Genomic DNA, 104,282 nt, shown 5'->3' on the forward strand with positions numbered 1-104,282 from the left:
CCTTAGTGTTTACTTTTTCAGTTAGTTGTCAATTCAGACAAACTCAGAATTGTTGAAGTTCATTGATCATACATAAAATTCAATGAAGGTTGAACTACAGTATGTAGTTATCTGCATGTCTCATCCATGGAGATGCAACAATGGAGAACAAGCTATTGGAGGTTTTGAGAACCAGAACAAGCTGACTGAGCAAGTTGAAATTTAGCTATAGTGTGGCTCACACTATAGCTAAATTTCAATTTGCTCAATCATTAATATGCCTGGAGGTGAGGACTGATTTTTTTTTTTTTTTAATGGTCCAATTCACTCGGCATTCCATGATCTAATTCACTATCTCAATTACAATTAAGTACAAATTAACTGTATTCAGTTGTGTTGTAGGCACAGTCCAGTACATTATAGTCAGACTCATTTTTATGTTGAAATAATTAAGTTTTCTGTCCCACCCCAGACTGGTTGCTGGCCCCTGCCTGGCCACCCCTATGAAAAAATCCTAGGTAGGTCCACCTTTTGTAGGTGAACACCATCTAGTGTTAAACAATGTGGAAATACTATGCATGATTAGGTTCTATCATTTTTGGACATGTAATGTATGTAACAATATGCCTGAACAAACCACTATAGTTGACATTTGACATGTTCATTCACATCTTTATTATAACATCAAGATTTTAGGTCAAAATGTATACATTTTTTGATAGAAAAGTGTATATTTATGTCAAGTTTTTCATGTTAATCACCTTTTCACTTTACAATAAGGTTCCATTAGATAAAGTTTGTTAATACTTAAAAAAATCAATGGATTTATTACAGTATTTACTAATCTTTGTTAGTGTTAGTTAATAAAAATGCAACTGTTCATTAGCTCAAGTCCATTAAATAATATTAACAGATATAACTTTTGATTGATTTTAATAATGTATTAGTAAATGTTGAAATGGAGATTTAACTAAGATTAATAAATGTATAAATTTTTTTTGTAAAAAATGTAAGTATATTTGATTGTTACTTCATTTCAACTAATGTAGTTAACTAATGTCAACAAATAGAACCTTATTATAAAGTGTTACCACATTTTTAAAAGCCCAAATCGTCCATGTATAATAATAATAATAATAAGAAAAGAACTGAAAAATGTAGTTTAAAAGAGTTTTAGATGAAATATGGCATGTCACACCACACCACACCGGAATTCTTTCAATTGTCATGTCAACTACCTAAACAAGACAATACACAATAATTGCTACACAAATGAACTTTTTTGGAAAGTATGCATTTTGTGTGTCATGAAACTGGATAAAAATTAGTTTGAAAAATAATTACTGCAAAGCATTTCATGCTGCATCTGTGGTACACAGCTTTTGCTGAATCCATTTAGCTGCACATAATTATTAACATTTAGACTTATAATATCTAACATGTGTCTATATGTATGTAAGAATCTTAAATATGTGGGAAAAAATACAAACTGAACTTTGCACTCATTTGTTTAGTATCAAATATTTAATTGCAAGGACATTTGGCCCTCTAGTACCAAAAACAACTGTACAAACACATGTAAATACAATACAATTGTCAGACAGAGCAGGGCTTCTTTAAATGTACCACATTGGTAGAACATTTACATTGCAATTGCAGAATTCTTTCTGTACCAATTTTCCCCTTGTATATTATATACAGTGCATAGTTTGCCTGGAGAGGGAGTGAAATAGCATTCTAAAAAAATAAATAGAGATAAAATTATGTTCAAATATCTAATCTTACACTAAGAATTTGCAGTCTGTATTGACAAGAACTTAAGTAACAATGCTTGAAAGTCTTTGTTTATATTATTATTAAAATCTTAAGCCACCACGATACCCAGCTGAAATCATGAAGGGTGAACCAGAATGTGCTGGTGCACTAGTCCTTCACACAGCAAAATCCCCAGAGTTAAATCAACTCTGCTCAGATTGCATATGGTCCCTCTCTATATAGTGCTAAAGTAACACTGAAGCAGAGTTAAAGTTAATGAGATTAATTAAGTTATGATTGAGCATTAGTGATGAACACCTGCTGTTAACAAGCAGAATCACTGAAGAGAAACACAATAACTACAAATGACTTCCAGCCACAGCCTTAGATGAAATCAACTGAAGATAGAAGACATTAAATCCCTCAAGATCTGATTAAACAACTCCACAAACAGCACATTTTCTCATTAACTTTAACTCTGCTTCAGTGTTATTTTAACTCTATGTAGGGAGGAACCATATGTTCTCTGAGCAAAGTTGATTTAACTCTGGGGATTTTGCTGTGCATATTTCAGAAATAATATGTAACTTCACCATATGAGTAAACACGGACAATGGCGACACAAAGATCCATGCGGGCATCTGTATTTCCTGATGGCTTTTCTTGTGGCAGTACCAGTAAATGATCATGTCTCCTTCACCATATCTTTACTTGAAAAGGTTTTTGTTGAGTCTCTGAACAGCTTCAGGTTTTTCAAGAGGTCACGAGGGAGCTGACAGGCAGGTCTGCTCTGCTTCTGCGGTACTGGACCTTGGTGTTTGTGATGGCACCATGCTTCTGTCGCAGATGCAGACGCAGCTGACTCTTGTGACGGAAGTGCAGGTCACAATTCTCACACTGAAATCAGAAACCCAGGACGATTTCACATGAAATGCTTCTTCGGTTTAAACATTCAGTACTGACATGTTGAAGAAATTAGTGGTTGACCGATATATCGCCTCGGCATATTTTAATTATCGGCATCGTCCATTAAGTACGGAAGCCAATTTCCACCACATAAGAAAAAAAAAATGCTTTGGGAAATCATAATTATGACATACTGTTATAATTATGAGATAAAAAGTCAAAATTTTGAAATACTCATGAGATGAAAAATCAAAATTCTGACTCATAATTACATAAAAATTTAAAATTATGACATACTACATCAAAATTATGACTTAAAAAGTCATAATTATGAGTCATAATTATGACAAAAAGTGAAAATTGACATGCAAGTCATTTATGAGATGAAAAGTGGAAATTCTCATAACTGACAAAAAAGTTGAAATCATGAGATTAAGTCGAAAATGATTACATACTAAGACACAAGACAAAATTATGAGATGAAAAGTAATTGTGACTATTTCATAATTTCTTAATAACTTTTTAAGTCAGATTTTCCACTTTTCATTCACTTTTCATTACTTAGTGTGTCATAATTTCTTTTTATTTCGTAATTATGACTTGGTATGTCATAACGAGAATACTTTTTTTGTGTGCCAAAAAAAATTCAAAACACTGCTTCATAAAGCTTCTGAGCTTTTCGAATCTTTTGTTTCGAATCAGTGGTTTGGAGTGTATATCAAAGTATGACACCCCCCAGTGGTGAACCATTGAAATTTTGAAACACTTATGACGTAACGAAGCCTCGTTTACTGAAATCACGTGACTTTGGCAGTTTGATACATGCGCCGAACAACTGATTCGAAACAAAAGATTCGTAAAAATCTTCGAAGCTTCATGAAGCAGTGTAGAAGCAGTACAAATCGCCCATCACTAGATGTTGTTGAATAAAGTCATTATTTTGTTTTTTTGGCACACAAAAAGTGTTCTCGTCGCTTCATAACATTAAGGTTGAACCACTGTAGTCACATGAACTGTTTTAAATATGTTTTTAGTAGCTTTCTGGGCCTTGAAAGTGTTAATTGTCTTGCTGGCAATGCAGGCCTCACTGAGCCATCGGATTTTATCAAAAATATCTTGTGTTCCGAAGATAAACAAAGGTCTTACGGGTGTGGAACGACATGTAATTAATGACAGAATTTTCATTTTTGGGTGAACTAACCCTTAAAGTGTTTTTTGGCAGTTAAGTGTCAGAATTATTTTGAAAGCATTGAGTATGCAACACCTGAGCTTAGATGCACTTTACTGTCATTTCTTAAAAGTTAGGTCTAAAATATTAGACATTGTGACATCTATGAACTGTTTCAAACTATACTATAAAATACAACATTTCAAACTGCACTGCTATGTCACACTGTGTACTGTTTATCAAATTTGAAATGTGAAGTTGATGATGAGAAAGTGCTCACATGATAAGGCTTCTCGCCTGTGTGTATTCGTAAGTGACTCTTCAGCGTCTGGAGGTGGCGGAAGCGTGTGCCGCAGATGTCACACGGGTATGGTTTCTCTCCAGTGTGGATCAGTACGTGCGCCCTCAGATGAGCCACCTGGGAAACCAGAAAGTAGAAGATAAAGCACCTCAGATTTACACGGTCACTGTGAAGAAACATGGTCTGGGCGTTTGTTTTTACCTGGACAAAGCGAGAGCCGCAGGTTTCACATTTGTATGGTTTTTCTCCTGAGTGGATCCGTGAGTGTGTCTTCAGATTGGCAGGCCTGTTGAACTGAGCTCCACATACGTTGCAACGGTACGGTTTCTCTCCTGTAATTATAAACCATTTAGAACATGAAAAACTGCAACACACAAGTTTGAGAGAGCATCACTGAAGAATATATTTTTGTTTGTTTACCTGTGTGGACGGACTTGTGGCTAGCTAGGTTTCCTTTATAGCGGAACATGGCTTGGCAACGGTCACATTTGTATGGTTTTCCATCCTGCAGCCACTGAGGCTTTTCTGCATCAGATTCACTCTTGGACTCGCACTCGTTACAGTAGAGTCTGTCCCTCTCTGCCAAGACAATCAAAACAGTTATTAGGCTTTGTTCACACCGCACACATTTCAGATCTTTAGGACTGAGTGTCCATACTGTAAGTGATGAAATCAGTTTGTTCAGACTGTGTCTTCAGTATCCAATATATATGATAGTAATGATATAGGCGTCAATAAGATGCCAAAAAATATTTATCCACAACCATTAAAGAGATAGTTCACCCAAAAATGAAAATTCTGTCATCATTTACTCCCTCTCAAGTTGTTCCAAACCTGTATAAATTTCTTTGTTCTGCTGTACACAAAGGAAGATATTTGGAAGAATGTTTGTAACCTAGCAGATCTCGCCCCCCACTGACTACCATAGTATTTTTTTCTCTACTATTGTAGTCAATGGGGGGTGAGAAAAAAGAAGTTGGCTATAGTAATGACAGTACTGCTGTATTTTTTTTACATTAATGCATATGCTGCTAAATATTATTAACTATTAAAACATTTAAATATTTTAATATTGAAATAGGTATTAAAATACATATAGATCACTAATATATTTATAACACACATATATAAAATGTAATACATAAATATATTATATTTTATATAATACATATTTAAAATATTAATGCATATTATTAACTATTGTAATATTAAATAGGTATAACATATACATTACTTATATATATATATATATATGTAAAATTTGTAAATATAACATTTTATCATTAACTACTAAAATATTTAAATATTTCAATGAACATCACACAAAAAAAACAACAGAAACAGATTAGGGCCTAGAGTTTTATAAAGAGTTAATAATAACCACAAAAAAAATAATAATAATTAGGTAACATATTACATTATATATACAATGTACTACCTATTTCTAAATATTAATAAATATGTTAGTTATTATTATTATAGTTATTATCTTCCCCCAAAAAATGGGCCACAGAAGAAGCTTAAAATCTGACATGCCGACCTAAAAAAAAAAAAAAAAATCTTATTCCACCCTAGATGATGAAAAAAAAAGTTAATCTGACCATTCTGCTCCCAAAATATGACTGACACATGCTCCCAAAATATTAATCTCTTTTGACCAGATTTCAACCCATGTATTTCAAGACTTGAAAAAAGTGTATTCACCTGATCTTGTGGGTCCCATACTGCTCTCCTCTGTCAAAGAGTTAGGAAGTGAAGAGCCACGCGCCTCTTTTTTGATGCAATCATCTGCAGATCTAAAAACACATGACCATGGTTACAAATACTGCGTCAGATGCTAATGCTTACATTGTCATCAAAGAGTTTCACTGCACTGACCTGCTATCCATAATGAGCTGCCCTCTGCCTTCATTGCTCTTGTTGGTGGATTCTGTAACTATGTGGGATGGAGTTAGTGAGCTATTGTCAGTCGCTCCATCTGTGGAGTTCAGCACAATGAACTTGTACTTCTTCCAGTTGTGGACCTTTGGGTGACTGATGAAGCTGGGAGGAGACGCCGCCCCTCGACTGCAGCTGCTGGACTCTGCGGGTGAGTTGGGTTGGCAGTCTGATCTAAGAGGGCTCTCGGGACCACTGGTGTGACACGGTTCAGTGTTCTCCACCTCTGAATGCACATTCGCAGCCTTCCGGTCTCCCTCAGCTCGAGCTGAACGAAAGAGCACAGATGGACGTTTCCTCTCTTCTTTGGATTCCGTGGCTCCTGCGTTAGTCATCGTCCTAGCCGAGCCTCCGCTGTCTGGCAGGGAGTGCTGTTGACGGGCTATTACGCCGGTCTTAGGGATCTGCCAGATTGGGTTTGTGGTGTTGGAGGTCTCCAGCGGGAGTGGCAGATGTCTGTAGAAGCGAGTCGGGCTTTCGGTGGAAGTGCTGACTGCATAGTGCAGGTTGGGAGGACCGTAAGTGCTAAAGTTAACACTGGATTGGCTGTTCAGGGCATCTCTAAGGATGAAGGGAGCATCTGAAGATAAACAGCCGTGATTAACCAGCATCTCTGCTCTGGTCTGCTTCACGCACAAGCCCCTTTGAGAAAACCAATAGATTTGAGTCAGTGATAAAAAAGTGAGTCCAAGATAAAGAATCTTGTTTAAAACATGCGTGTCACATTCTGTAATATTTGTATTTGTGTTGGTTTCATTTAATTTTGCAAAACTTTTATACCATTTTCAACAAAAGTTCAATTTGTACAAATCTTAAAATGGTAAAAATCTATCAATCAATCAATCAATCAATCAATCTATCTATCTATCTATCTATCGTAAAGTATTTAACTATTATTTAAGTATTTAAATACATATATGGTAAAGTATATATATACAAGTATTGAGTAAGTATTAATAATATTATTTATGTTTTGCCATGCAAAAAGTCATATTATCTGATATTTTAAGAGTCTGCAAGGGTCTTCTCTATGATATTATTGTCATATTTTATGTTTTATTTCTGCACTTTTTGCAAACATAATTTTGTCAGACAAAGGTTTTTCATATATTAATAAACAGTAAAGCAGATTTGTTTGTTTTTTTCTAAGAAATAATAAATGATAAGGCCAATCTACCTAATGAATTTTCTCATTCTTTATAATGAGGCTTATTAATTAGTTTTTTTTTTTCATTCTTTTTAATAGGGCCTTTACTTGATTCATTTTATTTTTCTATTTTATTATCTTATTTCTATTATGTGATTTTATCTTTTGGTCCGAATTTAATTTTATCATCTTATTTCTATATTCGTATGTATGTTTTTTTTGTATGTTGTATTTCTATTCTGTAAAGCACTTTGTAAACACTGCTATATAAATAAAGCTTTACTTTAATTACTTCTCTTTATTATGATATCTGGATAACTGTATTACATTTTTTTTGTATCACTTTTTTTTCTTTATGCCCCCCCCTAAAATATCAAAATGAATTTTATTTTAGAAATTAAAAACATGTTCATAATACATGAAGTGAATTGCTTCTTTAATTTAAATGAGCGTTATACCATTGGTCCAGTTACAAATCACATGCCTTTGAACAGACTGTCTTCTCTAGTCTGTGCTTGAATGTTTTTGTGCTGTTCTAAGCACTCACCTGGAGTCTATGAACCTCTGGCATGTGTCCATCACATGGTCCATCTGTAAGTATGTGGCTGTGTTGAGGGTGGCTATAATGAAGTTATCTTTAAGTGTGAGGCAAGACGTATACATGAACTCCAGCAGTATGGCGAAGCCATCGGGGTCCACCTTTGGATCTAAACTTATGAAGCTCAAGTTGCTCTTATGAGTGTCAGCAAACATGGAGTAGAAGAGGCCGCTGGGAAAAGACAAGATGGAATACAGATGTCACTTACTGTGCATGTCATATATTTGCGATTTAAAATCTTGCAAAACGCAAAAATCATTGCACTTACCTGCATGCCATCAGAACTGTCTTGTGGGCTTGAAATTGCTGCCCACCGACCATAATGGTGACATCAGTCAGGATGTTTCTGCTGCGTAGGCGGTTGAAGTTGAACAGCACATCACCGGCATGGCGAGTGAATTTAACGCAGCCGTCTGCTGCACTTGACATATTGTTCACCTGCACGGAAATAGTTAAAAATATAGTAAAACATTTGCGAAAAAACAAACAACTAAATCACACCATAAAATTTTAAAATTTGAATGTAATAATGTTATATCTAATTTTATGCAATAGGATCTTCATGTCAAAAATGAAGACATGCAAGTTTAGTGAGATGAACACTAGATGTCCACAAAGATACAGTGTTGCAAACTGTAGATATGACCAACTGTTACATTAGGCCTAAATATTTTGTATTAAATATACTTTGTGAAATATATAATATTTCGTGATTGTGTCACTGTAGTTATCATTTTCTTTGAGTTTGTTTATTTTCTTTGATTTGATTTTGGTTAGTTCTTTAGTGAAAAATAGGACACACTGTACAATTTATAAATTCTTTCAAATATTTAAACTCTCCCGAATCTACAATATTCATATTTTCATATTTACTAAACACACTTGACTGGAGAGACCAATGGCAAAGTGTGCAGACAAAACCTAGTGAGCTGCCTACCTAGACAGCATGTTTGGGCATCACAGGGGCGAACAATTTTAAACAGCATTATTTATCTCCATAACTGCGTCTTTAAGCATTTTATATAATTTTCTGAAATTTTGCATCATCTAAAAAACTAGCATTACCTTACACAAGGACAAACATCACTTTATAGTGGAGCAGTATGCTACATGATTTAAGACACCAGCGTGATGCAAGCATGAAGTTGTTGCCCTCAGTGACACTTGTTGAACAGCGAAGGTGCATGCTGGTATAGCAAACCTCGTGGTATATTGACGTATTAAGTATTATGACGGTTTACAAATAAATGTCACATGAGTCGACTATACTGTTACAGGTGTTTGGTGTAAAAACGAGCGTTTCGATTTGACACTTATGTTGCAGTAAAATGACTACAGTACGCATAAGTAATCTAATTATTAATGTGCTTGAATCCTGACGCAATCGTAACACAACATAAAATATGTTCGCATGCTGGACATTACATTAAATTTACATTACATTTTCCATTAAATGCATCATTTTGAGAGTTCACCAGCAAAATCACATGCGCATGGGCGAATGACAAATTCAGAGAAAACCTATAAAACTGAATTTAAAAATACAGTGATATTTGACATAATTTATCATGTATATGATCTATACGCGTCTACTGTTTTTTTGACCACCCAGGCTGTCTATTCTAGGTAATAAACTTAGTTTCCCACCCATATAAAGTTGCGTAAACCTGTCTTTTTTATACAATTCTGAGTGAGCTTCCTAAATCTAACGTTAGTTAACATCACTGAATCTAATGCAACTCTATACAACAGAGTGAAACTGACATATGAGACGAATAAGATTAGTTATTCACGCAATTAGGCCAACAAAAGTCGAGTTGCGTAATTAACACGACACATCTAAATACAAGAAAGTAGTCTGGTTTAAAACAAAATAAAAATTAACTATAGAAACAACTCGTTTCTCTAGAATGTCTCATGTTTAGTCTAGACTTATTACTAGATAGAAGAAAATCACCTGGTGTATTTTTCTTGGAAGTGTCCACCGAAGACAGTTCTTGGAAGAACTCTTCTGAGAAGACGCAGTTCTCAATTCTCGGAATTTTACCAGTGGACTCAACTACTGACACACAAGAGGGGGGATCAAGACCTTTCGGTCTTCACGCTTCTGTAGGGCTAAATAATTGCTCATCAGAAATATCATATAAGTCATTTTAAATGCTTTAAATTTATCTAAGTACTTTGTTTTATTGCTTTTAGCAACTTTAGTTAGTAACGTTGTTGAAGTAATTACAATCCTCTTCTTTGTATGTAGTGGATTGCTCCGGAGACGCGGTCATCATCTACGTCACTCTCCCCACCCTTTCACTGCTGTACAGATTCCGCAGAAATGATTCCTCGTGATATGACCCCTCCATTAATGTGTATATTATGTCATTGATTCAGCGTAGCCTATAGTCATCATAGGCTACATTTTAGCCTCAAGTTAAATCACTTAGTATATCACAAAGATGAACAACAAGCAATCTATTTTTGTCTGTCCGAGAATAAGCTGACAAGTTCATCATGATGTCAAATATGTAAAAAGGCAATAATGTTGACATTAGCTAGGCCTATCTGTTTTTCTCAAATTTAAGGCTATTACCTATTCCAATACCACAATATTATTATTATTATTTTAAATTTTTTATGTTTATAGCCTATATATTAGGCTATGTTTATATATTTATATTTTTAATAAACATTATAATTTAATAAAACATAATAAATAAAACAATAATATTTCATAGGCCTACATATTATCCCATAAAAATGAATGTATTTAATCTTGGAATTATATTTCATAAAGAGTTTAAATATTTTTTCCAAATCAGTGAGTTTGTTTTAAATTGTAGTTTTGCTCAATTTATAACAGATAGAAAAGCTGAAACTTTTCTTTGACCCTTGTATTATTTAAACATCTGTTAGCTAGATAAATTAATCAAAATGAAAGATGAACCTGTCGAATAAATACTTCTCACAAATGTTCTCTGTATCACAATTATTTTCATGGAATAATAAAATTTACTACAATTTACAGATAAAACATTCTGTAATATTATGGCAAATAATGTTTTTTGATACTTTAAGCAAGTGTTATTTCTAAATTTCTGAATTTTAATTTTTGAGTAAACTTTCCCTTTAACATTACCCTTTTCTAACTGCTCTCTAAAGTAACATCACAAGATCTGGGAGGTCACAGATTGATTACAGCATAGAATTAAGATGGCAACAATCTCCCTCTCTCTCTCTCTCTCTCTCTCTCTCACACACACACACACACACACACACACACACACACACACACACACACACACACACACACACACACACACACACACTTAAGCTCATGACTGCAACTTAACACTCAACAAAGCAGCTATTCAGGACCATAACGCAGAGCACAGCTCTCAACACTATTTATACATCAGTCCCAAAGAGGTACTGGAAACATGCACATAGGTTGTACAGAGCAAACTCTCTCCTAACACATTCAGGTACACTAAGAGCAAAGCATAAAATAATACAGAACTAATAGTCAGTTGTAAATTCCCTTATGAGATACGAGGTCCAGAGGTCAAAATACAAAAACATTTGTAATAAAAGTGTCGAGTACTGAAGTCACAACAGGTCTGATGAATGTGAATATATATATATATATATATATATATACACCCCTCACATTTTTGTAAATATTTTATTAATGAAGTTTTATTTAACAAAATTCGGGAGGCGCACGTTCAGGTAATCAACCAATCAGTGCAAGAGGAAGCTGGTATATAAAGCCGTCTCTCACCTCTATCCCGTGACAAGTTTCACAGCATCCCTCCACCACCCCATCACCTCACTCTTGGCTGGTTTCTATCCCAGTTAAGGAGGGGGAGTACTCTGGGTTGGGGTCCAAATTCCGAGCTCGGAGCCCTCCCCCGGACAGCACGCCAAATACGCATAAATTACTATACGAATTACTTTATTTTGATTTCATGTACGTGTAAACTCATGAATATCTTTTCATGTGACAACACTGAAGAAATGACACTTTGTTACAATGTAAAGTACTGAGTGTACAGCTTGTATAACAGTGTAAATTTGCTGTCCCCTCAAAATAACTCAACACACAGCAATTAATGTCTAAACCGCTGGCCACAAAAGTGAGTACACCCCTGTTTGGAAAATGTCCAAATTGGGCCCAATTAGCCATTTTCTCTCCCCGGTGTCATGTGACTCGTTGGTATTACAAGGTCTCAGGTGTGAATGGGGAGCAGGTGTGTTAAATTTGGTGTTATCGCTCTCACTCTCTCATACTGGTCACTGGAAGTTCAACATGGCACCTCATGGCAAAGAACTCTCTGAGGATCTGAAAAAAAGAATTGTTGCTCTACATAAAGATGGCGTAGGCTATAAGAAGATTGCCAAGACCCTGAAACTGAGCTGCAGCACGGTGGCCAAGACCATACAGCAGTTTAACAGGACAGGTTCCACTCAGAACAGGCCTCGCCATGATCGACCAAAGTGCACATGCTCAGCGTCATATCCAGAGGTTGTGTTTGGGGAAATAGACGATTGAGTGCTGCCAGCATTGCTGCAGAGGTTGAAGGGGTGGGGGGGTCAGCCTGTCAGTGCTCAGACCATACGCCGCACACTGCATCAAATTGGTCTGCATGGCTGTCGTCCCAGAAGGAAGCCTCTTCTAAAGATGATGCACAAGAAAGCCCGCAAACAGTTTGCTGAAGACAAGCAGACTAAGGAACCATGGTCTGATGAGACCAAGATAAACTTATTTGGTTCAGATGGTGTCAAGCATGTGTGGCGGCAACCAGGTGAGGAGTACAAAGACAAGTGTGTCTTGCCTACAGTCAAGCATGGTGGTGGGAATGTCATGGTCTGGGGCTGCATGAGTGCTGTCGGCACTGGGGGGCACATGCCCAAGAGGGTTAAGGCAGTGCTGGAAAATAATGGCCACACAAAATATTGACACTTTGGGCCCAATTTGGACATTTTCACTAGGGGTGTACTCACTTTTGTGGCCAGCGGGTTAGACATGATTGGCTGTGTGTTGAGTTATTTTGAGGGGACAGCAAATTTACACTGTTATACAAGCTGTACACTCACTACTTTACATTGTAGCAAAGTGTCATTTATTCAGTGTTGTCACATGAAAAGATATAATAAAATATTAACAAAAATGTGAGGGGTGTACTCACTTCTGTGATATACTGTATATATATAATGAACACAAAAACAATTTCCAAAATGTTGACAAGACTAAGTTTAATATAACATCTGTTTAACTTATAACATGAAAGTAAGGTTAATAATATAACTTAGATTACACATTTTTCAGTTTTACTCAAATTAGGGTGATGCAAAAATGAGTACACCCCACAACAAAATCTACTACATCTAGTACTTTGTATGGCCTCCATGATTTTTAATGACAGCACCAAGTCTTCTAGGCATGGAATGAACAAGTTGGTGACATTTTGCAACATCTATCTTTTTCCATTCTTCAAGAATGACCTCTTTTAGAGACTGAATGCTGGATGGAGAGTGATGCTCAACTTGTCTCTTCAGAATTTCCCATAGGTGTTCGATTGGGCTCAGATCAGGAGCCAATGAATCACTTTCACCCTGTTCTTCTTCAGAAATCCAACAGTGGCCTTAGATGTGTGTTTAGGATCATTGTCATGTTGGAAAAGTGCACGACGACCAAGGGCACGGAGTGATGGTAGCATCTTCTCTTTCAGTATAGAGCAGAACATCTGTGAATTCATGATGCCATCAATGAAATGCAGCTCCCCGACACCAGCAGCACTCATGCAGCCCCACATAAGGACACTGCCACAACCATGTTTCACTGTAGGCACCATGCAGTTTTCTTTGTATTCCTCACCTTTGCGACGCCATACAGTTTTGAAGCCATCAGTTCCAAAAACATTTATCTTGGTCTCATCACTCCAGAGTATAGAGTCCCAGTAGTCTTCATCTTTGTCAGCATGGGCTCTGGCAAACTCTAGGCGGACTTTTTTGTGCCTGGGCTTTAGGAGAGGCTTCTTTCGTGGACGGCACCCATGCATGCCATTCCTCTGCAGTGTACGCTGTATTGTGTCACGGGAAACAGTCACCCCAGTTTGTCTTTCTACTTGTTTAGATAACTGCAGTGAACTTGCATGCCGATTTTCTTCAACCCTTCTCATCAGAAGACGCTCCTGTCGAGGTGTTAACTTCTGTCGACGACCTGAACGTCTCTGTGAGATGGTTGCAGTTCCATCTTTTTTAAGTTTTTGTACCACTTTTGCTACAGTATTCTGACTGATAAGTAAAGCTTTGCTGATCTTCTTGTAGCCTTCACCTTTCTGGTGTAAAGAAATTATTTTCTTTCTCAGGTCTTGTGACATTTCTCTTCCATGTGGTGCCATTGCTGACAGCATGAAATGCGAAGGTGTTTTAACACCCTTTTATAGTCAACTGTCTGCTGGACACCTGTGTAATGAATAATTAGACTCACCTGTGCTTGAATTCTTGTTAAATTAGACATTTGTAGTCTAAAATTTAGCTTTGCTCCAGAGACTTTCAATGAGGTGTACTCATTTTTGCATCACCCTAATTTGAGTAAAACTGAAAATTTTGTTCTCTAAGTTATATTATTAACCTTAATTTCATGTTATAAGTTAAACAGATGTTATATAAAACTTAGTCTTGTCAACATTTTGGAAATTGTTTTTGTGTTCATTGAGATATTGTTTAAAATGTTACTTTTCAAAGGGGGTGTACTCATTTACGCTGAGCACTGTATATATATATATATATATATATATATATATGAATTACTTTTGTTGTTTCATGCATGACTTGACATATATTTAGCCTACTCGATATTTTATAACTTTTTATTATTTTAATAATAGCTTAAAAATAATTGCCTTATTATTCAATATTCTGATCTACTGGGATTTTCACACACAACCAACTCTAGAGTTTACAGAGAATGGTCTGAAAAAGTGAAAATATCCAGCGAGCGGCAGTTCTTTGGGTGAAAATGCCTTGTTGATCAGAGGAGAATAGCCAGACTGGTTCAAGCTGATAGAAAGGCAACATTCAGATCATAGAGTCAGAATTTGGTGAAAACAACATAAAAGCATGAATCCATCCTGCTTTGTATCAATGGTTCAGGCTGGTGTTGGTGGTGTAATGGTGTGGGCGATATTTTATTGGGACAATTTGGTCCCCCTAGTAATTAAGGATTGCTTAAACACCACAGCCTACCTGAGTATTGTTGCTGACCATCTCCATCCCTTTATCCAGCAGGATAACGCACCATGTCACAAAGCTCAAATCATCTCAAACATGACAGTGAGTTCACTATACTCAAATGGCCTCCACAGTCACCAGATATTATTCCAGTAGAGCATCTTTGGGATGTGGATGAACGGAAGATTCACATCATGGATGTGCAGCCGACAAATCTGCAGCAATCATGTCAATATGGACCGAAATGGTCCAGCACCTTGTTGAATCTATGGCATGAAAAATTAAGGCAGTTCTGGAGGCAAAAAGTGTCCAACATACTAGCAAGATGTACCTATGAGGAGAAATCACAACATTTGGATAGTAAAAAAGTAGCATGCTAGAAATGAAGACCATAACTTCTAATCAAACAAAGCGCAGAAAGACTGGCCTTGAAATGTCTGCCAAGCATGAGACAGTCATTACAATGTAGAGCTTTTATGTTGCACATCTTGTTCTGTATTGCTTCTGTATGGGAAATTGTTTTTGAAGTTCTTTCATTGTGAAAGGCTGGCAACATGTCATATCTCTTAAAGCTCATTGTGAAACTGCCCCCACCTCTCACACATCCAAATACACGCTTCCTCTTTCTTTAGAAGAGGAAAGTGGCCTATCGGAAATGAATGCTGTCACAGATCTATTATTCTCAGTTTGGATGGACACTGACTTTTTCTAAAGAAATTTGGCTCAACTTACATTAATAAAATTTTTTTGTGTTGTTGGTCATGTTGAGGGTGAAGGTCATCCTTTTCATCAGAAACATACACACATAATATATTTATTATAGATTTATTGACCAATCATACCACACCCAGGGTAATTTATTTTTTGTTAGTGCCAATTTTTTACAACCCACTCTGAACAATCTTTGGCCCACCTTAGAGCAGGAGTCAAGTCTGTTTATCAGATATTTCTACTTTAATTAGACTATACTGCTTTGTAACGCTAGTTTGAATGGTAAATCAAGGTACTTTTTTATCAGCATATTTTGGATACATATCACTTACACATATATCTGTCACACATATCAATATACCTGCCAAGGCAAAAATGCCGTATCCTTTTTGCTCATCACTGTCACACATCAAAGACACGGTTCAGAAAGTTTAGAGGCTGTTCCAAGAAAAGTATTCATTTACAGGTCATAGATGACTCAGTGATTGTTTGGTGAGTATGGTTATGAGTTCACTCTGTGCTTTGGTTTTTTAGGTTTCGTTGTCATCGTCAAGGTTGTATCTACAGAGGTGTAAAAAGTTCCTCATTTACAAGTTAAAGTGTTTCTTTACATTACAGTGGTTTATTTGTCTGTGTTGTACATATCAGAATTGTTGGTTATGTCATAGTATCATTCAAAATTGGAGCTGTGTGGCTTTTAGTTGATGTTTATTAGCTTTAGCAGCCATTTATATGCTAGTGTAGGCCTACTCTTTCAGAAAAAAGTACAAAAGCTGTGACTGGGGCAGTACTCTTTCAAATGGTACTAATATGTACCTTTGAAGTATAATATGCACCTTTTAGTGGTTAATAAGGTATAAACAACTGAGGTATGCAAAGGAGCATCTCTGAATGCACGACACTTTGAACCTTGAAGCAAATGGGCTACGGCAGCAGAAGACCACAACGGTGCCAAGAACAGGAAACGAAGGCTACAATTCACATGGGCTCACCAAAATTGGACAAATAGAAGATTGGAAAAATGTTGCCTGGTCTGATGAGTCTCCATTTCTGTTGCAACATTTAGATGGTAGGGTCAGAATTTGGTGAAAACAACATAAAAGCATGGATCCATCCTGCCTATCAATGGTTCAGGCTGGTGTTGGTGGTGTAATGGTGTGGGGAATATTTTCTTGGCACACTTTGGTCCCCTTAGTAATTGAGCATCGTTTAAATGCCACAGTCTACCTGAGTATTGTTGCTGACATCTCCATCCCTTTATGACCAAAGTGTTTCCATCTTCAGATGGCTACTTCCAGCAGGATAATGTGCCATGTCACAAAGCTCATGACAATGAGTTTTGACAATGAGATCACTATACTCAAATGGCCTCAACAGTTACCAGATCTCAATTCAATAGAGCACCTTTGGGATGTGGTGGAATGGGAGATTTGCATCATGGATGTGCAGCTGACAAATCTGCAGAAACTGTGATGCTATCATGTCAATATGGACCAAAATCTCTGAGGAATGTTTCCAGCATTTTGTTGAATCTATGCCATGAAAAATTAAGGCAAAAGAGTCCAACCTACTAGCAATGTGTAGCTTTGAGGATAAATTACAACTTTTAGTGGTTAATAAGGTATAAATGTGCACCTGTGCACACCAGTGACAGCTTTTGTACCCTTTTTTTCTGAGGGTGTGGACATTAGTGAAAATATTATCTTTCAGCAGAAAAAATTTACAGTATTTCTCTTCCGGGAAAACAGACCAAAAATACTGATGACTCATCTTGCATGGATGAGCGTGTCTAAATGTTTGTCCAATTAAATGTCCCTCCTACTAAATGCATTTGCCTTTAATGAGCAACAGCAAAGCAACATATCATGGTTTGTGACTGTAAACCATAGTGCTGCTTATCGAATCCCCGTCCTATCCTGCCTTCAGTAAAAATAGATCAACACAGGAAAGAAAATAATGATAATTTTAGAACTAATAATTTTAAGGCAATAAATGGCTTGTTACAACAAGCCATTTAAAACTAATCTGTCATTGTGTCTTAAGGTGCAGTCACATTACCAACATTTCGGCAAAATTTTGCATGCAAAACATGTCCATTGTCTATCATCAATAATGTAGCAATGTATGATCAGAGGTGTAAAGTATTTGAGTAAATGTAATTAGTTACTGTACTTAAGTATCTTTTTGGCTACTTTGTAGTTGTACTGAGTATCAAAGATATTAGCAACTTTTACTCTTTACTTGACTACATTTTTGAACAAGTAAATGTACTTTTTACTGCACTACATTTGTGATGATAATGCAATTACAAATTACATTTTGCATGGCACCTAACTTTTTCTGCAACAGTTTTTTTCTGATATAAAGAAGCGATATCGCCATCTAAGGGCATTGCAGGTACTAAATCTTGTGCGTTTTGCCTTTACTCACCCAATCTTTATGTGAATTTGAGTGCATTAGCAGGTAGTTGCTGATCGCAGGTGTTTGATTTTTGAGATGAGGAAATGACTGCAGCTGGTGATGAGGCTCAAACCAGCACATACAGTAGACTTTGACTATTTCATTTAACTTAACATTGTACAATTTATCCACTATATTGACAAGACCTTTTTGAAGGATATTGATTTACTTATGACCTTTTTGTGCACTTGAGCTTAACTGAGACTTGAGAGTTTGTCAATGTTTAAGAGGCTGTTGTGTCGACCTTGATTTATTGCAATATTGAGGTGTTCAGTTTTATTTTGATTTTAGAAAATAAACTTGATTTCTCATCCTACAAATCGTTTCTTATTTTCACTGGCAGTCTCTCAGGTGTTGAGGACTAGTGCATCTCTGAACCTACATTCAGTAAGAGTAAAATACTCAAGTACTGTTAAAATCAGATGCTTTAAGACTTTTACTCAAGTCGTATAGGAATTGGTTACTTGTAACTTGTAGTGGAGTCATTTTCGATGTAAGGTATCTGTACTTTTACTCAAGTATGATTTTCAGGTACTCTTTACACCTCTGTGTATGATGCACAGTTCACACTTTCAAGTCACTTTCAAACCAAGCAGCCTTTAGGCAGCATAATGTAAATAATGTTATATCTTAGTGCAGTTTGATACACAGAAAATGTCATTAAATTTACTTCCTTCTATTGCAGAAAATGAGAAGATATAATTAATAATCTTAAATCATATTAAAGTCGGCAAGAAATATAATTTGATAGTCTTTTCTTCCCTATTGTGACGTACATATCCGAGTAAAACGGCTTCTCGAACAAGAAAACATGTAGGGCGGAACTTGATTTTGTCCATGGAGAACTGATTGGATGGATGTGGTTAGCTATTGCTGTGATGTCATGTGATTGACAGATTGTCCCGCCCTTGCGCCAGTAAACGCATCATCAGAGAAGAGAAGAGATGTCACTGCAAGTGGGAGGGGAAGTTACTTTGAATAAAGATTACAAGAGAACATGAATTCAAAAAATATAATTATGTGCACGGATGAAACATTTATAAACACAGAAATATTCTATTAACAAAAATAAAAATAGTCAATTTTTATTTCATGCTCACTTTAACTAAACATTATATTGTGTTAACAAATTATTTTAAATGGTTACAAAAGTCTATTTTAATCTATTGAATATTAAGGTAACTCTATTTTTTTAAGAACCAGCAAATAATTTAAAAAAAAGGCCCAGTCCAATTATACATTTTGTAGCACAAGTAGTCTAAATGTCAAATAATGTAACAACAAAAATCATTCAAATAATTCACATTTTCGACTGGAGATATTAATGAGTCTTAACAGACAACTTTTATCTAATTGTAAAACTGGCACTTCCAAACACATCTCTAACTCTTTAAGTGTTACTGTACTATGTTAAAAGCATTTCCTATATAACAATAATTAACCTTATTTTGTGCTCTGGTGGCCGGTTGCCACATTTTCAACAGTTATCTTTACATATAAGTAACAGTATATTGGTCTCACTTGAACTTTTCTCTGTCCTGTAAAATAGCACATGTCATTTACTTTAGCATTGGATCAGTCCTGCACATAAACTATTCCTTAAAGACCCCATGAAATCAAAGTTATAACAGTTACAAAATGTATGTCATGTATGCTTGCTTTGTGGCCATGTATATGCTAAACATTGACAGGTACATACATTTTAAATGCTCTTTCTCTTCTGGGAAAATGGACCAAAAACAAAGATAGCAATAGCAACCAATAAACAAGTAGCAATTCATACCTAAACAATGAGCTTTTCAATATGTTCCTGTTCCAATAGGAATAGGTTTCAACATATCAACACATGAGAGAAAACTTTGCTCATCACATGATTTCGCTGGGTCTTTAAGGTGTAAGTCCCCAGTGCTGGATCAGTGTTATGCACACACCTGCTATGCACTGCACTTTGCACCTGCATGTACTTTCAAAATATGTGTGTCAGTTTTTTCAGGTCAGAATCGATTCAGCACACATGACCTCATACTGGAAACATAACTCTCGCTTTGCTGTGGCAACCTACATGACCAAACAGATCCAGAAGTCCATTGATCTTCCACTAAGTATGTGACCTTAGCCTCAAGGCAACAGTACAGAATCTATGCATGAGAGGTCAAGTACTGCACCAAACTAGGCTTGTAGGCTTGACTTTTTTAATGAATCTGTAGTCAGTTGAAATGCTACTGCTTTAATAACTGAAGAGCACTGATCGATGACGTAACAGAGGTCATAATGCTGACTTTACATACAGGGAAATGAAAATTCTGTCATCATTTACTCACCCTCATCATGTCGTTCCAAACCCTTACAACTTTTGTTCATCTTTAAAACACAAATGAAGATATTTTTAATGAAATCTGAGAGATTTCTGTCCCTCCACTGAAAGTCCATTCCACCAAAACTTACAATATTTTATTGCTGGCGACGCAGGCCTCACTGAGCCATCGGATTTGATCAAAAATATCTTAATTTGTGTTCCGAAGATGAATGAAGATCTTACGGGTGTGGAACGACACGAGGGTGAGAAATTAATGACATAATTTTCATTTTTGGGTGACTTAACCCTTTAAATCAACTCTCCTCAGAGTACATATGGTCCCGCTCTATATAGTGTTAAAGTAACACTAAAGCAGTTAAAGTTAATGAGATAATTAAGTGATTAAGTGATGATTAAGCATTAGTGATGAACACCTGCTGTTAACAAGCAGAATCACTGAAGAGAAACTACAAATGACTTCCAGCCACAGCCTAAGATTAACTCAACTGAAGATAAAAGACATTAAGGCCCGGTTTCACAGACAGGGCTTAGCCTAAGCCAGGATTAGGCCTTAGTTCAATTAGGATATTTAAGTAGCTTTTATAAACGTTCACTAGAAAAAAACATTACTGGTCTGGATCTTGAGACAAAACAATGGTACTGACATATTTTAAGATAAGCTCAAACATGCATTTTAGTCTAGGACTAGCTTAAGCCTTATCTGTGAAACCGGGGGTATGTCTCTCAAGATCTGATTAAACAACTCCACAAACAGCATATTATCTCATTAACTTTAACTCTGCTTCAGTGTTATTTTACTCTGGGGATTTTGCTGTGTAAATGTAATCCATATAAACCGAGCAGTAAAGTCTTCACAATCGCTTTATATGATGAACAGATTTAATTTAGGCTTTTATTCCAACATTAATTAATGCACATACATACTTAGGTGAGGACCTGAACCAGTGAGGTTTGTTCTTACGTGATCGTGTCTTTTCTGAAGACTTGGAATAAAATGCTTGATTCATATGGGTTACCTTTACGATATCTTTATAAACATTTTTGAAGCATCAGAGTTTTATTGGAATTTCAATGAAGGGACAGAAATCACTCAGGTTTGACTAAAAAAATATCTTCATTTTTGTTTCGAAGATGATCCAAGTCATTCAGGTTTGGAATGACAATGGTGAGTAATTGATGACAGAATTGTCATTTTTGGGTGGACTAACCCTTTAATAATTTTCCAAAAAAGCATCATATTTTTGACAGGAAGGTGATTGTTTCCTCATTATTATTAATAGTGTTTTCTAAAGCACCACTATGGCTATTGCTCATTCTTATAGGGATTTTCCAAAAATCCCTATTAAACTTTGGCATTTAAATATCATCCTGCACTGTTTTTGCTACAGGCATGAATTATACGTCAAATCATGTGGCTTATTGAGGAGAAGTGCGAGATTTAGAGATTTATGATGCAGCTTTGTAAAATCAGTGCAAAAAAAAAAAAAAAAAAAGGATTAAACTGAATTCTACCTTCTACACTTTTCTATGATTCTCTTGTTTCAACACCAGATCTGATTACTTAACTTTTCTCCTAATGTTGGCCTATTACCTCACCTGACCTTACACTGGTGTGCCTAAGCCTAAGCATTTTAATGATGCTGAACCAATGCAGCTTAGCAAAGATTTACAATCTTACAATCTGTTTTCCTAATAAAAATGAAACATGTTCTCTGAATCATTTCACTTTTTTAAAAAATAGTAAAATAGCTACAATACCGATTTTTTAAATGTTTTTGAAAGATGTCTCTTATGCTTACCAAGGCAGCATTTATTTGACAAAAATAAAACAGAAACAGTAATATTATGAACTTTTATACAAATTAAAATAACTGTTTTAATGGGATAGGTCAGCCAAAAATGAAAATTCTGTCATCGTTTACTCACCCTCAAGTTGTTCCAAACCTGTATGAATTTCTTTCTTCTGCTGTACACAAAAAGATATTTTGAAGAATGTTGGTAACCAGACAGTTGATGGTAGCCATTGACTTCCACAGTATTTTTTTTTCTACTATGGATGTCAGTGGCTACCGTCAACTGTTTGTTTACCAACATTCTTCAAAATATCTTGTGTACAGCAGAAAAATGAAATTCATACAGGTTTGGAACAACTTGAGGGTGAGTAAATGATGACAGAATTTTTTTTTTTTTTTTTTTTTGAGTGGACTATACCTTTAATCTATTTAAAAAACAAAAAACAAAACAAAACTAAAAAACAAGGAATCAGGCTGATATTCAAGTCAGTCAAGTCAAGTCACCTTTATTTACAGTATATAGTGCACAATTATGTTGTTATGATGAATTCATTATGTTCACAAAACAAGATATGACAATTCGGCTAATTTCACTTGAGGCCCAACAGGTTGAAATTGTGGATAATTTTAAATATCTTGGAACAATTCAGGACTCCCAGGTGAGCTTCACTGAGAATTCAGAGTACATCTTCAAAAGATGCTTTCAGCAACTCTTTCTTCTTAGACAACTCAGTGGCCTTGGTGTCAGTCAACATATTTTAGAACTTGTGTACAAATCCATTATTGAGAGTGTATTAACTTTTCACCTTCTTGCCTGGTATGATCACCTAAATTGCAGATCCAAGAACAAACTTGCCTAAAATTGTGTCAATGGCAAGTAAAATAGTTGGCAGAACGCAGAAGCCCTTAATACAAGTCTTTGCTGAAAGGCAAAGAAGAATGCAAGGAGTATTCTTTCAGATAGTTCACATCCTCTCTTTAGTCAATTTGAGCCTTTGAAGTCACGTAGACAATACAGAATCCCTCTAGGTCTTTTATTCCTAATGCCATTAAAATCCTTAATTCTGTCGGTGAATGATAGTAGCATGAACTGTATTTTTTATTTTTATGTAATGTGATTCTGTCTGTGTATTGTTTTTTAATATCGTCTGTTTACCTATTTTATGTGTTGGTGAGCCAAAGAAAAATTTCCACCTTGGTGGACAATAAAGATATATACTTATACTCATAGCACTTTATACAATACAGATTGTTTCAAAGCAGCTTTACAGTGATCAACAGGAAAATAACGATTCAGTTCAATTCTGCTGTAAAGCAGCTCTAAAAAGACAATGATAAACGTCTCGGTTACGTATGTAACCCTCGTTCCCTGAAGGAGGGAACGGAGACATACGTCAGTAGTGACCGACGAACTGGGATATCGCTAGAGAGCCCTATCTGCTTCGAGTGTATGAAAACAAGCCAATGGAATTGGCGTGCGATATTTGCATAATGCGCACCGCCCCCGTGAGGAGGGTATAAATACCCTCAAAAAGACAATCTTGAGTCTGCACTACAGCGAGGGCACAGGAACTGTGGCGACGGGATGTACGTCTCTGTTCCCTCCTTCAGGGAACGAGGGTTACAGTGACCGACGATTCGGGATCCCAAATAAAGCGCCACAGTTACTGACCCCTTCCAGTGCCCAGTGCAAGCTCTAGCCACCCGGCGCACCAGTGGGGTGGAGAAAGGGGCGAGCTTACACTGAGAAAGTCTACCGCAACCCGAGCGGGCAAGGCACGCCTTGGGACTGATAAGCCAAGGTGATGGCATCCACTATCCAGTGGGCCATCCTCTGCTTGGAGACAGCCTTTCCCTTCTGCTGGCCTCCATAAGAGACAAAGAGCTGATCTGAGGTTCTAAAGCTTCGCGTTCTGTCCACGTACAGGCGCAGAGCGCGGACGGGACAGAGCAAAGCTAGGGCTGGGTCTGCCTCCTCCGAAGGCAGCACTTGCAGGTTCACTACCTGATCTCTGAAGGGAGTGGTAGGAACCTTGGGCACATATCCAGGCCCGAATTCCACGCACGATTCATCGACCGAAAATGCGTGCAGGTCCCCTACCCTCTTCACCGAGGCCAATGCAACCAGGAGGACGGTCTTGAGGGACAGTGCTTTTAACTCGACTGATTGCAAAGGCTTGAAGGGATGACCCCGGAGAGATGTAAGTACCAGGGTGAGATCCCAAGAGGGTACAGAGGAAGGGCGAGGCGGATTCAGTCTCCTCGCCCCCCTCAGGAACCTGAAGATCAGGTCGTGCTTCCCCAACGACTTACCTTCAACTGCATCGTGATGTGCGGCAATAGCGGCAACATACACCTTGAGGGTGGAGGGAGACAGCCTTCGCTCCAAGCCCTCTTACAGGAAGGAAAGCACAGACCTGACCGAACATGATCGGGGGTCCTCTTGGTGAGAGGAACACCATTCGACGAACAGGTTCCACTTCAACGCATAGAGGTTCCTCGTAGAAGGAGCTCTAGTGGAAGTGATAGTGTCTACGACCGCTTGCGGGAGATCACTCAGAACCGCCGCGTCCCGTCCAGGGACCACACATGGAGTTTCCACAGGTCGGGACGCGGGTGCCAGAGGGTGCCCCTCTCTGAGTCAGGAGGTCCTTCCTCAGAGGAATGGACCAGGGAGGTGCTGTCGCGAGGAGCGTGAGGTCCGAAAACCAGGTCCGAGTGGGCCAATATGGAGCCACTAGCAAGACCTGCTCCTCGTCCTCCCTGACTTTGCACAGGAGTTGTGCGAGAAGGCTCACTGGGGGAAAAGCATATTTGCGTAGGCCCCGGGGCCAGCTGTGTGCCAGGGCATCCGTGCCGAGCGTGCCGCCAGTCAGGGAAAAGAACCACTGGCAGTGGGCAGTCTCTGGGGAGGCGAACAGCTGGACCACCTGGGGATGGAGTCTCCATTCGCCCGGAAGTGGAGGCTGCCGTGAGAGCTCGTCAGCTGCACGGTTGAGCACGCCTGGGACATGAATGGCACGAAGCGACCTCAGATGCTTCTGACTCCATAACAAGAGATGGCAGGCGAGTTACGACATGCGGCGGGAGCGTAGACCACCCTGATGGTTGATGTACGCAACGGCCGCAGTGCTGTCCGAGCGGACCAGTACGTGCTTGTCTGTCAACAGCTCCTTGAAGCGGCTCAGTGCAAGACGTACTGCTAGCAACTCGAGGCAATTGATATGCCACTGCAGTTGAGGCCCCATCCACAGACCTGACACTGCATGCCCGTTGTACGTGGCTCCCCACCCCGTGGCAGAAGCATCTGTGTAGACCACAGCATGCCTGGACACTTGTTCGAGGGGAACTCCAGCCTGCAGGAATGAAGGGTCCGACCACTGGGTGAGGGTGCGGCGGCAGTTCGGTGTCACAGGAACACGGAACGTACCGTGCTACCACGCCCATCTCGGGACCCGGCCGTGGAGCCAGTGCTGAAGCGGTCTCATATGAAGCAATCCGAGCGGCGTGACTGTGGCTGCGGATGCCATATGCCCCAGGAGCCTCTGAAAAAGTTCCAGTGGGGCCGCTGTCCTGCGCTTAAGCGTACTCAGGCAGTTCAACACTGACTGGACGCGCTCCTTGCTGAGTCCAGTTCCATACCGAGATAAGAGATCCTCTGCCCGGGGGCGAGTTTGCTCTTGTCCCAGTTGACCCGAAGACCCAACCAGCTAACACCATGTCTCTGTGTTCACACAACTGCTCTCGCGAGCTGGCCAGGATGAGCCAGTCGTCGAGGCAGTTAAAAATGCGAACGCCCTGTTCCTTGAGTGGATCAATGGCCGCCTCCGCAACCTTCGTGAAAACGCGGGGCGACAGGGCCAGCCCGAAGGGTAGGACTTTGTACTGATATGCCCGACCCACGAACGCAAACCGTAGAAAAGGTCTGTGTCGAGGCAGAATCGAGATATGAAAGTACGCGTCCTTCAGGTCGATCGCTGCAAACCAATCCTGGGGACGGATGCATTCGAAAATGCGCTTCTGCGTAAGCATCTTGAACGGCAGCCTGTGAAGGGACCGATTCAGGACACGCAGATCCAGGATTGGCCATAACCCACCGCCTTTCTTGGGTACAATGAAGTAGGAACTGTAGAACACTGACTTCATATCGGCTGGAGGGACCGGCTCGATTGCATCCTTCACCAGGAGGACAGCAATCTCCGTGCGGAGAACAGGTGCATTGTCCAGGGACACGCGAGTGTAATGGACACCCCTGAACACCGGGGGACGCCGGGCGAACTGAATCGCATAGCCGAGTCTGATGGTACGCATGAGCCAGCGGGACAGGCTGGGAAGCGCAAGCCACGCTCCCAGACTCCGAGCCAGCGGAGGCACCACAGACGTACCCGACGTGGGGCAGCGAGGCAGAGCACTGAGACACGACTCGGACGGCATAGCGGCCCGAAGTGGGGTCGGACTCTGCGAGGTGACAGTGTGTATGGGAGACGGCTGGGAAGCGGCCTTGACCATCACACTGGGACCTGCTGGCAAAGTGAGAGGGGGCTGAGAGCGGCGAGGCGGGGCCTCGCACACTGCCAACCGCGCCCTCTTGGGACCTGGAGGTTTGGGAAACAGCTCTTTTTGTGACAAAGTGGGTACCGCTGGACTCCGGAGAGCCAGCGGCAGGACAAGACACGACGCAAATTCCCCCCGGCCCTCCTCCAGGGGAGGGAGAGGCGCTGGTATCCTCTCCCGAAGAGCTGAATTCCTCCCCTCCAGGTCGCCCGTCTCAGGACCGCTTTCTGGTTCTCTTGCCACCTGGCTTGGCTGGGGTCTGAGCGGGCTGGGCGCCGCGTCTGTGACTGGCTCCCTGCTGTCTGGCGGGTGGAGGCTGCTGCTTAGCCGACTTTGCAGGGGCAGAGGACGACGCAGGCGGGTGCCCTCGGCGACGAGCGGGCTGAGGCTGTGCAGCCAGCGGTGGGGTGGAGGCAGCAGCAGACCGCCGGGGCAGCACATGCTTGATGGCCTCAACCTGCTTCTGTGCGGCCGAGAACTGCTGGGCGAAGCTCTCGACCGCGTCGCCGAATAGGCCGACCTGAGATATGGGGGAGTCCAGGAACCGATACTTATCGGTCTCCCGCATATCAGCCAAGGTCAGCCACAGGTGATGTTGCTGGACCACTAAGGTGGCCATCGCCTGACCAACGGAACGCGCCGTCACCTTAGTCGCCTAGAGGGTGAGGTCAGTGGCGGCGCGCAGCTCCCCCAGAAGCTGTTGGTCAAGACCTCCCTGGGGCATGTCCATCAGCGCTTTTGCTTGGTAGACCTGCAAAAGGACCATGGCATGCAGGGTGGAGGTGGCCTGTCCACAGGCTCTGTAAGCTTTCTCGTTCAGGTTGAAGCCCTTACCGTAATCCTCAGGTCACCCTGCCTACATGCCGCCGTGCCGCCTCCCTGGCCGGAGTTAGAGAAAACGGCCGTACAAGGCATAGGGGAGGGGACCCCCGCCCCCTGAGAACCAAGGAACGAGAGTCTAGACCTCAACACTGAGATAGTCATGTTCCCACAATGAGAACATCAGCTATCCACAAACGCTGCCAATTCCATTGGCTTGTTTTCATACATTTGAAGCAGATAGGGCTCTCTAGTGATATCCCAATTCGTCGGTCACTACTGACATACGTCGAACGTGACCGACTGAAAGGGAACAGTCATTATTCAGTTGAAATCAGTTCAGTGTTGATTCAGTTTGGTTCAATAACTGCGTAAGTTTAATCAATTATAGAATAAGTTCAATTCAGCTATAAATCAGCTCTGGAGAAAACAATGTCATCGTCCAGCTCAGTTTAGTTCTCATCCGATAGTGTCAGTGCAATAAAATCAGTAATATTGCTGAATATTAAGTGTCCCCAACTAAGGAAGCCAGAGGCGACAGTGGCAAGGAGGAACCTAAACTCCAGATGACAGAAATTGAGAAAAAACCTTTGGGAGAAACCAGGCTCAGTTGGGGGGCCAGTTCTCCTTTGGCCAGATGAATGAACATGATGGTTTAATTCCAGGTTGCATCACAAGTCCGATTGATATCATTCAGAATATTATTCAGATTATTATCAAGCTTCCAGGCACTTCTAAAGAAATAAAGCAGTTATTTATTTTTAAATAAATGTTGAAGAACTGCAGCAGTGACGGAGGGTCAGGGTAAATATTACAGCTGCCACCTGAGAGGTTTGGGATTTGATTCCAAGACTGATGACAGACAAGAATAAGCCAATGACCAAAGGACCACTGAGATCCCATTCACAGTTCACTGATGGTTGTATATGCAACTGTGCCTTAAGAGTTTCTCTGTTTCTGCTGTTTGATTTTTAAAGGACTCTTGACTTGCTGATAGCCAAGTCATTTCACAACAAATAACTAAAACTGACAACAACAAAATCAAATAATCTTATAACGGCATAATTGATTTATGTTGCAATGAATGCTGGGAGCTTGTAAACATATCGGCAACATTGTTCAATATGAAACTGTTTGTTCAGACAACTCTTTTGGAACAACGAAACTGTTTGTTCAGAAAACTCTTTTGGAACAACAATTGGGGTGATTATTTTGTGTGTTTTTATGTATAGGCTATCTGTGATGCTGCAATTACATTTTTTTCCCACTGTTTATACAATACAATATCAATGTTTATACAATATCACAATAACAATATGTTTGTTTGCGCTTGAACCATCTCATAGACCCCGAGACCTCTGCATGGCTCATACAAAGATATGAACTCTTAAGCCTTGTTTATACTTTCACCTGGCTCCACACCGCGAGCCTCTGCTGACTATGTGCGCACTTCTCCAAATGGATGATGCATTTATACTTGGCGCGCTCACCATTGTACTAGCCTATTCTTTGAAACGACAGGGGGCGACTCAGAGTAATTGTCTTCTAAACCATCAGGAAGCAGAAGTGAGAAGAAGTAAAGTACACACGTGATGATGTTTGTTTTTATTACACTTCACCAAACCCACAATACAATGAATTGTGTAAAATCCTGTAAACCTTGAGATTATTACTTGTGACATTAGAACAAAATATATGGATATTAGAACATATGTATAAAGCTAAATTAAACAATCTCTTAAACATTTTCTGATTTAATTAAACATTTTTATTAAACATATACCCTTTATTTTCATTAAAGGGGACCTATAATGCCTCTTTTACAAGATGTAATATAAGTCTCTGGTGTCCCCAGAATGTGTATGTGAAGTTTCTGCTCAAAATACTCCACAGATCATTTATTATAGCTTGTCAAATTTGCCCCTATTTGTGTGTGAGCAAAAACACGTTTTTGTGTGTGTCCCTTTAAATGCAAATGAGCTGCTGCTCCTGGCCCCCCTTTCCAGAAGAGGATTGCACTTTGGTTGCTCAACAACAACAAAGCTGGAGAATCTCACACAGCCAAAATGACGATTGTCAGTCATGGTTTCAGCCTAATTGTTCAAAGTGGAGTTGGACACTAATGGAGAGACTCAGGAAGAAGTTACAACTTTTAGAATGCAACTGGACATTTCTGAACGGTTAGTGGATAAATTTATGTAGTTGCTGTGGAGTTGATTCAACTCATCGACTAGCACGTGTCGTCATGTTAATCTTTTGTGCAAATCCAGCGTTGAATTGATCCTCGTTTGTGAAGCAGTCCAGCATAAAACGACAGCATGGTAACAACACTCTAGTACAACAACTCTTCCTCTTCTCTAAAGCAGCCCAACATGGCCTCACCCCCTGTGTTGTGTGTTCTCTGGGGCAGGGTTTATGTAAATTTTAGGGTTAGTGATGTCAAAAGATGTAAAAGAAAATATCTCCCTTTGCATTGAACTTTGAGTGTTGTAACTTTGCAGATGTTAATTATGCTCTAACAGCAACATTACACCCTACCTAAAGTTAAAAAAGTGAAATCATAATTAACCACCCCTTTAAAATGCCTGTTAGTGTAGGCTTTTTTTGTAGCGTAAATGTAAGCAATTAATTTAGACCGCCCACACTACGATGACATCATTTTTGCCACGTGCACCTTCACGCTCGTGCGGACGCGACAATAGCCCGCTGTCTTCCAATGCCACTTTGACTGTCGGGAAGAAGTCTGCTGCGGAGCTCGCTTCAGTGTGGGCTTGGCAAAAGTGCGCATTGAGGGCGCATATCGACCGCTAAGGGGGCGCTTGTGAGCACCCTTCTGAAACCTAAAATGACAAATGAGACACCCTACGGTCTCATGGACTTAACTGACATGTGCACGCGGCAGCCATTTTAAGTTCACAAGGCCGTAAGTGCATATGAAGTGTACCATTTGGGATAGGGCCAATAAACCAAGCCTTACACCATGTCTACACCGGATGTGAGCAGCGCGACTCGACTCGACAAAAGACAATAGAACCCATTATAATAAGTGATGTTGTCTACACTGGATGTGGCGCAGTGCGATGCAACACGACAAATCCCAGACAATAAACTAATGCATTGTTCTATTTATTACGTACTCGAAAACAATGAACTTATACCTCAAGCACCTCATCTTAAGGTATCTGAGAAACGCTGTTGAAAGTGGATCGGACCGAGCACCAAAACACACTTGTAGCCAATCAGCAGTAAGGGGCGTATACACTCATGAGGGGGGAGGTGCTTGTGTTGCATAGCGTGTTTGTGAATTTGGGGGCGGAGCTATCAAGATAGGGGTGTGATCATTTTGGGTAGGGGTATGTTTGTTTTGGTGATTTCAAATATCAACAATGTTTCTCAAAAATCCTTACTGCACCTTTAAGTGTATGATCCTATTATGTGATAATGTTGGTTGGTATCATTCATGAAATTTTTATAAAGCAATATCAATGTAAGGCATCTACAGCCCTTCAGCAATGAACATAAGTCTCAGAAGTAGTAGCTACTCTCAGCACTTCTTGTTTCTGCATGTGCACACTTCAGCTATCTTTAGCTCTGACACTTCCATACTTAGAGTAAACAGCTTATCATTGGTGGGCGTTTGGTCATAGACCTGTTACACCATATATCACTACTTTCCCTTCCAGAAAGACACCAGTAGGCCTATAAGCTCATACAGATCATCTTCTTGAAGTTATTCAAAGTTCACATTGTACTTAACATTTTATTTAAAAAGTGATATGAAGTAAATGTCCAATACTGACTTAAAAGGATTTATTACAAAGCAGTAAAACTGACAAGAAAGGTTATTTGGTGATAAATAGCCAATCAATGCTCAATTTTGTTGTTTTGTGTATGTTTTGTACAGAGCAATTAAGATCACATAGTTACAGGAAAACATGTTAAGAACATGCAAAACTGGATTCCTCACCTCAGGCATTACAATCCTGTATGTTCGAATGGGTGAGGCAAGACACAGCAGGTTGAATACAGGGTATTTTCAGAGGTTGGACGTTACAGTAAACCCCACCTTATGTGCAAAGGTGTCTGTCAAGACTGTCAGCTAAGTGAGGAGTGTGGCTTTCTAGGAATGCAGTGACAGTGCTGTTCAAAAACAAGAGCTTGGCCTACAGCGAGAACCTGTTTTCAATGCGCCCCCTGATGGACAAGAAAAATCTTAAATAAATAAATAGTCTTGATCAGTTAAACCTCTGATATTGCTAATCTCCAGTATGTTTAAAAGAACAACATGCTTATTTTTTATTTTTTTTAATTTAAGTAGGTTACACAATGCCCTCCTATGAACATGTTGAGATGGAATTTCAACTATTGGATCGCGTGAGATTCTTAATGTTGCCACCCTCATTCCTCCATTCTCATTTAAATGACAGATCTGTTCAGTTTGTCTTCTGTTTGAAGTGTCACTACAGTGCAAAGATCGAAAGGCATATGAATTAAGGGTTCAAGAAAGGAAATTATTTAGTTTGGGCATCTACATAAAAAAAATAATTCAATTTAATTTGATTGAATTTAAAGTCACAACAAAATCAAAATTGACAATTCTTGTTTTGTATGTAATATTTCAGCATTTATTATAAATGTTTTATCCGTGTACATAATTTTTTTAATTCATGTGCCCTCATAATATTTAATCAAAATATCTTCCCCTCCCTCTTGCAGCGACTTACTAACTTACAAATTTCACTTTTTCACCTTTTTTTGCCTTTCTGTTAGTTTATGTGCTTCTGTTTTTCTTTTTTCCTACTATGCTGATTTTAGAACTTAAATAAGAACAAACAAACATAACAAATGAATGATCTTTAGGCCTTCATAAGAAGTTAGTTATGAGAAATTCAGACTTAATTTAGCTATGTCAGTATTGTTGTTTATCAATCCTTTTTCCTAGTTAGAAAACGAATTTTCTCAAATGGGCAAACATAATATAAATGTTCTCAACCAGGTTAAACTACCCTGCAGAAAAATCCAGCATTGCTGGTCACCAGCATAAGGTATGATTTGCACTCCTGAATAGGATGCTGGTTTTTGGTTTACTGGTCCCCAGCATGAGAAGCGAGTGTGCTGGTGGACCAGCATAAGGTATGTTTTGCAGGCTGGGAGCAGCTTGGAATGCTGGTGGACCAGCATATGTTGTCTTTTGGGTGCTGGTATGATCCCAGCAAGGAAACCTGCGTATGTGTTAACGTTTCTTAGTGTGTGTTCATAGATAAAGACTAAGACAATTTCACAAATAATTTTAATAAATTATTTAATTAAGAAAAATGCACATTTCAGGTACTTGTTTATTAGTACACAGTAAAATCCTCAGTGTTAAACGAACACTACTCAGTTTTCATATGATCCCAATCTATAGAGAGTAAAAGTAACACTGAAGCAGTGTTGCAGTTAGTGAAATAAAGTAGATTCACTCTACAAGTGACGATTGACCATTAGCAATGCCACCTGCAGTTAACAAGCAGAATCACTGAAGAAAAGAGGAACAACAATAGAAAAAAAGAGAGCAGACAGCACAACAACTACAACTGACTCACAGCCACACAGCCTTTGATGAAATCAGTCATATATCACCAGAGGATGCTTAAACAACTCCAAAAATAGCATCACCATGTTCACATTATTTCTTTCATATGGTACTTGTACAAAAGTTGTTAACATCACCATTATGGTGATCAGTGTTCCCCTTAGTTGGGCACTTGCCCATTTACTTTCAGCAATTGTTGAAAGTGCATGCTATCACTATTGTCTACAATATTTCATGCTCCTGACTGCAATGACACCTTTTACTATATACACTTTTTTTGAATCAGTGACTAACAGCTGGATTTTGACTTGCGAGTTCCCAAATAAACACGAAAGTCTTTAAAAACAGCAACGTTTAATTTTGAACTTTCATGATCAAGTTGTTATTAACTGTACCATCGAGAGAGCTCTTCTCATAACCCCTGTTAAACAAACTCCTTATGATTATGCTTTTGGCTTTTTTTATACAAATCTCTAAATGTTTTTGTTTTGCAATACAAGCTCCTTTTAACTGATTTTAACTGATTTGTGTACAGGTCCTTTGAAACAGGACACAAATCCTTTTATCTTTTGAAATGTTTTACCAGTTTAAATTTTTCTTTGTTGTTCACAACTTCAGATGACAGTGATTAATAATAATTAATAATAATATAATCATAACTAAAACAATTAAAATTTTCAGTTACTTTCAACAGATGGAGCAAAAGAAATTACAAAGTTATAATCATTACAATAAATCATATGTTTTAATCTTATATTGTTTTCCCTTTACATCATTAATGTGTTAAATATTGAAATATACAAGCACAAACAATGCTTGTCCTCCTAAAACACTGCTTGCATACAGACAACTGGCCTATTCACACTCAACCCCGCAAAACCAAGCTGGTGATCCTGCTAGACCAGCACTATACTAGCACTGACCAACACTATATCAGCACTAACCAGCACTATACAAGCATAAACCAGCTTTGAATTCATACTGGTTTATGCTGGATTTTTCAGCAGGGTCCATTTGAAGATGTGAACTGGTAAGCAAAGTGCTGGTGTTCAATACCTGGATGACTAGGGGTGATAGTGGTAGAGATTTTACAACTTCATATGATATGTCTGTTAACATCATAGATAAGATTTTATAGTTCCTTTATAGTTCCTGCCTAGGTCAACAAAAACAACAAATACAAGCTTTTAAAAACATCATAAAGAGAAAACATTACAGAGGCATGTTCACAAACATTGCATCTGTTTGTCTAAAATAGCTTTACAAAGTTCCAAAACTACTTTAATTTCTGTGACAGACAAAAAATGAATTGGCAGTTACAAAACAAATGACGCAAAATAAAAGAATTAGGTGTATCGTATGATGACTCATAGAAGTTTCCTTAGGAATGACTGCAATTAAATCTAAATGTGAAAGCCTGTGCCAAATACTACAGAATGGTATTTTATCCCGTAAACAGTGATGTTTATGTGGAAGCACTTAGCAACAAAGTGTTTGCTAGCCAGAAATAAATCTGCTCATTATAGTGCTCAGCCTTTTAGGTCAAATTAACAAGGTTTGGGAGGAAGTAAGTGCTGTCATTATCCTGGTGTCACACCATAATGCTGGTGTGACACATGCTCGAATATGCGATATTCAGTTTTATGTGCGTGGATCTCTAAAACATCATTAAAGAGCACTTTGCTGTAACAAATAAAACAGAGACCTCACGCCACTTTGTTAAATTAGCTGTATTTTGATACACCATTTGTACACCATCTATTTATTTAAAACCAACAAACCCATTCTGCAAATGGAAGTCTCTGCTTTGTGGGTCATTTTGCCTCATTTAAAAGGTCACGGAACAGAAGTGCGTCAATAAGACATAAATCATGGTTTGCGTAGTATATAAATGAAGAAGTCAGAAAACACGAGCTAACAAAAGACATCCATAACTTCAGCGGAAGACACAGCTTTCACATATATTTCCAGCTATGAAGGTCGTGCTACTGGCAGTGCTGTTGGTGTTTTCTGTGTGGGCAGATTCGGCCCAGGCCCAGAAAGCTCTGAGACTCTGTGGCCGTGAGTTTTTTCGGGCTGTCGTCTATACGTGTGGGGGTTCCAGATGGAGGCGGGTCCAATCTGAAGACCCAGTAAATGGTCAGTATATATTTTGTGTTTGCTTAGCAGTCATCCTCACAGTGTACGTGAGGTCAGAACACAACTTCTATTGAACTTCTACTGTTACATATTCGGTAGTTGTTGATTATTACTGTAACAACAACTACTGAAATTTTAGTTACTGTATAAAATGTATTATATGTTATATGAAAAGTAGCCTGGCTTTTTACAGACAGAATAGAATAGAGTAGAATAGAATAGAATAGAATAGAATAGAATAGAATGAACTGCAATAATGAAGAACTGGATATTTGATAAAGATTATGATTTTTATATATATATAATATATATATATATATATATATATAAATAAATATAAATTATAAAATGTATTTTATGTTAAAACTTGTTTGTAAATTTGTTAAATTAGTATTACTTTTTATAGATAATATAATATAACATAATAAACAATATAATGTAATGAGCTGCAAAAATGAAGAACATTTTATTTGATAATTTTTTTTATATATGATATAATCAAAATATATATAAAAATAAAAATATAATTTATTTTAATTATTATTTCTTATTTTATAAAAAATATTTGTATGAATGAATTTATTAAAATTTATTCAGTTGATAAAATTATAAATCATCTGGAATTGAATTTACATTGAATTTACTTAAAATTGCTATGGATTACAGTTACTTTGCATCCTCATGTAAATTTAGATTTCACCTTTAGGAACTCACTCATTATGCCATGTCAAATTAAAGCATAAATATAAATCTTGGCTGAATTTGTGAACAGCATACTGGCATACTCTTGTCATGTAAAGACATTGCAGATATTAGGGCTGGAGGAATCATATGCTTTTCCAAATTCAGCTCTTGTGTGCCACCTGCTGTATATATGAATTTTGCATTCTGAAGTAACTTTCTGACAACTCATTAACTCATACAGCAACTGTGGAAGTAACCAACATCATTTACATTACATGACTATGATTTTACACAGGTTATGATATCGAGACTGATGTGGAGACCTCTGCAGAAATGGATCGAGTAAGAAGAGACGCACACGAAACGCTGCCCTCCACGTGCTGTAAAGTGGGCTGTAGAAAAAGTGATCTTGTCCGCATGTGCTGAGAAACACTCTAAACTTCATCATCCTCTCTGTGCAAAATGCCTTTAAACTATTATTTTTCTGAGGACTTGAATTACATAAAAAAAACCTCTCAAACTCTCAACATTTCAGAAACAGTTCAGATGTTTTTTTCAAGAAACTCTTCAAATGCAAAAAAGGATTTTGAAGTATTAGTATGATATTAGATTGCACTGAAAATAGGCCTACATTTGGTATTGTGCGAGTACATTCATATAGCTAGTACATGCCCAAAAACGTTAATATGATGTTTTTGTAGGTGTTTTCAATGGTTATGACACTGTTTTTAAAAATGTTGTTAAAAAAGTTTAAAATCTAGAAACAAGGACAAATTCTAGATTTGAATTTTTTTTTTTTTTTATTAATGTATACCCAATATTGTATTTTATGCAATATAGGCCAATTCAAGGAAAAACCAACTGTAAAATTAAGAATAAAAGCATTTTGAACAAAAAAAACAAAAAAAAAAAGTTGATTTGAGTCCTAATTTGCTGGCAAATAGCAATAGGCATTTTCAGAGAATTTTTTTTTTATAGGCTATTCCTACCACTCAAACCTGAGGTTGACAATAAACTCGCCCTACAGTCTATGAACTCGCCTATATATTCGCAGCCCTTAAAGAAACAACAAGGTTTAACATTTTGTATTAATGTGAAGTCGTTTTAGTTCAAGCGTTGAGTTTAAGCAGTTGTTCCGCTTATCGAACACGGACAGGAACGTCGAAAACTGGCATAAATTTGGGGCACGTTCAAGCTCAAACCGGTGCGCAACGTTTTCTGCGGTTTCCAGGTTGAACGACATGTTTCCTGGAAACGGTGTGTAATGGGGTTTGAGATACGTTTTCTCTTGTTTGGTGGGTGTGTCAAAAATGTCAGCCCAATCAGCAGCAACATGTATAAACCACGCGGTATTAAAGAGACAGCTCGCACAATGGGTCCAAGTAAAGTCGTTTTCAAATGTGTCCACTGCAGCTCGGTATACGCAGCAATTGAAGATATTAGAAGACATTTTTTATAAAAAATGTTTTATAAAAAATATAGCATATCAACATGATGATGTAGTTGTTTATATTTTTAGCTTTATTTCAAGGCAAGTTTTTTTTATATACCAGATTTCATACACAATGGTAATTAAGTGCTTTCTTAATTGATGTTCTCTTTTATTCTGGAAGGCAAGGGCAGAGACTGTAACATCGAGCGTATTTTGCAGTATTAAACATGCTCTGAAAATTCTTCAAAGAACACAAAGAATGGCCTTCTCAGCTGCCATAGTTGCAACTCTTGCTTCATCAGAACAGGGTGTTCAACGCACCACCGTTTCCGTTTGAAAAACTTTTTGCAACGATTTGTCGAGGCTAAACGTTGCCCAGGCTTGACTTTTGACGTTCGACATTCGCAAAATTAGGGACCGTCTCTAAAGTTACAAAGACATTGGTACACACGTTTCTAACTTTAATAGCGTTTGAAGAAAATTACTTACATAAAACCAACTGTAATGTGTTCGTGTAGGTGTCAGGTATGATGTACACCTTTTAGATTTTTGATATTTAATAAATTAAACTGTCAAATCATATTCAAAAATCGCTATTTATTTCACTACTGTATTGGCTCATACACAAAATATACCATAATTTAAAGCTCAATAGCATTTGAAGATTTTTTTTGATATTTAAACCTTGAATACATGAACCAAAAAACCTACACGATTGCATATAGAAGGTCAAAATGACCCATACTGGAATTAATGGTTTTCTTAAAAAAATAGATGTCCTATTAATGAAATAATTAAAAGAAGTGATGATTCAGATGTGTTTTAATATATCAAACATGTTTATTTGTTTTCTGCATTTTATTTCTGTCAGTTTGCCAGTGGCTACCCGATAACTGCTTTGTTGACTCAATTGACATTTTTGGTAATTGAGTGCAAATTTTTCTTTTCCTGTTGTTGTCAATGTTTATATATGATTTATTTTAATAAATATAAAAAATCTAAAAGGTGTGCATCATATCTGACACCTACATGAACACTTCACGGTTGGTTTTGTGACTCTAAGTCATTCTCTTCAAATGCTATTGAGCTTTAAATTATGGTATAATTTGTGTACGAGCCCATTCGGTAGTGAAATACATGGCAATTTTTACATATGATTTGACAGTTTACTTTAATAAATATCAAAAATCAAAAAGGTGTGCATCATACCTGACACCTACATGAACACTTTACATTTGGTTTTGTGACTGCAAGTCATTCTCTTCAAAAAATGCTATTGAGTTAGAAAAGTGTCGTATGTAACTTTAGAGACGGTCCCTAAATTTGCAACGATCGAACGTCCAATGTCAAGCCAACTTTACGCAAGTAAACCGAAATTAGAAAACATGGCAGCTTGAAAGAGGGTGGTAAAGCAAAACCAATGAGTGCGAATTCATCTCAGTAAGTTCTTCAGAATGTAATAGCCTACAGCATGTTTTGTCAGTTGATATTATGAAACAAAAGTGTCTTTTATATTTGTATGGCGTCAAAAGCAGTCTAACATAGGGGTGATCTAGCAGAGATAAATATCAGCGGATTCAGGAAATTGTGTAGGTTTAAAAAGTTTTACATTTACACAATGCATGGCGGCTACTTTAAATAATGTAAATACAACTCGGTTTTGTGTAACATCTTTTGGTCACTAGCTTCTAATAGACCTATTTTGTGTTTGCAAACAGCGATGACAGTTTTTGTGGGCGGCGCCTACCTGGTGGCAGAAAATGACAGTTCTGCAGTAACAAGTCACGGAATAAAAGAATAAAAAAGTTAATTTCGAGTTTATATCTTACGATTCTGACTTTTTTCTTCTTGCAAATCCGAGTTTATATCTCACAATTCTTAGAAGGAAAAACAGAATTGTGAGATATACTCGTTATTCTGTCTTTCCTCCTAAGAATTGTGATATAAACTCACTAAAGTCCGAACTGGGGGATATAAACACCCAAATGCAAGAAAAAATTCAGAATTTTGAGATAAATATGTTATAGCCTATGTTTAAAAGTTATCTATGTGAAATGTTATAGGTTTAAATATTATTTCATGCTGTAACTGCTATGTATGTATGACCCCTATGAACTGCATAATTTGAATATTATGTAGACGACTGTTTTCATGTTTTAATAGTAGAATAATCATTGCAGGTTTCATAAGCCCAGTCTGTGACTTGCAACTTAAAGTCTGCGTTTAGCTTCAAAGGGCGCCGGTAAAATGAATATTTTTTTGCATTCCGCTTCTGACATCCAAAGGTACAACAAAAGATTTTTCTCTTATTCTGTGGATTTTGCCCATTTTCCTCCACTTGTTACTGCTGTTTTTCTGCCACCACTATGCTGCAAGTGACGTACCTGTGACATCTGCTTCAAATTGGTTTATACAGCTGTCGCACTACTGAAGTTACAATCCAATTCACTTTCTCCATAGAGAAATTGATTTTGAAATTGAACAGTAGCATTTTTCAAGACAGACCAACCATTATCTCCGAGGTTAAAGGGTTAGTTCACCCAAAAATGAAAATTCTGTTATTAATTACTCACCCTCATGTCGTTCCACACCCGTAAGACATTTGTTCATCTTCGGAACACAAATTAAGATATTTTTGATAAAATCCGATGGCTTAGTGAGGCCTGCATTGCCAGCAAGATAATTAACACTTTCAGATGCCCGGAAAGGTACTAAAGACATATTTAAAACAGTTCATGTGACTACAGTGATTCAACCTTAATGTTATGAAGCGACGAGGATACTTTTTGTGCGCCAAAACCCCCCAAAATAACGACTTTATTTAATAATATCTAGTGATGGGTGATTTCAAAACACTGCTTCATGAAGCTTCGAAGCTTTACAAATCTTTTGTTTCAAATCAGTGGTTCGGAGTGCCCCACAGTGGTAAACTGAAATTTGAAATTTCGAAACACTTGTGACATAACGAAACTTCATTTCCTGAAATCACGTGACTTTGGCAGTTTGATACACGCTCCGAACCACTGATTCGAAACAAAAGATTAGTAAAGCTTCGAAGCTTCATGAAGCAGTGTTTTGAAATCGCCCATCACTAGATATTGTTGAATAAAGTCGTTATTTTGTTTTTTTGGCGCACAAAAAGTATTCTCGTCACTTCATAACATTAAGGTTGAACCACTGTAGTCACATGAACTGTTCAAAATATGTCTTTATACGTACCTTTCTGGGCATCTGAAAGTGTTAATCTTGCTGGCAATGGAGGCCTCACTGAGTCATCGGATATTATCAAAAATATCTTAATTTGTGGTTCCGAAGACAAACGAAGGTCTTACGGGTGTGGAACGACATGAGGGTGAGTAATTAATGACAGAATTTTCATTTTTTGGGTGAACTAACCCTTTAAGTTATGATATATTTTTCTGTATAACTCACAATTCACTTATATTTCAACTTAATTAGAAAAAATGGTTTATAATATCAAATTCACATGTGAAGAACTACAATCCTCAAACGAGCAGGTCCGCCCATCCACAATATAGGTTGTTGTTCCCATAAAAACAAGAACTGCGCCTAATGAGCTGAGCAGCGAACTCATATTCCCATTGAAACATGTATAAATGTAACCATTCCTTGCTTACACTTTTGTTGTAAGTGCTTTACATTTTGATTTAGTCTTTTTTTCCACTGTTACCCTACTATAATATTGCATGAACCTTTTTTTTTCCCCAGAACAGAATCAATATTATAAAAAGGATAGTTACATCTACTAAATTATCATTGTGCAGCACACATCAATTTTTGTTGCATATCAAGAATTTGTTATGTCAAGTCTAGTACAGCCAGAGTATTTCCTAATGCATTCATATACTCATGTGGCACATCTAAAAATGTAACTGATTGACCAGGTAATACAACTTAGCAAGAGTTCTCACTCAATGCAGTGTTTTGGTCTATGTAGTTTAGCAATGGTTTGCAAATGTTTTGCAATAACTTTCTGAAAATACAAACCTGATTCCAAAAAAGTTGGGACGCTATACAAATTGTGAATAAAAAAGGAATGCAATAATTTACAAATCTCATAAACTTATATTTTGTTCACAATAGAATATAGATAACATATCAAATGTTGTGAGACATTTTGAAATGTCATGCCAAATATTGGCTCATTTTGGATTTCATGAGAGCTACATATTCCAAAAAAGTTGGGACAGGTAGCAATAAGAGGCCGGAAAAGTTAAATGTACATATAAGGAACAGCTGGAGGACCAATTTGCAACTTATTAGGTCAATTGGCAACATGATTGGGTATAAAAAGAGCCTCTCAGAGTGGCAGTGTCTCTCAGAAGTCAAGATGGGCAGAGGATCACCAATTCCCCCAATGCTGCGGCGAAAAATAGTGGAGCAATATCAGAAAGGAGTTTCTCAGAGAAAAATTGCAAAGAGTTTGAAGTTATCATCATCTACAGTGCATAATATCATCCAAAGATTCAGAGAATCTGGAACAATCTCTGTGCGTAAGGGTCAAGGCTGGAAAACCATACTGGATGCCTGTGATCTTCGGGCCCTTAGACGGCACTGCATCACATACAGGAATGCTACTGTAATGGAAATCACAACATGGGCTCAGGAATCTTTCCAGAAAACATTGTCAGTGAACACAATCCTCCGTGCCATTCGCCGTTGCCGGCTAAAACTCTATAGGTCAAAAAAGAAGCCATATCTAAACATGATCCAGAAGCGCAGGCGTTTTCTCTGGGCCAAGGCTCATTTAAAATGGACTGTGGCAAAGTGGAAAACTGTTCTGTGGTCAGACGAATCAAAATTTGAAGTTCTTTTTGGAAAACTGGGACGCCATGTCATCTGGACTAAAGAGGACAAGGACAACCCAAGTTGTTATCAGCGCTCAGTTCAAAAGCCTGCATCTCTGATGGTATGGGGTTGCATGAGTGCGTGTGGCATGGGCAGCTTACACATCTGGAAAGGCACCATCAATGCTGAAAGGTATATCCAAGTTCTAGAACAACATATGCTCCCATCCAGACGTCGTCTCTTTCAGGGAAGACCTTGCATTTTCCAACATGACAATGCCAGACCACATACTGCATCAGTTACAACATCATGGCTGCGTAGAAGAAGGATCCGGGTACTGAAATGGCCAGCCTGCAGTCCAGATCTTTCACCCATAGAAAACATTTGGCGCATCATGAAGAGGAAGATGCGACAAAGAAGACCTAAGACAGTTGAGCAACTAGAAGCCTGTATTAGACAAGAATGGGACAACATTCCTATTCCTAAACTTGAGCAACTTGTCTCCTCAGTCCCCAGACGTTTGCAGACTGTTATAAAAAGAAGAGGGGATGCCACACATCTCTTTTTTGAGATGTGTTGATGCCATGAAATTTAAAATCAACTTATTTTTCCCTTAAAATGATACATTTTCTCAGTTTAAACATTTGATATGTTATCTATGTTGTATTCTGAATAAAATATTGAAATTTGAAACTTCCACATCATTGCGTTCCTTTTTTATTCACAATTTGTACAGTGTCCCAACTTTTTTGGAATCGGGTTTGTACATTTTGTTTAGGAAATTGACAAAAGTTGTTTCTACGCAATGAAAGCACTTTTTTTTTTTTACTGTAGCTGTCTAAAACCAGCTTATTTGAACGGAGAAGTGATACATAGTCTCAAAAATGAGTGTGTATGAGGAGAGAGAGGAGGAAGATGCTATTCATCACCGGAGTCAGAAATCATCTCCAAACTCTATTGTGTCTTTGAAGAGTAATAAATCCATGAATTTCCCCCCTGACATGACCCTTGACCCCAGGTAAGAAAAAACTAAAATGACCCTAACTGAATAATTCACCTTGAAACTGAATAATTTTGTTAAGAAATACTTTATCCAAAAGGAAAATTTCATCATCATTTACTTATCTTTTACATTTTTTTTTAAATAATTTTAATCAGATGTGAGGTACACAAAACTGCATCTCCAGAGCCCAGCTGTGTGTCCATGAAGAGTAACAGGTTCACGGTTACCTCTGAAATCAGGTGAATGAAAATACTGAATCAGAATTAAGTTATACAAAACGATGTATAATATGATGAGTAATTTAAGAGCGGTTCACCAAAAAATAAAATTCTGTCATCATTTACTCACTCTGTTGTCAAACCAGAAGGACTCTTTTCCATGTAACTCAAAATTAATTTTTGAGCGGAATGCTTATACTCCTCTTTTCCATAAAAAAGTGAAACGGGTAGGTTCTTTTGAGCATAAAAATACCATAAAAGTAGTCTATATGACTATATGATATACAATGTTGTATTGCAAGTCTTTCAAGATTGCCGTTTGATGGCTTATTGTGACAAAGAGACTGGAAATCTTGTCTTCTGCTGCAGCTTTTGTTTGTGCATACCACTGATCTGTATAAATGACTGGATTGCTCATGACTCAAGCCCCCGCACCACCATATAGGCCTTTATCACACTTCCGCGTTCGAAAAGCGGAAGCTTTAAGTATTAGCGTAAAATAACTTCCGCTGCAGCCTTTAACATTGGTCGTGCCCATAGCACGGGAATGTTGTGATTTATTTTTGTAAAATTTAGCACAGATACTTATTCTAAAGACACCAACCTCTGTTTACAATCATTAACTGAGTATTGTGAAACATTGAAAAAAGGCGTCATAATATTCTGATGCATATTTCGTTATTTAAACGGGAGCGCACAAGCCATTCTGTATGTGTATGCACAATACTTCAGAGTCTTATCACGTTATTTTATCACAGAACTGCAAAAATAGAATACAAACAACATATCACTTTAAAGAGCTTTAATTAGACAAATCTTAAACGATTAACTACAACTAAAGTCTATTTTGGGTGGATTAAATTAAAGGTTTGGGGGAAATTTATTGTATTAAAACTGTTCACATTTTTTTTCATGGACTTACTTTACGATGCTGGCATCAAATTGAAGTTGTTTAAATAAAGGAATATGTCCAGCCCATAAACGATTATTCAAAAATATCTGGTTTGATTATCGTAAACAAATCATATCCTCCGTGTTTAAGTGCAATATTGGACAGCATTATGCTGTAGACAATAATGGGTTATATATTACAATAATAAATAAAATTAAAGCTGCAAGCAGCATTTACCGGGGTTCAAGCATTTAAGGCCTTTAAGCACATGTGCGTAAAAAGGAATTGTTTTATTTAGCAACCATGTAACCACTTAAATAATAGAGGAACAGCTATGATATGTGCTAAAACAAACACAGAGAAAGAAAAGGCTTATACTTGATACATACTAAGCATGCTTACACACACACACACACACACACACACACACACACACACACACACACACACACACACATAAACATAGACAAACACATCTTTTCTTGTAGATTCAGTATTTGAAATAAATGATGGGTAAAGATGTTTTCTGCAAATCTCAGTAAAACATTTTCAGACTTCATTTTACTTAATATTGCACAACTGTTAAAACTAATACTCAAAAGGAACGAAAGTGATGAATTTTGGCAAAAAATTGATAGTAAATGTTAAAATAATGATTTTATTAAGTCTAAATATGAATTATAGAACAATATTAGTGAGTAGTATGACAAAATTACTATTTTAGACAGCAGGTGGCAGCAGAGGACCTCTTATTGGCTCACTTTCATTTTAAAAGTGTCTGTTTTGTTTTAAGTTTATTTTCCATGTTTACTCCATTAATTAAACGTGCCTACACACACATTTTGTTGCAGAAATGGATATTTGAAATCAAAATTGAGGTAAGAAAATGCAGATTCCAGGTTTCCCCTTTAAAAACCATCATTTTCAGGTCTCAATGTAATTGTAATGTTATATTATTGCAAAAACATACAACAAATGAAGTGGTAAACCTTGGCAAAATGTGATTTGTAATGTTATTATAAGGATTTATATAGTTTAAAAGGGATTTTAAATGACAAAACCTTGAAACCTTGAACTATATTAGTGGCCTTCTGCTGCCATCTGGTGGCACAAAATGACATTTTCAGGCAATTTACTAAGGAAAAATATGGTTTTTAAAGGTTTTTTGACAGTTATAGCGCCACCTATTGCCCAGTCTGCACCACTTTTTTAGGGTGTCCTCAGAGTGTGCCCATACATATGTGTGTTAATTTTGGTGAAAATATCTCATTTTGTTTTAAAGTTATAGATAGTTATATATATATATATATATGAGAGCATAAAAAATGACCCAAAAACATCTTTGATTGGATTTTTTTGCCACTTCCTATCAGAATTTTGACATTTGGGCTGTCTTGTTTAGTTAATCAACTTAGGTTCCATGTTTCCTATGCTGGTTTCGAAGATATTCACAAAAATTTAAGCGCTAAATCACAACGTTGCACAAACCATAAGCCGAAACCTGGCAAGTCTGGTATCGTTGGACTTGGCAAGGTTTCAGGAGTCTAAGCATATGACTCCTGTGAAAATAAGTCGACCACACCCAAAGTTATACACATTTTCATCCAAAACCATTAAAAACATATGTTTTTTAAAGGTTTTTAACAGTTATAGCGCCACCTATGGTCCGATCTCCATAAAAATTGGCATGCTTCTTTAGAGTCATATGCTACATGTACTCACCTATTTTTGTGATGTTCTGAGTTTTCGTTTAGGCTTTATAGGATTTTGGGTATATTTAGCCACGCCCACTTTCTAAATGACCCTAAATGAAGTTCAACTTTTTTTTTTGATAATTATTGATCTAGAGAGTCCAGAGAATTGTCCTGTACTGGTTTCGTTCAGATCGGGCCAAAAACCTAGGACTAGTTTGCAAAAGTAGGTTTTTCACATATTCGCGAATAATTAATGAACAATTTGATTGACAACATTGGTTCTTGAGGCAAAGTTGTTCAGAATGTGGAAATCTATCCAATAATATGCATATTATGTGGATCTGTTAAACACCACGTGATTACTGAGGCGTAAAAACTCGTTAGCGCCAACTAGTGGCCGATTTCTTTCAAAATTCTTACAGACCTCTAGGCCCATGAATCGAACATGCACACCGAGTTTCGGTCCAATCGGCCTCCATTAACCTTGTCTAATAGGTGCTCAAACTTCATTCGCCAATGGCGGCCATGTTTTTTGAGATATGCCAATGTCCTCATAGACTATCATGCCCCCTTGGACCAAGACACTGCATGCTAAATTTCAAGTCGATCGGACTAACGGTTGCATAGTTACAGCTGTTTTCAAGTTTATTTCAAGTCATAGCGCCACCTAGTGTCCAATCGACCCAATTTTTTTTTATCATGACCAAAGATTAAGCCCCTACATAAGTGTGCCAAGTTTGGTGCAAATATCTCATTTCGTTCTTGAGTTATAACCATTTTAGTAAAAGTAGCTCCGCCCATTTCGAACGTTTTGGCGCCCCTTAGCGACCGTGAATCTAAATTTAAATTTTTTTTGATAACTTTTGATATTCAGACTCCAGAGAACATTTCTGCACTGGTTTGGTTCTGATCGGGCGAAAAACCTAGGACTAGTTCACAAAAGTAGGTTTTGGACAAAATTCAAAATGGCGGAATTTTTTTTCTGGCGGAAATGAAACCGGAGATATTTGTTTTGTCCGTCTTGAGCCAAGGATTCCAATTTCTAGGACAAACGGTCTAGGAGTTATTAGCGATTTTGCATTTTTGATCGCTGTAGCGCCACCTATTGGCCGATTTGGACGAGTCTGGGTATCTGAGTAGCGAGCAAGACTACTACCATCTGACAAAGATTCAAGTCTCTCGGCCTTATGGTTTGGGCTGCCCGATCAGTTATAAAGCATAAGAAAAATAATAAAAATCCTTACAATTACAATAGGGTTTCAGCACTTCGTGCTTGAACGCCTAATAACATTACAAATAAAATGAAACCAGTCCGATGATTCCTCTGGCAGTAACTTGAGCTGCGCGCTGCTCGTTAATCTACACCTGCAGCGCTGCTGATCGCCTCGCTCAGATAATGTTACATTTTTGAGTAAGTTCTGAAAGATTCAGTCTCTATGAGCTATGAATACAGTTGCTGCATCAGAATCTACTGCGATCGGACTGGTCAAATCAGACACTTTGATTTCCCCCAGTGCAGAAATCGATGTAAACTCTGTGTTCTACACCCACACAGAGTCGAGGAGACTGGAGAGCTGCAACAGGATTCTCACCAACCAGTGGATGACATTCTGCAAAGAGTCAAAATGAGTCACAAAACCGCCATGAGGAAGAAGTATGAGAGCTTTTTTGAGGGAATCAAAACACAGGGTAATCGAACCCTCCTTAACATGATTTATACACAACTTTACATCATAGACGGACAGCGTGAAGGTGTGAATGAAGAACATGAGGTTTTACACATGGAGAAAACACCCAGAACACAACACTCACAAGACACTCCAATCTACTGCAATGACATCTTTGACCCTTTACCTAAACAAACAAAAATAAAGACTGTTCTCACTACAGGTATCGCTGGAATTGGAAAAACAGTCTCTGTGCAGAAGTTCATTCTGGACTGGGCTGAGGGAAAAGCCAACCAGGATGTAGATTTCATGTTTGTGCTTCCATTTCGAGAGATTAACTTGCTTAAACAGAAGAGATATAATCTTCACAAATTTCTTCTGAACTTTTACCCTGAACTTCAACATCTGGACTCAAAGCTTTTTGGTGAGAGTAAAGTGGTGTTCATCTTTGATGGTTTAGATGAAAGTAGAATTTCTCTGTTTGTAGACACTGAGATAGTTTCGGATGTGACAGAGACTTCAACAGTTGGTGAATTGATGTCAAACCTCATAAAAGGAGAGCTGTTTCCTTCTGCTCTCATCTGGATCACCTCAAGACCAGCAGCAGCTAGTCAGATTCCCCCTACATACATAGACCGTGTGACTGAAATTCATGGATTCAGTGACCCTCAGAAGGAAGAATATTTCAGGAAGAGAATCAGTGATGAGCATCAATCCAGCAGAATCATCTCACACATTAAAAGATCAAGAAGCCTCCATATCATGTGTCACATACCAGTCTTCTGCTGGATCTCAGCCTCTGTGCTTGAGAACATCCTAAAACAAGATGATAGTGCCGAAATTCCTCAGACTCTGACGGAAATGTACATACAATTCCTGATCATTCAGACAAGTGTGAAGAACCAAAAGTATGATGGGCTAGATCCAAAGGAAGTCCTGCAGTCCAATAGAGAAGTCATCTTGAAACTTGCAGAACTGGCTTACAAGCAGTTGATGAAGCGCAATATCATGTTCTACGAGGAGGACCTGAGAGAGTGCGGCATAAACGTCACTGATGCTTTAGTGAATTCAGGTGTTTTCACTGAGATCTTTAAGGAGGAAACTGTGATTAATGCGAGAAAAGTCTACTGCTTCATACATCTGAGTTTTCAAGAGTTTCTTGCTGCATTTTATGTTTTTCACTACTATGTGACTACTACTATGGAGGTGCTGAAGTGTTTTACTGCACTGCATCATTTGTTTAAAGGGGCAGTAGACAAAGCTTTAGAGAGTCAGAATGGACAGTTTGATCTTTTCCTTCGATTTCTTTTGGGCATTTCATTGGAGTCAAATCAAAGATTTTTATATGGTCTATTGGCTCACACTGAGAGCAGCTCAGAGAGCATGAAGGAAATCACAAGGTACATTAAGGAGAAAATAAAAAATGACCCCCATCTATCAGCTGATAGATCCATCTGCCTATTCCTCTGTCTGCTGGAAGTCAAAGATCAGACGTTTTATAGAGAGATTCAGGAGTTTCTGACCTCAGAGAAACACTTAGAGAAGAAACTCTCTCCTGGACACTGCTCAGCAATAGCCTACATGCTGCAGATGTCAGAAGATGTGATGGATGAGCTGGACCTTAGGAAATACAACACATCAGAGGAGGGTAGAAGGAGATTGATACCTGCTGTGAGGAACTGCAGAAAAGCTCTGTAAGTGTTAAAATGTTGTATTACACAATTAAAGTGCCATGATTTCTTCAAATGAAATGAATTAATTTTCAGTTCATTATTAAAAAAGAAAAAAAAGTAAATAGATCAGTTTTCAAATGGACAAATACATTTAAAATTGACATTTAATTTGAGCTGGCTGGTCAACCCTGTAGATGCTTCTATTTCTGTAGGTCCCCTAGCACCTTCCTCGCATGCTCAAGCTGTTCCTCCTCTGGCCACAAGTAAATGTTATCAGTGTAAACAATGATGTAGGGATAAATGTGTTTGAGCTCTGAAATGAAAAACCCAGTAAGGGTGAGGTGAGGGTACCCTCTGGTGATGTGCAAGTACTGCTGCCAACAAATACATTCTGCCCAATATTCTACTTCAGGGATGGGTCACTTCAGTCACCTACCTGCATTTTTTTAGTAACAGATGTCTTTGATTAGGGATCGAGCTAAACTCTGCAGGACAGTTGCCTTTCAGGGCTGGTTTTGAGGAACCCTGGTTCATCTCTAATCAAACACACCTGCCTGTAATTTTCAAGAAAACCTCAAGAGTTTTTTTTTTTTTTTTTTTTTTTTTCCCCAAGTGTGTTTGATTAGGGATGGAGCTTTACTCTGCAGGACAGTGGCTCTCCAGGACTGAAGTTGTCCATCCCTGTTCTACTTTGAACTTCCTCTTTTGTATTTGGTTATTTAAATAAAGAGGTGTAGATTGTGTTTACAAGTTGTTCAGTAATAATGTAATGTCAAAGATGTTAATAATTCTAGACAGTAAAAATATGTAACTTTAACATAATATTGACATATGATATTAAACATTAATTTGTTTAAATAAACAAATTTGTTAAAATTAATTTGTTTAAAAAAGATCACATAAGACTATGATCAGCCTTGTCTATGAAAACTGTGTTTGTATGACTATTATAAATGCAAATTAATGGATTGCAGATTTCCTTCACTTTTAGGTTTTCCAGCTGTAATCTCATTGATCAGTGCTGTGAAAGTGTGGCTTCAGCTCTACAATCAGCTGACTGCCCCCTGAGAGAGCTAGACCTGAGTAACAATGACTTGCAGGATTCAGGTGTAAAGCTACTCTGTGATGGACTGAAGAATCCTCACTGTCAACTAGAGATACTCAGGTATGTAGTTAAAGGGATAGTTCATCCAGAAATGAAAATTCTGAGACATTTATATATATTTTTTTGTGTTTCACATCAATCTGATTTGATATGATTTCTTCCTTTAGATTGTCTGGCTGTATGGTGACAAAGAAAGGCTGCTCTTACCTGACTTCAGCTCTGAGTTCAAACCCCTCACACCTGAGAGAGCTGGATCTGAGCTACAATCACCCAGGAGATTTAGGAGTGAAGCTGCTTTCTGATCTACTGCAGAATCCAAACTTCAAGTTGGAGAAACTCAAGTATCTGTTATTGTTATAAAATTAAACAGCATACAGTTTTGTTCCACTTTTAGGACTTAAAGCATTGTGGCTCTCTTTGAGAAGGCTGTATGTATGCCACTCTTGCTACGGTAACCTTTGGATCTGAAGATTCATGGTACTGCAGCACTACTCTAACACACAACACCTTGACCTCAGCTTTAATAGATTTCAAGGGGGAGTCTCAGTTTGCAGGACCTTTCATACAGAGCAATGCTGCTGATGTTTCTAGGTAAATCCAGCCATTGTCGCAAGAACTGATTGACCCTCTTAAGTTTGACAAAACTGGAAATTGGGAACTCATTGCAGCAGTGGCCATAGGATTCTTGGTAGTATGCCATGTTTATGAATCCAAACCTGAACTGTCTTAGGAGGCCACTCCTGTCGACTTCTTGCAACCATTTCTCACACTCCCCACAAGTATCACTTATTACTGTCTTGTCCTTGAGTGTGGCATCAAATGTCTTCCAAAGGCTTTTAACATGATTCTCTGTGATGATTGGGATTTGGATGTTCTCTATTGAGAATCTGAATTTCTCTGAGGCTCTCCCCTTTCTTCAGCACAACAGATCTTGATCTCAGCCTTTCCAGCCCCTTCAGAATCCACCTAGCACCTGGCACTGATTCTGTTGTAATTGACAGGTTGTCCATAAAGGCTAGTATAGGTGGTTGGTGGATCCCAGATCTTGATTTTGGGCCTCGACACTCTGGTCCGCAGATTTGACCAACATGTTCATTGCCTGGCTAAACAGGGTGACTGAAATAGTGCAGCCTGTGATGATGCCAACCTCCAGCCTGCATCAGTCCGATGTTATTGGTCCTGATGTGACTCTCAGTTGGAACTTGTTGTAATAAACCATGGCCATGTACATACTGCAGCTAAATTCACGAGTTCACACTAACAAATAAGTCAGATAGAAAAAATGTATTTGGCATGCTGTCTGAAGAGAGGGTTCTGAGCTGGGTATTTGGCCCAAACATAGAGTTATCCCCCCATATTCCTGGCTGTGGAAGGATCAATCTAAGAGTGAGGAGTCGGGGTGGTGGAATGAAAATGTAGGTGAGTCGACTGGATAGACATGGTTGCTGATGACGAGTTGATTTGATAGATCATTTGAACATGCTCCTCCTGAAGGTTGTTAATGAAACATCATTTTGGTTGTCTATGCATCTTGTAGTGCTTAATCCTGTTCTGTACACACAAAGTTCAGTAATTTACTGGAGTGACAACTACATTCTACAACCAAATTAACTCCCGAAAAATGCAGGTAGTGACAACCGCATTTACAAAAATTCTATGTGGTTTGTACGGAACTGAACCGATCAACTAGTTGTGAATGACATACGACTAGAGATATGAGAGATGACAGACAAGAGATACATCTCTGATGCATATTAAAATACATATTTTATTGTGCATCAGAGATGTATCTTACAACTGTATGTGTGTTTCAAGAAATCACAGGGAAAATGGTACGAGCTGGACTTGTGTTGCTAGATCTTGCAAGCAAATCAGCGAACAAGAACAAGCCCATAAAAAACAAAATAAATGGAAATGCTTTATGCTGAAAATAATATCAAAATATCATGACTTGCACATGCTCACTTTAATAACTTTATAAACTTGATTGCTGTATGAGCCAAGCTTAAACAACAACCCCAAAAATGCTTATAATAAGTGGACATGGCAACACTGCAAGAATACGCTCTGTGAAGCAGCCTTTAAACAAAACACAGTGCCTCTTTTGACTGTGCTTTAGTTAAAATTGCTGAATAGAGATGAGTCTTTTGTCACTGTAATATTACTTTGGTTGGAATTGTGGATACCAAACACGCGAGATGCCAGAAAGTTTCTATGGTTACCACTGTGTCATCACAGTTTCGGTAGTGAGTCGTGTTCCCCACACACATGGAATGATAATTTAGGGGACACTCCTGCATTTAAATGCATTTGTCACTCCTGAAACTTTACAGTGTGTACATGGCCCATTAGTCTTCTGATGCCTTCAGGAACATGGTGCCTCTGCAAAGTCTCAATGACTTTGTGGGGAATTGAGCTATAGGCATTTGCCAAGTCTAACACAGCACCACTAGGTTGCCCTCAGTTTCTCTGGCCTCCCTCAGAAGCTGTGTGATGACTCCTGTATGCTCCAAGCAGCCTGGTACCTTTGGGATGCCTCCCTTCTGGACAGAGGTGTCGATGTAATTGTTCCTCAGGAAGTACTCAGTTAGGCACTCTGCCAACATGCTGAAGGTTTTTCCTTCAACACCAAGCAAAGATATTATCCTAAACGAGTTGATAATAAAATAATAATAAAAATATTAATTCTGGTTGATAATTAAAAATAATTATAATAATTAAATTAAATTTATTTTATTTTAACTGAGTTTAATTTAGTTTAAATTTAAATTGTTTATCTTTATAGTTTGGAACATGGAGAACAGAAGAGAATCACACAAGGGCTACGGAAATGTAAGTAAACATTTTGTCACAGTTGCTTTAAATATTTGTAATTTATTAAATTGTTCATGACGGCCTTCTTGTATGCAGATACATGTGATCTTACACTGGATCCAAACACAGCACACACTCATCTCATTCTGTCTGAGGGCAACACAAAGGTGACATATGTGAAAGAGAAGCAATTGTATCCTGATCATCCAGAGAGATTTGAGAACTTTGAGCAGGTTCTGAGTAGAGAGAGTCTGTCTGGACGCTGTTACTGGGAGGCTGAATGGAGTGGACAGGCTGTTATATCAGTGTCATATAAAGGAATCAGCAGGAAAGGAGGAAGAGAATGTCGGTTTGGACTCAATGAAAAGTCATGGATTCTGTTCAGCGCGGATAACAGATTCACTGCCTGTCATAATAATAAGAGAACAGATGTACCTGCCCCTTCACCTCCTTCTACTAGAATCGGCATGTTTGTGGACTGGCTGGGCGGCAGTCTGTCCTTCTACAGCGTCTCCGGCACCCTCACACACTTGCACACATTTCACTGCACGTTCAAAGAGCACCTCCATGCAGGATTTTTGCTTGACTTGGGTTCATCAGCATCTTTGTCCTCTTTTAGGACATTATACACCCAACTGGGTAAAAAAGAAAATTAAAAATATTTTGTTTCATATAAATTCAACTTAAACTACCTCAGAAACTTGAAAATGCAAATGCTGTCTTTATTTATGCACACTCATGTTATTCCAAACCTCTATGATTTTATTAAGATTAATGTTATGTTAATTCAAAGTTAAATAGCATACAGTTGAGGCTATAGCTAGAAGATGTAGCTAATGTTATTCTGTTGTATAGCAATGTTTTTCTATTTATAACTGTTGTAATTTATAATAAAGTTTTTTTTAACATCGTAAATAACGTATACATTGTTTTAATTGTTGTTTAAATTAATTCTGATATTTGCATACCTGTAAAACTTATTAATAACTGCCTGCGTTGTTTCTCATCTCAACAACCTGATGACTGTGTGCAAATGTAGTGTAAAAATGTTTTTTGTTTGTTTGTTGTTGTTTTTTTCCAGCAAAATATTTTTTAAATTTTTTTTTATGTTTTTTTTTTTTAGCAATATTATGATTTTGCTGAAATGTTCAGTTTATCTTCATTTCAAATATTTAAAACCATATTTTCAAATGCTTCTTTTTCTGTAAAGGAAACCTACAGCATAGTTGTAGTAGTTCTGTGTTACACAATATTATATTCAGTCCTAATAAGTGTTAAATTACGGACCAACTGTATAGCTCAACTGGGATTTGAAACATTAGGACAATAAATCATTTTATTTTTTTTTGTCAATAAAATTGTCCAATAAATACTTGCCAAACAATAACAGTTGAAACAGTTAATAACTGAAAATACTTATATATATATATATATATATATATGTTCTCAAAACAAATCAATAATAGTAAACAAATGATATGATAGATGAAGACAGATTTATTGACTGAGGTATAAAATACAATGAGGTATTAACTGATGACATTTCAACTCAATGCATGGAAAGAGATTTATATTTTCAATTGTTTATATGAGGTAAAACGTTCTCTTGTTAAGACAACAGGCATTAAGTTATGTCCAACATGTGCTTCTATAATATAAAAATAAGAATTAAATAGCATCACAGGCAATAACTTCAGAATGATCGGAGAGCGTACACAGTAGTGGCCAAAAGTTATGTCCGGAGGGGATATTTGTTTTTAAAGTCTTTTCAAGTTTGATTAAGCCATCAAAATATGAGGAGAATATATTTTATATATCTTTAACAATTTTTTTATAATATTTGAATAAAGGGTAAAGATGTCAATTTTCCTAGTCCGGACAGCATTTTTGGCCACTACTGCATGTGGTGCTCACAGGCTCGCTAAATTCACTAGTCACTAACATCGAGCTGACATAGACTTTAGTCAGGACGCTATATTGAATTTAACAAAGACGCATTATAAAGGTCCTAGATCACATCATTTTCACAACTCACAACTTTCAAAACTATTTAATGGAGTTTTTGTCTACTGAAACTTTTTTGGAAAGACGTATCGTCAGCTGAACAAGCGGCGTGTTGTTAAACAGTACAATCCATTGAATGCACTCTATTCTTTCCCTCACAGCCTTGGTTTAAATCTTGTTAAAAATGAAATATGGCAATGCCCTGACTAAGGACTATTCTTGCAGACTCATTCAAAATATACACCATAGACAGTAGCGGCAGCAAAGAGTGAGCTGTTTTTGAAAGTATGCGAGGAGAAATTGTCGTGTGTCTCGTCCCACAGGCATCTACTCCCCATGCGTATGTTCTGGTCTCTGATCTGACCAATGCTGATGATGACTATGAACTTATAGCGAGGAATCATCAAATCTTTAACTCTGGCCTTGACAACCTGAAATTACAATAACAACAAAGATTTCAGCAGCCCAAACATTATATATTAATTCAATACGTATGCATGTTTATATATTTATAATATATTTATAACTTGCATATACTAAATAAAATGTGAGCACAATGTTAAATTTATTGATTTGTCACGCAATTAATTCAAAGCGAGAGATTTAAAAAAAAATAAACCAACCTCAGAGATTGTTTTGGTCATCTGCCTGCACAACTCGGGTTCATATTTCTCCTCCTGCAGATAGCTGGTCAACACATCCTTCAGAATGTCTTTCACTGTTATCACTGGGAAACGTCGCGTGGGGGCTGCTTGAACATTTACTATGCATTACTGATATAGAACTGGTAAAATGCACATGGCAGTAAATGTTTTATTAAATTTTAATTCAAGTCATGAAAACAGTTTTTAATTTTTTAGATTTGGTTAACAATAATGACCCTGCACCATAGTGTGTTTATTTACACACAGGAAGGAAATTAACAGCATACCTCACAGAATTAAAACAAAAGCTAAAATTAGCTAAAGTCAGCCATTGCTCAGAGAGAGATTCACAGTGAGCTTATGGGGGTGTCAGCATGATTCATTTTGATATTTTTACCATCTTTTGAAATGTTGACATTATTAAAATGATTATGTTTAGCAGACAATTCCTTAAAAAAATTCCCAAAATCCTTTGCTAATATTGATGTTTGAGCTGTTGTTTTACCACCAAACATGATCAATAACTACTTGGAAGATTAGTTAGATTAATTTAGGAATTGGCTTTTGTTAAAGGGAATTATCAAAGACTAACAATGGAAAGTGAAACTGAAGACAGAGAGGAAAACCCTATAAATAAATAATCAATTAAAACAATATTTCCAAGAAAAATGAAAATTCTGTTATTAATTACTCACCCACATGTCGTTCCACACCCGTAAGACTTTTGTTCATCTTCGGAAAACAAATGAAGATATTTTTTATGAAATCTGAGAGCTTTCTGTCCCTCCATTAACAGCCTACGCAACTACCACTTTCAAGCCCTAGAAAGGTAGTAAAGGCATCATTAAAGTAATCCATGTGACTCCAGTGGTTTAACCTCAATTTTATGAAACGATGTGAGTGCTTTTCATTTGTGCCAAAAAACAAACAAACATAATTTACCACTTTATTTACAAATTATTGATCTCCAACACATTCACGCAACAAAGTCTGCTCTCAAGTCAACACAACACGCATGCGTCATGGTGCTTTGGTGAAAGCGTGTTGCAAATTAATATTTTGTAAATAAAGAGGTAAATTATTATTATTTGCACAAACAAAGTACTTGTGTCACTTCATAAAACTGAGGTTAAACCACTGGAGTCACAAGGATTACTTTTATGATGTTTTTAGACTCTTTACTACCTTTCTGGGGCTTGAAAGTGGTACACCAGACGCGACCGTTGTCGTGACCATTGCAGCTAAAAGCTGTCTACACTGAACGCGACAAACCGACCATTGCAAAGCACTTGGACTATGTCAGAAATAGAACTGGGAATCCGTTTACTGTCGGGAATTTGTTGTGTAGCATCGTGCCGTGCCGCATCCAGCGCAGACAATATCACTGATTATAATGGGTTCTATCGTCATTTGACGCATCGTGTCACGCCGCTCGCATCCGGTGAGATACAGTGGTAGTTGTATAGGCTGTCAATGGAGGGGACAATTCTCTCAGGCCCTGTTTACACCTGGTATTAAGATGTGGAGAAGAGAAGAGAAATGGACAACGCTAAATACATGTGTAAATGGGGTCTAAATCATTTTGAGCTTGTCCACTTTCGATCATCGAAAACGCATTTGACCGGATTGCTTTCGTAGTGTAGATACTCATGTGGTCGAATGTGTTCAAACAGCCACTAAAGACTGCCTACTCTCCGCCAACTCACCTAATGCATTAACATCATGGGAAGTGCGCTAGCCAGATGAGATTTAAACTTTGTTGACTGAAGACCCAAGTTTGCTTTGAAGACAAATACGTACCAAGCACAATGTTCTCTCACCATTCCTGATTTCTAACATGCACTCAAAGTGTTCAGCATGGTCTATCAGAGCAGAAACAAAAGCTGCTGCTCTCCGTGTGTTTTTCAGTCATCTCCGGGCACGTGTATGTGTCTGCCCTGACTACTTGATCTTACAGTTTTTCACAATTGCTAAGACACTAAACTCCATTCTCTGAACCAAATTCTCAAAGGCCTAAACCCATTTGTCGAATAAATCACTCTCTCTTCTGCAAAGCCTTAAACAAGTTCAGGCAGTTAGACACCATTTGCAAATCTCATGGACTCTTTTTCAAAACTCTAAATACATTCTCACTCACTAAAACACATTTTGCACAGTGATGCACTGGTGTTGCAAAACAGTAAACACAAGCGGCAAAAGTTAAACACAACAACAACACAGTTGTCATTGTTTAAACATAACGGCTCAGAATTGTTCACACTTCACAATTGTTTACAATTGTTCACACAATTGTTTCTAATGATGTGATCAAACCAACTGTACAAAATATAAGCCAGCTCAGAGTACACAGGTGCACTGATTGTTGATATCAACAATGGATGGAAACTGAGAGGGAGAGGAGGAAGTTTATGTGTAAGAGGTGGTGGACAAGGAGGAAGAGCAAGGTGTGGAGAGTGTGGTTAAGGCAGGATCTGGCACACCAGAGGGTTTTTCCCTTTGCCTGGCAAGAGACAACATTGCTTGTGATGTGGACAAAGTCTCAGGCTGGACCCAACATGAAGACATGATACTGAGGCAGAATGAATCTCTCATTGTCCTTGATTTTGCAGTTGCACAACTCTATTGAGTGCACTGTAACATGCTTTTCATTTAGAGTTTTCTTTGACCTTTTGCATTTGGGCTACTGTATTTTTACAGTATGCAAGTTCTGAATAGACATTCAATACTATACAATATTCAATATACTTGCAGTACACACAGTATACAATATATTCACATTATATTCACCTTAGTTGCAATTACTATACTTTTTTACGTAATTGCAAATTTTACTGTTTACTGTTTACAATATACTTTTTTTTTTTTTTTGCCATGTTCTCCATTGTTCTATGTAGTGTCTAATGAATGATCGGTAGTGTTTATATTGACTGGCTGTGTTTATGATCTGAAAGTACAGGTGAAATGGTTTTGAGCTGATTGTTTGATTTTGCCAGAAGAGTCAGGGGTTTTGTGTTTAATGTTTTGAGTAAACAGAAATGTGTCTTAGCAATTGTGAAAAACTGTAATACCAGGTGTAAACAAGACCTCAGATATAATTAAAAAGATTTCCATTCGTGTTCCGAAGATGAACGGGTTTGGAACAACATGAGGGTGAATAATTAATGACAGAATTTTCATTTTCATTTCACCCTTTAAAACATTTTGATTAAAGAAATGGGAAAAATAAGTAAAAAACATATTTCTTAATAAATACAAGTATACCGAAACTATGAATTGTGATAAATTCATATTCCATCCAATATATTACGACAATACAACAAAGACATGAAAATATACTGCATAACAGGAATTACCCTCTCGTGTGAAATAATTTTGGTGGATTTAATAGTGACTATCATTTGTTTGCTGAGATTAGTATCTCCATAACAGTCATTACATTTATATTTAACCATTTAGCAGACATTTTTATCCAAAGCGACTCACAAATGAAAAGAGACTCAAGGAAAAGATACTCACTGAGCCGATAGGTGTTTTCCATTTGCACTGTAGGTCGTGGAATATCATCATGATGTCCAGGCTCTTCCATGTAGGACACAGTGCTGATAGAGCTACAGAGGAAAACATGATCCATACTGTTATACTTACACTTTTTCTTTATTAATATTATTTTGTTATGTGAGTTGATAGGTGTTAAGGAGTAACATAACTCACTCCTTAGTTTTGCCAAAAGTGTCTTTAGCTCTGACTTCATGACTGCTCAGAGAAGACACACTTCCACGTTTCTTCAGCAAACGTGCTGCTTTCTCTTTCGCTAAATCAGACATTTTGCGGAAAATCGACTGAATTGTATCAATTCTACGGAAGACACAAAAAAGACATTTACATTTACATTGGTAAAGCACTAAAAATGTATTCGTTTATTAAACTCTTGTTTCTCTTGATAGAATATATATGGTAATATAAGCTAAAACACTTATAGGCTACATAACTTTAATGGCAGCAAAATGCACTTACCACTTAGATGCGTCTGTTCCACAAACCGGAAATGCTCAGGACCGTCACAGGCTTGTTGACAAACGTTGCCTTGACAACAGTGGATTTCATTTTCACTTTGGGTGGTATCAGTACATATCTATGGCCATCAGGCTCTGGGTAGCATATCCTGCCAGCGATATTACTAATTCTATGGCGAACATATGTTTAAATTATTGTAATGCTGACTTTGCTTGGTCACGTACGTGACCTAATTAGTGTGCATAAGCAAAAAAATATTTATAGTGCGATTTCGTGTGAATTCGGATTAATCAAATAGTTGAACAACGCTGCCTTCCTGTGGTCAAATTTCTAAAAGCTTTTATGTTGAACAGTTCAGATTATACACTATTTGATAAAAATGTGGATTTTGTTAATTAATTCAGAGGAAACAAAACTAAACAATAGTTTATGTATTTCTATTAAACTCATGGTGTTGACTATAGTTTGCTATACTTCTAAAATTTAAGAATATATACTGGTATTTTTTTTTTATCCCTGCAACAAGAAATACAAAGTTCTTATTTGCAAGAGGTTTAGTTTAAAGGGTTACATCACCCAGAAATGAAAATAATGTCATTTATTACTCACCCTCATGTCGTTCCACACCCGTAAGACCTTCATTCATCTTCGGAACACAAATTAAGATATTTTGGATTAAATCCGATGGCTCAGTGAGGCCTGCATTCACAGCAATGACATTTCCTCTCTCAAGATCCATAAAGGTACTAAAAACATATTTAAAACAGTTCATGCGAGTACAGTAGTTAATATTATAAAGCGACGAGAATATTTTTGTGCGCCAAAAAAACAAACAAAAACAAAATAACGACTTTTCAACAATATAGTGATGGGCCAATTTCAAAACACTGCTTCGGAGCTTTCCGAATCGAATCAGTGACTCGGAGCGCCAAAGTCACGTGATTTCAGCAGTTTAGCAGTTTGATAGGAGATCCGAGTCACTGATTCGATTCGTTAAGCTCCAAATCAGTGTTTTGAAATCGGCCCATCACTATACAGGTGCTGGTCATATAATTAGAATATCATCAAAAAGTTCATTTTTTTATTATAAATTATTTTTAAAAATGAAACTTTCATATATTCTAGATTCCCTACATGTAAAGTAAAACATTTCAAAAGTTTTTTTTTTTTAATTTTGATGATTAGAGCGTACAGCTCATGAAAGTCCAAAATCCAGTATTTCAAAATATTAGAATATTTCCTAAGACCAATCAAAAAATGGATTTGCAAAACAGAAAAGTTCAAGTTCTTTAAAGTATGTTCTTTTGTGCACTCAATACTTGATCGGCAGGACATATTACAGCAAATGATTTGCTCCTAGCACAAATTACTGCATCAGTGAAGTGTGGCATGGAAGTGATCAGCCTGTGGCACTGCTGAGGCACTATTGAGCCTTCAGATCATCTGTATATTGTTGGATCGACTGTTTCTCATCTTTCTCTTGAAAATATCCCATAGATTCAGGTCAGGCATATTGGCTGGCCAATAAAGCACAGTAATATCATGGTCAGCAAACCACTTGGAAGTGGTTTTTGCACTGTGGGCAGATGCTAAAGTCCTGCTGGAAAAGGAAATCAGCATCTCCATAAAGCTTGTCAGCAGATGGAAGCATAAAGTGCTCCAAAATCTCCTGGAAGATGGCTGCATTGACTTTGCACTTGATAAAACACAATGGACCAACACCAGCAGATGTCACAGCCCCCCCAAATCATTATTGACTTCAGAAACTTCACACTAGACTTCAAGCAGCTTGGATTCTGTGCCTCTCCAGTCTTCCTTCAGACTCTGGGACCATGATTTCAACATGAAATGCAAAATTTACTTTTATCTGAAAAGAGGACTTTCGACCACTGTTCACTGTCCAGTTCTTTTTCTCCTTAGCCCAGGTAAGATGCTTCTGTCGTTGTCTCTGGTTCAGAAGTGGCTTGGTAGTCCTTTTCCTGAAGATGTCTGAGTGTGGTGACTCTTGATGCGCTGACTCCGGCTTCATTCTACTCATTGTGAAGCTCTCCCAAGTGTTTGAATCGGCTTTACTTGACAGTATTCTCAAGCTTGCGGTCATCCCTGTTGCTTGTGCACCTTTGCCTACCCAATGTCTTCCTTCCAGTCAACTTTGCATTTAATATGCTTTGATACATCACTCTGTAAACAGCCACCCCATTCAGTAATGACCTTCTGTGACTTACTCTCTTTGTGGAGGGTGTCAATGATTGTCTCCTGGACCATTGCCAAGTCAGCAGTCTTCCCCATTAGTGTGGTTTCAAAGAACAAGAGATACCCGGAATTTATACTGTAGGGATGGTCATTTAATGAAACTCAAATGTAAATATTCTAATATTTTGAGATACTGAATTTTGGACTTTCATTAGCTGTACGCTCTAATCAACAAATTAAAAAAAAAAAACTTTTGAAATGTTTTACTTTACATGTAGGGAATCTAGAATATATGAAAGTTTCATTTTTTAAAATAATTTACAATAAAAAAATGAACTTTTTCACGATATTCTAATTATATGACCAGCACCTGTATTGTTGAAAATCTTGAGAGAGGAAATGTCAGTGCTTTGAATGCAGGCATCACTGAGCCATCAGATTTAATAAAAAAATATCTTAATTTGTGTTCCGAAGATGAATGAAGGCCTTACGGGTGTAGAACGACATGAGGGTGAGTAATAAATGACATTATTTTCATTTTTGGGTGAACTAACCCTTTAAGTGCATGTGCATATATTGTGTTAGTGACAATGACTAACAAGAAGCCAAGAATGTTAAACATGAATTTCTTGATTTTATTTCCAAGACATTACATTATTTTCACTTTTGATATATTTAGCATTTTCAGTCTCTATATTCTCTTAAAATCTGGGGAGAGTTTATTCTATGCATGAAATGTTTGCATATTCCATTTTCTGAACAATGAATGAACAAGATGCAAGTTAGCTGACAAACACAATACCACAACATCAGTGGGATAAAAAGTAATAAATACATATTTTATAAAATGAGAGATGGATCATGTTTTAACTAGAATGAACCATCCGCAAGCAGCAGTTGTCTATCCATCCCTCCACTTTTAAGGTCAGGTAAGGCCTCCAAACCACTGAAATAAAGTAAACTTAATTAATGGCAGAAATAATGTGTCACTTAACTAAAACCAGATTAGCCAAAGCACATAACTGAAGGTTATCCAGGAACATTGTGTATATTCCCAAACTATATCTCTATGACTAGAGATATTTGAGGCTTTTCTAGTGAAAGTTTCTACACACTTGAATGGATAATCTCACAGTTTTAAAGGCAATGATCCACATTGTATGAGTCTTGTGACAAAGTCTCAGCAAACAAAAAACATGTAGAAAAAAGATGAGCATTTCCTTACTTACCAAAATATGTGAGTTGACAACACAATACAGTAAAGGAAGTGATAAATGAAAGAATGTGATAAATGTTCTTCTGTACTAGTCCAATAAAATGCTGTTTCTTTCCCTTTTTTGAACAATAAAACAGTCTAGTGATTGTTCGGAATCCATTACAAACCACAGAACTAGGCATAAAATAAATTAAATGAATTTTAAACATTAATAAATAAAAATAAAGTGCCACCATGAACTTTAAATACTAACAATAAACTGACATGAAATCTGTTCTATGACAAGACATAGAAATCATATCCATTTGGATACATGTTTAACAATTTCTATCTTACATTTTTACACATTATCTTTAAATATTGCTACAGTACAATGTTTTGGGAAAATAAAATCCACATTGTGGAAAACCAAAAGGAAAATAGGTTATATTTGACCAATTCCTTAAATTTATTTCACCATAAGGAATTCTGCATCCCTGACACAAATGGAGTTTCATTTTCCTAAAATGTCTAAATAAATAAATGTTTTAAAGAAACTGAGAAAAAAAAAATTAAGTAGGCATCACTTTTTGCATTAATTATGAATGTCATAGTCAAATCCATGTTTAAGCACTTAATTTAACAAAAGGGCTACAGGCCAACTAGACAGTGATGCATCCTAACATGCCTTCACCAATAACATCAAATCAACATTAACACTGACGCAAGATGATACGGAACAGATTATTCTGTGTGGAAGCATGTCTCTGTATTTCACATCATTTTACAATAAGGGTTAATTCACTAACGTCAGTTGATGGTTTAGGCATCATAAACTAATAATGAACAACATTATTAACACCATTATTAATCTAGGCATGATTAATATGTTAATTCATAAATTTACTATTATAGTTAATTCATATTTGTTCATAATACATTAGTTATTTTTTCTGCTCACAATGTGTGGGGTCAGTATGATTTTTTAAAAATGATTTTGAAAGAAGTCTCTTATGCTCACTAAGGGTACATTTATTTTATCAAAAATACAGTAAAAACTGTAATATTGTGAAATATTATTACAATTTAAAAGAACTCTTTTCTATTTGAATATATTTTAAAATGTAATTTATTCCTGTGATGTCAAAGCTGAATTTTCAGCATCATTACTCCAGTCTTCAGTGTCACATGATCCTTCAGAAATCATTCCAATATGCTGATTTGCTGCTCAAGAAACATTTATTATTTATATTATTATTATTATCAATTGAAAACAGTTGTGTTGCTTAATATTTTTGTGGAAACCATGATCATTTTTTAGGATTCTTTGATGAATAGAGAGTTCAAAAGAACAGCATTTATTTGAAATAGAAATCACAACATAAATGTCTTTACTGTCACTTTTGGTCAATTTAATGCATCCTTGCTGAATTAAAGTATTAATTCCTTTAAAAAAATAAATTTTGAACTTTTGAATGGTAGTGTATATGCAGAAATTACCATTAACCTAGATTAAAAAAGGCTGTAACAATATTGTTGTTAGTTCATGATATACCTAAAGCCCGGGACACACCAAGCCGATGTCAAAGAAATAGTGGCAACGAAAGCTAAAAGCTGTGTTGTCGCCTCACGTCGGCTGCGTATCGGCCAAACAGCTGCGCTTGAACACACCAAAAGGACTACTAGTGACTGTTAACTAGCACATGCATTCTGCGCCTGTATGTAAGGAAATAACTCTACATCAGCAGGCATCAATAGTCTATTTTCATCATTCAAAAAGGGAAACCGAAAACAGGACTGCAGATATAACGTACAAACTGTAAACAAAGCAGCGCTTGCTTACCATTTTAAAGATCAATCACGCTGATCCTCTTCTTCATTCAAGTCGGCTCATGTTATTATGAACATTTTCACGCATTGGAATGCTCGGGTAAGATGATCTAACAGCCTTCTGTCCTTACCGTCTCGACTTCTTTGCTCACGTTCATCACTTTTGCTTTTATTCTCGTGCACTGATTCTCGTTCACTAAGCTGAACAGGCAATCAGAGTTCTCTCTCACATCGACGGTGCTGACGCCGATTCAACATGCTGAATTGCCCTCGCTCCTCACCCCGCCCTCCCTCCTCAAAAAAAAACAAAAAAACAAACCCTGATGGCATCCGACTAGATCCAACAAAAAACTAAGCCGACCGACAATCAAAAACGACCCAACATTGCTCGACAGCCGATTATTGGCTAGGTGTGTCTCGGGCTTAACATATCAACTAATGTTAACAAACTGAATCTCATTGTAAAGTGTTATCTGTAGCATTGTTTGGGAATTGAGACTTTATGTTAGTTAAATCAAATTGTTTAGAATCTGTCAAAATAACTAAAAGAAAACCAAACACTGCTGACATGTGTGTTCCTATATGTGAACCCTGGTATCATTACATTGTAATGTCACTAGGAGTGTTTGGTTTGGGTCAAAGAGAGAATGTGCAACAAGTGAAAAAGGAAACTGCCTTCTGCAAGAACCCAGCGGAAAAAGTCCACGTATTGCATTTGTCCTGAAGTTTTATCATATACACACAAAATATTTGCTAATATTCACATACACACACACCCACAGAACGCACTGATGATATTCTACACCAGACATTATAAGTGAGATTTTGAGTGCTGTACTTCTGGAATTTCGATAAAAACAATTTTTGAAAGTCTTTGTAGTGCCAAAAGAGCATCCTAACGTCCCACTCACAGCCCATCCAGTAGGTCGTCACTGCGGCCAGGTCAGTTGTCTGCCAGATATTTACCTGTGGAATACAAAACTACTGTATAAAAATAAACTCACGCTTTAACTAGTTAACCCTGGGTCATTCTAAACCCAGGGCAAACGGAATCCTGGGTTACCTTGCTTCACGTTTCACACTGCTCATAATTTACCAAGGGTTAACAATTAGTCCTTGGGATTTATAAACTGCCATTTCAAACTACATTCCTAAATCCTGTGTTAATGGCCTTAATTGAATAATTGTTGTGTCAGTGTCATTGATTAAACAAGCGCAGCATGCGACTTGTTTATATAAAATCTCTATATTATACTTTGCCAATTGTACTATCAAGTTTTTATTCCACACACTTGGCTGTCTGTCACCGCAAAAACTATGCTAACCCTGCTCCCGAGCAGGGTTTCATAACCCGTGTAAAAGCGGTGCTAACCCCGCATCTAAATACCCCTAATTATCCCTTTACCTGGGGTTAAAAGCGGGGTTTAGAACAACGATAACCCAAGGTTACGCACAGTGTGAAAAGCCCTTTTTGCTTCTTTGCAAGTGAACAAGCATATTTCTTAAAAGACGTACCTGCAGAAAACCTTTTTTTAACCAAGGATAGTCTGTAGCCTGAACCTACAAGTTGAAAATCACAGCCAGACAGAGTGCTGCCCTCACTGGTGAACTGCACTGCCAGCTGCGATGGTCTACTGGGACCCTCGGCTAACTGGAAGCGAGCCAGGAGAGCGCCAACCCCTGGCACACGGACACACAATGACAGGACAACATTACAGATATATATCCTATCAGAATATTTATTCACACTGTACATTTGTTAAAACTCATATTTACAACTGTATGAGGTTGATAACGTCTCGGTTACGTATGTAACCCTCGTTCCCTGAAGGAGGGAACGGAGACGTACGTCAGTAGTGACCGACGAATTGGGATATCGCTAGAGAGCCCTATCAGCTTCGAGTGAACTACAACAGGCCAATGAAGTTGGCGTGCGATATTTGCATAATGCGCACCGCCCCCACCAGGTGGTATAAATAGGGGAGCAGATGCAATCGCACTCTGTTTTTCGCTGAGGAGACAACCTAGTCTGCACTACAGCGAGGGTACAGCAACTGTGGCGACGGGACGTACGTCTCCGTTCCCTCCTTCAGGGAACGAGGGTTACATACGTAACCGAGACGTTCCCTTTCAGTCGGTCACGTTCGACGTACGTCAGTAGTGACCGACGAATTGGGATCCCAAATAAAGCGCCACAGTATGAACCCCTTCCATTGCCCAGCGCAAGCTCTAGCCACCCGGCGCACCAGTGGGACGGGGAAGGGGGCGAGCTTACGCCGAGAGAGTCTACTGCTGTTCCGATATACCCACTAAGTAAACTAGACTACACTGGGGAAGCGAACCCGTAGGGGACGCTGCGGAGACCACTACCCACCCGTAGGGGAGGAATTTACATGGAGAGTACACATATGGACTGGCCGTGGGCAGTACGCATATGGAGTCCCTGGGATGGCTCCACCTGGGTAGGGGGAGACTCATCTGACAGGTGACAGCAGAGCTGGCTCTGCTAGGGAAAGACACGGGCTCGCCGTAGGGAGTTGACCGTGGACAAATACACACATGGGACCGCTCACGTGGAGGGGTCACGACATGTGGAACCCAGCCAAACGTCAACGTCGGTGACGGAGGTTTGGCCTGGCATCAGACACTCCGCAATGTCCGAGCCGAAGGGGGAGGCGGAGGAACTCGACAGGGTTCGCCAAGCGGGGAACTCGACTGGAGTGAAAAGGATGCACGTATCCGGCCCAGGGGGCGGGAGTGGCATTGCAAGCCGACACTAGAACGGGCTCTTCGCGTCTACCGGCTGGTGGAAGCGAGTACACGGGAAGATACCGGTTCTACACGAAGGCTATAGAATCTAGCGAACGTGTTAGGTGTCGCCCAGCCCGCAGCTCTACAGATCTTTCAGCGAGGCGCCGTGCGCCAGCGCCCAGGAAGAGGCTACTCCTCTGGTGTAGTGGGCTCTCAACCTGAGCGGGCAAGGCACGCCCTGGGACTCATACGCCAGGGCGATGGCGTCCACTATCCAGTGGGCCATCCTCTGCTTGGAGACAGCCTTTCCCTTCTGCTGGCCTCCGTAACAGACAAAGAGCTGATCTGAGGTCCTAAGCTTCGCGTTCTGTCCACGTACAGGCGCAGAGCGTGGACGGGACAGAGCAAAGCTAGGGCTGGGTCTGCCTCCTCCGAAGGCAGCGCTTGCAGGTTCACTACCTGATCTCGAAAGGGAGTGGTAGGAACCTTGGGCACAATCCAGGCCGGGGTCTCAGGATAACGTGAGAGTCACCGGGCCCGAATTCCAGGCACGATTCGTCAACCGAAAATGCGTGCAGGTCCCCTACCCTCTTGAGCGAGGCCAAATGCAACCAGGAGGACGGTCTCTAGGGACAGTACTTTTAACTCAGCTGATTGCAAAGGCTCGAAGGGACGACCCCGGAGAGATGTAAGAACCAGGGTCAGATCCCAAGAGGGTACAGAGGGGGGCTGGGGAGGATTCAGTCTCCTCGCCCCCCTCAAGAACCTGACGATCAGATCGTGCTTCCCTAGCGATTTACCATCAACTGCATAGTGATGTGCGGCGATAGCGGCAACATACACCTTGAGGGTGGAGGGAGACAGCCTTCGCTCCAGGCCCTCTTGCAGAAAGGAAAGCACGGTTCTGACCGAACATGATCGGGGGTCCTCTTGGTGAGAGGAGCACCATTCGACGAACAGGTTCCACTTCAGCGCATAGAGGTTCCTCGTAGAAGGAGCTCCAGCGGAAGTGATAGTGTTTGCGACCGCTTGCGGGAGATCACTCAGAACCTCCGCGTCCCGTCCAGGGACCACACATGGAGTTTCCACAGGTCGGGACGCGGGTGCCAGAGAGTGCCCCGTCTCTGAGTCAGGAGGTCCTTCCTCAGAGGAATGGGCCAGGGAGGTGCTGTCGCGAGGAGCGTGAGGTCCGAGAACCAGGTCCGAGTGGGCCAGTATGGAGCCACTAACAAGACCTGCTCCTCGTCCTCCCTGACTTTGCACAGGAGCTGTGCGAGAAGGCTCACTGGGGGAAACGCATATTTGTGTAGGCCCCGGGGCCAGCTGATTGCCAGGGCATCCATGCCGAGCGTGCCGCCGGTCAGGGAATAGAACTGGCAGTGGGCAGTCTCCGGGGAGGCGAACAGATCTATCTGTGCCTCGCCGAAGCACTGCCAGATCAGCTGGACCACCTGGGGATGGAGTCGCCATTCGCCCGGAAGCGGAGGCTGCCGTGAGAGCTCGTCGGCTGCACGGTTGAGCACGCCTGGGACGTGAATGGCACGAAGCGACCTCAGATGCTTCTGACTCCATAGCAAGAGATGGCGGGCGAGTTGCGACATACGGCGGGAGCGTAGACCACCCTGATGGTTGATGTACGCAACGGCCGCAGTGCTGTCTGTACGTGCTTGTCTGTCAACAGCTCCTGGAAGCGGCCCAGTGCAAGACGTACTGCTAGCAACTCGAGGCAATTGATATGCCAATGCAGTTGGGGCCCCGTCCACAGACCCGATGCTGCATGCCCGTTGTACGTGGCCCCCCACCCCGTGGCAGAGGCATCTGTGTGGACCACAGCATGCCTGGACACTTGTTCGAGGGGAACTCCAGCCCGCAGGAACGAAGGGTCCGACCACTTGGTGAGGGTGCGACAGCAGTTCGGTGTCACGGGGACACGGAACGTACCGCGCTGCCACGCCCATCTCGGGACCTGGCCGCGGAGCCAGTGTTGAAGCGGCCTCATATGAAGCAATCCGAGCGGCATGACTGCGGCTGCGGATGCCATATGCCCCAGGAGCCTCTGAAACAGTTTCAGTGGGGCCGCCGTCCTGCGCTTGAGCGTACTCAGGCAGGTCAACACTGACTGGACGCGCTCCTCGGAGAGGCGCGCGGTCCAGGCGACCGAATCCAGTTCCCTACTGAGATAAGAGATCCTCTGCCCGGGGGAGAGTTTGCTCTTGTCCCAGTTGACCCGAAGACCCAACCGACTGAGGTGAGCTAACACCATGTCCCTGTGTTCGCACAACTGCTCCCGCGAGCTGGCCAGGATGAGCCAGTCGTCGAGGTAGTTGAGATGCGAACGCCCTGTTCCTTGAGCGGAACAATGGCCGCCTCCGCAACCTTCGTAAAGACGCGGGGCGACAGGGCCAGCCCGAAGGGTAGGACTTTGTACTGATATGCCCGACCCTCGAACGCAAACCGTAGAAGGAGTCTGTGACGAGGCAGAATCGAGACATGAAAGTACGCGTCCTACAGGTCGATCGCTGCAAACCAATCCTGGGGACGGATGCATTTGAAAATGCACTTCTGCGTAAGCATCTTGAACGGCAGCCTGAGAAGGGACCGATTCAGGACACGCAGATCCAGGACTGGCCGTAGCCCACCACCCTTCTTGGGTACAATGAAGTAGGGGCTGGAGAACCCTGACTCCAAATCGGCTGGAGGGACCGGCTCGACTGCATCCTTCGCCAGGAGGACAGCAATCTCCGCCCAGAGAACAGGTGCATTGTCCAGGGACACACGAGTGTAATGGACACCCCTGAACACCGGGGGACGCCGGGCGAACTGAATCGCATAGCCGAGTCTGATGGTACAAATGAGCCAGCGGGACGGGCTGGAAAACGCTAGCCAGGCTTCCAGACACCGAACCAGCAGGACCAAATGCACCACAGACATACCGGGCGTGGGGCAGCGAGGTAGAGTGCTGGGACCCGACTCGGACGGCATAGCGGCCCGTAGTGTGGTCAGACTCTGCAAGGTGGCAGTGTGAATGGGAGACGGCACGTGGGAGGCGGCCTCGACCAACACACTGGGACCTGCTGGCGAAGTGAGAGGGGGCTGAGAGTGGCGAGGTGGGGCCTCGCGCACTGCCAGCCACGCCCTCTTGGGACCTGGAGGGTTAGAAAACAGTTCTACTCCGTGGGCACCGCTGGTCTCCGGAGAGCCAGCGGCGGAACAAACCAAAATTCTCCACCCGGCCCTCCTCCGGGGAGGGAGCGATGCGGGCATCGTCTCCCGAAGAACTGTTTACCTCAGCTCCAGGTCACCCGTTTCTCCAGGACCGCTTCTCGCTAGCCAAGTGGCTTGGCTGCGGGTTGAGCGGGCTGGATTTTAGGCCAGCTTGTGAGATGAGAGCATCGAGAAAGCGTACTTAGACGATGACACACCTCTGCAAGGCTAGCCAGGGGTGTTTCCGGACCACCATGGTAGACATTGTCTGGCCAGGGGCCTGCGCTATGACTTGCATCATGCGTAGCTCAACCCCGACTCAGAACTACCCATATGCAATGAGTGCTTTGGCCTTCCACAGACTTGCCGGGGGCCAAGACCCATGCAGGGCAGAGGTGGTGTGCCCGTAGCACTGCCACCCCTCCACAGAGGGTAGTGAGAGAGAAAAAACTTTTAATGCAGATTATGACCCTTTTGGCGTTCCAACCAAAAAAGGCTTCCAAACTGCCAAGTTTTTCATGCACGTCCGGGCTAAGACAGGGGGCGGGGCAAGGCGAGTACGTGTCACACCACGCCCCCAGGGGCCCGGGAAAGCATGGTCGTTAACTCTGAATCTGATTCAGCATGAGCACATCACAACCGTGGGACGCTCAGCCTCATCTTCATGTCCAGAGCCCAACAACCCTCTCTCCAATGTAGCAGTCGACATCTGATCCCCTGCTGGAGCCCTGACTAAGATGCTAGGTCCCCCATGAGAAGGACTAGCAATCCACCCAGAAGCTACCAGCCATGTGAGAGAGTGAACGTGGTCGTCTAACTGAACGACACACGGCGCTGAGCGCCGACGTGGCCATGTTTTTACCAAACATAAACCACCCACGAACACAGTCATAACATGTTTGCGATGCATTAGAGGAGTGGGGGGCCCACGGAGATTGGCTCGGCAGGTAATGCCCCACTGTGATCCTCTGGTCACCCTGGCTTATTCACCAAAAGTAGTACTTTTCTGATTCAGAAAGAGAAACTAGATCGGGGAATAGGTAAGGGGACTCCACCTCATTTGAGGCACTCGAGTCTCGACCACGCATCTAGAGCGCCGAACAACGCGCTGGGTTGCCATGGCAACGCGCGCTGTCAGCCGGCAGCTCGACGGCACACGGCGCGCTGAGCGCTCAAGCCCTTACGAGAAAGGCAAGACGAACAACGCGCCGACGTGGGCATGCTCTCTTTTTTTTTTACAAGAGAATATGAACCACCCACAAACACAGTCTCAGCACGCTAAGCAGACATGAGAGAAAGTGATTGTGGCCGTCAGTGAGGATAGGAAACGACCGCCTCCAGAAACGCACAGACAGAATGACGTCTTGAAAAAGACGCAGTGTCTGTCTGTGAAGCTCTTTTAGAAGCTCTTGTTCTTTGTGCCGAAGCACACAGGGAACAGCCGCGATGTGACTGCAGGTACACTTTTCACTCCCTGAGTCACACATACAGAGGAACCGGCCCAAATCGCAAACCAACGGGGCAAATAATGCTGTGAAAACAGCAGTTGAGAGCTGTATAACAGCTCGAGAAGCTCACTCTGGGAAAGCTCGCGGCCTCGCTGTAAGGTGCCATAAAGCCAGCACTGTAGAACAAAAGCTCTTCAAAGGCTTGCGAAGTCACTCTCAGACTAACAGCAGGAACACACAGGTTGGCTCCGAAGCGAAAGACAGAGTGCGATTGCATCTGCTCCCCTATTTATACCACCTGGCGGGGGCGGTGCGCATTATGCAAATATCGCACGCCAACTTCATTGGCCTGTTGTAGTTCACTCGAAGCTGATAGGGCTCTCTAGCGATATCCCAATTCGTCGGTCACTACTGACGTACGTCGAACGTGACCGACTGAAAGGGAACAATGACTACAGCACACTACCTGTTTTATTAACTGGATCTGTGGAAATGATGCAGCATACGTGTGCTCTGGTCTTTTTTAAAAAACAAATATCATCTCTTCAACATTCCATTTAACTTGTTTGTCAACATTTAACCGTTTCCCTCAGACGGTGCAATGAAGTTTCTATAACTGTAAAAAGTGCCTAAATATTTAACTAGGCAAGCACTGAGTATATGATTTGTTGTTTGTTGCTAAACAACTAATTTCACTAGATTATATTTCTTAATCCATTTGAACATTATAGCACACCATATAGAGTGCTGCAGGGATGGCGTACTGGATTACTGTAGACCAACCCGGAAGTCAGCATCACCCTGGAACCATCGACAAATGGCAATGGGTTTTCAGGTGAATAAAAGCCTAAATTCAATCTGTTCATCATTTAAAGTGATTGTGTTTTTTCAGAAAATTTGGACTAAACCGCTCAATTCACATGGATTAGTTTCCAGGTTTTAGGATTCATTCCTGTAGCACTCTATACCTTTGTCACTGCAATTCATGAGCCATGAAACTTCCTGTCCCCTCACAGAATTCCTTCGTCATCAATGCCTGATCAAAAAAGTAGTGTGTTACCTAGTTAAAGCTTTTCTTGACCTGTTAATGCTATGCTAAGCTAGTTGGCTAAGAAACAAAATATGATGTGCAATTCGAAAGACATTAATTAACAGGTTCATGATTATAAATAAATACACAAAACAATATTTTCACCTTACAAATTTCAGATTTTCACCTTTTGCAGAACACAGAAGAAGATTGGACTCCATGACATTTTTAAAAAATATCTTATTCTGTCCCACAGAAGAAACAAAGTCATACGGTTTAGAACAACATAAGGGTGAGTAAATGATGACAGAATTCTTTTTTTTTTTTTATCCTATAAGCATTATGCAAGAAGCCCTTTTGGAATTTGGTTTCAAATATCATAAGGGTTTGTCAAGAAATACACGAAAAGATCATTTCCATTTTCAGTTTAGCTTTAGCTTTCACTCATCAGCATTTGAGTCTCTGCAGTGAACGGAGACTTTCATCTGCTCAGTTTGAAGAAAGAAAAGCAACTTGGACAGCCTTTCATCAATGATCTGAGCATCATGTAGCTGCTGTTTTTATTCTGCATTTTTGTTTTTTATTTTCGATTTAGAGCTGCCATAAAATCATGTATCTTGAATGGCATTTTATGTGCATTGAAATAGTATTAATTTACTGCTGTTTATACAATAGTGTTACTATATTTTAGTATTATTAAGCATTATTATTATTTTTTTGTTTTTTTTGTTTACTATTTATTGATATTTTTAGCTTTAAGTTTTCTATTTTCAGCCATTTAGTGCTTTTTATCCTTTTGTCATTTTTATTCAATTTTTAAATATTTAAAAAATTTCAAAATTTTTAAATATTTTTTATATAACTTTAATTGATTTTTAAGTCATTTTAGTACTTCAACTTCAACTTATTTATTTTAATTAATTGCCCAGGCAACATTTCTAGTTTTCCTTTAAGCTTTTTAAGTTTAAGTTTTAATATTCATTTTAATATTTACATTTTATTTTAATTCAGCTTTATTTCCATTAGCAAAAACAATTTTTAATAGTTTTAGTTAAGAATAACAACAGTACTTGTTATACAGTAGCCATTCTTTTGAATACATTATATAGATTGTGTCAAATGTTGCATTGTTTACGATATATATCAGCTGCTATTGGATATTTAATTGTACAAGCTCATTTTCCCTATTCTTCATAGTTTTTTTGTTGTTGTTGTTGTTTTTTAAAGCTGCTATAGAATCATATATGATCACTAGCGTAATCAGGGGCCGTATTCACGAAACATCTTAGGGCTAAAAGTAGCTCCTAAATTGCCGATTTAGGAGAAACTCTTAAAAATAATGGGCGTGTCAGTCCTAATTTTAGGAGTCCTAAATTTTTGCTCTAAGAGTATTTCACAAAGCATTTTAGCGCTAAAACTAGCTCCTAAATCTGTGAAACGCTAGGAGTAGTCAAGAGGACTCCTAAATCACTAAGACCAAATCACAAACAATCCTAATCCACCTAAAGACACTGTACACCATGAGGCAATAGCGATAGAGCCCTAGGTGCTGAACTTTTTTTTCATAAATGCAATACATTTTGATTTATAAATTTGAATCTACGATGAGACGCCAAAAATAAATCTTTAACAAATAAATAAATATTGTTCGATTACCTGTGGCAGTGGTTTTCATGAGTTCACATTTACAAATAATTGAATAGAGTAAAAAAATATATAATAAGCGTATTTGGGGTACTGTCCAAGGGGATTGAGGGCTCCGAGCTTGGAATTTAGCCCAAACCCAAAGTTCTCCCCATATCCCCAGCTGAGAGTGAGGGACGGGGTGGCGGAGGGATGCAGAAAACTGTCAAAGTAACTATAGGCGAGTCGGCTCTCGTCTGTGTATATATTCCTCCTCTCGAGCTGATTATATAGACCGTTTGAATGTGTTCCTCCCAAACTTTGTTTATAAAACATAATTTGTTGCTTGAATTCTGCAGTCTCTTGAGATGCAGACATCCAAGAGGCGGTCCACAATTAACTGTATATACTAGTTTAATTATTGACACTTAGCCTAAATTTTAAAACCTTTATTTGAATATGGCAACATGACACCTCATTCTACAATATTTCTATGATTAAATTGCTGACTCCTCCCCCATCAGCCAATCACTGTGTGTATACTCCATGGCAACGAGGTCAACCCCGCCCTTACTCTTAGCTTAAAGGGTTAGTTCACCCAAAAATGAAAATTCTGTCATTTACTCATGCTCATGCCGTTCCAGACCCGTAAGGCCTTCGTTAATCTTCGGAACGCAAATTGAGATATTTTTGTTTAAATCCGATGGCTCCGTGAGGCCTACATAGGGAGCAATGACATTTCCTCTCTCAAGATCCATAAAGGTATTAAAACATATTTAAATCAGCTCATGTGAGTACAGTGGTTCAATATTAATATTATAAAGTGACGAGAATATTTTTAGTGCGCCAAAAAAAACAAAATAACGAATTATTTAGTGACGGTTGATTTCAAAACACTGCTTTAGGAAGCTTCGGAGCGTAATGAATCAGCGTTGTTTTTAGTACCTTTATGGATCTTGAGAGAGGAAATGTCATTGCTCCCTATGTAGGCCTCACGGAGCCATCGGATTTAAACAAAAATATCTTAATTTGTGTTCCGAAGATCAACGAAGGTCTTACAGGTGTAAAACGGCACGAGGGTGAATAATTAATGACAGAATTTTTATTTTTGGGTGAACTAACCCTTTAAGACTTCAGTCTATTCCTTAGTAAAAGTTGGTCTCAGCAGCTTTGTGAATAGGTTTTAAGAGAAAACTCTTAGCTAAGAACTTTTACTGCTATTTAGGAGAACTCTTAGTGGTAAGATAAAATGTTTTGTGAACACAGCCCCAGAAGCTTTGTAAATCCTTTCCTTGAGTAATTCAGTTTACTACTATTAGGACATTCTGCACATAGTACAGCTGCCAACATGAGCTAAACATTCTTGCAAATCTGTTAGAGGGCTTCCCTTCCAATCAGTTAATATCTAAAGGGCATTTACCTCCATTTTCAGACCTCTGTGAGAGCTCTGGGATCTTCCACGCAATTTTCTGCGTCTCTGGGTTCCTTAAAAAGCAAGGAATGAGCAAACATTACTATAAATTACCACACTGCTGTTAATTTGCAATGTGATTTTCTTGATAGATCCTTACCAGGTGGCAGGTGGGAGCATGGCCTGCAGTTTGGTCACGCCGCCATCCACAGCTGCCATGAAGTGGATGTTGGTGAGTGGTGTGGGTGTGGGCATGGCCTCTGTGTTGTATTTATAGTCTATCCTGAGGTCTGTGCTGCTGGCATCACCACGCCAGCTCACCGCAAGATTCAGCGGCGTGGACTGGATCCCTTGAGTGGACACCTGTAAGGACAAATCTCAAATATCACACACTACTACAGAAACATCAGAGAGGATGATCAGATTCATTTAAAGGGGTCATGGCATGAGAAATCAAATTTGCCTTGATCCTTTGACATATGAAAGGTCTTTTTACCATTTTTTTTAAAACATCCTGTAAGTTTCATAGCTTGAAACATCCTCCTCATTATAAACAAAGCATTTATTTAATCAAGCTCCAAAAACGGCTTGTTTGGATATTGTGGGATTTGTAACACCACACGAACAAATACATTTGTATATGACTGTTTAAACAGCTCATTTGCTCATTCCTGTAGAGACTTCAGAAGGATCCCAGAGTCAGGGACAAGTGGATGGATTATATGTTTGTTCAGAAAATTTGACTGCAGACAGTTTTGTAAACGAGGCACAGTGTAATGGAGAGTTTGCAAAGAAAGTTTTGTTGACAGATGAAGCAGCCAACTGTATTGGATCTAACAGCAGCTACATCGCAAACTGCCAATCATAACAGTGACCGTTAACTAACAAGCCTTAAAGGAACCGCCCCTTAAAACGGATCATTTCAGACAGAGGGTCAGAATGAGGGTTGAAAATAATAATTTTTCCACATTTATATTTATTTATTTATTTTTTTGTGCAAAAAAACTTTATTAACATTATAGGTAAACCTCAAGAAATATGTTAAAATAATAAAAAAATCCATGTCTTGACACCTTTAAATGATGTAGATACTAACAGATCATGTTTATATACAAAATCCCACCTGGTACTTCAGCATGTCCACGTTGTAATATGTGGCCTGTGGCCTCTGCTCAGCCACTTTCTTCAGGTGACTCAACAAGTTTGGCATATTTACCCAGAACTCCTTCAATTCACCTGTAGGTGGTGTGGTGTCGCTGAAGGATAAAAATAATTATAAAATAAATTATCCTATGATTTACTCAACCTCAAGCCATCCTAGGTGTACAGTATATGACTATCTTCTTTCAGACGAACACAATCTGAGATATATTTAAAAGTATCCTTAGTCCTCTGAGGTTTATAATGGTTACGAATGGGGGGCCGCATTTTGAAGTCAATAATAATGCATCCATCCATAAAAAAGTAATCCATACGGCTCCAGGGGGTTAATAAAGGTCTTCTGAATTGATGCAATGCGTTTTTGTAAGAAAAAAATCCATATTTAAAATTTTATAAATTCAAATAACTAGCTTTCGGTGGACAACCGTACACAGAATGCGCAAGTCGATTTGTGGCGGAAGAGTAATCTTTGACCTGACACGCAACGTAATGACGCACGTGGAGGCACAGAGGATAGAGCAGAACAAATCACCGGTCCTGGATTATATGTCTAAAACGACATGTGTTGGAGGATTTCGATATAAGAGAAGAGGAGCTTGAGTTTGTTGCACAGCCCTATTTGTTTGAACTGCGAGAGGCGTCTAAGCTTACGATACTCCCACATCCTGTGTCATACATTGCTTCAGAGGATTACTCATTTGCCGCAAGTCGACTTGCGCATTCTGTGTATGGTCGTCCGCTGGAAGCTAGTTATTTGACTTTATAAGTTGTAAATATGGTTATTTTTCTTACAAAAACGCATTGCTTCGCTTCAGAAGGCCTTTATTAACCCCCTGGATTTGTATGGATTACTTTTTTTTATGGAAGGATGCATTATTTTTGGCTTCAAAACGCAGCCCCCCCATTCACAACCACTATAAACCTTGGAGGACTAAGGATATTTTTAAATATATCTCTGATTGTGTTCGTCTGAAAAAAGATAGTCATACACACCTAGGATTGCTTGAGGGTGAGTAAATCATGGGATAATTTTCATTTTTGGGTGAACTATACCTTTAATGATAGCAAATAAAATGTACTGAAATGTGCTGAATTTAAATTAATTCAATTTCACACAATATTTACACTTACTGCACACAATATTACATTCACTAAAAATTCACAAAAAATATTTAAAAACATTAAAAACATCCTCAACCCAATGTCTGTAAGTCTGTAAAATGACCAATTTTGTTGATAGGTTAGTTAACTGGGTATAGGCTGATGCAGATAATCTCAAAATTATCATTATAGGGCCAATATATATTGAACTGGACAATATATATTACTTTGTCAATAAACAAGAAACCTTTGATTCATCTGACTCATTCAAATGTGCAGGGAAAAAGTATTAAAGATAGGGAAGACAATTTCAGAGAGGCTAGCAATAGTGAGCTAGCTCTAAAAGCATAAGACCCTACCCTCCCTTCAGAGCATCTCCAAAGCCACGCTTCCTCCAAAACACATGAACGTGTACAGCAGGGAGCAAACAAAAGCGTCACGAGAGACGGCGTTAAACTACCTTATTTCTCAAAGCACATAACATTACAAAAATAATGAATGTAAACAACTTAAAGAGCTTCTACTTGACTGCTGCAGATTAATTTCAGCGTTGACAGTATTGCCATTGAAACGCATGAATTCGAGTCATGAACCGCTCTGAGTATAACGTCACGGGTTTCCATCTCTTCCAAATCACGGTAGCAATGGCATGAACGCAACATAAGCTCGTTGTTTTGGTTCAGGAGGAACTGTAAAAGGTGGTTGCTGTTTTGGTTGCGTTGCACGTGACTGGTGTCTGTCTTAACTCTGCATAGCATGAAACGCTCTGATGACGTATGATGTCTGTGTGAACAGGGTGCACGAGGCTATGTAAAAACATACGTTGGCAGGCAAGTAGGACATCCTATCGTATCCCTCCGACCAATGAATATGATTGGACGAACATTTTATGGTCCTATGCCTTCCACAGATGATATAAATACATATAAATACATTTAGACCACTTAACTTAGTTATAGCTCTAAGGATGTGAAGAGACTTTCAATCAGCATAGCAAAAAATGTTTTTGAAGCAAATCACCTACCCTGCCTTTAAGTAACTGTTGATTATATAGTATTATGATTATTTTAGTATTATTTAGATACTACTAATGTACTTTTTAATATTTTCAATTAGCTTTTATTTTTATATTTTCAGTTTCCATTTTAATTTAATTTAATTTAAAGACCCCCTGTGGAGAAAATTAAGTTTTTAATGTTTTTAATGTCTATGTGGTGTTTTTAATATGCTTTAAGACAAACCATGTGCAGACTCATCAGCCAACACCATTGCTGAGTATTTTCTCCTTAAAACTGCAGTGTACCAAAGACAGTCTACAAAACGCATTTTAAAACCGCCACTGTTCTCTAAGTCACAAACATGTTGTAACCAATCCCATTAACATGCAGGGTGGGCTTTAGCATTTTTTTTTTTTTTTTTACCTTTATTTTCGCTTTTTACGATGCAGATTGTGTCAAAGAATCTTTACAGTGATAACTGGTATATAATTTTTGGCTGCACAGCAGCTCTTAAAGAAAATGGTGTCATTGTCCAGCTTAAGTAAATTCAGTATTGATTCATTCTGTTGTAAGAATCAATAGTTATTCATTTAGTTAATTTATCTATATCAGCACTGGAGTAAACAGTGATGTCATCATCCAGCTCAGTTCAGTTTGCATACAATGGTGTCGATGCAGGCAGATCAAAACATTGTCGAATATCAAATGTCAAGTGTCCCCAACTAAGCAAGCCAAAGGCTATCATTAACTATGCTGCTAAGCAGGTGGGTCTCAAGAGAAGCCAGGTTATTCCAGTATATTTTTCTGTTGATATGAAAAACCTGGTAAATTTAGCAATATAGCGGGTGAATTATGTATATGATGTATATTACGATGTTATGATGAACTATATGCCTTTCTCCACTGACATTCTAAGTTGTTCAAAGAGTTTCTAAGGATGCTGATTTTTAGAAGGCAGCTGTCTGACTCTGAGATGGTAAATGGGAAAATGGTTTGTGTAACATTAGCAACACATTATTAGCTGTTTGATAATGTAATCAAGACAATGGCTAATCATATCAGTTACTGTTATGTGTCCAACGTAGAGAGCAATACATAAAATGCATTACCATTCTGATACATCGACTTGTAGACGAGCCTGTATAATTCGCTCTTCCATTTCTTCTTCTAAATCAGTTTCTGGTTCAAACATATATGGCTGAATTAAACCAGTATTTCCACTTGCCATTGTGCAGTGTTTACTGCAGTAAAAGTTGACAGAGTGAGCTGGTGTGACTGGAAGTTTTTCCATCTAATATTTATGTTTTAGTTAGCAATAATAACACTTTTATACTGTAACTATTTATTCAAAAGCTATATTGCATTGTTTACGGTTCCAACTAGGGGTGAACATTACACCATATCAGTTATTAGCCGATATTACAATTATTAAATGTATCTGTACTGTTTATTGTTTGATCCACTATCAGCTGATATTGGATTTTTAACTGTTCAAACTCATTTTCCCTGTTTTTACATTTAGTTTACCTTTGCTGTCATCTAACACTAACTTACAGTTAATCAGTTAATTTACACTAATAATTTAATAACATTTTTAGCAGATTTAATGAATATATATTTTTCATACTGTACATTATCGTGATGCCTAAATTTGGCTGTAGCATTTAGTTTTTAGTGTTTTATTTTTAATACATTTAGAGAAAATAATATAGAATTTGTAATACTGACCATAACATGAAAATAAATATTGGTTTATTGGTTTATTATTATTACAGCCATAATTTTAATATTGAGACAACCCTAATTCCACCTCAGTTTTTCTCTCAAACAAAGTTCTCCTTTACAGTGGGATTATAAACTATTTCTAAAACGGGTTGACTGAATCATTACAAAGCCCAGTCCAAATGAACAATTAATTTACTAGTGGGGCATCCCTACTGCAGATGTTGTATTACCAGCACAGAAGCTGTGGGTTGGGAAGGACCTGCTCCAGCCGACTGTACTGGCTGATGGTGAAGGTCAGCACTGGTGGACTAGGCTGGGTGGAGAAGTGTCTGGTGATCCCTGCTGGGAAAGACAGCACCATCTCACCGGTGATCTTCACCAAACACCTACAACACACAGTAAGACACGAGAGAACAACATTAAATTCAATTAAATTCAACTAAACATGAACTTAATTCAAACGCTGACTTTAAAATATGCCCTGCAGGCTTACTTAGTGGGATCTGCTCCTTTAAAGTAGGCGCTGATGGTCTCTGTGAAGGCGGCTGCCACTGGTAGAGTGTCTTGGGGTCCCATTGTGAGAGGACTTGGACCTCTAGAACATGCTGAAATACAGAAGTAGATTGAATTTTATCTAATGGTCACACAACTTACTGAACTGAAGAAGGCATTATGCCTTGTTAGTATCTTCACACAGTATAATCAGTGATAACTGACTTGGGACAACTCTGTTGTGGCCCACCTGACACAGAGAGGTTCAGTTCTCGGCCTAGTGTAGGTGTGGAGGCTGCACTCAGAGACGTAACAGAGGAGATGGAGGAGGTGCTCTCAGCTCTGGCCAGAGGAGCAAAGGGTGGAGGACTCCAGGAGTGGATTGGGGGGCTGAAGGGACGGGCCTGAGGAGAAACAAAAATAACAGCTTGAACCAGGCATTATAAATCTGACGCCTAATTCACACTCCCTTAACGAACAATTTCAACTATTGTTTTTTGGAGCAGTTTGCTGAACCCATAAATACTGGAGTTTAATGTTTGGATCTTCAGAATTAGTGAAGGCCAGTGGTTCTCAAACAGGGGGGTCTCAGAACACTTTCAAGGAGGGGTCGCAAGATGACTTAAAAATATTTAAAATAATACAAACAAAATTTTGATTGAGCTAAAACAGCTACAAATCAAGATGTAAGCTGAAATTATATTTGTTATTTTAGTTTGTGTCCTTAACAACTGCCATTTTTATTTAAGAATTAAGTGTGTGATTTCTAGACCTGGAAAGTCATTTAAATTTTTTATAAATAAATATAATTAATATATAAACATGTATAGATATAATTTTGGGCAAGCTCCATAATATTTTATCATTTAGAAATTGTTATTTGTAATAATAATAATAATAATAATAATAATAAAAACACTCTAATCACAAACTAGAAAAGTCATGCAAATTCATTGGTAATAAAAAGTGCAAACCTTGAAGAACATTTAGTTATTTGAATTTAATGTAATTATCTTAGTTGTTTATAATTAATTTATTTACTTATTTTACTATATTGCCACTTGTAACTACTTATATAAGCAACTTTGTCATAATCGCAGAAGTATCAGAAATCTGTTCAAATATTAACCCCTTTCACACATGCAATATTTACTGGTAAATTACCATTAAGACATGTGTGAACAGGACCTTTTCAAAAATAATGGTAAATCGGGAATTGAGAAGTTTACATTACCAGTAAATTACTGGTGCTATGATGCTGTGTCTGAACAAAGAATAAAGATTACAGGTATGGACATGTGTGAGGTCCGAAAGGCCAATCATAAAGTTCTTATGAAGATAAAGTGATTAGTCCCCGCTGTTTACAGTAAGCTCCACTGCTTTTTAATAGCTTTTCTATGTAATTATGTGCTAAATGGACATATTTGACCATTCCACCGTGTCACAGCTTTTTCAGAGTGTCGCACTCAAGACCCTGCCTTCTTTTTCATTCATCAGCGCTGCGGCTCTGCAGTTGGATACTATTATGCACGGCTCATGTTTTTAAGAGCAAAAATGCGTTCTGTGCGATCATCCACTTACGTCTGTCACTCAAAAGTCAAAAAATGTTGTCAAACTGAACAGACAGTGAAACTAAAGAGCTTCTCTTCATGCGTTTAAAGATAATTTCCGATTAATGACATCACAGAATTTATCGGTATTTTGGTGCTAATGTGTAAATGGTCTCTTAATGGTAAAAAAAACAGAATGCCGTTCTGGTAATTTTAAAGTCATTCTGGTAATTTTACGGTAATTTACTGGGATTACTGTGAGCTAATGTCTTTGACAATGGAACCAAGAAGGTTGAGAACCACTAGGCATCTTCTCGTCTTAGGTATCTTCTTTTGAGGTGACATTTTTCAAATTTTCCACAGCAGTGGAGAGAGTCATACCAGATCTGCTAGGTTTGGTTTTCCAGGTGGTAGTTTCGGTCGTGACGATGGTCTTGGTGGTAGAGGCGGGATGGGGCTGCCAGCAGACAGTGGAGTGCCAGCACGTGCGGGAGAAGACGGCCCTAAAAACATAAAATCAGATTACTATTACAGAAGAATTATTATTATTATTATTAATGCAACTTCTAAGATAATAATAATGGTTCAATCAAGGTTCCTGTTGACTTCTTTCATTTGTTGAGTTTTTTTATTTTTATAATAATAATAATAATAAAATTAATTGAATTGGTTCTCGTTTAGTTTTGTGGATTGTTAATAATACTGAATGAGTTTAAAATATTAATAATACTCTGTCTTGTAACAGTATTTTTTTGAGAAGTTGAAAACTGTAATGAACTGTAATGAACTCTTAAATAAAGTTATAAAACGATTAGTTCCTGTCCTTGATTCTGATTGGTCAATAGCTGTATTTTATTCACGATCAAACACGGCTATGACCGCTTCACCCAACGGTTCTGTGTATCACTACACAACACCCTTAGCAACCACACTTAGCTACGTAAACTGTATGTTCTCAATTGATACTGTTCATTGAAGCTTACTGTATTATGTAGAAGAGTGTTGTGAGAAAGAGATTGAGTGAGCGAGATTATTACCTGCATTCAGATTTAGCATTTTCCTTCAGGTCAGTCCTAATAAAAAATCTGTTTAAGTGTCCGATGTATTATCTTGTCCTTTTAACAGTTAAGGGGTTTTCCCGTGACTGACAGCGCTAGTCAAAGCATTTGTCAGTTGCGTCTTGTTCCGTGTTCACAACAATTCAGTCTTTTCAATGTAAAAGTCTTCGCTACTGACTGACTCACTCATAAAGACAGTCTTTGCTGCCGTCTAATGGTGTAATAATGTAACTTCTGTTGTGGTTCACGGTCAGGGACTATTTTTTTCCGGCGGTAGGAAGGCATTTAGTGAAAGTTTACTTTATAAAAGTTGCATTGATACGTATTTTTGGCTTTAATATTTGTATTGTGTGGTAACCGTTTTATAAAAGCAATAAGGTACTCAAGGCTAGTGCTGTAAGTCACGGCTGAAGGGGTTGCAGGTACTCCGCTTCGCGTCGTGCCTAACGACGCCCTTCAGCCGTGACTTATTCATGATACAGCACAGCCTCTCGTACCTTATTGCTTACTTAATAATCTATTTCCCTTGATAAAATATGATATTGCATTATGAGTGCCATTACAGCAGTACGGAGCCCTGCACATGACATAATGGAAAAAAATCATGGCTACAATAACTAAATTAAAACGAGGGCATGATTTATCTAAAATGAGGAAATTAATTACTATAATTTGGCCATGATTTAACCAAAATGAGAATTAATTAATAAAACGTGGCCATGAATTAATAAGTCATAGGAACATATTCTTAATCTGTGGCCACAATAGTTTTCTTGCATAGCATGTCATGTGCTCAGTACTTTAGTGAAGTATGATGTTAAATATTTTGGACAAAGGAATTAATGAAATGTAGGTGTGCTAGCCAATAAGAGAGCTTATTAGTTTAAAAACTGACACAAAAACATGTATTTTGTTCAAAAGCTACTGAACTGTTAAACTGGCTGAAAAAAAACAAGATAAGATCAGTTAGCTCCATGGATGCAAGCTTTAGCATTATGAAACTCTCTATTCAATATTGTAAGTCTCCACTGGTCTAGAAATGAATATTTATGAGTCTTTTTTTCCCCATTATTTCCATGTCAATGTGTCATTATGCTTGCTTCAGTCTTAAAAGGATACTCCACCCAAAATAAAAAAATCACTTACTCAACCTCATGCCATCCCAAAAAAACACTTTTTTCTTCAGATAAACACAAACAAAGACTTTTGGAAAAATAATCCATCTCTGTGAGTCTGTATAATGCAAATGTATTGTGTATTGTGAAGCGCTACATAAGTGCATTCTGAAGCTCTCACGGAAAGTGATGCAGAAGCACAGAGGACCGTCACTTCTTGCGCTAGTTTCACAACGAGCTTACATCTTACATTTTACAACGTTCTGATGTTTACGTCAAGCGTGAATTCATGAACGTGCATATTGTATGTCCATTGGCCTGAAGCAATATTTATAGTTTAAAAAAAGTTTAAGTATTTTTCTTACACACGCCTATCATTTCACTTCAGAAGATATTGATTCATCAGCTGAGGTTGTTCATTTTTGGGGGTTTTGGAGAGATAACTTTTGGATATCTTTTTACACTTGCATTATATGGACTCACAGGTGTGGATTATTTGCATTCATCTGAACAAAGAAAGTCATATACTGTACAACTGGAACAGCATGAGTATGAGTAAATGATGAGAGAATTTTCATTTTTAGATGGAGTATCCCTTTCAGTAACAACGGCTAACTCACCACTGCCGGGCCCCGGGGAGCCCACCACACTCCTGTAAGTAGGTGGGGGCAGTGGAGGTGGGGTTCCTCTGAAGCTTCCTGCTGCAATGTCTTTGGGTGATGTGCTAAACACAGTAAACTCGTCCCTCATGCTCGCCAGGTCAGGGGTTCTTCTGCTGTCGTCTCTCAAGGTGAGAGGGGAAGGTATGGCTCCATGTGTAGGGTGGTCCGCTGGCAGGAAGGGCAGTCCAGGGCTGGCAGGGGTGACGGGAGACTCTTGGGCCGGCTCAGACTCTGGGAGCTGAAAGCAGCAGGGAAGGTCCAGGGGGCTCAGAGGAGAGTCTGAGGGCGGTGGTGGTGGAGGTGAATCTGGAGGCGGGATGGAGTGGAGGGGCGGAGGGGGTGAGGCGGGAGGTGGCAGGTTGAGAGGCGAGGTCGGGGGCGAGTCCGCAGGGGAAGAGGACAGAGGTGGGGAAGGGGCAGGTTCGTCTGGTGGAGGAGGTCTGGCGGGAGAGCCCTCGCTGAAGCTCACCCAACTGCACTGCACCACATCTGATCCAGACCTGGGCGTCTCTACAGGCCCAAAAACACTATCCAAGTCAGGCATAGATGCCCCTGCGGCCGGGGCAGATGATGGGGAATCCTGATAGGCCGAAGATGATCCATCTCCTCTGACACTAGGAACCACACTATAATAACCTGCTCGGACAGAACAACAATGAACTGTCAAATACTCTTCCATTTTTCACCACCACAAACTAGGGGTGTGCATTATGTATATGTAATTGTTGTTTCAACAATGTTGAAGCTGACATTATCGAGTATGTCACTCACTGCAAAAACACGCCTTCAGAGTGCACACTTTCATTGATGTGAAACACACTTTCGTGATGTTGCCTAGTAGATAATAGAGTTAGAATGTCCCCAAAATTCAATATATGGGGCAAAAATGACCTTGTATGAGCTTTTGTCTTATATAACTTTTTATACAACAGTTCAATAAACAAGAAAATAATATTGTGAGTTACATTTTAGACACAATATTGTCAGTATTGTCTGTTTTTGCTCTATTTCACTTATACAAATTGTTCCAAACAAAGCTGCAATGAAACTGTTGTGCATCTCTGAGCAACACACAATGGGCTATACTATCCCATGAGGCCACAGGAGAGAATTTGTGAATGGCAGTGAAGTGACGCAACTGACGCTGATAAGTCACATAACAATAACAATGAATGTAGTACATCCAGATTACATTTATACCGTATAGAACATACTTTTTTAACGGTTGAGCTAATTCAAAATAAGTACCTACTCGAGAGTATGCAATTTCGACAACAGCCAGTGACTTGCCGACGCATACTGGTGGTTTTAGTTTCATATTTAATTATTTTTAAACCATTAATCGCATAGCATTATTTATGAAAATGTAACTGCAGTGTAAATACATCTAAATGCTGTTTTAGATACAGCTTCTGTGACAGTTCTGCAGTGCAAAAAAGAAAAAAACTTTGGGAGTCAGTTGTCCATGACAGGCCTAAACCAGTCAAGGTACCAGCACAAGAACACACTCAGCAAAATACTGTCAAATTATATCGAGATCTCATTTTTTGTCAATATCACACACCTCTACCACAAACATAAAGCTAGGAACAAGTATTCTGGAGAAAGATGATCCTGAACAGAAACTCAGTTCTTTGAAAAGAATGAAACTGGAACTGTCAGTACGTACCGGAAGATTCTACAGAGCTAGAGCTACGTCCAGGTGAGGTGACAGGAATGTTCTTTGGAGGAAGTGGAGGCGGAACTGAAAGGACAGATGACAGGGCATGTTCGGAAAGAAGAAGTACTACCTTACTGAATACTGCAATGCATAAATAGTTTACAGCAGACAATTTTGTAAAAAAATATGTAAAACAGTGGAACAATCAACATGCAAACAGCTACTTTGTCACTTGAACTTATCATGTGTGAAATATTACAAATTGGAGCTGATCTTAATTGTGTCACTGAGTCACTTACTTTGGGTCACTTTAACATGCTTTTGGGAACGCAACATTCATCAGTCATCTTCCTATACTTGTAATGAGAAGCACTAATCAACAAAAGAGAAGCTTTGAAGTCTCGCTGCGGTTTTCCGTCAATTTTATAGCCATATGGATTATATATATATATATATATATATATATATATATATATATATATATGGAGTTGCATTGTGGCACATCCAGTGTAGACAGCATCACTAATTATAATGGGCTCTATTGTCTCTCGTCATGCTGTGCCACCCACGTTCGCTGTAGACACTGTTAGTGTCATTAGTATGCTAGTATGCTATTTCAAAAGTTAGGTGGGGTTTTTTTTTTTTCAGGGAAAATTTTTTTTTATTAGGAATGCAGCAATTAAGCTACACTATATTGCCAAAAGTATTGGGACACCCCTCCAAATCATTGAATTCAGGTGTTCCAATCACTTCCATGGTGTATAAAATCAAGCACCTAGGCATGCAGACTGCTTCTACAAACATTTGTGAAAGAATGGGTCGCTCTCAGGAACTCAGTGAATTCAAGTGTGGTACCGTGATAGGTTGCCACCTGTGCAATAAGTCCATTCATGAAATTTCCGCACTACTAAATATGCCACGGTCAACTGTTAGTGTTATCATAACAAAGTGGAAGCCTTTGGGAACAACAGCAACTCAGCCACGGAGTGGTAGGCCACGTAAAATCACAGAGCGGGGTCAGCGCATGCTGAGGCGCACAGTGCTCAGAAGTCGACAACTTCCTGCAGAGTCAATAGCTACAGACCTCCAAACTTCACGTGGCCTTCAGATTAGCTCAAGAACAATGCGTAGAGAGCTTCATGGAATGGGTTTCCATGGCCGAGCAGCTGCATCCAAGCCTTACATCACCAAGTGCAATGCAAAGCGTCGGATGCAGTGGTGTAAAGCACGCCGCCACTGGACTCTAGAGCAGTGGAGACGTGTTCTCTGGAGTGACGAATCACACTTCTCTGTCTGGCAATCTGATGGATGAGTCTGGGTTTGGCGGTTGCCAGGAGAACGGTACTTGCCTGACTGCATTGTGCCAAGTGTAAAGTTTGGTGGAGGGAGGATTATGGCCTAGGGTTGTTTTTCAGGGGTTGGGATTGGCCCCTTAGTTCCAGTGAAAGAAACTCTTAATGCTTCAGCATACCAAGACATTTTGGACAATTTCATGCTCCCAGCTTTGTGGGAACAGTTTGGGGATGGCCCCTTCCTGTTCCAACATGACTGCGCACCAGTGCACAAAGCAAGGTCCATAAAGACATGGATGAGCGAGTTTGGTGTGGAGGAACTTGACTGGCCTGCACAGAGTCCTGACCTCGACCCGATAGAACACCTTTGGGATAAATTAGAGCAGAGACTGCGAGCCAGGCCTTCTCGCCAACATCAGTGCCTGACCTCACAAATGCGCTTCTAGAAGAATGGTCAAAAATTCCCATAAACACACTCCTAAACCTTGTGGAAAGCCTTCCCAGAAGGGTTGAGGCTGTTATAGCTGCAAAGGATGGGCCAACTTTCTGAAGGCTATCAAAAACATTTTGGGCATTTGACATGCATATCCATGAAATGCAGGAGAACAGTGAGATGATAAATGTGGTGCAGTACCTGCAGTGGGCAGAGATCTGCTCAGAACACGGGTGGAGAGAGAAGCGGCCTGACACCAGAGCTCCGGCTCAACCAGGAACACTGTCATTAACATTAATGAAAAAAACACCCATCAATACAATCCTTAACCAACACAACATTTCATTAGGCAAAGCAAAGCAAGACAGGGAAGAATATTTTTACAATTAAATATCAGTTACATTTTTTCTAAAACTCAATTTGTATAATGAGGCAGTCTGGTTTTGGTTGGCTGCCCGCAAACATCGTCTACTTTGACCGTCAAACACTGTAGCTGAGACTGGAAGAGTTTGGTTTGTGTTGTCGACATGTTGAGAAGACGCTACTATGAGTCTACTTTGCATGCACTTTAAAAGGACTCATATTGGAATTGATAGGGAAAAACCGACACCATTGTTACATCATTATGTAATCGCTGTGTGTACAAGTGCTGAGGAAGTGTCTGGAGCTGAAAATCAAATATGGTAATGGATCTTCGAACTAATCATATTTAGGCTCTTTGTGAAATGAGGTGATGCTTCAATATATAATTAGAGAAAACAGGTTTTTTGGTGGAACAAATGCTTTATTATAAAAAAATTGAAACAATTTGTTTGTTTTGTTTATTCAAATTTTAATAATTAGAGATAACAGCCTCTGTCTGACATTTTCGCCACTGTACGTGTGTGGGTGGATCAAGTTGAGAATCTAAGCAGTCAAGCAAGAAAGAAGTTGCTCATGTGCGATTCTCTGATTTCCCCCCCCCCAAAACAATAGATAAGCAAATGTGCACAATATGATAATCGTAAGTGTTCATATCATTATATACGTCATACCGTTACAACCCTACTTGTAAACCACATATAACATTTTGCCACATAAAGTAACTCAGCAATGTTAGGTTATTTAAGAGTATAAATGTAATTTTCCATAATGGAAAGCTTTACCTTCTGAGTTGTGTGCTTCAAAATTGGTCTCGAACGGTGGGCCGAAGAACGCTGTCGTGTTTTCTCTTTTTATGTGAGACAGAAGAAAAACAAAAAGGTCAAAACATACCAAGAGTATTCGGGCAGTGAAATTTATTTTGTTACTCAATTGACAATGAATAATTCAAAAGTGAGCAAAACCACAAAGTTCCATAAGGCTTTGTGATGGCACACTAACCTGGGTGGGTCCGAACCAGGCCCTGGGGTTGTCGTGGGTGTTGGAGTAGATCGTCTTGGTCTGGCAATCTCCTCACCTGGAATATGCAAAGATGACAACTATTTAAAAATGACTACTATGATCTACAAACTGGAGTGATATGACAATATACGTCATGTCAATATTTCCAAATTAACACTCACTTGACAGGTTTCGTTTCATCGGGCACTGTAACAAAGGTCACAGAAGAAGATAATGCCAATAACAAAGACATTTCTATTAACACTATTTATAGTAACAACAAACAACATTTATATTAACTGACATGATGGGATAGAAACTCTTTTGCTTTGATATTCACACATGCATTACTATAAAACACGTAACAAAAATTAAACTCCTACATGCCTGTGAAGGTTTCATAAACTACCGTTCAAAAAATTTGGTTTGGTAAGATTTTTAAAATCTTTTTGAAAGAAGTCTTTAATGTTCACAAAGGCTGCATTTAAAAAAAAAATTAAAATAGAGTAAAAACAGTAATAATGTAAAATTTTTTACAATTTAAAATAACTGTTTTCTATTTTAATATATTTTAAAGTGTAATTTATTCCTGTGATGCTAAAGCTGAATTTTCAGCATCATTACTCCAGTCTTCAGTGTCACATGATCCTTCAGAAATCATTCTGATATGCCAATCTGCTGCTCAAGAACCATTTCTTATTATTATCAATGTGGAAAACAGTTGCTTAATATTTATGAGGAAAATATGGTACATTTGTTTTCAGGATTCTTTGATGAATAGAAAATGAGCAGCACTTCAAATGAGAGGCATTTATTTCAAATAAAAATCTTTTGTAACATTAAAAAAAGTCTCCACTGTCACTTTTGATAAATTTTAAGCAGATAGGCTATGGTCAAAAGTGAAAATATATGCATACCTGTGACCACATATTATTTTTAGCAAATACTTGTAGCAAAATATTTCACTCACTGCACTGAACATACTGTCAAATCATGAGAGATAACAGATAGAGAGTATTGTTTGGCACCTGGACATTGTTTCCTATTAGTTTCATTTATCAAAACTAATGAAGAATTGAATGATTCACTAATATTGATCTATGAGGGTATCAAGCTGTCAGTACAGCAGTACACCATGAAGCATCATCACAATGAAAAGTTCAGTGTAACACAGCTTCTACTGTGCATGCAATAGCAACATACGACTTGTGTATGTATCATACACAGTACATTTTTGTAACAGATATATATTACATTTACAAGAACCATACTTACTGGACTTCGTCTCTGAGATCAGCAAAAAAGGAGAAAGAACAGACCTGGTCAGAGAGCGAGTGACAGATCAGTACTATTAACAAAAACAACATTTAGAAGGGGAAAACATGTGTGATGGATTTTTCCTCACCTAATGCACAAAGACCAAACCAGCAACACATGAAACAACACGTTCTCTAGTAATTGTGTTTAGTTGTGTTTACTGTCTAGACTGGCAAACTTGGGCTATTAATTGTATGTGATATTAAAAAATAAATAAAAACTGAGAGGTGGAAGCACACTTCTGCATTATACATGAAGCATAAATGCATTATAAATGTGTTTTTGTAACTTAAAAGAGTACAACATTATAGCAGCAGCAAATTTATGGATTTATATAACTTGAATGCAATGTATTGTAAGTTGCTTTGTATAAAAGCATCCGCAAAATGCATAAATGTAAATAAAGCCACTTATTCAAATTACTTAATTTCAATAAAAAAAAAGAATTTATGATTGAAGCATATCACTCATTATTTATTTAAATACAGTTTTAGGGATGCAGCAATATTAAAATTCTGAATGATACTGTTAAAATAACCATATTTTCATGTTATGGCCAATAATCAGTCAATATTAAAATTCAATACTATATATGAAAAATGGATGTTCATTTTGAGTTTTGCTTAAGATTACATTTAACAGTGTTATTAAATTATTAGTGTTTTCAAAGATTAACTTTGAGTATTAGATGATGGCAAAAATATTGAAAAAAGTAACACAAACAAATTCCCAGTAACAACAGACACAACAATAATAATAAACAACAACAACAACAACAAAAAACCTGCTATATCATGTATCCATACATGGCTCTTACTCCACCATTTTGAGCAAGTCTTAAAGGGTTAGTTCACCCAAAAATGAAAATTCTGTTATTAATTACTCACCCTCATGTTGTCCTTCGAAGCTTTACGAATCTTTTGTTTCGAATCAGTGGTTCGGAGAAAACGCCCATCACTAGATATTGTTGAATAAAGTCATTATTTTGTTTTTATGGGGCACAAAAATATTCTCCTCGCTTCATAACATTAAGGTTGAACCACTGTAGTCACATGAACTGTTTTAAATATGTTTTTAGTAGCTTTCTGGGCATCTGAAAGTGTTAATTATCTTGCTGGCAATAGAGGCCTCACTGAGCCATCGGATTTTATCAAAAATAATTTGTGTTCCGAAGATGAACGAAGGTCTTATGGGTGTGGAACGACATGAGGGTGAGTAATTAATGACAGAATTTTCATTTTTGGGTGAACTAGCCCTTTAAGCCTACAACTAAGGAAAAACTATGGATGTGACAGAACACTTGCTTACCGGACTCTTTCTCTGCGTGTGGAAACAAACAAAAGAACAGAGAAAATCATCTCAATATTTGAATGTGAATATTATTATGGGACATCAGCAGTGTAAAGTAAAACTTGGAGACTAACCAGAGGGGAAGGAGAGATGGCCAGCGTCCCCACTGAGGCCTTCAGCTCATCCATAGTAGATACTGTGCAGTTTCCACTGTTTGCCGTCAATGGCTTTATCTTGATCTTAAATTTCTTCCCATGCTCCTCCTCTCCCTCTCCCTCTGACTCACTAGAGGAGAAGTACGTCTTGACTTTTGGAGCTGGTGAGTCTTATTAAGGAATTTCATAGTTTTTTACTCTTTATTTTTTATACAAATTAAAGGCCAGAAAAGATGAGAAATGAAAACAGATCAATATGCATGTGAAGACAGAAAGGATATTTCCCCCTTGTTCTCCAGGTTTAACACTGTACCCTTCATCATCCACATCAGGAGAGTTCTGTTATGGTACAGACCATCACATGAGGCATTACATTCTCAGGAACTATAAAGACAGTATGAAAAATCAGCATTCAGAGAGATTTACTTACATATCGATCCCAGTCGATCTCACCGTAAAAACCATTAGGTGCACCATTGGCTTTTTTCTGGGAATAAAATATATAGGACGAGACACTGTAAGAATGATCACAATGAAATAATAATTCACAACACTACCTAAACTAAGTTTGGATGGATGGATTATGCTGTACTCACAGATTTTTCTTTGTCTGGTGATCCGCTGAAAGAGATGAAAGCAATTGTTTAGAAAAACATATATTTTCAATCCTTATATCCTTATCCAGTAAATCTTGTAAAACTGAAAAAGTCATGGGGACTTTGGAAACTGTTGTGGATAATGGGGGCCCTGGAGTCAAAAAGGTTGAGAGAAGCACTGCGCTAAGCAGCATGAAAACACAACAAACACTTGATTGGTCTATTGTACATGTTAGTCAAATGGTCGTTGCCTGTCTAAATTAGCAATTCTTTGCCAAAATAAGATACACAGTGGAGCAAATTTTATGCCATTACTAAAAGACTGGCTCTGCTACTAATACACATTTACCAAAATTACACTGAGCCAAGTCTTAGCAATGCATAATCATTATAGAAAGCACAATTCACCTGAATCACAGTAAACTAGGCAGTGCCAAGGTGGGAAGCTCTACACATACACCAGTGAGCAAATCCGAATATCCTGTATCTGTGTTAAGCTGATGTCCACAGTCAAATCATTGACTGTTCTTACTCACGTGGAGTCACTGTCCTTTTCTTTCTTCCGTATCCCGAAGGCCTTTCGGGTACGCTTTTTCAGTCCTGTTAAAAATCATTTTTATCGTCAGATATACAGTGCAACATGTGACAAGAAAAAATAACATCAGTCAATCTAGAAGTCTTGATGAAATCTATATCTATACTACTGTTCAAAAGTCTGGGGTCGTTAAGATTTTTTAATTTTTGACAGAAGACTTTTTTGCTCACCAAGGCTTATTTATGCAGTTATAATGGTTAACAATAACAATAACAATGGCATTACAATAATATGGTTAAATATTTATACATTTTAAAAGCTTTTGTTGACACCAGGCCCAGCGAACGACTCGTCCTGGAATGTGCCTATAGATAGGTGAAACCCTGCCTCCGCAGAAGAAATCATGCCTTACTTCATCATTGCAACGTTAGTCCCACCCACTGGTGTGTTAGTGAGATGACGAGGAGAGAAGAGCGATACAGGACTAAAAATAACATTACCTTTCAAAGGATCCTAAAGAATATGGTTATTTATTTTCAACAATATGCATGTCTCAGTTGAGCTTTATTTATTTGTATTTGGTACATTTCACTGTGGATTCTTTGGTACATCAATTGCATTTTGGCGCCGGCTTTGCAAACAGACTTTTACGATATGAACTCAACAGTAATGAAACAACATGTAAGTAACTGTGTTAATTCTAATGCCTGATCTGATATGTAATGTTTCATGCACAGTCAGTCAGATGTTCTTTGTCTATGTGTCAGTAAATCAAACCAGTGACTAAACGGTCAACTTCACAATGTTTCTCTTAATAGGATGCAAATAATCTGTTATATAAACTGTGATTAAATGATATGTTGAAAGCGATCAAAGAATGCTCCCTTTACAATCGCTGGAGCTGTCAATCAAACAGTGGGAGTTTATCAGTGACTGAGTTCTGGACTCGTGCCAAAACTCCTGATTTATTCAATGAATCTCTTAGTTACATCGCATTTGCACTGTTAGTTATGATGAAAGCATTCGTTAGTGTGCAGAAATTGAGTTGCAATGATGAGATGCTTTCATGTGCTCAACAACATGTCTGTGATCGGCTACAATGTTCATTACTGCAACCTTAGCCTTTAGCCTTTAACCTGCCTTTAACCTGCAAACTAGCATTAGGGGTGGGAATCTTTAGTCACCTCACGATCCGATCCGATTCCGAGAGGCACGATCCGGTTCCAAAACGATTCTTGATCTACTTTTTTTCTTATTAATTAATTAATTAATTAATTAGTTTACCAACTTGAAAATCTTAAAATCCTTACATTTACATATCCTTACATAAGTAATTATAAGTAGCCTACTTTTTAAAATAATTACAAATTGAAAAAATTACTAAATTAAAACAATTGTTTGTTATTTTAAACTAATGTACCTTCAAAACATATAAGCAAGTAGCAAATAATAAAGAGAAGCAAAGAAACATATTACAAGTATGAACGTTTTCCATTCAAGAACTATGAGTGATTTTTCTTTCTCATCTTTACTGTTGTTTGACTGTTACTATGACAACATAGACGGCGGGAGCTCTAATAAGCTGCATTCATGCACGGATCTCTTTTGAAATATAAGTAGTAATGTGGTTTGTCCTGTCTGTTTAATCCCTTAAGACATAACTGGCTGTGTTTACATTAATTTTGTGTCATAAAACCATTTTTAGACGCAAGTGCATTAAACTACTTACACAGAGTCGCGCACAGCCACATGCGCGAGCACTCTTCACAAAAGCGCGTGTCAGCATTTGAAATTAAAAGCAGCCTTCTGAGTTTCAAATTTCGTCTCTCACAGGCCATCCTGTGCAATGAAGCTTGCGAATGTGCTTTGTAATTCGCTTCAACCTTTCCGAACTTTATGAATGATTATTTTGCAGAAGGTTCGAGTGGTGTATGTGTGTGTTTAATTTGAAGCAAGCAGAATCAGGGTGTTTCTAAAGCACACGCAGCGTGCTCAGAAATTCTCAGAATTGATCCAGAATCATTGGAGAGAGAATCGCGATGCATTGATGGATTGATTTTTTCTCCCACCCCTAGCTAGCATGCAACTCATTCATTCAGGCTTGTGCTGAGGAGCTGAGATGGGATCCTGGCCATTCAGTGGTGGTACAGGGTTGTGTCAGGCGGGACGTAACGTCTCCGTTCCCTCCTACAGGGAACGAGGGTTACATCAGTAACTGAGAGGTCACATTTGATGTTACATTGAAATGAACTGATGTTATGGGGTCCCTATGGAAAGCACCACAACCACTGTGGGTTCTAAAGCTCTGCGTGTGGTCAAATGCGCAAGGTAAGAACGGGACGCAGCAACGCAAGGGCTGGGTCTGCCTCCTCCAGGGGCAGCGCTTGCAAGTTCAACATCTGGTCTCAAAAGGGAGTGGTGGGAACTTTGTGCACATATCCGGGCCACGGTCTCAGGATTACATGAGAGTCAGCCGGTCCATATTCCAGGCACGCTTCCCTCTTGATAGAAGTGAGCACAGTCAGGAGCTCTGAGTCTTGAAAGACAGGATCTCGAGCTCAACCGACTGCAGTGGCTCAAAGGGCGCTCTCTATAAGACTGTAAGAACAACAGAGAGGTCCCAAGAGGGAAATGAGGCATGGCCGAGGAGGGTACAACCTCCTGGCACCTCTCAGGAACCTGATGACCAGGCTGTGCTTTCCTACAGATCTACCATCTACTGCATCGTGATGTGCGGAAATGGCAGCAACATACACTTTCAAGGTGAATAGAGATAGGAAGGACCAACCTTTCCTGCAGGGAGGAAAGCACCACATGAACACCAATCAATGAACATACTCCACTTCAAGGCATAAGCTCGCCTTGTAGAGCTCTGACTTGAGTGACTGACTCCAGAGGAGGAGATGGCAGGTGAGTTGCAATGTGTTGTCCGTCCAGACCAATACATGCTTGACCTGCAACAGCGACTAAAACTGGTGCAGGGCGAGCGGTACTGCTAGCAACTTGAGGCAATTGATATGCCAGTGCAGTTGAGGTCTCGTCCAGGAGCCATCTGTTGTGATAACAACATGCCTAGGAACTTGTTCTAGCGGAACTCCGGCCCATAGAAAAGGCAAGGTCCAGCCACAGGCTGAAAGTGCAGCGACAGATTGAAGTGATGGTCACCCGAAATGTGCCACGGCGCCATGCCCATCTCGGGACTTGGCTGTGTAGCCAGTGCTGAAGCAGTCTCATATGCATCAATCTGAGCACCGTGACCACGGCTGCGGATGACATAAGCCCCAGGAGCCTCTGAAATAATTTCAGTGGAACCGCTGTTTCCCCCCTGAGTCCCGAATGAGATGCTGGGTCCCCCATGAGAAGGACCAGAAGGCTCATCAGGAAACTCCACAGCCTGCGACGTGGAGCCAGAAGTGGGAGGCCCGTGGGGACTGGCCTGGCGGAAGAGCTCCCACTACAATCTTCAGATCACCCTGAGTATTAACCAAAGTGGTTCTCTGTGGTGCACGTGAGACATGTAAGGCAGTAATTGTGGCTGTCAGACGGGGCTAGGCAGATGACTGCATCCAGAAACACATGGGTGGAATGCCATCTTTAAAAAGACGCAACGTCACCTGTGCTTGCTCTTTTAGCGAAATTGCTCTTTTAACAGTTGAAGCGCCCAGGGGTATGATTGCTGCACTTATCTTTGCAAGGTTTGCTCTTTTACTGGCGAAACACACCGCTGAATGCACCGTGTCCAACATAGAACAACTTCATGTGAATCAAAGGCAGAATTGGCAGAGCACTGACAAACAGATCGGCTCCGAAACAAAAAGCTTAGGCTATATATCTCTATGTACAGGGAGTGGCTTGCCATGCAAGTCTCACATTGGCTTATTTTGTTACCACTCGAAGGAGATTGGGCTCCCAAGTGAGATCCCATAACATCAGTTCATTCCAACATAACGTTGAACGTGACTGACTGATAGGGAATGGATGTGCTGCCTAATGTTTGTAATACAACTTATTGACCTCAAACTTTTGGATGGTAATGTACCTGTATATGTTTATAATTTTCTCTTTCTTTAGATAGGGCTACTCGGCAGCGGTTGTCATCCTACCTTGTTATAACTTATTTTAGCTGTATCAAAGTGATTCAGAAAAACATGGTTTGGAAGATGGATTCAGGATGTATTCGCTAGAAAATTTTGTAAATTTTGAACCAAAATAAAGTTACATAGTTTACCTTTAAGTTATGAAAATGTTATTTCTGAATGTTCTCTGAACTTTCAAAATGTCATTATGGGAATGTTACTTTTGAATGTTCTCTAAACATTATGAAACAAGTAGCAACATTTAAAGAATGTTAGATGAACATTCAACTAAAACGTTTCAGAAAAAAACATTCCATGAACAATGTATAAATAATGTTTTTGTGCTAATGTTTTGAGAACATTATTAAAGACCAGATAACTTTGAACGAACATTTCATTAACATATATGTACATATTAATAGAATGTTTGTTCAAAGTTATCTGGCCTTTATACTGTATATGCCAGAATGTTAGCCAAAGTTCTGAGAAAGTTTCCTGTTAGAGAGGTTTGAATAAGAGAATTTGCTAATTCCCTAAGTACAAAAAGTAGAAATATCCCCTGTAGTATAATATAAAGTATAATAACTTTCAAGAATAAGCAAAATGCAGTTGCAATTTTTTTGATGAAGTACAACATGTCACACTGCTGCCACTGCTTGTTATCAACAAACACAAAGCAAAATGCAATGCTAAGTAAAATGTAGAGAGTTAAATTCACTGACAACTGAAAAACAAACACTGAATTCAGTCATCAGGGGAGTGACATTTTACATAAATATTTCAACATCTGCAACTAAAAAATGCAAAAACATTTTTTCTCCAAGACCTCATTCTAAGTGGATGGAATTATATGATAAAGCTTTTTTTTATTATTGCATCAAGGCAAATGAGCTCTGCAACTCTGTACAGGGATTCACAGTGCATGTTTGACCTGGATGACCAAATCTACAATGAGGACATCCAGTCATTTACTGGTGGTAGGGTGTCAGCAACCACAAATATGCAAGATCTAATGCTTATTTTACAATATTTTCTCATATCTGCCAGTTTTCTTGTATGTAGAAACAACAGTCCCTAAGGACTGGCATCATGGTCGATATTAGACAAAGCAACAGAATTTATAGCCTGGAGATCTTGGCATGATGGCATACGGGACTGCTTGAGGGTCTCAGTGCAAAAGCCTCTTGTTGTGTGTTCACCCATCATGCCTCTAGTCTAGAAGACCTCTAGGGAAAAGCTGACATTTCCTCATCTGCTTGGCTAAAAATGAAGCAATTAAGTCGAGTTATCCCAAAACAAATACAAGAAGATAAAACTGCTTGCAGCTTGTTCACTACCTTAAACATTTGAATCCAACAATGCCATTAAATGGACAGGAATAGTTCATATTTATGCACCCTTATGTCGTTCAACACATGTGACTTTCTTTCTTCTGTAGAACACAAAAGGAAAAATTTTGAGGAATGTATTGGTTATTCTTTTCCAATAATTGATTGTAATGATAATCAATGTGGACAAACTGATCATAATGGAGATCCACAACACATACACTGCATTCTAAGACTTCTGAACCATTCAATAGTTGGTGTGAGAAACAAATTCATGTCATTATTCATTGATAATCCAGCGAGATGTTAACTCCAGAACCACGGAGACAGAGATAGCTGCAGGTCGGAGTAATGGGCATGCCGAAAGGTGAATTGCTACAACAGAAACTAACCCCTTACCCTACCCTACACCCTGACAGACAGTTTTCACGACCAATGATAAAGACCTCTCTCCATGCCCCAACCTTTCGTCATGCCCATTACTCCAACCTGCAGATACCCACACTTGGAGCACTGAGTCAATAAACTGAGAACTAGGTCCATCTAATTTGTAAACAAATCATTAGGCATTTCAGGTGATCAACGGTGAATTGTTCAGATACAACTTGATAATCTCAATCAAACCGATTCAGACTGGTTTTGAGAAATAATTCATTAAAAAGAACCAACTTGGGGTCAGTAAAAATATTTTAATGTTTTTGTCTCTTATGAGCCTACAAGGCTGCATTTATTTGAGCAAAAATACAGTAAAATATTCTGAAATGTTATTACAATTTAAAAAAAAAAAAAAAAAAACTTTTTTCTATTTTAATATATTTTAAATTGTAATGGGCTAAGCTGAATTTTCAGCATCATTACTCCAGTCTTCAGTGTCACATGATCCTTCAGAAATCATCCTAATATGCTGATTTGCTGCTCAAGAAACATTTATTATCATCAATGTTGAATACAGTATATTTTTTGTGGAAACTGTTTTGAGAATTCTTTGATTAATAGAAAGTTCAGAAGAACAGCATTTGAAATAGATTTTTTTTTGTAACGATATAAAAGTCTTTACTGTCACTTTTGTGCAATTTAACAGCATCCTTGATTAATAAAAGGATAATTTCTTTTTAAAAAAAATACTGACACCAAACGTTTGAGCAGTAGTGTAAATTGTGTTTTTATGGTGCTTTTGTGTGCTTTCTGAAGTTTGAAAGCTCCAGTCCCCATTCATTGTAATCGCACGGTAAAGAATGACCAGTACATTCTTCAAAATTCCCTTTTGTGCTTCCCAGAAGAAGAAGAAAAAAAAATCGTACGGGTTTGGAACTACATAAAAATTGAACAAATGACTGGCAGAATTTTCATTTTTGGATGAACTATCCCTTTAAATGAGAAAAAATAAATCATGACCTATAAGATGATGAGGGTGGGACTGTAGACCACAGAGCAAAGACACACAAACATCCTGATGGCAGATTTATATGGGAGTTACACTTGTGCACACTGGACCACATGTGTAAACCTGGCCTCTAATATTGAACCTAAATTTAAATGTGCCATCATGATGTTTGTGTGTGTCACGGTGCAAATACACATGCTCACTGGCCATACAACGTGAGACACATAATCCTTCACCTCCTTCAAGGAGACAGACACCAAAACATGCATGTGCTGCATTTGGATGTCATGTACAGCACAGTCGGCTAGAGAATATTACCACTCTAATAAGTAATATCAACAGACAGCGATGAATTTAAGGGCCCAAAGTGGATTTTTACCTTGCATCATGGTTGCAGTACTTCATTCCTCGGTTTCACGCGCGCAAACAAACTGACATGAGATACAGTAGTGATCCGGTAACCGGTCGTTAAAGGAAAGGCTCATACTGCCCAGCCCCTCACGTCTTCGTCTCTCGGGTTTCCCGGTAACCGGTGGGTTAGGCCCCAGGCACCGCCGCATCAGCAGCATCCACACACGCCATCATCACAGAGGGGATGCTGAGGACAGCCGATGAACGGAGAATGAGAGTGTGGGAGGGTCGCGTAATTACGAACCGTACTATGGCGCAGGCTTTACTCGTGAATATTAATAAGGTCATGACGACGTGGCTTGGCAACCTTCCTGGAACGTCCAGTCACGTAAAATTTTGATATTCATGAGCTACGCCTTTCAGTGTAGTAGGATTGGTTGGTTCGCAGACTTACTAGCGTTCTACGCCAGTCTGTCAACAAATCAGTGAAGCCTGCGTCACGTTGGGTAATTAATATTTCATGACCCAAGCCCAAGCCATAGTAGGATTCGTACATTCACAAGGAGGGATAATAAGGGGGCAAACGGACTCAGAGCAGGAAAGGACTGTCTGATCCTTGGTCTGATCCTAAGAACGCTATTCATATGATAGAGCGACGCCTGCTGGTGGACCAAAAGTCTGAGGCCACTAGTGACAATACTTGAAATGGTTCACCTGTCATGTCAGTTGTCTTGTTTGTACCACCCTGTGTAGGCTATATATACTCCGTGTCTAATTGAATCTCCTTCTTCTTCATGCGTACTGACCAGGAAACATAACAAATATAGTAAGAGTTTGATCTGCAATATCTGTCTGAAGTGAACCCTCCTCCCCTCACTACATATGAGCTAACACCAAAGCTTAGTTTTTTAAAAAAGTGTCAAAAATAAATATATAATCTAATCTTTGTATTTTATTCAATCAAAACAGTCTTCATGCATTACTAAAGCTGTTTTGCAACACAGTACTGTACCATACTGTAAACAGCCAAAAGGGGTCAGCAGCCAAAACTGATTTTCAGACAGTAAAAAGAGATGGTAAAAGGCCACTGAAATCTTTAAATCTTGTCAACAACTACTGAAATCTCTCGTCTTAGATTACTAACTGAAAACAGGTAGGTCATGACTCATTTAACAGTAATTACACCAACAACTCAGGTTAGTTAACAGGTCTCTGACCGAATAAACATATAGACACTATTTATTGCAAATTGCAGAGAATAATACATGTGATTTACAGTAATCCATGTATTGTATACCCAGCCTTTTTAAGATTAAATGGCATTTAAATTCTACATAAAAAAATAGCAATAAAACATACACAATGAAATAAATGAAAATTAGAGTGTTTCATAAATATTAACAGTGCTGAGATTACTTACAAATTGAGGTCCATTACTGAATACGATTTACATGATAAAATTGTAGTTAGTAATCTATTACATTACACATTTTAGGTAATATAATCAGACTACTTTTAGATTACTTTTGACCTATCTTGTTCCATATTGATAAAAAATACAACGAGAAAGTTATCAACAACAGGAAGTGCATTAAACATTACATTATGTGAGGGTTTCCCTATAGGGTTTGGGAAGGAAATGCAGGGGGTTCATAAATTTATGAAAAGTTAAATTATAATAAATAAATAATAAATAAAACAATAACTAAAAAAAGATTAAATATTTTATTTGTTTATGCTGTTTATGCTTATTTGTTTACGCCTGACTAGTGGCCGGTCTGTGTGTGCAATTCCATAAAACCTTTGAGAAAGTATAATTTAAAAGATAAAAAGAATCAGGGAGATGAATGAATGGATTACTGCCATTTTGTGAATGTAATCCAGTGGTTCCCAAACTTTTTATAGTGTATACC

The 104,282-nt window shown here is 38.8% G+C and overlaps 4 protein-coding genes across 6 annotated transcripts; 1 reads left to right on the plus strand and 3 right to left on the minus strand.

Moving 5' to 3' along the window:
- Positions 1–1,484: 1,484 nt before the first annotated feature.
- On the minus strand, positions 1,485–9,870 carry bcl6ab (BCL6A transcription repressor b). Its single transcript, XM_051913713.1, has 9 exons — positions 9,750–9,870; positions 8,061–8,230; positions 7,742–7,963; positions 5,988–6,689; positions 5,814–5,905; positions 4,530–4,688; positions 4,311–4,441; positions 4,089–4,226; positions 1,485–2,631 (listed from the first exon to the last, which is right to left on the minus strand). Exons 2-9 carry the CDS (start codon positions 8,219–8,221, stop codon positions 2,488–2,490), a joined length of 1,749 nt encoding a protein of 582 aa, XP_051769673.1. The 5' UTR covers positions 8,222–8,230; positions 9,750–9,870; the 3' UTR covers positions 1,485–2,487.
- A 28,955-nt stretch (positions 9,871–38,825) lies between these two features.
- LOC127523173 (NACHT, LRR and PYD domains-containing protein 3-like) lies at positions 38,826–54,299 on the plus strand. Of its 2 annotated transcripts, XM_051913590.1 has the most exons (9): positions 38,826–38,946; positions 43,150–43,333; positions 43,474–43,557; positions 47,678–47,811; positions 48,013–49,483; positions 50,454–50,627; positions 50,735–50,908; positions 53,353–53,399; positions 53,478–54,299. In XM_051913590.1, exons 2-9 carry the CDS (start codon positions 43,200–43,202, stop codon positions 54,035–54,037), a joined length of 2,778 nt encoding a protein of 925 aa, XP_051769550.1. In that variant the 5' UTR covers positions 38,826–38,946; positions 43,150–43,199; the 3' UTR covers positions 54,038–54,299. The 2 variants fall into 2 exon arrangements, with proteins under 2 accessions (XP_051769550.1, XP_051769540.1); XM_051913580.1 differs by having other exon boundaries at positions 47,678–49,483.
- A 561-nt stretch (positions 54,300–54,860) lies between these two features.
- Positions 54,861–60,686, minus strand: dynlt5 (dynein light chain Tctex-type family member 5). The gene is made up of 5 exons (XM_051913954.1): positions 60,044–60,686; positions 59,741–59,884; positions 59,546–59,637; positions 56,009–56,133; positions 54,861–55,816 (listed from the first exon to the last, which is right to left on the minus strand). Exons 2-5 carry the CDS (start codon positions 59,851–59,853, stop codon positions 55,613–55,615), a joined length of 534 nt encoding a protein of 177 aa, XP_051769914.1. The 5' UTR covers positions 59,854–59,884; positions 60,044–60,686; the 3' UTR covers positions 54,861–55,612.
- Positions 60,687–62,848: 2,162 nt separating this feature from the next.
- sgip1b (SH3GL interacting endocytic adaptor 1b) lies at positions 62,849–102,685 on the minus strand. 2 transcript variants are annotated; one of them, XM_051913645.1, is made up of 24 exons: positions 102,398–102,685; positions 95,232–95,295; positions 94,696–94,720; positions 94,530–94,586; positions 94,381–94,438; positions 94,079–94,263; positions 93,963–93,974; positions 92,613–92,624; positions 91,520–91,544; positions 91,338–91,413; positions 91,121–91,185; positions 90,177–90,257; positions 88,260–88,334; positions 87,362–87,424; positions 86,549–87,226; positions 84,137–84,258; positions 82,456–82,609; positions 82,207–82,318; positions 81,944–82,099; positions 77,852–77,984; positions 76,889–77,091; positions 76,738–76,802; positions 66,777–66,941; positions 62,849–66,227 (listed from the first exon to the last, which is right to left on the minus strand). In XM_051913645.1, exons 1-24 carry the CDS (start codon positions 102,405–102,407, stop codon positions 66,205–66,207), a joined length of 2,619 nt encoding a protein of 872 aa, XP_051769605.1. In that variant the 5' UTR covers positions 102,408–102,685; the 3' UTR covers positions 62,849–66,204. The 2 variants fall into 2 exon arrangements, with proteins under 2 accessions (XP_051769605.1, XP_051769614.1); XM_051913654.1 differs by lacking the exon at positions 87,362–87,424 and having other exon boundaries at positions 102,398–102,684.
- Positions 102,686–104,282: the final 1,597 nt, after the last annotated feature.

Source organism: Ctenopharyngodon idella, chromosome 2 (genome assembly GCF_019924925.1).
Source record: "Ctenopharyngodon idella isolate HZGC_01 chromosome 2, HZGC01, whole genome shotgun sequence".
Taxonomy (NCBI): domain Eukaryota; kingdom Metazoa; phylum Chordata; class Actinopteri; order Cypriniformes; family Xenocyprididae; genus Ctenopharyngodon; species Ctenopharyngodon idella.

What these genes read in the sequence shown, in the direction of transcription:
- dynlt5 (XM_051913954.1), bottom strand. Translation starts at nt 59,853, where the DNA reads ATGTCTGATTTAGCGAAAGAGAAAGCAGCACGTTTGCTGAAGAAACGT. An exon ending in ACTTTTGGCAAAACTAAGGA is followed by an intron (nt 59,638 to 59,740) that starts GTGAGTTATGTT and finishes TTTCCTCTGTAG; the next exon opens with CTCTATCAGCACTGTGTCCT. An exon ending in GGAAAACACCTATCGGCTCA is followed by an intron (nt 56,134 to 59,545) that starts GTGAGTATCTTT and finishes ATGTTCAAGCAG; the next exon opens with CCCCCACGCGACGTTTCCCA.
- LOC127523173 (XM_051913580.1), top strand. Translation starts at nt 43,200, where the DNA reads ATGAGTGTGTATGAGGAGAGAGAGGAGGAAGATGCTATTCATCACCGG. An exon ending in TGTCAACTAGAGATACTCAG is followed by an intron (nt 50,628 to 50,734) that starts GTATGTAGTTAA and finishes TTCTTCCTTTAG; the next exon opens with ATTGTCTGGCTGTATGGTGA. An exon ending in TTCAAGTTGGAGAAACTCAA is followed by an intron (nt 50,909 to 53,352) that starts GTATCTGTTATT and finishes TTATCTTTATAG; the next exon opens with TTTGGAACATGGAGAACAGA.
- sgip1b (XM_051913645.1), bottom strand. An exon ending in ATGCTCCCACCTGCCACCTG is followed by an intron (nt 76,803 to 76,888) that starts GTAAGGATCTAT and finishes TTGCTTTTTAAG; the next exon opens with GAACCCAGAGACGCAGAAAA. An exon ending in TAAAAAAAGGTTTTCTGCAG is followed by an intron (nt 66,228 to 66,776) that starts GTACGTCTTTTA and finishes TGTATTCCACAG; the next exon opens with GTAAATATCTGGCAGACAAC.
- bcl6ab (XM_051913713.1), bottom strand. Translation starts at nt 8,221, where the DNA reads ATGTCAAGTGCAGCAGACGGCTGCGTTAAATTCACTCGCCATGCCGGT. An exon ending in TATGGGACCCACAAGATCAG is followed by an intron (nt 4,689 to 5,813) that starts GTGAATACACTT and finishes TTGTCTTGGCAG; the next exon opens with AGAGGGACAGACTCTACTGT. An exon ending in CAGGCGAGAAGCCTTATCAT is followed by an intron (nt 2,632 to 4,088) that starts GTGAGCACTTTC and finishes TTCTGATTTCAG; the next exon opens with TGTGAGAATTGTGACCTGCA.